We start from the raw sequence: 144,179 nt of genomic DNA, 5'->3' as shown, positions 1-144,179 counted from the left end.
CACCCTGATCCACTTGCAACTGAGCACTGCTCACAATCTCCAAGGGGCAGCGGGAAGATTTCAGAAAGTCTTTCTCAAGCATCTAATGGAACCAGACTTTCTGGCAGGCGGTTCAGCTCAGTGCCTGGTAAAGAGGAGGAAAGCAGTGCACTGGGTTCCATTGCCCACAAGTGGACCCTTTCCAGTTGGCTGCTTGGTTTACTGAGGCCCTGAAGGAAATGAAGCACCAAAAAATGATGCCTGGAGAATTGATGGGGAAGAGCAAGAAGCAAATCCAACCTAGCATGGTAAGCTGATGTTCAACCTTACACCAGGGTGATAAGGGAGTGAATCGGACTCACTTTTCCTTCTTTACTGCATTGGTGGGCTGTTGTCCAACAGCCTTCTTTCAGACGACAAACGCCCTATTAGCCATTGCAGAGATCCCATGCCTGGCGGCTGTGATCAATTTCCATTGTGCTTTGCCAAGAAAGTCACTCAGATTCACTCCTTGAGCAGAAGTCACAAGAGAACCCCCGAATTACACACTGGGTCTGTCTGGGGTAGTGCAACTCCATCCAAAACCAAAGCTGGCAATTCCCCATGAACCAAAGAGCCCCAAACCCAGAGCCATTCTGTCCTCCCAGGGTTCAGCTTCAACCTGTTGCTCCCCTTACAGACCTTAACAGCCTCCAGGTGCCCCGAAAGGGAGGTCATAGCATTGCTTAGCTCACCATGCGCTGAGACATATAGTTGGTATATTGATGATATCTCACCCCATGGCAGATGATCTTACCCAGCAGCTTCATGTAGATGTCAAACATAAGAGGAGAAAGGACTAAACCCTGCCAAACCCTGCAGAGCAGGGGCCAAGGGACAGACCTCTCCCTCCCTATCAACACTGACTGGGAATGGCCACAGAGGAAGAGTCTGAACTAAGACAACACAGTGCCCCTGCTCCAACCTCCAAGCCGCTCCAGAAGGATATTGGACGCTCGGAGGGTGGGACTGGGGGCACTGTGCCAATGGTATCGAAGCCCACTGAGAGGCCCAATAGAGCGAGGATGGATGCCCTACTTCCCTTCCATTTCCACCAGAGATCATCAAAAGGCACAACCAATGCCATGTCCATCCCATAGCCAGGCCTGAACCCCAGCTGAAAAAGGTCCAGATAATCCATTTCGTCCCAGAACCTCTGGATCTGTAACGTGACCACCTTCTCAATAACCTTCCCCAAAAAGGAAAGATTGCAGAATGGATGGAAGTTATCCAACAGGGTGGAACCTAGTGATGGCCGCTCAAGAAGGGGATGTACCACGGCCTCCTTAAAATGTTGGGGCACCACCCCCTCCTCCAGAGAAGCATTTATCACCACCAGAACCCACCCACATGTCACCCTACCCCCAGAAGCTTTCCCAACCCAGCAGGGACATGGACTGAAAATACAGCTGGTGTCGCCCACACTCCCTAGGATTCTGTCCATTTCCTTGGAGCAATAGGGTCAAACCGCTCTCAGATAACTGGGCAAGAGCCTGCCTCAAGCATCTCCATGGGACCATGCTGGCTTCAAGTAATCATCTTGTTCATTTCTATGTGTGCACAGACCCGCTGCTTGATTACCCTTTCAAGGAATTTCCCTGGTATTGAGGTCAAGCTGATTGGTCTCTAGTTTCCTGGATCCACAGGGAGATTTCATGGCTGAGCGGGGCTCTAAATCCTTTGTCTCCCCAGTTCATTAACCCCAGTCCATTGGCCACCACACAATCTTGGTGACGTTTGAAAAGGAACCTGCTAGCACATTCAGCATTCGGATTTCTTCTCTTAAGGGTAGATTTGAATTGTTTCTTTATGAACTCTGTGCAAAAGCCAAAAGGATGGCTAGCGGCCGACGGTGCTGGTGGTGAACAGTGAATCTGATGTTCTAAGGATCAACAAAACATTGGAACCTGGAATGTAAGATCTATGAGCCAGGGCAAATTGGATGTGGTTATTGGTGAGATGTCAAGATTAAAGATTATTCAGAAATTCATTCTCTGTGTTATTCATGAGCTTGTGCTTTGAAGAGGACCAAACCAATATAATAAATAACCAATCACTACTATGTATTCATTAATATTTTCCAGTAGTGATATAGAGGGCAATCAGAGAATAACACAACTGGAAGTTTTGGGAAGTTTATCACAAAGAATATGTGAGACACTCCAGTCTCAATGCAGTCAGGTAGAGATCAGTTAATCCTTGACGAGAACTTATCCTCTGATTCAATTCAAGGAGTGAAAGGCAAGGAATTCAGAGGACATAGGGGAGTTTTCAAGACTGATCATTTGACACCCTGTTCAGCTGTAGGAGAAGGCAGAAAGAGGAAGATAGACACTATTGGCACAAGACAGCCCACCAGAGTTTTGGAGAGTTCCTGGAAAATTAATGAGGAGAATAAATCTCAGAGATGTAGCATTCACGCTGCTCTTTCCCTGGGTCTCCTCAGTGTGTCTCTTAAGTTTCTAAAACCTCTGTTCTGAGACAGCTGAGGACTCACACCAGTTGAGAGGGTGGATCTTCATACCCTGGTCCTTTGTTTGACTGACCAAAGAAATGCCCCAGGAAGAGTCCGTGGCTTGGAGAAAAGCCTTGATGCAGATATCCTTTGCCATATTTCTACTGGTCTACCAAATGTAACAGGCAGATCAATGGGAAGAGGTGAAGGAGATAGCCACAATATTTTTGTTCGAATAGGTCATCCTTGGGCCTTTGAAGATGATTTTTACTTCCTGTTGCCACTTGCCTAGGTATATTGTAAAGGAATTGAGAGCTGCTATGGGATGCAGGTAAGGAATCAGCCATTAAGGGGGAACTGGGTAGATGATTACATAGTCCAGAGAGAGAAGGAGATTTTGGAAAGAAACTCAAACTAACCCTTGCCTGACTTTTTTTTTTTTTTTTGTAAAGTGGCACAGAGAGAGAGAGACTTGGGCAAGCTTTCAAGATTGACTTTAGCTGCTCCAGGTAGGCCAGGTCAAGAAACAGACACTGCAGGGATTCCAGAATTGCTAGTTTATTGTTATTGGGTATAATAACAGAATCTTGAAAGGCTGTCAAAGTTTCTCTCTGTCCCATCTCAGTGTTTGTCCAGTTCATAGATCATTAAAGTGTAAGGTCTTACAGTTCAATCATTTATCGATTGTCTCTTGAAGAACTTGGAAGATGGATCTGATACCTTCATTTGGTATATAGCTAAATCTTCAGTTCAACCCCAGGAGAAGTGAAGGGGCCTTATCATTGGATACCCTGTCTAAACATACGCATTTTCTCTTCCATTTCAGCTTCATCCCTTCCTTCAAAATTCTCAGTTTTACAATAATTCCATAGGAGGGGTGTATTTGGATGAGAAGGGAGACCTGGCATCAGACCTGGACCTTGTGAACTCTGTGATTTTAACCAATCTGTCTGTTAGAAAAGTGAAGTTTGGGAGTCTAGAAGGACAAGGATCCCAGCATTTCACGTTGATGATCAGCCCAAGTTGGACTGCAGAGATGGAAGGGCTGAACAAGGTGGGAAAAGTTTATTTCACTCTCACTGAAGCATTTACTAAGAGGGTTGCATTCTTTGGGCAGGAAGAGGTTTTTCTGTCATCAAAGTTCTTCAAGAGAATCTCCGGTTTAGACGTTGAGGTTTCTATGAGAAATATACCCCTAAGTATTTAAGTAAACTATTTATTAATCCTGTGCAAATGTAGGTAGATTTGATCCAAAGGGCTGTTGGAGGTTTTGGCAAATCCAGCATGCCTCATGTAAATTAAGGTGTCCCACAAGGCAATTCTGAGGAAGATGTTTCTTTTCCACTCCCACTTCCTCTCTCTCTCTCTTCCTCTTGTCCACCCAGGGGGAGGCAGCGAGGATGCTGGTCTCTTCATCAGGGCCACGTGCTTGGGCCTTCAGGAAGGATTCTGCCCCTTTCTCTCACACACCTCTTGGCAGCTGCAGGACTGAGAGTTTAGGGCAAACTATGTACTTAGAAAGAAAAGAAGAAGAAAGGAACTTCATCTTTTCCACCAAGATGGATGTAGCAGAACCAACGAAGAATAAAGTCAGTAAGCTGCTTTTTACTTCTTAACCTAATGTGTCTAAGTGTGTGATTCTTTATCCTTGGGAGGGCTGAGTGTGTGAGAGCAATAACCTGTGTTTCTCTGGCATGCTCATCAAAGCTATCTAAGATAATTTTCTTTTTCTGTGCCATCTTCTAAGCTGTGTTAAGCTCTCCTCCATTTCAGTGGTTCTAGCAGGCTGCTGAATTGGCTTCATTGGCAATAGAATTTATTTTGGAGAAGCAAAATATCCATCTAATAGTTCTAGGAGTTTTTCAAAATATAAATTTAAATTCTTCATCTAAATATTGTAGTGTGGGAAAAATAAGAACAGTTGATAACAAGGGAACAACATGCAGCTGAATCTGTTTGATGAGCTCCAGTATTTTCACAGGCTTCAGACTGAGTAAAGCTCATCTTTTCAATTTCAGATCTCTAAGCCCTTCCTCCTTTGCCTCCTTTCATGAAATAAGTTCTGAATGTCTCTCCTGTCTCTCCTCAGCCCCTGCCTCCTTCCCGGTGTGTGGAAAGCTGTCGTTCCGGATTCAGGAAGGTGGCTCAGGAAGGGAGGCCCATCTGCTGCTATGACTGTCAACCTTGTGCTGAAGGAACCAAATCCACCATGGAAGGTGGGTGACCCCAGAGGAAAGGGAGAGACTCTTTACGTAGATATTTTCTGTGCAAGGGGTTTTTGAAAAGCATTTCTCAGATGCAATTGCACTTGTTGAAATGGATTTCCACCACAGCTTTTCTTTACACGGGACACTTGTGGCTGAATTACTTGGAGAAACTGAAGGCCTTTTAGAAGAATCAGACCTGGAATGTGCCATTGAGGTCATGAGTCCAATGTCTGTTTAATTGAATTTTTGAAGGATATGTTTAACATAGAGATGAGGTGACATTACTCTGAAGCACAAATTCAATTATTGACAGTGTTGAAGACAGATAAGTCTAAAGAAGGAGAGGTTACAGAGTCTCCCTTGGTAGAATTATGAAATCACGCTATACGGTAAATGTGATTGGAGAGATTTCCCTGGATTCAGCATACCATGAGTCTTGTAAGGTTAGGGAGGTCACGAGGGTGTAACTTGGAGGTAACCGGGCAAGACTACAAAGACAATGGCGGGGAGGGGGGGCTGAAGGAATAAAGAGGCAGGGTTTCAGGAACATAGTTTCTTTCTAAAGAGTTACTCTTATGGGTTGGTCAAACTGTCCTTCGGTTCCAGACTCTGAGTTCACCGCAAGGGATCTTCTCACTGCCTCTCAGCATTCCTTGGTCTTCTAAAGGTTTTATGGCTGAGCTGATGATTGAGCATCCTTCCCCTCTTTCCCCCTAATCATCCAAAATATATAATGGTTTTATGGCTGAGCTGACAGTTTTGTTTTTCTTGGGAAAGTGCAATTGGGGAGGAGGGAGTTCCCTTCTTTGACATCATAGAACTGAGCCGCTGCCTTGTTTTCCCTGGGAAGATGTCCTTGGATGAGGGGCTTGGTCCCTGCAAATCTCCTTCACTGCTTATTTCTGGAAACCAAATTAAAGGAACCTCAACACAGCAGCCCAGCCTTCTAACTACAGACTGATGTCCTTCACATGCAGTCATTCACACCATCCTAAATTCATGAAGTATTTCTTTAAAGTATATGTTTTATGGGAGACCTTACTCTCCCTTTTTTCAGATGCAGAAAAATGCAACAAATGTCCAGAAGATCAATATTCAAACATCCATCGAGATCACTGTATAGACAAGATTGTGACGTTCCTATCCTATGATGAAAATCTGGGGATCATCCTGGCTTCCCTTGCCTCGTTCTTCTCACTAATAACAGCCTTTGTCCTGGGAATCTTCATTGAATTCCAAGACACTCCAATCATCAAAGCGAACAATCGGGACCTCTCTTATATCCTCCTTGTATCACTTCTGCTTTCCTTCTTGACCTCTTTCCTCTTCATTGGACAGCCAAGGAGAGCCACCTGCCTTCTCCGACAAACAGCCTTCAGCATCATTTTCTCCCTTGCTGTCTCTTCTATCTTGGCCAAAACAGTCACGGTGGTGTTAGTCTTCTTGGCCACAAAGCCAGGGAATAAAGTGCAGAGATGGCTGGGGAAAAGCTTGGCCAATTCCATTGTCCTTTCTTGCTGTGGTGTCCAAGTTGTCCTCTGCAGCATCTGGTTGGGGACCTCTCCCCCCTTCCCTGAGTCTGACATGAACTCGCAGTATGGAGAGATCATCCTGAAATGCAATGAAGGTTCTGTCCCCATGTTTTATGGTGCTCTTGGCTACATGGGCTTCCTGGCTGCTGTCTGCTTCTTAGTGGCCTTTCTGGCCAGGAACCTCCCTGGGGCCTTCAATGAAGCCAAGCTGATCACCTTCAGCATGCTGGTCTTCTGCAGCGTCTGGGTCTCCTTTGTGCCCACTTACCTGAGCACCAAAGGGAAGTACATGGTGGCTGTGCAGGTCTTCTCCATCTTGGCTTCCAGTGCTGGCCTGCTGGGTTTCATCCTTTTCCCCAAATGCTTCCTTATTTTTCTAAGACCAGATCTGAATACAAAAGAACATTTGATGTCAAAATAAAATAGTAAAGTGAGTTTTGGGTAGGTGACTCCTCCAAAATTAGTTATTAATTCCAACAAACTGTGTTTGACATATGTGCTTTTAAAGAGGATAACTTTCCTAAAAGAGTATGAGGCACCATTTAAGAATTCTTGCAAAACTCAAAGACTTCTCTCTGTGCCCTTTCCTATTCCCCTTTGGAATCTTCCCAAAACCTCATGTTGAACACTGTCAACTTCCATTTGGGTTCCTGCACAGAACAGGAGAGGGGATTTTAGCCTATGTTTTACATTGGAATTTTATTGAATAGTTATTGTTTTATGCTGTAAACTGCCCAGAGTCCCAATGTTCAGAGGAGATGGGCGGTGACAAATTTGATAAATAATGTGAATGAATGAATGAATGAATGAATGAATGAATGAATGAAGGGATGATCTAAACGGACAACTTGGAAGAGAGTGGGAATAGAGATAGCAAGCTTTGCTTTCTGGTTTCAAGAGCAATTTACTTCCCCAAAGGGTTTTTTTTCTAACAGAGATACTTTTCAAGACCTAGGAAATCAATCTATGGTGGGACTTCAGATTCTATTAATGAAGCTTTGTTGGCTACTATACAAACCTTTGTTGACTATTGTACTGTCCAGATGTTTAGGACTCAAAATCCTGAATCCCAACCATCTTGGGCAGCAGGAATCTGCAAAGAAATGGTTAGGTACAGACATATAACTGCACATTAAAGAGGAAGCATTTCCTGCAGGAAGTTAACATGAGAGGCAAATTTAGGAGTCAGAAACTTTGAAACTTTAGAGATCTCCTTGATCCAGAAGAAGGTAGAACTCCATAGAGAATCACAGCGCCCTTTTAGAAAGATCAGACATGGAAGGGGGTCACTGAGGTCCTGAAGTCCCACCCCCTTTTCAGTTCTGGAACCCAAGTTAAAGCATCCTGACAAGAGGGTAGCGCATCCTTTCCTCAGAGATGTTCAGTGAGAAGCCCCTGGATCATTGGTGGAAGGGACACCCAGTGTTTTGATGTAATCTCCCTAGGGTGCTTCAGAGAGTGGAGGATTGCAACTGTAACATCTATCCAGAAGCCCTTTTAAAGCAGCCCCAGCTTTACTTGGGAATGAATGGCTGAATGAATGAATGATTGAATGAATGGCAGTGTAAGGAAAATGGCCTTCACAGAGATGTGCAAGCTCTGAAATCAGGGCAACAAGGGCTAAAACTTTTTTTTAAGTCAGATAACATTTGGAAGTGGAACAACACAATCAGACTTGCAAGATTCTGTTGTTGTAACCAATCTCAATAAAAGTAGTTCTAGCCTTCCTCTGGAGTTGATTTCTTGGTCTGGTCTACCTGGTCAGGCTGACCCAGCGATTCTCATCTGTGTTTGTCACTTGGCCTTCTCAGTTACACTACTTAAAACCCTCTGGAGTTTGCTCCATGTGTTCTATCAGTGAATGTCCCTATGCTTAATCTATGCTGCTTTCCTCCATACACCTTCATTTCACACTATTTCTGTCATGAATACAGAGGGTGAGCAGGAGGGGGCTGCAATCCAGGGGGGACAACGCATGCGTAGTTTAGAGGCTTTGAACTGTCCTTCAAAGAAACTCAGAGCAGACCAACCTTGAGTTATGGGTTTATCTGTGTGTCTTTCCCATGCTCTTTCAGTTTGGTAGGATTTTGTCTACAAGAGCAGAAAATAAACACTATAAACGAATTCCTTGTCTCAGTCTGTTTTTTTGCTTGTTAGGACAATTTCCAATTTCAGGGTAATCAAACTATGCATTTGGTTAAAGAACAAATTTTATTAATTTTATTATTCAAATTTTACTACCGCCCATCTCCCCCCAAAAAGGGACTATGGGCAGTTTACAATAAAATTAAGACTATTATAATAGACAAGTAAGATCTTATAAAAAACAAAGTACAAATATAAAATACAATATGTTGTTGTTTATTCATTTAGTCGCTTCCGACTCTTCGAGACTTCATGGACCAGCCCACGCCAGAGCTTCCTGTCGGTCGTCAACACCCCCAGCTCCCCCAGGGACAAGTCCGTCACCTCTAGAATATCATCCATCCATCTTGCCCTTGGTCGGCCCCTCTTCCTTTTGCCTTCCACTCTCCCTAGCATCAGCATCTTCTCCAGGGTGTCCTGTCTTCTCATTATGTGGCCAAAGTATTTCAGTTTATTATCATTCCCTCAAGTGAGCAGTCTGGCTTAATTTCCTGGAGGATGGACTGGTTTGATCTTCTTGCAGTCCAAGGCACTCTCAGAATTTTCCTCCAACACCACAGTTCAAAAGCATCGATCTTCCTTCTCTCAGCCTTCCTTATGGTCCAGCTCTCGCAGCCATATGTTACTACGGGGAACACCATTGCTTTAACTATGCGGGCCTTTGTTGTCAGTGTGATGTCTCTGCTCTTAACTATTTTATCGAGATTTGTCATTGCTCTTCTCCCAAGGATTAAGCGTCTTCTGATTTCCTGACTGCAGTCAGCATCTGCAGTAATCTTTGCACCTAGGAATACAAAGTTTTTCACTGCTTCTACATTTTCTCCCTCTATTTGCCAGTTATCAATCAAGCTGGTTGCCATAGTCTTGGTTTTTTTGAGGTTTAGCTGCAAGCCAGCTTTTGCACTTTCTTCTTTCACCTTCATCATAAGGCTCCTCAGTTCCTCTTCTCTTTCAGCCATCAAAGTGGTATCATCTGCATATCTGAGATTGTTAATGTTTCTTCCAGAGATTTTAACTCCAGCCTTGCATTCCTCAAGCCCAGCATGTCGCATGATGCGTTCTGAATACAAGTTGAATAGGTAGGGTGAGAGTATACAGCCCTGCCGTACTCCTTTCCCAATCTTAAACCAGTCCGTTGTTCCATGGTCTGTTCTTACTGTCACTACCTGGTCGTTATACAGATTCTTCAGGAGGCAGACAAGATGACTTGGTATCCCCATACGACTAAGAACTTGCCACAATTTGTTATGGTCCACACAGTCAAAGGCTTTAGAATAGTCAATAAAACAGAAATAGATGTTTTTCTGAAACTCCCTGGCTTTTTCCATTATCCAGCGGATATTGGCAATTTGGTCTCTAGTTCCTCTGCCTTTTCTAAACCCAGGTCTTCTGTATATTCTTGCCACCATTTCTTGATCTCTTCTTCTTCTGTTAGGTCCTTGCCATTTTTGTTTTTGATCATACCCATTTTGGCCTGGAATTTACCTCCGATGGTTCTAATTTTCTGGAAGAAGTCTCTTGTCCTTCCTATTCTATTGTCTTCTTCCACTTCCGCGCATTGCTTGTTTAAAAATAATTCCTTATCTCTTCTGGCTAACCTCTGGAATTTTGCATTTAATTGGGCATATCTCCCCCTATCACTGTTGCCTTTTGCTTTCCTTCTTTCTTGGGCTACTTCTAGTGTCTCAGCAGACAGCCATTTTGCCTTCTTGGTTTTCTCTTTCTTTGGGATGTATTTTGTTGCCACCTCCTGAACAATGCTGCCAACTTCTGTCCAGAGTTCTTCCAGGACCCTATCTACTAAGTCCAGTCCCTTAAATCTATTCTTCACCTCCACTGCATATTCCTTAGGAATATTAGTGAGCTCATATCTAGCTGATCTGTGGGTCTTCCCTAATGTCTTTAGTCTGATCCTAAATTGTGCAAGAAGAAGTTCTTAATCTGAACTACAGTCAGCTCCAGGTCTTGTTTTTACTGACTGTACGGATGTCCGCCACCTTTGGCTGCAAAGGATATAGTCAATCTGATTTCGGTGTTGTCCATCTGGTGAAGTCCATGTATAAAGCCGTCTCTTAGGTTGTTGGAAGAGAGTGTTTGTTATGCAGAGTGAATTGTCTTGGCAAAATTCTACCAGCCTATGTCCTGCTTCGTTTTCTTCTCCCAGGCCATGCTTACCTGTAATTCCAGGTGTCATTTGACTGCCCACCTTAGCATTCCAGTCTCCTGTGATGAAAATAACATCTCTTTTAGGCGTGTTGTCCAGTAGGTGCTGCAGATCCTCATAGAACTGCTCTACTTCAGCTTCTTCAGCATCTGTGGTTTGGGCGTATATTTGGATCACTGTGATGTTAGATGGCTTACCCTGAATTCGAATTGAGATCATTCTATCGTTTTTTGGATTGTATCCAAGCACTGCTTTACCCACTTGACTATTAATTATGAAGGCTACTCCATTTCCTCTGTGGTCCTCTTGTCCACAGTTCTAGATCTGGTGGTCATTTGGTGTGAAGTGGCCCATTCCAGTCCATTTCAATTCACCGATGCCCAAAATGTCTATCTTTAATCTTGACATCTCCCCAATAACCACATCCAATTTGCCCTGGCTCATAGATCTTACATTCCAGGTTCCAATGGTGTGTTGATCGTTAGAAAATCGGGTTCGCCGTTCACCACCAGCACCGTCGGCCGCTAGCCGTCCTTTCGGCTTTGAGCTAGCTGTGTCATCACGTCTGGGGCTAGTTGAACCCCTCCTCTGTTCCTCCCCAGTAGCATTTTGACCATCTTCCGACCTGGGGGTCTCATCTTCCGATGGTATACCGACATATCTCTGGTTGTATTGATCCATTTAGTTTTCACGGCAAGAATACTGGGGTGGGTTGCCATTACCTTCCCCAGGGATCGCATTTAGTCTGACCTCTCTGTCATGACCTTCCCGTCTTGGGTGGCCCTTCACGGTTTAGCTCATGGCATCATTGAGGTGCTCAAGCTCCAGTACCACGACAAGGTAACGATCCTTTCCTGAAGGTTCTAGACTTAGGCTTTGCTGAATTCCAGGAGACCATTAAATTATATGTCTGCAGTTTGCTTTCCTGTTTTTCTAATTTTTCAGCAGATTCTAAATCTACATACTAAATAGCTCTAGGGAAGTGTCTGGAAGCCCCCCACCCCACCCCAGGGTACCATCCTGCCGCAAAAAAGCAAGTCACCAGCAGGAAGGGGCAGGCGTTTGAAATGGGCCAGGCCACATGGAGCCACCCTGCCATAAAGTGGCCGCTGCTAGGCCACCATGGCATGGTGCCAAAAGAAAAGCCCTCAGCAGCCCATTGATAGAAATCAGCAACAACAAAGAGCAATGCATGAACTGCGGCAAACCTGCTCTCATAAAATTAATTAATGACCTGTTAATCCAGCACCCTGGACAAAGGAAATTGTGATCGCGCGGTCAGGGCATTCAGACTGAGAGGTGGGAAATGGGGAAGGAAGCAAGGTGCCAGAGTCTTGGATGGGAGGGGGGATGAATGTGCTTATACTGCCATGTGTGGATTACTAAATTACTCAGATCTTAAACGGGCTTTGAGTCACTTGCCCAATAAAGACTCTTCCATGTGCCTAAACGGTCTGTGTCCAGAGTGCTGATTCGTTGCGTTGAGAACTGGAGCCATGACAGGAAGAATGGTGGGTTCTTTGCTTTGGTGACAACAGTCATGTTGCTCCCATGGCTCAAATCTACCTCCCTTTGCACAGGACTAATAACTTGAACAGTTAAAGGTATATTGGGCATCTGGCAAAAGGATATGTTGCCTCTCTTGGAGAACAGAGGTAACATTCAAAACCACTTCCTGTCCCAAGAGAGCAACGTCTTGGTAAGAGCTTTAAAAAGAGTGAAATAAAGACTTTCCCCACCTTGTTCAGCTCTTCCATCACTGCAGTCGCGTTCCGGTGGATCCTCAACTTGAAATCCAGGGACCCCTGTCTTTCTAGAGTCCCAAACTTCACTCTGTCAAAGGACCTATGGCTGACAACCAGCCAGTTCACAATGTCCATGTCTGCTGCCAGGTCCCCATTCTCATCCAAAAAGACCCCTTCTATGGAATTATTGTAAAACTGAGGATTTTGAAGGAAGGGATGAAGCTGGAATGGAAGAGAAAATGTACATATTCAGACAGGACATCCCAACTTTTATGGCAATACTCTTTTATTTGTGTTGTGATGGGGACTGAATATTTTTCTCTATCTCCCCCGTGTAAAACCAAGATTTCAGATTCATGTTCTTACTTTTCCCTGAGAAAATCTAGAGTGGTTTGAATCTTAGCACCAACTAATTTACTGATTAACTGTATATGGTGTGGACTAACACGGTGCGATATGAAAGAGAGAAAACTGGGCGGGGTTTCAGGGTTCGGTTACCGTACCCTACAATAAGAAAGGAGCACTCCTGGAATCACTGAGGTATCTTTTTCTTGACCTGGTCTACTTGGAAGAGCTGACATCCATCTTAAAAACCAGTCCAAGTGTTTCTCTGACCTTTACACTAAACAAGATTAAGGAGGTGGCATTTCATTTATTTATTTATTTATTTATTTATATTTCGAATTTTGTCATCACCCATCTCACTCAAAGAGCTAATTATGATTATAATTATTTAATTCATATATTTATATTTATATTTGTAATTATGTAATTATAATTACTTAATTAGTTTTGGGTTGATTAATTATCATAATATAATTTATAAATTTTAAATTTATATCTTAAATCTCCTTCTATCTCTGGAGTGTATAATTCCCTGTATAATGGTGTGTTCCTTCCTTCACCTCTAAACATCTCTATTGCTCACTGTTTTGTTTGCTAAACCAACGGGAAATGTAGCAAAGGGCATCTGCGGAAGAATATCTTGCCCAAACCATGAAATCTTCCTGGGCCATTTCCTTGGTTAGTCAAGTCAAAAGACCAGTATATGAATGTCCACCCTATAAAGTGGGGAGTCCAGAGCTGGCAACGAACTGGGGTTTCAAGAAGCCAAGGATTACTGTGAGGGACCCAGGCAAAGATCACTGACAAGGAGGTTCAGAGAAGACTTCCTGTCCCATCAGTATTGGAGGATCCATCTAATACTGACCCTTGAGGGCCAGAATTCTGAGTGGAAGCAGCCCAACATGCAAGTAAAGGTGCTTCTTTTTCTCCCCCCTGGCCTCTCTTTCTCCACCTTGGAAGGATTATTTCTATTTCACTTAAAATAGCCAAGTAACTCCCTCTTAGCAGATGTGTGAGTGTGTACATGTAATTTGTGTTGGGTGTGAATGCTACGTCGTGTACATTTATCTTCCTCACTGCTGTGCCAGGAAGCTTCCAATATCCTGCTGTGCTGTCCTGTGCCAAGAGTCCCTCTTTAACTCTTTCCGCCTTTTCCTGCAGCTGAACACGGTGTAAAGTGATCACTCCTGAAAACTCCCCATGTCCTCTGAACTCCTTGCCTTTCTCTCCTTGAATTGAGTAAGGGGGTAAATCATTCAGGAAAATCAATTGAGCTCTATCTGATTGCCTTTTAGTAAACCTCGAATGTTCTAAAAAAATTCACATAAACTTGTAATTGCTTTATTATTTGACTGCCCACAATCACATTAGCCTCAGATATTAGTTTAAAAATTATACTGATTGGTTATTAATTATTCTCTTGGTTTTGATATTCTGCAAATAAAAAAGCATGTTTCATAACCTAGAAAATTAGAATCCAATCAGAATTGGTGTTCTCTGGGCTCCCAGTTACAATAAACACCATAAAAGCATTTACAGAGACGGATAAAGTGGCAGCCATTGTTGAAGAAAGCAAGTAATCTCAACTAACCGTCTTCCAAGCAGGAGTAGAGATTTGGACACACGCTCACGCTGCAGGGAGAAAACACAGCACTACATCTGCAGTGAGCCAAATAGATCAACCCTTGATACAGAAAAGTCCGTCTGCTTCATCTCCTACTTTCAAACTTAGCCAAGGTGCTGTAGGGGTTACAGCGTGGCTTAGACCTGGGGAGACCAAAGATTCATTCCTCCTCAAGGAAGCTCGCTGGGGAGTCTGTGCCAACTGCTTACTCTGTAGTCAGCTTATGTCTCCCTCAGGGTTGTTCTCTGAGAAAAGGTGGAGGAACTACTACATGGAAGCCACCTTGAGCCTGGAGAAAAGATGAACTTGGAGGGCAAAATGTAAGAACCTAAACAAGAAGTATGTTGCGCTTAATCACACTGGAGGAATCTTGTCCTTTGCAACCAAACTGAAACCCACACACAACACTGTTCCATCTCTATAGAGCTTTATGGGTAAATAGACAACTCAGTAGGGGAAACAGTCTTTGCTCACCTTAAGTGCTTTTGCTCAAGTAGCAGATTCTGCTCTACAAATTTTGCTTCAAATGAAAGATGGCTCAATTCACAAACAAAGGAACCCCCCAAGGTTTCTTTCCTTCTTCCAGAGTTTTTTTCCACTTTCCATTCTTGCAGTGCAAGTCCTAACCTGGCCTCAACCTGCTTAGCTTCCCAGCCCAGAGAAAGTTGGCCATGTGCAGCCTCTTGTGGAGATCTTTCACCATTTGGTGTCTCCAGTCCAACTGAGACTTTAGAGCAAGGAAAGAGGAATCAAAGGGGTTGCTAGTCAAGGGGGAAAGGGTGGTTAAACAGTGAAGACAATAAAGAATTACCTGCCATGCCTTCAGCCTTGGGGTCTTCACGTTCTCACCATCTCTCATCCTTGTCCTTCTAGACCTGGATAAAGAGGCTGCATTTAAGGCCCGGGCCACAGCCCAGATTACTCTGTAAATGAAATAGCCGTCCAGAGACAGGATGCGATCGACCACCAGTTGGGGCACAGCCTCCAGCTTCTCCCTCTCTCTGCACCGTCTCCAGACTTTCACAGAAAAGGCATCTTTGGTGTATGAGCAGACAAATGATTTCTTTGCAAAATGTATCATGGAAGAGTAAAAATGCATAAATGCATCATAATTTGCCATTTTATTTGGCTTCAGAAGAAAACAGAAAATGCTATGGATGAACTGAATGGGAAACTCATTATTTATCAAATAAATGGTAAAGTCCCAGAGGACTGTGGTCATCAGGACTTTTCCTGTAACAGATCCCCCCAAATATTCAAATACTTTATGTATTAGTAATACCCCAAATTTGATTGACTTAGCCTCTGCACCATAAAGAAAGACGTTTACTTGTTTCCAGTTTTTGTATGGTTCAGGATCTATCACCTCTCTCTCCTTAACTGTGGAAAAGGCTTGTGTTAAAACTGGACAAATGCCATTCTTGATCAGCATGGAAGTCAGTGTCCTCATGAATCTCTGTCCCTGGTCAGTGTCTGGAGCCATCAGACCAACCAAGGTCCACCTGAAATGGAGGAGCAGCTTGACCATCCCTGGGTACTGGACTCCTTCAGCAGGGAGCATCGGGTAGAAGAACGGAAACCGGGTTTTATCACTCAGAATCTGGGAAACAAAACTGTAACTGATCTGAAAGGAGAGAAATAAGATGACATTTCAATTGATATCCATAATATCCAAAATTTCAGATAATAATTCTGTCCCTGATAGTTCCACTCCTTGCAGTGAAGGCTTCTCTACTCACCCTTTGCTTCATGCACTACTTCCCTTCCCCTTTGCTTTTTCAGTGGAGAATTTTCCTATCACCAGAACTCGAAGGTTCCCCATTCTGGATTGGGAACTTGGTAGAAGGGGATATATCTGCTGGAACCCTTCCTTCCCATCGGATAACCTGTACCTTTATCATTGTATCTTCCAAGCTGCATAAAAAAGCTCTGTCCTTCACTTACAACACAGGAACTCTGATTGAAAGTTGCATAACAAAAAAATTCCCAAAAAAGACACACCTGTGGGATTTTGTAGGTGCCCAACATGGTCAAAATCTGGATGGAGATGCCAGTCTCTTCTCCTTCGAGAACGGCCACTGTGTTTCTCTGCCTTCCACAGCTGTAGTTGGGAACATTAGCCTCCCCATCTGAAAGCAGGTCCAGCAGAGCATCCAAAGTCTTTCCTGCCCTGAAATAATCTTCATAAATGTTGTAACCCAGAGTGCTGTTGGGTAAGAGATGAGAATCCCGGTTGATCTCCTGGATGGCAAAAAGGAAGGACAGTCTTTTCCAGTATTCTGTTGCTGAAATTCTGCAGGTATAAATACATTAGAAGGTAATCAGTGTAAGAGACATTTTATTTAGCCTGTTTTTAGAATAATACTTCTGATTCATTTAAGCCCAATGTTAAGTTAACAGATGATGAATTGAGGACCAAAAGTCTGTGTAGAATGTTGAGTCCTCAGAGGGACTATGTGATTTTGTACACTTCTGATTATCATGGCTGTGAGGCCCAGGGGGGCAGTATGGCTGCTGAACTGGACATCCGGCTATAAGGCTACTACTGCATCCCTTCAGTAGTTCCGTCTATACTTGTGTGGACTGTGTGTAAATATTTGACTTTCTCTTGTCATGTGCTCATCATACGCTACATATATATATTTAAGCCCAAGAGTGTCTCTGAATGGAGTACAGGATTCCACCGTACACACCCCAAAATTTGCATAAACATAATAAAATTAATTATTAATCTACATTAATACAAATATTAGCATATTATTATTATTAGACTGCAGTTGGAAGTTTGACCTATATTTCTCTCTTAAGTACAACATCATTAAAGCATAAATTTAGAAAGGTAACGTCCAACTTGTATGTAAATCATTATAGGTTTTGGGTATCTGGCATCAATTTATAATGGGAATAACAGAGATAGGGGGACTCTAAGACTAAATAAATTCTGATCTCAGATTCTTCCTATATTATCAGTGAATATTGGCAGAGAAAATTGATTGTGGAGGTTATCTCATTTTCAAGGCCGGAAAACAAACAAACAAACAAACAAACAAACATAATCCCTGCCTTTTTGTGTCCATGTTGATCCCTTTATGGGCCAAGGGGAAGGTGGAAGGGAGGACCTCTCCAAGGATGGAAGGGAGGAACTATCCAAGGATATGTGCTATCCAAGGGAAGTGGACGTTTATTCTTCAGAGCCAAGAAAAACAGAGGATGCCTACTTGACGATACATGATGAGTTTTGCACTCATCAGCTGCAGGGTGTAAAATCCAAACAGATGAAATAGGAAAGGAAGAGAGGAAAAGTGATAGATCAAAGGGACAATGTCTGGCAAGAGAGGAGGGCTGGAACTTTTAAAATCAGTCTGCCATGAAGTGGCTGAAATAAGGTTCAAAATATGGACTTACGTGAATAGTACAGTTGAAGGACTTGTGTTGAAGCTTAATGCTTGAAATGTGATCTTGGTTGCAGGGACTATCCCACCAATCGTAAACGCTCCTGGTTTGAAATGATTCTGTGGGTCCACCTCCTCCATCTTCCGAGGCAGGAGGCATTTGGCTCTGTGCATCCCACAGGTTCTCTGGGGCCAAAAAAGCAGTGCAAGGAGAAGTAACAGCAACATGATTTTTTGTGGCCCTCAGTGAGCCTCCTGTACTGTGCCTGCCTTTGGCCAAGAACAAGAACACAGCAGTACAAGCAGCACCGTGACTGGAGGTGGAAGAAACCAAAGCCGTCTTCCAAGTCAGATGTTTCAGGTGGTTTCCTGATCCAGAGCCAGTCTGGCCAAGACTTCACAACTGAAGGGGAGGGAGGTAAATGCACCCGCACCTGCCTTACCACCTCCCTAGGATCTTGTCCTCTCCAGAGCCATTTATGCTTCCTCTGTCTCTGACGTAGACATCACCCAGCTTTGCTTCTGCGTCTGATCTTGACTTCAAAACATGTTTTGTGTCCTTTCTTCAGCTGGACTGCAGGAGAGTCTCAAGGCACTTAGCAGAAAGGCAACAAGGGAATCACTGTGATTTGGATCATTGCAAGGAGGAGAAACATCACCTCTACAAACTGCAACTGAGTGAACTCACAGGTGACCAAGATGAGGATGGAACCTTCAAAGTTAAGCCTGGGAGAATTTGGCCCCAAATAGTTCTAATGAATTCTGTTTAGGAAAGGGCAGGGTAAAGAGAGACTTGAGCGTGGACATGGAGAGTTACACATTGGCATGGATTAGTTGGCCTTTCTCCAAGGGGATGTTGGCTATTTGTCTCTAGGTCGCCGTGGATCCTTTCCTGAGATGAGCAAGAGGTGGCCCTTTCTTGTTTGTGAGTCTGGAGCTAACCAGCATTGCATATATTGAATATCTAAATATGGGGGGAGATGGGCAGTGATAAATTTGGTAAATAAATGAATGAATGAATGAATGAATAAATAAATAAATAAATAAATGGCATTTATTGGCAAAATATTTGCAGCATGCACTAGCCCGGAAGCTCCTGACACCAAACGTCACACATGCACACTTATTCTATGCACACAACAGGAAAGAGAACAGGGGATGTTGGCAGAGTGCTAGAAAGCATTTGGCCCAGGAGAGATCAGAAAAGTCACACACCAGGCATTTCTATCAAAATAAATTTATTTACAGAAAGCACAAAAACATATTTACAGGCTTCTGCATTCTCACGGGCTCTCTGAGAGCTGCTTACTCTCTACATGCCTAAAGAGAAGGAAACTGAAACAAGCTAACTGCCCTTGTTTCAGGCAATTCAATATTATCACCTGAAAAGAGCACAATTAAGTTCAACCTCTTCACCCGGCCAACATGATTCGTTACCATAGTAACCTTAATCTGTAGCAGAAAACAATATAGCAAACAGTGCTTGCCCAGCTACTGAATCCCAACAGGCCAGTGACCAGAAGTTGGCTATGGCATTTGGTAGTTTCCAGGGGGGTAGGGTTGGGGGAGATGGAAGATCAAATGCAAGGCACGCAGGAGATTGTGGATGCTGTGTGTGCCATGGGAGTCAAAGGGAGTTGATCCTTGGGAGGTGTTTGAGCAGCAGTGAAGGAAATGGGAAAGTCCGCTAGAAAGCCAGGAGAGGACTTTCAAGCAGCTTATGCAGAAGCTGAAGAAAGAGGAGGTAGACTGGGTGGGAGAGAGAACAGGAGGAGGAATCTGAGGAGGAGGGTGTGGGCGCTGAGTCCATATCTGTGCCTGTGAAATTACTTAGAAGGATCCACAGGACTATCTCGCTATGTTTGAGTGGGTGGTTAGAACCCAGGGCTGGCCAAACAGAGGTTGGACACTAGATTAGCTCCACGTTTGGCTGGGAGAGCCCTTCATGCATTCATGGAGCTGCCAGTCGCTGAAGCAGGACATTATGTTGCTGTGAAGGAGGCCATTCTCCAATGCTTTGAGATACCTCCACAGACTTATAGCCAAAGTTTGAGGTCTGTGTGTTCGCTGCAAAGCAAGGCTTTCATGAAACATGGGCTATCCTGGAGGAGGAAGCAGCTCATTGGTTACCAGTGGATGTCCCAGGCAGAACTGAGTAGGACCTATAACAGATGATCATGTTAGAGCAGTGCACACAGGTCCTACCTAAACCGATTTGTTTCTGGGTGCAGGAGCACCAGCCGGATATTGGGGAGGAGACAATAAGACTTGCTGAGGGCTACGCAGCAGCCCAAAAAGCTGAGAAAACTGCCAGAAGAGGGGAAGCTGAGAGCCAGAAGAAAGGAAGGTTGGGGAAACATGACCTCCTCCTCTCCAAAAGGGGAGCTCTTCTTAGTTTCTTCTTAAAAAGGGGAAGCATGAAGGGGGGCCCCTAAGGGAGACAAAGGAAGCTTAAGCAAGGCAGCTCCCATGAAATGTTTCAACTCTGAGAAGTCTGGTCATGGAAGCAAGATGTGCCCAAAGAAAGGCACAGACAGCTCATTCTGGGGGGCATCAGAGAACCACACAATCCCTGGTCCTGGTCCTAATCAGGAGCAAGAATGCCACTATGAGGGCTTCATTTGCCACAGGGAGTCGCATCCCTAACCAGAGAGTCTTGGTTGGGGAGGTTGAGCCCCAAAGCAAGCAAACAATCCAAAGCAGGACAGAAGGAAAATCCCCACTACAGACCAGGAGATGTGGATGGAGGGCCTGAAGATCACTGCCATGCTGGGGTGATCAAGGGTCTTCTGCAGGTTACGGTGTTGGGGATGGGGAAAGTGAGCAGGTGGCAGTCATGGCCAGGAGGGCCTTGGCTCAGCTTTGTGTTGTGCACCAGTTATATATTTATTTTATTTATTTATTTATCTCATTTATCACTGTCTGTCTCCCCCCCAAGGAGGGAGTCAATAAAACACAGTAAAAAATGCCATATAAAACTATAGAATAAATAGAATACTTAATAACTTATAAATATGGTGGTTTAGAAGAATCAAAAACAGTCCAAGGGTGGGAGGAGTGGTCTATAACAACCATCCCCATGTAGCTCTATTCCCCTCTCCACCCCAAGCGAGGCGGCAGAACCAGGTCTTCAGACTCTGCCGAAAGGCCAGGAGCGATGGGGCCAATCTCACCTCCAGGGGCAGCATGTTCCACAGGGCGGGAGCTACTGCGGAGAAGGCCCACTTCCTGGACTCCACCAGATGAAATTCCTTTACAGATGGGGTCCGTAGCATGCCCTCTCTGCACGATCGGGTGGGATGGGTTGATGTAATGGGGAAGAGGCGGTCCCTCAGGTAACCTGGCCCCATGCCATGTAGGGCTTTAAAGTTATGCCCCTTAATGGATCGGGAAGCCCTCTGGTCAGTCACTCATGCCCGAGTCACCACCCATATAGACTATTGCAATATGGTCTACATGGGGCTGCCCTTGAAGAGTACCCGGAAGCTGCAACTGGTTCAAAATGCGGCTGTGTGAGCAATTTTGGGTGCCCCGAGGATGGTGCATGTGACACCTTTGCTGCGAGAGCTGCATTGGGTGCCAGTCTGCTTCCGGGTCCAATTCAAGGTGTTGGTTATCACCTTTCAAGCCCTACATGGCATGGGCCCAGGTTACCTGAGGGGCCGTCTCTTCCCCGTTACATCTACCTGCCCCACCCGGTCAGGGAGAGAAGACATGTTGCAGATCCCATCCATGAAAGAACATTGTTTGGCAGGGCCTGGGACGAGAGCCTTCTCTGCCATGGGCCCTGCCCTACTTAACCCTCTCCCCCCAGAGTTGAGATAAATCTCCTCTCTCCTGGGGCTCCGGAATGGAGTGAAGACCTCGCTCTGCCAACTTGCATGGGGTGTGAGGAGTAACCAACCCTGGGGGTGGCTGGCACCCTGAAGGTTCTCCCATAAATTAAGATTTTTTTTTTAACATCTCTGTCATGGATTGTACTTTTATGTAAGGATATTGTTTTATTTTGTTTCAATTATTATTTATTTATTTTTTTATTGTAAACCCCAGAGTGAGATGGGTGGTGACTAAATTTGAAGAATAAATAAATAAATATTTTTTCCCCATTCAATTCATCCATAGTATATATTTCCTTTCTTATGCAGGGAAACCAATTGCCAAGCATGGTGGGTTGATGCATTTTCCCCCTACCATGCAATACATTGCACAGATATCCCTTGTGTGTTCCTACAGCAAAAATGCCTTTCTGGAGATGATGCAGAGACAGAAATGGACTGCAGGCCCTGCACCAGGAGGAGATTGACCGGATCCTGTCTCTGGACAACTAGTTCACTCACAACACCATCTGGGCTGTGGCCTGGGCCTTCCATGCAGACTATTTGTCCAGATTGAAGAGGACAAGGATCAGAGATGGGAAGAACCTGGAAACTCCAAGGCTGAAGGCTTGGCAGGTATTTATTGTCTGTTGCATGTCTCTCTCCGGCAGCTAATAATGAATTTTGCACTTGTAAAAACTAGGCTTCTATTTCGAAAAAAAAGTACAAAAATGAAATTTAATTCCAACTTTCCATTTTTCTTCCTTCTGCATTCCCTCCTTCTTGTCCTTTGTTTTCAAACAGATTGTCTTTTAAAAGTTCATTTTAAAGAAAGCTTTGGATGTCTCCGCTGTTTTGCCACCCTATACCTCATTCCATCAAATATTTCATTACCTGCCAGAAACGGTTTCTTGATTTATCTACTAGTAAACAAATTGATGCTGATCTTGGGAAAGATTTGAGAGATCTCTTAAGGGGTGAACAAAGGAACAAGCCATTAAGGAAGGAGCTGGGTGGTTACACACTCCAGAGATAGAAGGAACACAAAATAACCCTGGCTTGATTTTGTTTAATGTAAATTGGGACAAAGAGAAATTGGGCAAGCATTCAAGGCTGATGTCAGCCCTAAAGGTAGGACAGGTCAAGAAACAGACCCTGCAGGGATTCCGGGAATGCTATTTTATTTATTGTTAATAGGTATAACAACAGAATGGGTTGCAGTGGTGCTGCTGGTTAAACCGCTGAGCTGCTGAGCTTGCTGATCAGAAGGTTGGTGGTTCGAATCCGCATGACGGGGTGAGCTCCCATTGCTAGTCACAGCTCCTGCCAACCTAGCAGTTCAAAAACATGCCTGTCATGACCTCGTTGCAAGGCACAAAGAGCCTCACAACATGGATCATAATCATTAAGAAATAGAGGAATGAGATAATCAAACTAGGGATTAACACAAGCACCCAAAAGCACCCACACCCATGGACCCATAGGCAGCTGAAAAGAAGGACGTCAGAAGAACGAAGATAAGCTGCACCTGGTGCCCCGGAGGACACAACCGTGGCTGGGAAACAAAAGAAGACACCGGGAAAACGCCCAGGCAGCCATCAAGGGTCCCATCAAGAGGGATCGGGTCAAAGCAGGGTGCGGGAGCCCGGGGCAATACAAGAGGATATAAAAGGGGCACCTCCACACCACCTACCCCGTTCCCATTTTTCGTTCTGTCAGCTATCATTCCAATAAACCAGAAATCCTTAATACCCATTAAGTGAGTCTGTGTCTTATTGGGAGCGAGGCTGACCCTGACAATGCCAATGTGAGGAGATAAATAGGCACCGCTTCAGCAGGCAGGTAACGGTGTTCCATTTAGTCATGCTGGCCATATGGCCACAGAAGTGTCTCCGGACAAACGCCGGCTCTCCGGCTTTGAAACGGAGATGAGCACCGCCCCCTAGAGTCGGACATGACTGGACTTAATGTCAAGGAAAACCTTTACCTTTACTATAATAACAGAACCTTAAAAGCCTGTCCAAGTGATTCTCTGACCCTTCTTAGCATTTGTCAGGTTCAAATGTAATTTGACTGTAATTTAGTAGGTGTTTCAATAGTTTAGAAATGGTCTCCTTAAGAATTTGGAAAATGAATCTGAAACCGGCATTTTCTTTTTAGAGAGATAAATGTTCAGTTCACCCCCAACACAAATGAAGGGGTCTTTGGATGTCCTCTCTAAAGGTCCCCATCTCCTCTTCCAGTCCAGTTTCATCCCTTCCTTCAAAATCCTCAGTTTTACAATAATTTCATAGGTGTTGTGTATTTGAAGGAGAATAGAGATGTGGCATCAGACCTGGACATTGTAAACTGGGTGATTTTCCCAACTATGTCTGTTTTGTTGTTTATTTGTTTAGTCGCTTCCGACTCTTTGTGACTTCATGGACCAGCCCACGCCAGAGCTTCCTATGTCTGTCAGCAGAGTGAAATCTGGGATTCTACAAGGAAAAGTTCCCTAGATTTCACATTTATGATCAACCAGAATGAGAAACCAGGAGCATGAGAGTTCTAGTCCCACCTTAGGCATGGAAGCTGGCTGGGTGAATTTGGGCCAGTCCCTCTCTCTCAACCCAAGAGCCAATCAGGTGTGGTATGAGAGTTCTAGTCCCGCCTTAGGCATGGAAGCTGGCTGGGTGAATTTGGGCCAGTCCCTCTCTCTCAACCCAAGAGCCAATCAGGTGTGGTATGAGAGTTCTAGTCCCGCCTTAGGCATGGAAGCTGGCTGGGTGAATTTGGGCCAGTCCCTCTCTCTCAACCCAAGAGCCAATCAGGTGTGGTATGAGAGTTCTAGTCCCGCCTTAGGCATGGAAGCTGGCTGGGTGAATTTGGGCCAGTCCCTCTCTCTCAACCCAAGAGCCAATCAGGTGTGGTATGAGAGTTCTAGTCCCGCCTTAGGCATGGAAGCTGGCTGGGTGAATTTGGGCCAGTCCCTCTCTCTCAACCCAAGAGCCAATCAGGTGTGGTATGAGAGTTCTAGTCCCACCTTAGGCATGGAAGCTGGCTGGGTGAATTTGGGCCAGTCCCTCTCTCTCAACCCAAGAGCCAATCAGGTGTGGTATGAGAGTTCTAGTCCCACCTTAGGCATGGAAGCTGGCTGGGTGAATTTGGGCCAGTCCCTCTCTCTCAACCCAAGAGCCAATCAGGTGTGGTATGAGAGTTCTAGTCCCACCTTAGGCATGGAAGCTGGCTGGGTGAATTTGGGCCAGTCCCTCTCTCTCAACCCAAGAGCCAATCAGGTGTGGTATGAGAGTTCTAGTCCCACCTTAGGCATGGAAGCTGGCTGGGTGAATTTGGGCCAGTCCCTCTCTCTCAACCCAAGAGCCAATCAGGTGTGGTATGAGAGTTCTAGTCCCACCTTAGGCATGGAAGCTGGCTGGGTGAATTTGGGCCAGTCCCTCTCTCTCAACCCAAGAGCCAATCAGGTGTGGTATGAGAGTTCTAGTCCCACCTTAGGCATGGAAGCTGGCTGGGTGACCTTGGGCCAGTCCCCCTCTCTCAGTCCAAGAGCCAATCAGGTGTTGTATGAGAGTTCTAGTCCCGCCTTAGGCATGAAAGCTGGCTGGGTGAATTTGGGCCAGTCCCTCTCTCTCAACCCAAGAGCCAATCAGGTGTGCTATGAGAGTTCTAGTCCCGCCTTAGGCATGAAAGCTGGCTGGGTGTATTGGGGAATTTCATTCTTTCTGAAGCTGTAACCAACAGGATCACACTTTTGGGACAAGGAGTAGCTCTGCACATTCTCTTGTTTCTCCAAGACAGGCAACATATTCTTTGGTTAGATGCCCTGGTATCTATTACAAATATGTCCTTAACTATTCCAGAATGTTGTTAGTCCTGGGCAAACAGAGGTAGATTTGAAAGATGGAAGCAATGAGATTCATTTTCCCAAGGCAAAGTATGAGTCCAACCTTTTATTTAGTTAGTATTTAACTAACTAAATCTAAATTAGATTTAGAATCAAAATCTCAAAATTATAATGTGTGAAAAATTAGAAGAAAAGATAAACAGGGAAGCAATATTCAGCTGAATCTCTCTGATGAGCTCCATGCTTTGGATAGCCTTCAAACTGAATAAAGCTAAGCCATGAATTGGAGACCAAGTCCTTCCTCTTTGTCTCCTTCTGGAAATAAATTCGTTTTCTGATTTATGTATGTATGTATGCATGTCTGTGTGCCAGCTCAGCCCCTGCCTCCTTTCAGGTGTGTGGAAAGCTGTCCTCCTGGAGTAAGGAAGGTGGTGCAGGAAGGGCAGCCCATCTGCTGCTATGACTGTCTTCCTTGTGCAGAAGGAACCATCTCCACTCAGGAAGGTGGGTGACTCCAGAGAAAGGGGTAATCTTCAGGAAAGTATCTTTACCTAGACCTTTTCCAAGCAAGGGCTTTCTTTCTATTCTTTCTTGCTCATTGTGAGTAAAAAAAAATGAACTTGGGGTTAAACTGGGGTAGAAGTTTAAAAGATCCTGGGTATTACTGGGTAATGAGGGTTTAGCATTACCAGGGAGATGGCGACTCTTGCGCTTCACCTTTTACAACTCAGATTTCATATTTCAATGTACTATTCACCCCATTTCTCTGAACAGGGAGAATTTCCAGGTTTCCAGGGCATAATGATTTCAGGAAGAGGTTTGGAAAACAGATCTTCTTGCAATATTCCAAGTCTGGATGGAACCACTCCTACGGGCAGCCAAAGTTCATGGCTGACCCAATGACCTAAGTAGCCCTTCCAACTCCTGGATTCAATCTCAAGTGGTGGTGGGAGGGGAGGGAGAGAAGTCATGAGTCAGGCAGAGACACACTTACTTTTTGCCCTGGCTGGAAGATGGGCACTGACTATTCAGAACAGGAATTAATGGAGATGTCCTCAACTCACCCTGACCTTCTCTTAAGGTTACTGCCACCTAACATTTCTTGGTCCATGCATAAAGTAGTGTTCTCCAGCTTTTGCTGACATAAGCTATCCTAAGTGGTCCTTCACCTTCATTCCATTTCATTGTAGGGTGCATTTCTTTGCTTAAGTTCAGCAATGAAATGGTGAAATGGTGGAGCCTTCCTCCCTCCCTCCCCAATCAGGACCAACTAAGTTCATATTTTGGTGTGACTCGACTGTTCACACCCACACTAAAAATCTCTCTTGATACTGGATTGCATAATGATATTCTCTCACAGAAACCTGGGGCCAAATTCTCCTGTCTCACTCCATTGTTCATCTTCAGAGTTTGGAGTCCATCTGTGACTTCTCCCTTTGCATATTGGCCTGTTGACTCATTCATTCTTCAGAGAGGTGATGTCTCTCTTCCTTACAATTATCCAAATCATAGTGATTTACTAGTTGTCTTGGTGCTCAAACTCTAGGGACTTTTCTGCAAACTTTAGAAAATTTGACCGCAAGATGTCAATGACATGTTTTCACCTCAATACCACACTAAAGCCTTGTTGGCTGATCTCAAGGCACTGGAAAGTTGTGGGTGCATAAATGTTTCTGGAGAAAGAAAGAGCAAGGTAGGCAGCAGCTCCATTTACTCCTCTCCCCTTGAGATGTGAAGCCTTGGCTGGACCCTGTCTGGATTAGGAAAGACTCTGAAGCTTCTGCCTTGGAAGAGGGCTGAGGATTTTCCTACATCTCCTTGGTCTTTACTCAAAGCAAGAACAGGGCTGGGGTCTCCTTCGGGAGCACAAGTCACGTTGCTGCTTGTGCTGCTTCTGTGGCCCCAAGGAGTCTGTATGAAGCTCAAGGCCAAATGCCTCCTGACTGACCTTCACAATGTAGGAAGCTCAATTAGGAACAGAAGTCATGTTGCTGCTTTTGCTCCTTCATTTGCTGCTTCTGTGGCCCCAGGTAGTCTGCGGGACAACCAAAGCCAAATGCCTCCTGACTCTGAAGAGGGATGGGGTGAACCCAGAGAATCATTACAGACCAGGAGAGCTTTTCATTGGTGGCATCATCTCTGCAACCAGGGCTAAGTTTCAACCACTAAACTTTAACACAGCTCCTTCCAGTGAATTATTAAGGTAAGAAACCTACAGCACCTGCATGAGTATTACAGCCACTGTCCAATCTTATGAGACATTGTCCCCTTGAGTTCCTACTTTTGCTATCTCTCCTCAAACTTTCCTTGACCTCCTCTGAGTAGAACTAGACTGTGGAGAGAGAAGAGAGGGTGCTCCCTTCTACCGCTTCCTTGCCCCATAATGGGTTGGATGTGGACACAAAAATGCAGGACTGCTGTATTTTTTCCCCTGCATTGAAAATGAGATAACCTCCACATTCTTTTTTCTGGACCCTTATTCACTGATAATATGAAGGAATTGCAGACAGGAATTTATTTAGTCACTGAATTTCCAAATGCGTATGATTGCCATTTGACATGATGCAAGTGATGATTTCAATGGAGGTTAAGTCTCCACCCAAGATCTTTAAAATCTAAACTTGTCCAGAAATTTAGACTGTATTGGTACGTGTCTGAGTGAGGAGATGGTGGTCGAAATGCCTTTCCAACTGTAGGATTTAATGATTTTCTATTTTATATAGAGGCATAGGTCAAACTTCAAACTATTAAGTATTGCAGAATGTAAAAAAAATCTTTGAAATTGATCTAATAACTTTTATTAATGTATTTTATGTTTTTATGTTTTTATTTTTTTAAGTTAATATTTTTAGAAATATTGTAATCCATGCAGAGGAACTCTTCTGCATGGGTAGATTAGAAGTACTGTTGTTAAAAAAAAAAGTTAAATAAAATGTTCTTTTCATGTATTTTTCTAGGATAGCAACGCCAGAATACTGGAAAATCCTGTCCTTCCTTTTTGCCATCCAGCACATCAACCAGGATTCCCGCCTCTTACCAAACCTCACCCTGGGTTACAATATTTATGAAAACTACTTCAGTGCAGGAAAGACTTCGGATGCTCTGCTGGACCTGCTTTCGGATGGGGAGGCCAACGTTCCCAACTACAGCTGTGGAAGGCAGAGAAACACAGTGGCCGTTCTCGAAGGGGCCGAGACTGACATCTCCATCCAGATTTCGACCATATCAGGCATCTACAAAGTCCCACAGGTGTGTCTTTGTTGGGAAGAGTATTTTTAGTCATGCAACTTTCAGTCAGAGGTCTTGTATGGCAAGTGAAGAAGCGAGTGATATTGTGTACATGGTAGGCATTAAGGATGAAGGTTCAGGTTAGGCAAAGGGAGGGAAGGACCAGGGGAGAAATATTCCCTCCCACCATGGTCGCAGTCCAGATTGGGGGAGCTTCCATTTTCAAGAATTTGAAAAATTCTCTACCAAAGAAGCAAAAAGAAGGGAAACACTTCATAATGCAATGGGTGAGTAGATAAGCCTTCTTAGTTAGGAATGTAATTATTGCTTCATTAAGGCCGGAATTCTTATCTTCAATTTTGGATGCTATGGGCATCACATCAAACACATCTTTCATTGCTTTTCAGATTAGTTACAGTTTTGTTTCCCAGACTCTGAGCGATAAAACTCAGTCTCCTTTCTTCTACCCGATGCTCCCTGCTGAAGGAGTCCAGTACCCAGGGATGGTCAAGCTGCTCCTCCATTTCAGGTGGACCTTGGTTGGGCTGATTGCTCCAGACACTGACAAGGGGGAGAGGTTCATAAGGATGTTGACTTCCATGCTGATTAGGAACAGCATTTGTCCAGTATTCTCACAAATATTTTCCAACTCTGTCTATCACTTGTTGATAAGCGATGGCCCATACCGCAATTGGAGACAAGTGAATGTCTTTCTTTATGGTCCTGGAACTTATTCATTCAATATGGGACTAATCATTATACAACGAGTATTTCAAACTTTCAAGGAGCCAGTGACAGGAAAAGTCCTGATCACAACGATCCGATGGGACTTCACCATTTTTTTGAAAGTTGGTACCTTTCCCATTCAATTCATCCATAGCATTTTTTCCTTTCTGATGAAGAGAAACCACAAGGCTAAGCACGGTGACATGATCTATTTTTACCCTGTCATGCAATACATTTCACAGACATCCTTTCTGTGCTCCTACACCAAGGATGCCTTTTCCGTCAAAGTCTGGAGACGGTGCAGAGAGAGAGAGGAACAGGAGGCTCTGCCAGAGGAGCTGATTGATCAGATCCTGTCTCTGGACAACTACTTCACTCACAACACCATCTGGGCTGTGGCCCGGGCCTTCCATGCAGCCTATTTGTCAAGATCAAGGAAGACAAGGATCAAAGGTGGGAAGGACTTGGAGACTCCAAGGCTGAAGGCTTGGCAGGTAATTCTTTTCTGTTGCATGTCTCTCTCCTGCATCTGAGAATCAGTTTTACGCATGTAAGAACTAGGCTTATATTCTAAAAAAATAATAATAATCAATGTCAAAAATGAAATTGAATTTCAACTTTCCTCTCCATTTTGCATTCCCTTCATATTTTTCTTTCTTTTGTTGTAGATTCTCTTTTAAAATTTCATTTTGAAGAAAATATTTGGATGTCTTCACTGTTTAGCCATTTTTTCTTTCGTTCAATCAAATATCATTTTCTTACATACCGATAATGGTTTTGTGGCTCATCTATTCTTTTGCTTGCATGTCTCTTCTTTGACATTTTCTCTGTAAGCAGGAGCCCCTCCGTCACTCATCCAATTCTGTCCCCGTCATTCTCGTGATCTGTGGGGTGTATTAGACAGTGTCACCCCTCACCTGCTGGGTTGCCCCTCTGCTCATGAGCTGCCTTTGCTCAGGCACAATTTCCATTTCTTTGTTAAAAAAGAAACCTGTTATTCCTCTGACACTCTTTTAAACGTTCAGTAGGATTGGAGACCCTGAATGGAGAAGGGTCACAGCAAAGGGCAGGACTGGCCAACTTTTTCTGGGCTGAAAATGTATGGAGGCTACTGAGGTTTGGGTTCTTCTCCTGGCCAAGTGACCCATCCGTCAGCTTCAGGCAGAGTTCCCCTCACAGAACATGCCAGTAGAGCAAAGACAAGGTGAGCCAAGGTTTTTCTCTCAGAGAGCTTCCCATTGACCTGTAGACCTCTAAAGAGATGGGGCAGCACTGGGTCTCTGTGAGGAGCTTTGGGTTTCATCTTGACATCAGTGGGCAGAATTCCCCCAGTGCGGTTGTGCTCAACGTCATTTCTCTTTGGGTTCTTAAGTTTTGACCTGCACCTTTTCTCTGTAGCACTACATCCTCCATTTTTTTTCTCCCAGAACATACGTTCAGGTAAAATGGGCTAACTCAGAGTAAACAATTGGCTTGGACTCTGCTGAGGGGGAGCTACTAACTCCTGAACTGCTACACCACCTTGGCAAAGAGTTGAAAGGAACCTGGTAGCACATTCAGCAGGTGGATTTCTGCATGTTAAGGTCTGATCTCAGAAGTTGCTTCATCCACTCAGTAAAATGTGTTTTTTTCCCCCTACATACACTATGTGTGTGTCTGAATCTGTATTCTTGCTTGGATGTTTATCAGTTGAGAGAGATTTTGCACCTGCCATGGTCATTTCTCTCCCCCCCCCCCCACTTTCCACTATCTTCAACTCTCAGGTCCTGAAGCATATTTTAGTGACTTATTTTATATTAAGTGACTTGCATCTCTTTCTGGAAAGATTCTTTCATTCTGAGAGAAGTTTTATCCTATCACACTTTCTTCTAGCTATGGAAAAGGCAAGACAAGCTGAGAGAAACAAGGGTTTGCATGCCCTCCTGAGCGAAAGAGGAGATTTCATAATCTTCTCTTTTTTAGGACTCCCCCATAAGAAAGCCATCGGGCCACTTGGCACCTCTCTCTTTCCCTGCAATTGTGCGCTTCCCTTCAGAAGTACTTCATATAAAGGAATATCACCTAGAAAAAAGATTATGGTTCAGAAATTACAAATTAGATGCAATCAGGTAAATTCTCCAATAGCTTCTTGCCTTGTTCAACAAGGGATCTCACTTGAACAGTTTTTGAGAAGTGTTTTTGTGGTAGTTATTAAGAACTCCAAGAACACCAATTCAGAAAATAATTTTCTAAGGTATTACATGGTTTTGTCCGTTGAAGAAGAAGACTGAAACCAAAATAATAATAAATAACCCATCACTACTATTTATTCATTAATATTGCAGGTAATTATATTTTGTTGTTTATTCATTTAGTAGCTTCGGACTCTTCGTGACTTCATGGACCAGCCCATGCCAGAGCTTCCTGTCGGTTGTCAACACCCCCAGCTCCCCCAGGGACGAGTCCGTCACCTCTAGAATATCATCCATCCACCTTGCCCTTGGTCGGCCCCTCTTCCTTTTGCCCTCCACTCTCCCTAGCATCAACATCTTCTCCAGGCTGTCCTGTCTTCTCATAGAGGGCAAATAATAACACAAGTGGAAGGTTGGGGAAGTTTATCACAAAGACTATTTGAGGCTGGTGTATCAGGCAATCCGGTAGAGATCAGTTAATCCTCTACAAGAATTTATCCCATTATTCAATTCAAGGAGAGAAAGGCAAGGAATTCAGAGGACATGGAAAATTCAGAGAAGGCAGAAAGAAGAAAATAGAGACTCTTGGTGCAAGATGGCACAGCAGAATGTTGAAGGCTTCCTGGCCTAGCAACAAAGAAAATAAATCTAGGCGATGTAGCCTTCACCCACAAGACATACCCAGACTCACACATCTCCTAAGAGGGAGAGTATTATAACACAGGCAAAGTGTAAATGAAATGGAGAGAAGGTTTTTGGACTGGAGATGGAGAGAGAGAGGCCAAGAGGAAGGAAAAGAAGTGCCGGTCCTTTGCAGTGCTCCTCACAATTCTGGCCCTCAAGAGTCAGAGTCAGATCCTCCAGAGCTTGGAGGAGAGGGAAGACAGAGCATGTCCATCTTTAGCTTCTTCTTGGTGCTCTTTGCCTGGGTCTTCTCAGCTGGTTGCTTGGCTTTGTAAACCCCAGTTCCTCACCATCTGGGAATTCACACTAGTTTATGGGGTGGGTGTTCATATACTGACATCTTCATTTGTATACTGTATATAGAGAGAAATCTTCATTTCACCTCCAGCACAAGGAAAGGGGTCTTACCATAGAAAGTTGGATATCCTGTCTAAAAATACCCATTTTCTCTTCCATTCCAGCTTCATTCCTTCCTTCAACATTCTCAGTTTTACAATAATTCCATAGAAGGGGTCTGTTTGGATGAGAAGGGAGACCTGGCATCAGACCTGGACCTTGTGAATTGGGTGATTTTCTCCAATCTGTCTGTTAGAAAAGTGAGGTTTGGGAGTCTAGAAAGACAAGGATCCCAGGATTTCACGTTCACGATCAACCGAAATGGGGCTGCAGAGATGGAAGGGCTGAACAAGGTGGGAAAAAGATTATTTCACTCTCTCTGAAGCTCCTACCAACAGGATGGCAGTCTTTGGGCAGGGAGTGGTTTTGAATGTCATTGAAGTTCTCTAAGTGAGCCAGTTTCATTTCTTGGTTAGATATCAAGGAATCTATGAGAAATATAACTTTAAATATTTTAGTAAACTATTTATTTGTCCTCTGCAAATGTAGGTAGATTTGAGTCATAGGGCAAAGGGATTCCTTTTGCCAAAGCAAACTATCCATCTAAATCTCATCTTGAGTAATTTAGTATATAAATTTAGATCCTAAGTCTAAAAATTGTAGTGTGTGAAAAATTAGAAAAGAAGATAACATGGAAGCAACATGAAGTTGAATCGGTTTGATGAGCTGCAATGTGTTTATAGGCTTTAAACTGAGTAAACCTCAGTCTTGAATTGCACATCACTCAGCCCTTCCCCCTTTGCCTCTTTTCTGGAAGTAAATTCTTTTTCTGGATGTCCTTCCTCTCTCTGCTCAGCCTCTGCCTCCTTCCAGGTGTGTGGAAAGCTGTCGTCCCGGATTCAGGAAGGTGGCTCAGGAAGGGAAGCCCATCTGCTGCTACGACTGTCTTCCTTGTGCAGAAGGAACCATCTCCACCCAGGAAGGTGGGTGACAGCAGTTGAAAGCGGCACGCTTTTGGGAAGTCCACATGGGCGTTTTTGTTAGCGACAACAAGCTTGCTTATTAAAAATTAATGTCTTTGTAATATGTATAATTAATTTCTTCTAAGTGAATTATAAGAAGTCATCTTAGTGGCTAAACTGGGATAGGACATTAAAAGATACAGGACAAAGGAGGGTTGAGCATTATGAGGGAGATGCCATCTCTTGCTCTTCATCTTGCACACGTATTTTTCACGTTTCAGTTTGCTATTTACTTCTTTTCTTTGAACAGTGATGATTACCAGGGCATAAGGACACTTGTTGGGTTTTCTTGCAGTTGTCCAAGTCTGGATGGAACCATTTCTATGGATAGCCAGAGGTCACGGTTTCAGATTTCCTGAGAAGCCAAGAGGCAGGAAACTGTCTTGGATGATTTTAGAGCTCAGTGACTTCTCCTTGTGCCTCCTCCATTCTCCACTCCTCCTTGCTATATTCACAATCCAGATTAGAGCACTTCCCCATTTTGGTCTCTATACTGAACAGGGATGGAGGCATGATGAACTAAATCGACCTTTCAACTCCTGGATTAACTCCTGAATGGAGGAGAGGAGCGGGAAATCATGAGTCAGGGTTGAGTCAAACTTCCTTCTTGCCCTCAGGGGAAGATGGCCTCCTTGCTGCTTATACAAAACACAGGAATGCATTTTGATGTCCTCAACCTATATCTATATCCAACTAATTATGAAGGCTAACTCCACCTAACTTTTCTTGCTCCATGGAAAAAGTAGTGTTTTTCCACTTCTGCTGACAGAAGCTGTACTAAGTGGCCCTTTGCCTGCAGTTCTTTCCATTTTAGGAAGTGTTTCATTGGTCCCCTGAAGCACCGATGAAAGGCTGGACTTTTAATTTCAAGAGTTCAGCTGTGGAATGGTAAAATGGTCTCCCTCCCTCCCTCCCTCCCTCCCTCCATCACAAATCATGATAGACTAAATTCATAACTCCTCCCTTCCTCTATACAAGTTCATTGATGAAATGGTGACATTGAAAAAAGAAAAGTAAAATTAAGAACTTCCTGCTGGAGGGAAATGAAGAAGTGTACTGACTTCTTCCATCCAAAATCATTCACAGCAGCACCAATTTCACCTAACTGATGTGTTTGATTAAAATATCTGCTTAACTGGATTACTTAATTACTCTTTCTCTTTTTCAGATGCAGAAAAATGCACCAAATGTCCAGAAGATCAACATCCAAACACCAATCGTGTTCACTGTATTCCCAAGATTAAAAACTACCTTTCTTATAAAGAAAATCTGGGAATCATCCTGACTTCCATTGCCTTGTTTCTGTCTTTAACCACATGCTTTGTCTTGGGAATCTTCATTAAATTCCTGGAAACACCAATTGTCAAAGCCAACAACTGTGACCTCTCTTATGTCCTCCTTGTCTCCCTCCTGCTTTCCTTCTTAACCTCCTTCCTGTTCATTGGCAGTCCAACGAAAGCAACCTGCCTTCTTCGACAAACAGTCTTCAGCATCATCTTCTCAGCTGCCATCTCTTCAGTCTTGGCCAAAACAATCACAGTGCTGTTAGCCTTCTTGGCTACAAAACCAGGGAATAAAGTGCAGAGATGGCTGGGGAAGAACCTAGCCAACTCCATCATTCTTTCTTGCTCTGGTGTCCAAGTTGTCATCTGCAGCATCTGGTTGGGCACTTCTCCCCCATTCCCTGAGTCTGACATGCACTCCCAACCTAGAGAGATCATCCTACAATGCAACGAAGGCTCTGTCACCATGTTTTATGTTGCTCTCAGCTACATGGGCTTCCTGGCTGCCACCTGCTTCATGGTGGCATTCTTGGCCAGGAATCTGCCTGGGGCCTTCAATGAAGCCAAGCTGATCAGCTTCAGCATGCTGGTCTTCTGCAGCGTCTGGGTCTCCTTTGTGCCAGCCTACATGAGCACCAAAGGGAAGTACAGATCTTCTCCATCTTGGCCTCCAGTGCTGGCCTGCTGGGCTGCATCTTCATCCCCAAGTGCTACATAATCCTGCTAAGGCCAGATCTCAATACAAAAGAACATGTGATGTCAAAATAAAACAGTAGTGAATTTTTAGTAGGTGGTTCCAAAAAATGCCAGTTACTAATTCCAACAAACAGCAAACTCTTTAACGTTCTTTATTTAAAAAGAAAAATGCACAGTCCTTAAAAAAAAAAAAAAAAACGAATTTCAACTCTACCATTTTTTTGTTTTTTTCACTTTTTCACTATTTTATTATAAGACATAACTAATACGCTATATAATTTTATACAATATTTACTAGAGATTATTAAGGTTCTGTTTAGATAAACCTTTAAAGATAGATAGAGAAAAAGAAGAGATTTATAAAGGTTTAACTATCATTTGGAATGTAATGTTAATAAGCATAAGGTTGTTGTACATCCAAAGCTAAATATATCATTAACAAACAACTGCAAATTACATCAAAATATCTGTTATACAATAAAGTTCTCTATCTTAAACTGCATATTTAATCCTAAAGACTCCACTATATTGTTACTTATTATAGTTTGCACATGTTAAAGAAAAAGATAAAATAGACAAAGCAAATAAACAACAAGAAAAACAAGTAAAAAAGAAATAGAAAAAAGAAGAAGAAAAGAAAGGTTATTTGGTTTCTAACTTCCCCCTTTTTGAGCCACTACTAATTTGCAGTGTTTAGAAACATCTGGGCCCCCTTTGAAGCCAAACCGTAAGCGATTATATTTGCTGTGTTGCATGGTGAGCTGTATGTAAGGAACCATTCTCACTTAAAGTTGGTTAAACTTCTGTTATGAATATATTCTTTTAATTTTGCTGCATTTTCCCTAAGTTTAAGTTCCCAATCAAATATTGTCAGAATTGTATCTTTCTTCCAGTTTTGGGCAAAATTCATTCTTGGTGCTGTGAGCTTGTATCTCAGTAAGTTAATGATATTTCTTGTCAATGTTGTATGGGATTATACTTAATATGAAAAACTGGTTTCATTTCAAATTTAATTTCCAAAATTTTCTGCATTATGTTACGTATGTCTTTCCAATACTTTTGAGGGTTTTCACCTGTCCACCGCATGAGATCAAATGTTCCTTCTGTATCATCGCATTTCCAACATTTATTAGTGTATGATTTTCCACCTTAGATATTATTGGATCTTCAGAACTTCAAACATTCAGATCTTCAAATGTTCTTCAGTTAGAAAAGCCACCCAGTGAGTTTACCTTTCCTTTTGAACAAAACAAACATTAAATTTAAGAATTTAAAGAATTGGAAATAAACAGGAAAAAGCTAAATAAGATTTCGATCTAAGAAAGTTAGAAACAAATTAAGGGTCCAGACAACTTAGGAACACTTAGACTTTTACTATAAGATTTGGAAATATTTAATAAAATAAATAGTATTTCATGGGAAGCAGAATGTTTTGTCTATCTTAAAAGGTAAAGGTAAAGGTTTCCCTTGACGTAAAGTCCAGTCGTGTCCGACTCTAGGGGGCGGTGCTCATCTCCGTTTCAAAGCCTTGGAGCCGGCGTTGTCCATAGGACACTTCCGGGTCATGTGGCCAGTATGACTCACGGAACGCCGTTACCTTCCCGCCGAAGCGGTACCAATTAATCTACTCACATTTGCATGTTTTCGAACTGCTTGGTGTGCAGAAGCTGGGACGAGCAACGGGAGCTCACCCCGCCGCGCGGTTTCGAACCGCCGACCTTCCGATCGACAGCTCAGCGGTTTAACCCGCAGCGCCACCGCGTCCCATCCCTTTGTCTATCTTAGGTCAAAACAAATCAAATCAAACCTTTATCATGGTCTTTGGGCCCAATAATTAGATTAGATTAATGTATTTTATTGTAATTAGTAATAATTGCAAAAAGTAAATAAGCAACAATAATCACAAATATTAATATTGATTAATATTGATTATTATTAATAATAATAAAAAGAGACATACAATGCAATAAAATTACATACAATACATTAGTGTAGCAACTCTAGTTCAAACAGTAGTGGCAATCACCAAAATGTGTGCTAAATTTCAACCTTAGGTATGATAGATACAACAAAAGGTAGCAGAATATCAGGCAACCTGGAAAAATCTTTCAGGAACCTGGTCAGATAGAAGCAGTGACAGATAGACATTCTGCTCTCTAGCGGGGTAGTTCTTTAAAATGGGATAAATATGTATCTTCCAAGATTCCCCATAGAGAGAGCAACAAAGGCACATCTGGCTTAGGGGTTCCTCAGAGCCCTCTCAACATGGGCAGAAGCACTGCTGAAAAGGGGTATTTTTATACAACAGAAGGTAGTGCATCCAGCCTGACAAAGTGAAAGCCCAACAACATTTCAGAATTGATGAGAGATAAGATGGTGGCACATGCCAATCTGAGAAGATTCCACAAACTTTAGGGTTGGATATTTGGCTTAAACTGGTTTGAAAATCAACATCCCAGATACATTGTTTGAGATGACTTCTGGATGGACAGACTTTCCAAAGAGGGTCCTAAGGACTAGGGTTCCTATTAGCTTTTGTTAGCTGGGTTGATTTTAAATGGTGTAAAGTTCTGACACAGTTGACTCAATAAAATTCTGACTCATGCATCCAGATGAAATGCAGATTTCAGATTTATTGATGATGTGTAAGGATGTTAAGCAAAAAGCCATGACTAAAAAAAATCTCACATACCTGAAGACACATAGGCACATCAAAACCTCCTCCACACTCCCACCCTTTTCCCTTAACAGTCCAGCATTCCACTCCTGGTTGGCAGACTGGTACAACCTTGGATTTCTTTTCACTCTCAACAACTCCCCCCCCCCCCACCTCCCAATCCAGAGCTTGAGATTTTTTGCTTCAATGGCAGAGAACACAGTCAACAGATCTGACAACTCTTTGATTGTGGTTTCTGACATACTGCAATCCTGAAAAAGAAAGATATCTTATATGATTAATACAGAGAAATTATCAAGCAGAACAATTAAGGTTTAGATTTGCTAGATTACTTTGCATGAAACTTGTTTACAAGATCTGGAGCCCTCACATGACAGCTATCCACCCACTCATGGTCCCGAAAATGTTTCCACTGTATTAGATATTGAAGTTTGCCCAGATGTTTTCTGGAGTCTAAAATTTCTTTCACTTTGAAATTCTGTTCTCCACTTAGCATGAGGGGAGCTGGTGCTGGGGTTTCAGGATGCCATTGAGGAGCTTCATGCAGACATTTCAGAAGGCTTCAATGAAAGGCAGGATGGATCCTTTTCAGATTTTTTAGGAGTTTTAGCCTCACAGTTACTGGGTTGATGATTTGTTCAATTTCAAAGGGTCCCACAAACTTTGGGCCTAGTCTTTTAGACTGCTGCAATGATCTTAAAAATTTTATAGACAAATATACTTTCTCTCCCACCTTAAATTTCCATTCAGGAGACCTTTTGTTGTCAGCATATTTTCTGTAACTTTCCTTGGCCTTTTCAAGGGTTGTTTGAATTACTGGCCATGGGGCACATATCTGTTTCATCCACTCACTAGCAGCATGGGATACAGATGGTTGCTGTGGTAGTTTGGGGATGGGTACAAAGTCTTGTCCATATACTACTTGGAAAGGAGACAGTCCTGTACTTTGGTGAATAGAATTATTATAAGCAACTTCAGCAAAGGGCAATAAATCCACCCAGTTATCTTGGTAACTTATGTAACATCTTAAGAATTTCTCTGAAGTAGAGTTCAATTGTTCACAAGCTCTGGCCAAATCCGGATAATGCAAAGATGATAAGGTTTGACCCCGCTTCTCTTATAAATGATCTCCAAAATTGGAATCTATACTGGGGGCCCCGATCACTCACAATCCAACTGGGTATGCCATGTAGGCAGTACACATGCTGAATAAAGAGCTTTGCTAGCTGTTTTGTAGTTGGCATATCTGCACATGGGATAAAATGTGCTTGCTTAGAGAACAGATCAGTTACTACCCAAATCACAGTTTTCTTTCTGCTTTCTGGCAACTCCCCTATACAGTCCATTGCAATCTCTTTCCAGGGTGCGGTGTGATTAGCCACTGGCTGCAGCAACCCTTGTGGCTTTCCTCCTTTCTTTTTAGAGACTGCACAAACTGGGCAGCTGGCCACATAGTCCTTTGCATCTTGTCTCATGTTAGGGCGCCAAAATTGTTTGCAAATTAAATGCAAAGTCTTTACCAGTCCAAAATGCCCAGCTGACTTGGCATCATGGCTGCGTAACAATATCTCCCTTTGAAAGGTTGCAGGTACATAAATCTTATTTTCCAACCACCAGAGTTCCTCTTTTTCTGTAAGGGAATCTTTATTAGTCTGCAGCCAGTGATCATTCTGAAGTTCCTTAATTAGGTTCTGTTTCATGTCACCAGACACTTTTGGTTTCGTTGTTGTCTCCTTTGCCTGTCTCCTTGTAATTACCAAGCCCAGTTGTTGCTTAGGAAATACAGTATCTACTACCTCTTCCTTTTGGCTATTATGTTGGGGAAGGTGCAACAGTGAATCTTCTAAACACCCCCCCCCCCCCAGGGAGATGCTTCAAAGTGAATCAAATTGAATCTGCTGAAAAACTCTGCCCACTGTATTTGCTTGGCAGTTAGTCGCCGCCTTGTTTTTAAAGCTTCCAAATTCTTATCATCAGTCCACAATTCAAAAGATTGTGCAGCCCCCTCCAATAGGTGTCTCCAAGTTAACAGAGCCCAGCACACAGCAAATGCTTCCTTTCCCCAAACATGCCACCTGTGTTCTGTTTCACTAAACTTTTTTGACAAACAGGCACATGGCTGCAACTCCCCCTTTACATTTTTCTGAGACAACACTGCTCCAATTGCAACATCTGATGCATCAGCCTGAATGATAAAGGGTTTAGTGGGATTGGAATGACACAGGATTGGTTCAGCAGTGAACAACTGCTTTAAATTGTCAAATGCTGCCTGGCATTCAGAAGTCCACTTTAGCAACACCCCAGGGCTTTTAGTCCTTTTTGCTTCTCCAATCCCTTTTGTCTTTAATAATTCAGTCAATGGTAATGCAATTTGCGCAAATAGAAGGATGAACTGGCGGAAGAAATTTGTGAACCCTAGGAAACTTTGTAATTGTCTCCTAGTTTTAGGGGCCGCCCATTCTAACACATGTGTGACTTTAGTGAGATCCATCTCAATGACCTTTTCAGACACCCTATACCCCAAATAATCTAGTTAGTTCTTATGGAATTCACACTTAGACAGTTTAGCATACAACTTAGCATCCCTCTATTTTTTTAGCACCTTGCGCACCATTTGGATGTGCTCTTGTTCACTTTTTGTATAGATTAAAATGTCATCGAGATACACCACACAACCTTTTTACAAATGTTCATGTAACACCTCATTTATCAACTGCATGAATCCTTCAGGACCCCCTTCAACCCAAACGGGAGAACTTGGTACTCATAGCTCCACAATGGGCAATTAAAAGCAGTCTTCCACTCATCCCCTTCTTGAATTTGCACTCTGAAATATGGTCCAACTTTGTGAAGATCTTCCCCTTTGACAAACGAGACAATAAATGCTTCATTAGGGGCAAAGGATACTGGTTTGAATTGCAAATGACATTCAGGCCTCTGTAATCGGTGCCTCTGGATCAGGAGGCCCTTTGAACAGTCACTCATACCCTTGTTATCTCTCATATAGACTATTGCAATGCACTCTACATGGAGCTACCCTTGAAAAGTACCCAGAAGCTTCAGCTGGTCCAGAACGCAGTTGTGCAAGCTGTTTTTGGTGCCCCTAGAAGGGCACATATAACACCGCTGCTGCGCGAGCTGCATTGGTTACCAGTTTGCTTCCGGGTCCAATTCAAGGTGTTGGTTATCACATATAAAGTGGTACATGTCATGGGACCAGGTTACCTGAGGGACTGCCTCTTCCCCATTACATCAACCCATCCCACACAATCATGCAGAGAGTGCATGCTGCGGACCCCTGTCTTTAAGACAGCTTCATTTGGTGGGGTCCAGGAAGCAGCTCTGCAGTAGCTCCCGCCTGTGGAACACGCTGCTCCCAGAGGTGAGATTGGCCCCATCGCTCCTGGCCTTTTGGAGGAGTCTGAAGACCTGGTCCTGCCACCTCACTTGAGGTGGAGAGGGGAATAGATCTACATGGGGATGGCTGCTATAGACCACATCATTATATTGATGATGTGTACAGATGTTAAGCAAGAAGTCACGACTAAAAAAGTTCTCACACAGCTACCTGATAAAAGACACATAGGCACGTCAAAACCTCCTCCACACTCCCCCCCTTTTCCCTTAACAGTCCAGCATTCCACTCCTGGCTGGCTGGTATGACCTTGGATTTCTTCTCACTCTCAACAACTCCCCCCCACCATCCAGAGCCTGAGATTTGTTGCTTCAATGGCACAGAACACAATCAACAGATCTAACAACTCTTTGATTGTGGGTTCTGACAAATGGTCTCTGAGAACCAGTGGAGCCAGGTCCATAGGAAAAAAAGTAAATTTCAACCAGAAATTAAGGAGATAGGAAACCAGGGAAACCAAACCTGTCTCTAACCCTAAAACAGCATTCTTGATGCGTCTTGGAACTGTGAATTTTTCTCTTATAAATTTGCACTGGACAGCTTCCAGGATATTAAACTTTATACAAATGCAAATTGGAACACCATAAAGAAGCCGAGAGATGATCTTAGCAAGGAAAACCTTGCAAGCTTCGGGAATAAAATGTGCCCCTTTTGAATAGAGGAATCTTAAGTCAGCTGTGGAGCTACGTTGGGCCATACTTGCCTGATAAAAGAAATATGTGCTCCAAGATAAGGAAGCCTGGAACTGCCACCAATATATTTATAAACACATATTCACTCTATTGGAGTCCCATTAATTTGCAATTTATGTAACCCACTGTTGTGTTGTGCAAACACCAGCAGTTTAATTTTTGGATAGATAGATACTTTATTGATTTTGTCTTTTGACCATATCCAATAGGAAATAAAATAAAATAAAATAAAATAAAAAGCCATTATAAACATACACATAAAAACAAGTAGATACAAATAAAACTATAATACACATTCAAATCAAGCTGTCACCCCTACAGTCAACTCCAATCTGGTCTAAGTAATCTGTCCTCTTTAAGATTGCCTTTGATATGAAGAGTGCAGCCTTACTGGTAATGAGCTCGTTCTTACCCTGTAAAAAATTAAGGAAGTTTCTGCTGGCTGCTCCAGTATTTTTTGTTTTTTGTTTAAATATAACTCTAAGTGGTCAGTCCTTTCTACAGGGTATAATTTGCAATCAAACGAGATAGGAGCGGCATCTTCAACAGCTGGAGCACCACAAATACATAATCTTCCTTCGTAGGGAACTCCTTGGAATCTCCCAAATCTTACCAGAGAGTCTAACTGGTCAAAACGAGCTCTGGTAAAAGCTCTTCTGAGACATTGGAGACAAAAAGTCATAAGTGCATTTTTCTGTTTCACGCAAATCTCTATAAGGGGTTTCCAGGGAGCCCTCAATATGGATATTGTCTTTTCTCTGATCAAAGAAGTTACTTTAGCCATCTCAGCAAGTTCCATCATCTTCACCAGCCGTTCCTCCATAATGGGTACTGCTGAACCTTTCCACTTTTGAGCATATAATAGTCTTGCTGCAGTTTTCATACTTCAAAACAATGTTTTTATGGGACATGTGAGATACGGTAGGTTGCTCAACAGTCAGTAAGGTTCATTTCCTGCCAGGCAAGCTTGGAGCCACTTGACCATGCACAACTCTATTTGCCGATGGTGGCAGTGAAAGAGCTGTCCCAGAGAAGTCACAGCTGCTCTTTTTGAGACCCAGCGACTGGAATTCAGGCTGTTCAAAGATATATGGAGAGCAACCTGATTTAATTGCAAGGCTTTGATGAGGTAACTTCTTTAACTGCTCGTTCACCTCTGTCAGCAGTTACATCGACACCTTTATTGGCTTTAAAAAAAAAAATCATATGGCATAGCAGTTTGGTGTTCATGCTGCTTTTTCTTGCTGGGAAATCCTTGTGAGGTCCAGCAGCCAGATGTGTAGACTATTTAGCTGTGACAAGTCATGTTGCCCGGGACGCACCACAAGGAGGCTGGTCTCACCCCGAGTTGGGCTGAGAGAGAGGGACTGGCCCAAGGTCAGCCAGCCAGCTTTCAGGCCTAAGGTGTGATTTATTGTCACTGTTACTCAGTCCTGAGGGATGTTGCTTCACTAAGTTGTCTGTTTGGGCTTGGGCTTCAATAAAGGCAGAAAGTCTTTCTGTGTGCTTTTATGCAAGTTTCTTTTTAATAGCTCCAGGTTATTTTTCATGGAGGCAAATTGCTCAGACACCAAAATGACAGTTTGTGCTGTGAGCAAACATTGTTTTGCCATCAATTCAGCTGAGCCATCCCATGACAGCAGCTTCTGCCAGTCCTTACCCTGTGCAAGCTTGTTCTTATTTTCTTCAGAGTAAACTGGGGAGCTGGTGGAATGGGCTGAAGAATGATGGGGCAGGGCTGGCACAGAATCGGACCAGTCTATTTAATTTCCTCTAAGAGAAACAGAATTCTCCAATAATCGCTGTTGTTCTATTTCTGTTTGGAAGTCCCATTCAAGTGCCTCAAAATTACTAGAGATGGGAGATGGGGTTAGTTTACTTATTGTTTCCTTTTGTAGGAAAAGTCCATCAATTTTTGGCTGTTTGGCTGTCTTGGAAGAGTGCTGTGAGCCAGGACTGGCTCTGTGATGCTTCTTCCTTTTCCCCATTCTCTGAGTCAGAAATCTCTCCTCTCCTCCCTTCCCCTCCCCTCTCCACTGACTTCTACTGTTTTTTTTTTCTCCCAAGAAGTTACAGATAGTGATACCATTTGCTTACTTTAATAAGTCTTAACCAGCACTCAACCAAAGAGGCAGGAACACAAAACAACAGCTCACAGAGGATGATGTTAATAGGTTGCCACCTTGCTCCTGCTAGGCAGGACAAACTGCAGAAACCAGGCTCCACTAACATCTGGCCCTAAAGCCTGAGGGAGATTGTCATGTTACCAATTGGGTTTTAGAGATACATATTGTTTGAAAATATGGTTGTAAGCAGTTTAAAAACATATATTTAAAGCAGCTTCAAAGCACTTGAAATTGAATAAAGAAATATCCCAAAAAGAAAACCCAAGTCCTTCACTTTCCCTCCTAGGGCTCAGTCCTAAGTGGTTGGGTGTCCCCAAGAACACCTTTCCTGCTTGAGGATCAAGGAAAGGAATGGTGGAGTCATAATTCTTAAATTATAAATAATTTCTTAAATCCTGAGACTATTAGAACACAAGACCAAGAGGATGGAGGATAGAAGGACCCCCATTCCTCTTGCTATTATTACTCATTAACATTACATTCGGATTTTTATCTATCTCTTTAATCTGTCTGTCAACATCCAAAATTATTCACTGACTCTGTAATGACTTTCCTTGAAAAACCATCCAATCAAGTTGTTTTCCCCTCAGAAATACTCACATTGGATCAACAAGCTGGAGTATAGAGTATAGGAGTGAAAACAAAGTTTTATACTGTATATACAGTGGGTTACATTTTTACTTTTCTTGCTGTTGTTAGATACTCCTTTGTGTTCAGATCAGGCCTCACAATGATAATGTAGCACTTGGGGATGAAGATGCAGCCCAGCAGGCCAGTGCTGGAGGCCAAGATGGAGAAGACCTGCACGGCCACCATGTATTTGCCCTTGGTGCTCAGGTAGGTGGGCACAAAGGAAACCCAGACGCTGCCGAAGACCAGCATGCTGAAGGTGATCAGCTTTGCTTCGTTGAAAGCCCCAGGCAGATTCCTGGCTAGGAAAGCCACTGTTAAACAGATGGCAGCCAGGAAGCCCATGTAGCTAAGGGCAATATAAAACAGGGCAGCAGAGCCTTCATTGCATTGCAGGATGACCTCCCCTGATCGTGAGTGCATGTCAGATTCAGGGAATGGGGGAGAGGTTCCCAGCCAAATGCTGCAGAGGGCAACTTGGAGACCAGAGCAAGAAAGAATGATGGAGTTGGCCAAGCTCTTCCTCAACCACCTCTGCACTTTACTTCCTGGTTTTGTGGCCAAGAAGGCCAACACAACTGTGGTTGTTTTGGCCAAGACAGAAGAAATGGCAGCTGAGAAGATGATGCTGAAGGCTGTTTGTCGGAGAAGGCAGGTCAGTTTGGTTGGCTGACCAATGAAAAGGAAGGAGGTCAAGAAGGATAGCAGAAGGGAGATAAGGAGGATGAAGGAGAGGTCCTGGTTGTTGGCTTTGACTATGGGAGTTTCTCGGAATTTAATGAAGATTCCTAAAACACAGCCTGTGGTTAAGGCCAAAAACATGCCAATGGAAGCCAGGATGATTCCCAAATAGTCTTTGTAGTTGAGGAAACTGATCTTTTTAGGGATGCACTGATCTCGATATTTGTTTGGATGCTGATCTTCAGGACATCTGGTGCATTGTTCTGCATCTGTAAAGAACAAGAGAAAGGAACTTGGGCCTATCTGATCCATACATCTCGTTTTGCAATATCCCATTGTATTTTGTTAGTGTGTGAAAGAATATTAATTCCTCAAAACAAGAAAAGGAGATTCACAGCCTGTGAATTACCTGCAGACATGTAGATGAATGTGGAGATTTCCTGAAAAGACATGTTTGGAAGAAATTCACTGGAAGAAAACATCTTCCACCAAGCATCTTGTCTGGTCTCTTCAGAAATGGAAGCCAACAATCAGAGTAATGGCAAAACATCTGCTGCTGATCAGAGTTGGGGAAATACATTATTTCTGGTTTCTCTCCACTTCTGATTTTTCCCCTGATAAATTTGGTTCATCCTATAGCTGCCTTAACACTTCTTTTTGGAAGGACAATTCACTACTTCGAAATATCCTGTTTTTTAAATTATGAATTTTATTAAGTTTGAAGAGAAAGATAAAAGCTACAAGAAAACAAACAACAACAACAACAAAACTACAAAAAAGAGAAGAAAAAACTAAAAAGGTGTGAAAACAAAAAAGAAATTTTTGTTTTCAACATTACGGAAAGATGTGACTTCCGACTTTTAACAGCAAGGATATACAAAAGTTTTCCATAATCAATCTCTTAGTCTATATTAAACCAAAATCACATTATTTCTAAAAACCATTCCCCTTTAGCACATTATAAAAATCACTAAGTACAGTTACTCCCTCCCCTTATATTTAAATAAAGAAAAAAGAATTCATATAAACCTCCTAAATAACTTTCCCCCCAAAATAACATTTATTTAATTATTCCCTTCCTACTACTATTCTATACATTTCTGTCTACTATAATAAAAATCAAACTAAAAAGCACATACATTGTCTGCCATTATACTAAATAAAAACAACAGTTTTAATAATCTTAATCTTAATAAACCCCAAAAAGAAAAGCAATTCAAAAAAATAACCTTAAATCAAATTCTGAAAACCATCAAAAAAACATTTTAATACCCGAATAATCTGAATCCATATCCTTAAAAACAAATAATATCAGTCAAAGCCTAAAAGCGATCCAGATAACCCTTACCCAACTTCAAAATAAACCAAAGCATTTACAGATCCCCACAATGTGCATAGAGTTTTTCTCTTGAAAAAATCAAGCAACCCAACTGTCCCCCTCAAAAATGCCAACTTCTCTTCAGAAAACCTCCCATACACAATGACCCCCCTTTTTATGGCATTTCACCAGAAAGTCAATTTTACTTATTGCTTGCAGATCCCTCTCTCCAAATTTCACCAACTCCCTATCCAATCTTCATCCAGCATCTCAACAGAAATCCCAATCTCATTCTTAGGAAAAAAAAAATCTATCACTGTTGAATTCCTCAATTTCATCCAGTACATCCCCAACCAGATGACACACTTAAGAGCTCATATTTTCTACAATGTCCTGAATGTCTTGATTAAAAATTTGATAGGAGTCAGAAAAGATCTGTCTAAAACCTTGATGGAAGTCAGAAAAAAATCAGTTTAAAATCCTCCACGTCTCACACAGTAGATTACGGCACTCCCTAGGAGCTCAACCTGCAAAAGTCATAGATATGGAAAAGTTCTGAAGTATGTTTACACAAAGTGAAAGTGAGATAAGCGGACAGTTCCTAAGAGAAAGTAGAAATAGAAAGCTGACAGTTTGAATCAGCTGATTCAATGTGTAGGAAAATGCTAATATCTTCAAATTTAATACAAAAATAATAACAGGAAGACAATTGTTTACTCTCAATCCTCCTTTATATTTGTATATATATATTACATCCTCCAGGAAATAAAGCCAGACTGCTCACTTGAGGGAATGATATTAAAGGCAAAACTGAAATACTTTGGCCACATCATGAGAAGACAGGACACCCTGGAGAAGATGCTGATGCTAGGGAGAGTGGAGGGCAAAAGGAAGAGGGGCCGACCAAGGGCAAGATGGATGGATGATATTCTAGAGGTGATGGACTCGTCCCTGGGGGAGCTGGGGGTGTTGACGACCGACAGGAAGCTCTGGCGTGGGCTGGTCCATGAAGTCACGACGAGTCAGAAGCGACTGAACGAATAAACAACAATATATATGTCTGTGTATGTGTGTGTGTGTGTGTGTTTGTGTGTATGTATGTGTGTGTGTGTGTGTGTGTGTGTGTGTATATATATATATATATATATATATTGTGATTTAGAAATGGGGTGGCCAGTCTCAGTGTCTGTGTAAGGCTAGAGTGCAGTTTGGAAAATAATGACGGCCCTGAGTCCCAACTAAAAGCTCTTACTAGTCAAATGCACTTCAGCAAAGGATCGTTACCTTGTCGTGGTGCTGGAGCTTGAGCACCTCAATGATGCCATGAGCTAAACCGTGAAGGGCCACCCAAGACGGGAAGGTCATGACAGAGAGGTCAGACTAAATGCGATCCCTGGGGAAGGTAATGGCAACCCACCTCAGTATTCTTGCCGTGAAAACTAAATGGATCAGTACAACCAGAGATATGTCGGTATACCATCGGAAGATGAGACCCCCAGGTCGGAAGATGGTCAAAATGCTACTGGGGAGGAACAGAGGATGAGCTCAACTAGCCCCAGACGTGATGACGCAGCTAGCTCAAAGCCAAAAGGACGGCTAGCGGCCGACGGTGCTGGTGGTGAACGGCGAATCCGATGTTCTAAGGATCAACACACCATCGGAACCTGGAATGTAAGATCTATGAGCCAGGGCAAATTGGATGTGGTTATTGGTGAGATGTCAAGATTAAAGATAGACATTCTGGGCGTCAGTGAACTGAAATGGACTGGAATGGGCCACTTCACATCAAATGACCACCAGATCTACTACTGCGGACAAGAGGACCACAGAAGAAATGGAGTAGCCTTCATAATTAATAGTAAAGTGGCTAAAGCAGTGCTTGGATACAACCCAAAAAATGATAGAATGATCTCAATTCGAATTCAGGGCAAGCCATCTAACATCACAGTGATCCAAATATATGCCCCAACCACAAATGCTGAAGAAGCTGAAGTAGAGCAGTTCTATGAGGATCTGCAGCACCTACTGGACAACACGCCTAAAAGAGATGTTATTTTCATCACAGGAGACTGGAATGCTAAGGTGGGCAGTCAAATGACACCTCGAATTACAGGTAAGTATGGCCTGGGAGAACAAAACGAAGCAGGACACAGGCTGATAGAATTTTGCCAAGACAATTCACTCTGCATAACAAACACTCTCTTCCAACAACCTAAGAGACGGCTTTATACATGGACTTCACCAGATGGACAACACCGAAATCAGATTGATTACATCCTTTGCAGCCAAAGGTGGCGGACATCTGTACAGTCGGTAAAAACAAGGCCTGGAGCTGACTGTAGTTCAGATCACGAACTTCTTCTTGCACAATTTAGGATCAGACTCAGGAAATTAGGGAAGACCCACAGATCAGCTAGATATGAGCTCACTAATATTCCTAAGGAATATGCAGTGGAGGTGAGGAATCGATTTAAGGGACTGGACTTAGTAGATAGGGTCCCGGAAGAACTCTGGACAGAAGTTGGCAGCATTGTTCAGGAGGCGGCAACAAAATACATCCCAAAGAAAGAGAAAACCAAGAAGGCAAAATGGCTGTCTGCTGAGACACTAGAAGTAGCCCAAGAAAGAAGGAAAGCAAAAGGCAACAGTGATAGGGGGAGATATGCCCAATTAAATGCAAAATTCCAGAGGTTAGCCAGAAGAGATAAGGAATTATTTTTAAACAAGCAATGCGCGGAAGTGGAAGAAGACAATAGAATAGGAAGGACAAGAGACCTCTTCCAGAAAATTAGAAACATCGGAGGTAAATTCCAGGCAAAAATGGGTATGATCAAAAACAAAGATGGCAAGGACCTAACAGAAGAAGAAGAGATCAAGAAAAGGTGGCAAGAATATACAGAAAACCTGTATAGGAAGGATAACAATATCGGGGATAGCTTTGACAGTGTGGTCGGTGAGCTAGAGCCAGACATCCTGAAGAGTGAGGTTGAGTGGGCCTTAAGAAGCATTGCTAATAACAAGGCAACAGGAGACGACGGCATCCCAGCTGAACTGTTCAAAATCTTGCAAGATGATGCTGTCAAGGTAATGCATGCTATATGCCAGCAAATTTGGAAAACACAAGAATGGCCATCAGACTGGAAAAAATCAACTTATATCCCCATACCAAAAAAGGGAAACACTAAAGAATGTTCAAACTATCGAACAGTGGCACTCATTTCACATGCCAGTAAGGTAATGCTCAAGATCCTGCAAGGTAGACTTCAGCAGTTCATGGAGCGAGAATTGCCAGACGTACAAGCTGGGTTTAGAAAAGGCAGAGGAACTAGAGACCAAATTGCCAATATCCGCTGGATAATGGAAAAAGCCAGGGAGTTTCAGAAAAACATCTATTTCTGTTTTATTGACTATTCTAAAGCCTTTGACTGTGTGGACCATAACAAATTGTGGCAAGTTCTTAGTGGTATGGGGATACCAAGTCATCTTGTATGCCTCCTGAAGAATCTGTATAACGACCAAGTAGCAACAGTAAGAACAGACCACGGAACAACAGACTGGTTTAAGATTGGGAAAGGAGTACGGCAGGGCTGTATACTCTCACCCTACCTATTCAACTTGTATGCAGAACACATCATGCGACAAGCTGGCCTTGAGGAATCCAAGGCTGGAGTTAAAATCTCTGGAAGAAACATTAACAATCTCAGATATGCAGATGATACCACTTTGATGGCTGAAAGTGAAGAGGAACTGAGGAGCCTTATGATGAAGGTGAAAGAAGAAAGTGCAAAAGCTGGCTTGCAGCTAAACCTCAAAAAAACCAAGATTATGGCAACCAGCTTGATTGATAACTGGCAAATAGAGGGAGAAAATGTAGAAGCAGTGAAAGACTTTGTATTCCTAGGTGCAAAGATTACTGCAGATGCTGACTGCAGTCAGGAAATCAGAAGACGCTTAATCCTTGGAAGAAGAGCAATGACAAATCTCGATAAAATAGTTAAGAGCAGAGACATCACACTGACAACAAAGGCCCGCATAGTTAAAGCAATGGTGTTCCCTGTAGTAACATATGGCTGCGAGAGCTGGACCATAAGGAAGGCTGAGAGAAGGAAGATCGATGCTTTTGAACTGTGGTGTTGGAGGAAAATTCTGAGAGTGCCTTGGACTGCAAGAAGATCAAACCAGTCCATCCTCCAGGAAATAAAGCCAGACTGCTCACTTGAGGGAATGATATTAAAGGCAAAACTGAAATACTTTGGCCACATCATGAGAAGACAGGACACCCTGGAAAAGATGCTGATGCTAGGGAGAGTGGAAGGCAAAAGGAAGAGGGGCCGACCAAGGGCAAGATGGATGGATGATATTCTAGAGGTGACGGACTCGTCCCTGGGGGAGCTGGGGGTGTTGACGACCGACAGGAAGCTCTGGCGTGGGCTGGTCCATGAAGTCACGAAGAGTCGGAAGCGACTAAACGAATAAACAACAAAGTCAAATGCAAAATGCTGTTTGCAATCTTCTGGCTACAAGCAGCTGCCCAGAGGACAAATGGGATGATTCCAGGCATCCTCCTTTATCCAGAGAACATTTCTGGGCTTCAGGAAAACCTGCCTGAGCCCCCCAAAAATTGCCACATTGTCATTTCCACCTGCTAATCCCACAGGCACAGCTACTCAGTCTGCCATGTCCCCACCAGAAGTCAGAATATCCTTTTGTTGAATTTCTATATTTTTCATTGCCCACTTTAGCTTTATTTTTTGTTTTTTTGGCAAGTTGGTTTTCCATAACTTGTATGCTGTTTTTATTTATTTATTTATCTATCATATTTCTTCCCCACCAATCTCATATTACAATGACTCTGGCAGTTTACAGTTAAAAATCAAAAATCAAATATCAATACAATAAATACAATATAAATATAAATATAAAAATGCAAGATATAAAATATATAGTTGAAGGTGGTCCGTAAGATGTTTTCATTGGCCGCATCAAGGTGCCAACCACCCCCATGATTGACTATTCCTCCCCCACCCCAAGCAAGGTGGCTTCACCCACTTTCGGAAAGCTGGGAGAGTGGGGGCCTGTCTGACCTCTGAGGGTAACTTGTTCCAAAGAGTGGGGGCCATGGCAGATGGTTAATGAATTTCAATTTATTCTCACAAGAACCATGCACAGTTGGCAAGAGGGACAAATCATGGCTGATTCAACACCCAACCATGGCTGACTCTAATATTGAATTCTTGGTGGCTACTAAATCAAGCAAAAGGGGAAAGGTTCAGGTTTACAAATACAGTTTGGAAAGAAAAGGTGGGCAATTTTTGAGGGATTTTTTTTCTAAAGGGAACCTTTTCTTCTTGAGTCATTTGCCGCCTTGTGACTCACACCTCCATCCAGAGCATCACAAAACCTCAGGCCAATTTACTCTCCCAGACTCTCCTTGTGGATTTGATTGTGGATATTCAGCCAAGCAAGAGAAGAAAGGATCCAGCTTTAGCAATATGTTTTCTTGGAGCCACCTACCTTCCTGGGTGGAGATGGTTCCTTCTGCACAAGGAAGACAGTTGTAGCAACAGGTGGGCTTCCCTTCCTGAGGCACCTTCATGAATCCAGGAGGACAGCGTTCCACACACCTGGAAGGAGGCAGGGGCTGAGAGGAGAAGGAGCATCAAGGCAAAGGAAATGAAACCTTATCTTAATTCTAAACCAGGGATAAGCTATGTTGGTCCCTTTAAGTAAGAAATGACGTAAGAAGTGATTAGCATCAAATAATGAACACGATAATGCAGAAATAATTTATTTGAAATATCATTATTATAGGTGGCCACAGCTCTTCCAAACTGTTCTGTTCTGCATTCCAAAAAGAAGAAAAAGTGAAAGGTTGTTGTTACAATTACTGGGGAAAAAAATCTCCTTGACCAGGCAGAAGAATGGATAGAAGATAGAAGATATTTATAGAATGTTATTTTTCCATTTATGCACAAACCCATCCAGAGGATAGCTACTTCACTGCTTACTTTTCAAATTCCACAATCCAACAATTACTGGAATAAAAATGAAATTGAATTGCATCATAACAAGTGTAATTAAAGAAATTAATCAGATTTCAGATACGGATAGAATTTATTCCTAAGCACAACAGATCCTTGGATCTTGAAGAGATGCTCAGATTCTGATAATTCCTAATCCAAATATGGAACCTCAAAAAAGTCCTCTAATCATCATCATCATTATCATCAACGATAAAAATAATGATTGATAACAATATAAACTGCATCTCCTGATCAATCTGAGTTTGTTCCTAAAAGAAAGCTAGCTGTTGTTAATCACAGCCTTAAATATACAATATTCTACTGCAAAAGGAAAGCCCATAGTTCCAGTTCTTTTGCTATCTCTGGAGAGATTTAAAGGATTTCAGAGAGGTGAGGCAATTACTTAAAAATTGTTACTGAAAATGAAATTTGAAAGTAATTTAATATAAACACAGATGTGCATACATATTTAAAATCTTTTGGATGGGGGGGTAGCCTGCTTTTCTCAATAATCATGATTTGATCATGGATAAGAAAGCTGAGCTGGCTTGTATTACGGAGACCTGGCTGAGAGAGGAAGGGGGAGTTCCCCTTTCTGAGATGTGCCCAGCTGGTTTCCAGGTGTGGCACCAGCCGAGACCTCAGGGTAGGGGTGGCAGGGCGGCGGTGGTCATCCGAGACACTTGGGAGGCATCCAAGGGCACTGCTCCTCAGATTTCTGGGTGGAGACCCTGTTTGTTAAGCTGGGCTCTAGGGATCAGTTGGGACTGTTGCTATTGTACCAGCCTCCCTGCTGCGTAGCAACTTCCCTGCCTGAGCTCCTTGACTCGGTAGCCAGGTTGGCGGTGGAGTTCCCCAGGCTTATGGTCTTGGGGGATTTCCACTTGCCTTCCTTGGGGGCGGGGGTGGAGGTAGCTTGGGCATTCATGGTTACCATGACAGCCTTGGGCCTGTCGCAAATAATCCAGGGGCTGACGCATAATGGTGGTCTTCGTCTGACCTGGTTTTTCTGTCGGAGCAGTGGCAGAGTGCTCTGAAATTGGGGGAGACCTTGGTTTCTCCCCTGTCATGGTCAGACCACTTCCTGGTGAGCCTCCAGTTCTCTGGCACCACCCCCCTCCGCAAGGAGGCTGGGCCTGTTAGATCGGCCCGCCGCAGGAGACTGATGGACCTAATAGGGTTTCAAAGGGAGCTTGGGGTTGTTCCAGGAAGTCTGCTGCATGGTCCAGCTGAAGCTCTGATGGCTGCGTGGAATGAGAGAGCAGCCATGGCTTTGGATTGGATCGTGCCTGAGCAGCCTCTCTGTGCTTATGGCCCCCGTGCTCCCTGTGGTTTACGGAGGAGCTGAGGAAGCTTAAGAGGTCTAAGAGATGCCTAGAGTGCACTGGCGGAAGACGGGAAGTGAAGACGATCAAACACAAGCTAGAGCCACTGTTAGAGCCTACCCCGTGGCGGTAAGGGTGGCGAAACATGGTTATTTCTCTGCCCTTATTGCATCTGCAGATAGCTTACCAGAGGCCCTGTTTTGGGTGACCTGGACTCTCCTTGGAAGGAGTGATTTGGGGGTCTACCTTTAGGGCCGTTGTGAGGAATATGCTGAGCATCTGGCAGGTAAAGTCGCTCGCATCCGCTCCTCATTGGACTCCAGGCTTAAGGCAGGGCCAGTGGAGGCTGCAGGGTCTAAGTCTGGCAAGGTTATCTGGGGGGAGTTTGATCCGGTTGCACCTGAGGAAGTGGACAGGGCCCTTGCAGCTGCTAGTTTGGCCACTTCTGTATTGGATCTGTGCCCCTCCTGGTTGGTCAAGGCTGCCCGGGAGGAGGCACGTGATTGGGTCTGGGTGGTGGCTAATTCCTCTTTGAGAGAGGGGGCGCTCCTGCTGACTCTTAAGGAGGTGGTGCTGCATCCTCTCCTCAAGAGGCCATCGCTCAACCCCACCAACCTGGATAATTTTCATCCAGTCTCCAACCTCCCCTTTCTAGGGAAGGTTGTGGAGAGAGTGGTCACATGGCAGCTGCAGAGGACCCTGGATGAAGCGGATTATCTGGACACTTTTCAGTCAGGGTTCAGGCTGAGTTACGAGACTGAGACAGCATTGATTGCACTCTTAGGCAGTCATGTATATTTATTTTGTGTTGTAATTGTTTTAATTGTAAGTGTTTTATTGTTTTATGTTTTTTATTGTTGTAAGCCGCCCAGAGTCACTTGTTGAGATGGGCGGCTATAGAAATTGAATGAATGAATAAATAAATAAAGTCATAAAAAATCAAGAGCACAACTGGTAGAAATATTAACATGCAGAAATATCTCTTCCCTTTCCATCCTCCATCATTTCCTTCCATCTAATATTAGAATATAAACACCTTGGGTGCTGGTACATTTGTTTTTCTACTCTGCAAACTACCACATGTATTCGTAATTTCATATTTAAACCAATATCATGAGAAATACTTGACTAGAAGAAAGATCAGCTGGAATTAAAATCACCTAGAAATAACCACCTCCAATCTGCTTTTATACTAGTTAGATAGCTAGAAGAAAGAAGATTTAAGAAATATTTGGATGAAGGTGAAAAGCAATCAAAAGCTGGTCTGCTACTTCATATTAAAAAAATCCTAAGATTATCTCATTGCCAGCCTAAAGCAAATAGGGGGAGAAGAAGCTGATATTGTAGCAGACTTGATCTTCCTTAGTCCCAAAATCCGCAGGGATGGTGACTGTAGCTTTGAAAGGCAGAGATGTCTGCTATTTGGGAGAAAGTTTGTTAGAAATCTAGATGAAATCTTAAAATGCAGAGCCATAACACTGCCAACCAAGGTATGTATTGTCAGAGCCATAGTTTTCCAACTGTAACATGTGAAAGGAAACCCTTCAGAAAGGCTGAAAAAAGAAAAATGGATGCCTTTGGCTTGTGGCGCTAGAGAAAAAGGTGAAGAACAGCTGGGACCTCAAGACAACAAATCATTCAATAGGCGATGAAGTAAAACAAGGCTACTCAGAAAACACTAATCATGAAGCTAAAGCTTAAATATTTTGGACACATATTGTAAAGGGAAGAATCATTCTGATCCTGATGCTTGGAAAAAAATAATAATACAGGCGGTTGGGGAAATGGCTAAGAGAAGACATGCTGGCTAGAGACCATGATTGATGACCAAAGGATGAGCCTACAAGACTCAAAGAACCAGTTCCTGACAAACATTCTCAGCAAAAGGATGTCCTTTGGGTCATCTGAACAACAAGAATAATTCAACTGACCTCAAGCCTGTGACTGAAGGCGGTGTACCCCATTTAAATCTGGATTTTGGGGAAGGAAAGGATCTGAGCATTAAGAGAAATTTAGGAAATGGAGAAATAACGTCAATGATCTGCTCTACCTGATTGAGCCATTTGGGCAAGAGGAGGGCATCCTGGCTGATGCTGAGTTTGGGCTCCAGGGACTCCTGTCTGGAGAGACTTCCAAATTTTACATTGATGACTGAATTATTAGGAAACTTCACCCAGGCAACAATGTCAAAAACAGCTGCCAGTTCTCCATTGTCATCCAAATATACTCTCTTCGTGGAAGTGTTGTGCAGCTGGGTAGTTTGAAGAAAAGTGTGAAGCTTGAATGAGGAAGAAATAAAAAGGAGAGTTACTTTGACAGGGGAACGTCATGGTTCATTCTCAGGACAATCAGCCACCTTGAACTGCAGCCACCTTTTCACCTGTGCTGCTCTCTGGATCGCAGTGTTACCTGCGGGAACCAGGACACACCCTTCACTACTCGGGCTGCTGCACTCTGGACCAACTGCAGCTTCTCAGTGCTCCTTCAGGATCTACAGTGCTGTGGCTGATGCTGCTGAAATCCACTGAGAAATCAAGAAGGCCATGCGGGCTCTGGTCCCCCTTCCTGGTTGTTGCATCAGTGGCCAACTAAAAGCATGAAAAACGGGATTCCAGAGCCATGAGCAAGGCTGAACCCAGACTGAAAACGGCTTAGATAGACCATATTTTTAACATCCTTCCCCATAAAGGAAAGGTTGGAGACTGAATGAAAGTTTCCCAAATTTGTTGAGGATGAAGGAATCATTTACGACCGTCCTGATCCAGCCTCCTGCCACTTGCCTTCTGCTTTTGTAACCCCATCCGTTTCTTCTCAAGCAACCTTGCTAATGAAACTTGGGGCTTCTCCACACTGCCGGGTTGTCCTGTTCCCAGAATGGGACAACACTCGTTTTCTGAGGGGAGAAGCAGAGGACCTCAGCCTTCCAGCTATGATCTGAACGTAGTCTTCCATTTCAAGTGCTCTTCTGCATTAGAGGCTCGGCCTCTTCCTCTTCCTCCTTCCCTTCACAATTCAACCTTTCTGCAGGTGTTCCAGCTATGATCTGAACGTAGTCTTCCATTTCAAGTGCTCTTCTGCATTAGAGGCTCGGCCTCTTCCTCTTCCTCCTTCCCTTCACAATTCAACCTTTCTGCAGGTGTTCCAGCTATGATCTGAACGTAGTCTTCCATTTCAAGTGCTCTTCTGCATTAGAGGCTCGGCCTCTTCCTCTTCCTCCTTCCCTTCACAATTCAACCTTTCTGCAGTTGTTCCAGCTATGATCTGAACGTAGTCTTCCATTTCAAGTGCTCTTCTGCATTAGAGGCTCGGCCTCTTCCTCTTCCTCCTTCCCTTCACAATTCAACCTTTCTGCAGGTGTTCCAGCTATGATCTGAACGTAGTCTTCCATTTCAAGTGCTCTTCTGCATTAGAGGCTCGGCCTCTTCCTCTTCCTCCTTCCCTTCACAATTCAACCTTTCTGCAGGTGTTCCAGCTATGATCTGAACGTAGTCTTCCATTTCAAGTGCTCTTCTGCATTAGAGGCTCGGCCTCTTCCTCTTCCTCCTTCCCTTCACAATTCAACCTTTCTGCAGGTGTTCCAGCTATGATCTGAACGTAGTCTTCCATTTCAAGTGCTCTTCTGCATTAGAGGCTCGGCCTCTTCCTCTTCCTCCTTCCCTTCACAATTCAACCTTTCTGCAGTTGTTCCAGCTATGATCTGAACGTAGTCTTCCATTTCAAGTGCTCTTCTGCATTAGAGGCTCGGCCTCTTCCTCTTCCTCCTTCCCTTCACAATTCAACCTTTCTGCAGTTGTTCCAGCTATGATCTGAACGTAGTCTTCCATTTCAAGTGCTCTTCTGCATTAGAGGCTCGGCCTCTTCCTCTTCCTCCTTCCCTTCACAATTCAACCTTTCTGCAGGTGTTCCAGCTATGATCTGAACGTAGTCTTCCATTTCAAGTGCTCTTCTGCATTAGAGGCTCGGCCTCTTCCTCTTCCTCCTTCCCTTCACAATTCAACCTTTCTGCAGTTTTTCCAGCTATGATCTGAACGTAGTCTTCCATTTCAAGTGCTCTTCTGCATTAGAGGCTCGGCCTCTTTCTCTTCCTCCTTCCCTTCACAATTCAACCTTTCTGCAGTTTTTCCAGCTATGATCTGAACGTAGTCTTCCATTTCAAGTGCTCTTCTGCACTAGAGGCTCGACCTCTTCCTCTTCCTTATAGGTTGGCTCCAGCAGTTCATTGGTGCTTTCACAGAGGTAGCGACATTCCTTCAACTGAGCCAATGCTGAGCATTAGTTTTACTACCTTTTAGACTTCCCCTTTGCTTTGAGTGCTGCAAAACTGCAACCATTATAACTCTGGTCTTCAGAGTCAAAGGTGCCTGGTTGAAAACCCTGCAGAAACCTTTTTCTTTTGAACATTGCTCTTTCTGAATTTCCTACTTATCTCCTGTGCTTAATTTTTTTTTAATAAGTCCAAATAATAATAAGCCACACAGTCCAAATATTCTGACCACCTTAAATTATTTTCTTTTCAGTGTTCTGTAGGATTAAAAAGGAATACAATGAAAGTATAATCATATTCATCAGAATTGCCTATGTTTGGAAAAAATAAATACCTGCCATGGCTGCAGTTTTTCAGCTTCCAGACCCTTCTTGTGCTTCATCACTGTTCTCTGATAGCTGGATGAATGTGCAGCATTTATGGAGGTCACAACATCCTGGACAGCATTGTAGATGTTGTAAGTGTCTACAGCCAAGATCCTTTCCACCACTCCTTGGGGCAGGATTTCCACTTTCTCCTTCTCTCGGCATCTGGTCCAGCCTTTCACAGCCAAGGGATGCTTTGTGTATGAACATTGAAAAGTGTCGTCTGCAAATCCCTTGATTAAATTATAAAAACGTTTGAAATCATTATATTTTGTTCTTTTCTCAGTTTGAATAAGAAAGGAAAGAACACTGTGGATGTATTGGAATGGTAGGGGAGAATATGTGAGTTCAAAAGTGAGATCCCACAAAGCAGTTGTGATCCAGACTTTCCTGACAATGGGCTTTCTCAAGGATCCAAGGATGTGTTCTATAATGAATATTCCCTCTAAGAAGGAATGAGATTCAGCATAGTAAAGATATACATTGACTTGGTTCCACTTCAAGAAGCTTCTGGCATGAAGATCCAGATTTTCAGTATCTAGTGAGACTGTTTGGGAGAATACCACACAAATATTGTTTTGGATGAGTGCTGGTGTGAAAGTTCTGATGAACCACTCTCCATTCTCAGTGTCAGCAACAACAAGACCAATCAGTGTCCACTCGAAGTGCTGGAGCAGGTTGATAATCCCCGGGTACTGGGCCCCTTCTTTGGGGACTGTCTGGTAGAAAAAAGGGAATTTGGTCTTCTCACTCAGAGATGGCGAAGCAAAAGCATAGCTGACCTGAAAAAAGAAAGATGGTAGTTTTATTTTGAGTGAATCCATTGTGAAAAGATTTGCCACCCCAAAATTAGGGTAGAGGTTCTAATGGTGGATGAATATTCTCTATTTGGGTAGAAAAAAAATCAAAGGCATCCATGTAGATTCCACCCAATGCTAGTGGGCAATACTACATATGAAAAAGACCGGAGTGTCTTGGTGGATCTCAATGTGTTCTTCCACTGCAAAAATAGCCAAAGCAATCCTGAGCTGCATCGACAGAAGAATAGTGCCAAGATCAAGAGAAGGAATGTTTCCCCTCTCTTCTGTACTGGTTCAGACTGTGCCTACCATGTTCCATCCAGTTCTGGGCACTTAAGTTTTGGAAGGAGGTTGAGAAATGTGTGTGCACCTAGAGGAGAGCAAATCTAGGCGATAAGAGGCTGGGAAGGAACATCCTGAGGAGCAGTTGAAGGCGTTGGGTATGTTTAACCTGGATGTGAAAAGGCTACAAGGAGACCTGAGAGCTGCCGTCAAGTACAGGAGTGGCTGCATGTAAAAGAGGGGGAAGAATTGTTCAGATTTGGTGGAGAAGGCAGACCAAGAATCAGTGGGCTTACAAGACAGCATATTTCAGTTGGGTATATAAATAAAATATCCTAATGGTAAGAGAGGTTCAGCAATGGAACAGGCTTCCTCCGAAGGTGCTGGACTCCCCTTTGCTGGAGCTATTTCAAGAGAGCCTGGATGACCATTTGGGGGTGGGATCGTAGTGGATTCCTGCACTGGACTAGATGATCCCCAAGGACCTTTCCAACCCTGCAGTTCTGTGACTCTTTGATTCTTATTACTAAGAAGATCCTGTGGTGGGATCTGCTCATCTCCTCTGAATGGTCCCATCAGGGAAGGGCTTTCCCTCCAGCCTAAACCCAACCTCCAATCTGGATTGGCTCTCTGCTGTGGGTGAGATGGCTGCATTAACCTGGACCACTCTGCCAATCCCAATACTCCCAGAATCCCCCCGATCCCAATTATTTCTACAGGAAAAAAATGCCCCTTTGAAAATTACGCAAACAACGTCTGAATAGCACTCGATTAGCAACTAACCATAGACACACGTACCTGTGGGATTTTGTAGGTGCCCAACATGGTTGAAATCTGGATCGAGTAGTCAGAGTCGGTCCCTTCAAGAACAGCCAATGTGCTTTTCATATTTCTGCAGCTGTAATTTGGAACATTGGCCTCCCCAGCGGAAAGCAGGTCCAACAGAACATCTGAAGTCATTCTTGGGTCGAAATAATTGTCATGGATGGTGTAGCCCAGGGTGATGTTTGGTAAGAGCAGGGGATCCTGGTTGATCTCTTGGATAGAGATCTGGAAGGACAGCAGCTTCCAATACAATATGGATCCTTCTCTGGAAATATAGCACACTGTTATCCTGCATTCAGTAATAGTACGTGTTTAATCCACCTGGGAGAGGTGGCTTTGATTCACATCTACGGAGTGGTTTCAAAGTTAATAGCAAACACTGAAAGTCAACATGGACATCACTGAATAGATAACATCAAAATCAAATTAAACCTATACTCTGCAGGCAAAGTTGGAGAAGCTCTATTCAGTCAGAAAAAAAGAAGACCTGGAGCTGAATGGGACTCAGATCACGAACAACTTCATGAAAAATCGCACTTTCAACTAGAGAAAACAGATAAAAATGTCAAACTAACAGGTTACAAACTCAACAATATTCTATATGATTCTGTGGTGATGGTGAAGAACAGATTTATGGGACCCTATCTGAGAAATAAGGTCACTGGCCCGAAAGTTGTGACGTCCTTAAAAATGAAGCAAACGTCCCCAAACGCAAACAGCCAGGGAAGGTGGAACGGCTTCTCCTACCTGGTTGACAAGAGCTGAAGAAAGGCAGCAAGCAAAAGAGGGAGGGGGGGAGTTTGCCCATCGAAACACTGAGTTGCAGAGAAGAGCAAGACGAGACGCAGAGTGAGATCGAAGAAAAGAAGAACAGTGTTTGGAAGGGAAGGAACGCAAGACCTGCTCAAAGCAATTTCAAAACCAGCTGACACCTTTTCTTCAAAGATGGGCAGGAGGAAAGGCAAAGAAGGTAAGGAGGAAGAAGATATAAGAAGAGACAGCATGAATACGTGGAAGAGCTGTGCAAAAAATCTAAAAACCTTTTCATGGTTATGGGTCCTAAATTCCTTACAGTACAGAATAATGTAGATAGGTACATCCTGTCCAGAAAGTAGGTAGGATGTCGGAAGCTGAGAGAGCAGCACAAACACAATGCAGTGAAGTTCGCCGTTAGGCTTATACGCAGCCAATGGGAAGACTTTGCAGCGTTCACACCCCCACCTTCTTTCTCAGTTCGACACCCCAGCATCCTCTAACCTGGTTAGGCTTAGGAACCAAAGTAAAATAGAAACACAATTGATACTACACCATTCTCTTTCATTCTTTGGTTGGGTTAGACTTAGGCAAAGACATTGGCCAACACTGTTTCAGCCCTCATTCGCTGTCACTATTTTACAGGGATAGCAGCACTGCCGACAGTATGATTTCAACTTCCGTGTCTTTAAGAGTCTAACCAAAAGTAACAGAACACGTATTATATATGTACATCCTTCCTGGCTTCTGTCTTGGTGGGACCCAAGTTCTTGGAGTTCTTTGTTTCTAGCTTGATTAGACCAAGGTACTCTGGCAGAGAGATCACTGTAACTAAAACATGAACGACCAAGGACCCCTATTCTAAATCTTAGGAGCACTGAATAAATTGCAGAATTTTTGAGGAGATCTGCTCCTCCTTCTCTGAAGAGAAGCTGCACTTCACACATTTCTCTACTACCATGAAATGTGAGACCTGGAAGGTAAAATGCTGATCCCATCCCATTCAGACTGATCCCGTTCTCAAGGCAGAATCAAAGAGCAGGAGGACAGTAACAGCTCCTCTGGTAGATGGGCATCTGCTCTCTACCAGAGGGCTTGCAGAGACAGTGAGCTCATTGCTGCCCAAGGCTGGAGGTCAATGGAATTATCCAACACAAAACCATGTTATGTTTTCCAGATGTGTGAAATCACTGTCACTATTCTTTCAACTCCCATATCTCTGAATTCTTTGGAGTCAAACTAGGAAAGAAATCTACGAACAGTCCCAGAGAAAAGGAATAAGCCCTTCAAGAACCACCACTTCAGAAGTGCTGTGGTTATAAATCTATCATGCCCAGAGTGACTTACGAGGTAACCTCAGTAGTAGGAGTCCTGCTGAAAGCATATGATTGAAATGCAGCATATCTTGCAGAAATGACCCCACCAATGAGATGGTTTCCTGGCCTGAAATGGTTCCACGGATTCACCCCATCCCTCTCCAACGTCAGGGGGCATTTCAGCATTTTGTAGGCTGCTAGGGGTGGCTGCCTCAAGAAGAGAAGCAGGAACACCATCCTTGCCAGACCTGGAAGGCTCCCTGCTCCTGCTGGGTCAAAAACTCTAATCATGTCAATTAGTCAACGATGTTAGAAGCCAGAGACCAGTTCCAGCAGGACTGAGGTTTTTTTGTCACTTGGCTCAGAGGGATGAGTCCCACTCAAGACTTGGGTGAGGGTGAGATCACTGAGGCAGCCCTTAAAACTCCTCCCAGAGTCTCTGGGGCACATAGGAGGGATTTCAGCTTCTGGCTGGCCTCTCTGTGCAAGCACGTTCTTCATTTTGCACCTTAATTTGATCTTAGGTTAAAAGTTGAAAAAGTCCCTAGAGTTTTGATGGGAAAAAAAAATCATGATCAATAGAAGAGAAAAGAGAAAATCACTATCATTTTGTTAATTATAAAGGGAAGCCTCACTTTGTGGGCACCTGAAATTTGGGGTAAATCCAAGTGCAGGTAAAGACCTGGAGAACGTCTGATGCAACTCTTAACTGTGAGCTGAGGAGCGGAGCAGGGAGGATGGCTCCAGGCTTCCCAAAGAGTTGCCTTTACACCATCCAGGATCAATAGATAAATCACTGACAATGTCTTGATTAAAGTGCTGCATCTTGCTTAATTCATCGAACTGTAGAACTGGAAGGTGTTTTAGAGGTCATCTAATCCAGCCCTCTGCTCAGTGCAGAATCTTCTAGAGCAGGCCGTAGAGTTAGGACGTTTCTCCTGAACTCTCTCTTGAACCTATTTGCTTCTTCGCAGTGTTACCCCACTGGTTCTAGTCCTGCCTTCTGGGGCAACAGAGGACAAATCCACTCCTTCCTCTGTGTTATCTTCTTATCTGTCCTCACTCATTTTCTTGACCGTAACCATAACTGGAGATCATAAACTCCAGTCCTGGAGACAAGATGAACCACTCTATCCAAAGATCTTCATAGATTTGAACACTGGGCCTTACCCAAGAACATGCAGTTCAGTAGAGAGAATTGTAAAGTTCTACACTCAGGCTGGAAAGCCAGATGCCCAAGCACAGGATAGACGGTACCTGGCTTGATGGTAATACTTGTGAAGAGGATCTGGGCACCCTGGTAGCCCACAGATGAAGCAAGAGCCAGCAGGGTTCTGAAGAACCCTTGCCATCTTGGGTTGCATCAACAGAGGCCTAATGTTGAGATTCCAGAAAGAGCCTAGCTCTACCCTGCAATGGTCACACTGTGTCGGGACTACTGTGTCCAGGTTTGGTCACCACAATATAAGAAGGACACTGAGGAACTGGAAAAGTTCAGAGAAAAAAATAATGTGGAGGGTCTTTGCTTGGAACCTAAATCTTATGAAGAATGATTAAATGAAATGGGTGTGTTTAACCTAAGGAAGAGAAGGGTAAAGGAACACATGATAGCAACCTTCTCAAACTTAAAGGGCAAGTCACAGGGAAGAGGTTATGGAATTGTTCTCCACCCAGAGGTAGGACAAAAATCATCACGTGAAAACTTACAAAGAGAGATCCAACCTTGAAATAAGGAGGAACGTCTATAATTTCTATAAGGAGCTAATAAGCAGTGGAACAGCCTGCCTCCTGGAGTCATAAGGACTCCCTCACTGGAGATTTTCAAGCAAAGATTAGAGAGTCATTTGTCTGATATGGTTGAAGATTCCTGCCCTAGGCAGGAGATTAGACTCAAAGGCCTGCAAGGTCCCATCCTATCCTAGGGGTCTATAACTCGGTCCAAATTGCCCCTGGACAGTTGGATGAGACCTCACTTGGAACTCCAGAACTCTGAATAGGTTGGTCTTTTTGTTTTCAGCCTCCCAACAGTGGATAGAGGCAAAATGTTCTTCACATTACATCTCCTTTGCCTGAACAAGACTGGTTTTAATTTTGTCTTGGCAAACTCTGACTCCCTGGATCCTAGTTTGGGGGAACCTGTTTCATGGACAAAGGTCCTGACCTTTGCCTCTTGGTCATCCATGCAACAGGCTTGCATCAGTGAGCTCTTGCAAACATGTTTTTCTCCAGCTCTACCTGTGATCATGGAATGAGAGAGAGTTTAAAATGTCACCACGGAGAAGCCTCTGCTGGTAATTATCCAAACTGTACTGATTGTTCTTTGAAATGAGAAGGACCTGTCCAGTCTCCAGTGGTCATCCAGGAGATGGAGCTAATTTTTGCTCTGTTTCTCCAAAATGCAGAACTGGATTCAACAGGGAGAAATATAAAGAAGCAGATTTCTGCAAAACATTCAGAATTCCTTCATCATGCTAGGAGCTCAGATAAGCCTAGCAGAGGCTTAAGGTGATATTGCCCACCATTTCCTCCCACGGGTGAATCTGTCTTGGGCTAAGGCCAGCTGACATGTATAGTGACCATCAGGTGGCTTTTCACTAAGTAAGAGCATTGGGGCACTGGAACAGACCCTCAGGAGGAGGAAGAGGGGATAGTGAAGGTGGGCTCTCCCCCTCAGTGGTTCTAGGAAGACTGGTCTGATGGTTTTATTGCAAGAATTGGGGGTAAAGTACAGAATCTAGAAACTGGGGTGGGAACGTTCAGCTTTCTTTTATTACTGAGTTCTTTAAGGCAGAGTCTTCTTGGACATTGTTAATCTCTCCTTCCCAAGCCTTTGGCAGCCTGAATTGAGATGCCATTTAGGAAATAAGTTTCTGACAACCTTCTTCCTATTGCTTGATTGTTGATGACTATCATCCCTCCTGTTATTTTCCCAGGCTCCACATAATCTCTCAGATGGATTAGGAGCAGGGAGACCCAGGATCAGGTCCACCCATCACCCTGGAACCTCAATGGATGACTTGGGCCAATCACTAACTCTTTGCCCAACCTACTTAGCAAGGCTGTTGTTGGGAGATAATGCTGCTGTATATATGCCACCCTGGGTTTCTGGGGGAAAGGTGGTGTAGTGGTTAAGGTGTTGGACTGGCAACAGGGATGGAAGGCCCAGATTCTAGTCTCCCCACAGCTATGGACTGAACTACTTTGGGCCAGTCCTTCTCTCTTAGCCCCATCTACCTTGTTTAGTTGTGGTCAGGATGAATTGGAGGAGGGAGCAGTATGTATGAAATAAATAAGAACTTAATATGCTATTTTCACTGTACTGGAGGACCATGAGATGAACATTATTTTGCAGGAGGGAAGCCATGTTTCACGAGGACTTCCTATCCTTCTTGTTTGCCCTGAGAGAGGTCAACCAGGATCCCCAGATCTTGCCCGACATCACCCTGGGCTACAACCTTCATGAGAATTATTTTGATACAAGAATAACCATGGATGCTTTGTTCAGCCTTCTCTCAGCTGGACAGGCAAATATCCCAAATTACAAATGTCATTTTCTTGCTGTCTTTAAAGCTGGGAAAAAACAGGCAAGAGTTTGTTGAACAGAAAAGGTGGCAGAAAAAAGCCTTAAGACTTAAATCCTAGGGCTAATAGAGATAAGATATATTCTTTCTATCCTTTCTTTTCTTTTCTTTTCTTTTCTTTTCTTTTCTTTTCTTTTCATTCATTTCAGTCCCAAAAGAAATATCTCTGGTTTTAAATGGAAATTAGTCTTAAGATCTTCTGAATTAATGTATTTGAATCCAATTTGTTTTAGCTTTTCTACATGTCCACAAAGCATGATAAAAAGTTCCATCTAGTTCACATTTCCAACATGCATTCAAAATACCTTTATATATTTTAGACAATTTTTCAGGTAACAAATAAAAACAGTACATCATTTTATAAAACTTCTCTTTGAGAACGTGAATTCACATATCTCATCCACATATTTTCCTATTGTCACTTTTTAAAAAATAAACATTTGTTTTTTTTTAGAGTCTGTCTCCTTCCCAGTGTGATTTGTAGGGAGGCATGGAGTTGACCTTGGAGAAGGCACCTGAAAGCCATTAGGACAACAACAGGTGCAGAAGGAGCGTGTGTTGTTCGGAGAGGCAGAAGAGTATTAGAAAAAGAGTTGGGCAGCTCCCCCACGCTCTCTCGGGCATTAGAGGGAGGGAAGTGAAAACACAGGCAGACTTGCAAGATTCTGTTACTATAAGCTATCTCAATTACGTATCGTTCTAGCCTTCTTCTGGACTGTTTCCTGGCCTGATCTACCTCATAGGGCTGACAGTGCTATGATTCTAACCATCAAGAAAGGGCCTTGGAGGATGAATGGGGTAGGAAGTTTAGGGGACAGTGGATGGAGCACAATTCAGCATCACCTGAACACATTTTAAATAGCTCACACACCCTCTACAGTTAAGATTCCGCCAAATCTTGGGGGGGGGGGGGAATGGATGAAACATCCTACAGCCACAGCACATAATTAGTATTGGAGATTGTTTAGAAGGAGGCTTACTGGAGCTTTGAAATATGTGATACAATGCATTATGAAAGTACTATAGGTGTAATGGAATTCTCTGGAAATAAGGCATTTGTAAAACGTTGCAGAACAAAACTGAGACAATTTGCTTTCTTATCTCCTAAATGGAGAGGTAGTACCCCTTAAATCAAGACAGGCAGAAAGAAGTGCAAAGGCATCAAGGAGAATCCATCTTAAAGTACTTGCTGATAAAAGGAGGTGTCAGGATTTTGTATCCTTCCAGTATATATGTTGGGTTTTGTAGCAATAGCTTAGCATGCTTGTAGTAGTAGTTAGGAATGTTGATTAGAAATGTCAAGCCAGCCTGAATACCTCCAAGGTCAGCTTGGCTGCTGCTATCAGTGCTTGGCAGCTAAGGTATTTGCAGCTGGGAGTTAGAAAAGTTGTTAGAGGGAAATCAGTGGTTAGGGAGGGGGCTGGTACTGGAATTTTTGTAACAGCAATTGTGCAGGCTTTCCTTAGTCTGATCTTTGCCTTGGAGTGATCAGCTGTATTAATAAAGAACTCTTCCACATCCTTTGATGGCTTGTGATTTGAGAGGCACTGAATTAATAAACAATTCATTTAATAAATAAAATAAATCAGGACCATCACAGGGGGGATAAAATACACGCATGAGAGCTGCTTTGGGGTAGTGATAAAAGTCACTAGAGACCATAAGTTCTAGTCAAGCCAATGTAAAAATATTGGGAATGGGATGGAAATACAACAAAAGATTTCTTTGATTCTTTGCAGATGCGGAGCATTGCACCAGATGTTCAGACAACCAGTATCCAGGACCAAGATGAGTGCATTCCAAAGGTAATAATCTTCCTCTCCTATAATGAACCTTTGGGGATCCTCTTGGCTTCCTTGGCCCTTTTCTTCTCCTTCACCACACTCTCCATCTTAGGAATCTTCACCGTATGCGTAGAAGCTCCCAAAGTCAGGGCCAACCCCCCAGGACCTCTCCTACATCCTCCTCATTTCCCACCTGGGTTCCTTCTTGACCTCCTTCCTCTTCATTGGCCGTCCAAGAAAAGCCACCTGCCTTCTCCAACAGACAACCTTCAGCCTCATCTTCTCAGTGGCTCTTTCATCTCTCTTGGCCAAAACAGTCACAGTGGTCACTGTGTCAGAATAGGCAACCATTACAGTGGCCTTCTTGGCCACAAAACCAGGGGATGAAGAAAGATGGTTGGGGAAGACTTTAAACCAACTCCATTGTCTTTGCTTGTTCTGGTGTGCAAGTGATCATCTGTACTCTTTGGTTGGGAATCTCTCCCCCCTTCCCTGATTCTGACATGCAGTCCCAGCCAGGAGAGATCATCCTACAATGCAATGATGGAAAGATCATCATATTTTCCACTGCCCTTGGCTACCTGGGCTTCCTGGCTGCCATCTGCTTCACAGTGGCTTTCCTGGCCAGGAACCTCCCCGGTTCAACGAAGCCAGGCTGATCACCTTCAGCATGCTGGTCTTCTGCAGCATCTGGGTCTCCTTTGTGCCCACCTACCTGAGCACCAAAGGGAAGCACATGGTGGCTGTGCAGATCTTCTCCATCTTGGCCTCCAGTGATGGCCTGCTGGACTGCATCTTCATTCCTAAGTGTTACATTATTGTCCCCAGGCCTGATCTCAATACGAAGGAGGAGCTGACAAAGAAAAATAAAAGAGAAACCTCGTTGGCACAACATTGTTTCCAGTGAGCTCAATTTTCACCCAGGAAAATTGGAGCCAAAATCATAGACCATATTGTGGTCTGGGAGCCAAAATTTTGACTATGATCATTTCTTAAGGGAAAGTCCTGTCTCCCTGCCCAGTTTTCTGCAATACACTTGATGTGTCCATACAGAACATAAATTTGTCTTTATTTGATCTCTCCCATGGTGTATCTTTTTTCTTTAGCAGCCTCACAAAATACCACATTCACCTGCCAAATAAAAGCAATTCACTGACTGGGGGATTTATACATTCTGTCGCTGCTCATGATGCAAGTTGGGCTGCCATTTGATGTCAAATTAAAGTAGAAACGTGATTTTTATGTAGCTGTTTCTCAGAATGACATTTAGTAAGTCCAACTGCCAGTATTTGACCATTTAATGTTGGTGGCTGTTTCCCACCTTTCTTGGCATCCAGAAGAGAAGGAGTGGCTCACCTCAACTGAGGGTTGCCCTTACCTAACTGGACACTTACTCTCATGGTCGACCACAAATCAAGACCGACTAAATCCATATTGATGTGTGACCATTCACACCCATGTTAAAAACCTCTCTTGCTACTGGATGGTATAAAGGCATTTTACTAGACACATCTGGGCCCAAATTCTCCTGCCTCTCTCATTGGCCCATCTTCAAAGTTTGGAGCCACATCTGTGAGTTCTCACTTTGTGCACCTGCCTGTGGAGTCATTCAGAGTTCAGAGAAGTGCTGGTTGTCTTCCCTGCAATTATCCAAAACATAGTGATTTATTTGCTGTCTTTTAATCCCAAGAGGCATTTCTGCAAACTTTCAGAAAATGTAATGCAAAGATGTCAAAAACACATTTTGATGTCAATGTCAGACTCCAAAGCAAAGTTGGGAGATGTCTACATCAGAAATGCAGTGTGCATAAATGCCTCTGAAGAGAAAGAGAGAGAGGCTGGGGAGGATCTTAGGGCAGGGACTGTGTTTACTCCTGTACCCTTCAGATGTGAAGACTTGGCTGGACTCTGTCTGAATTAGGAAAGCCACCGAAGTGTCTGTCTTGGAAGCGGGCTTTGGTTCTTCCACCTTTCTTATCATTCCTTGAAAGAAGCTGTTGCAATGCAGGAGGCTGAACTGGGCCAATAGGGCAGGATGCTGCTCCTTCTGCTGCTGCTTTTGCTGCCCCCAGCAGTCTATGGGAAGCTGAAAGCCAAATGCCTCCTGACTCTGGGGCAAGATGAAACAGACCCACAGAATCACGTCAGGCCAGGAGAGATGTTTGTTACTGGCATAGTCTCTGCAGCCAAAGCTCGGTTTCTACCATTAAGCTTCAACACAGCTCCTTTGACCCAGATTTCCATGTAAGTCAATCTTTCTGCATTGAATCATAGCAATTCCACTTCTGCCTTTTTCCTAGAATTCCACCCTTCTGAAATTACCAGGCATATACGCCTTGACCTGGTGCTTCACTGTCTTAATCTGCCTTTGGGGAACCATGATGCACACTGCAGCTGATGAGGCTCCTTTGCAACAGTCAAGTGCAGTGACCAAGTAGAGATTGAAGGTGCAGAATAAGCATTCACTTTCCTGTAGATAATCTGAGCAGAGCTAGACCACACATAAAAAGGCACAGGGTAAGACTTGCCTTCTACTTGAGGCCTTCCCTACCCCATAAATTCAAAGGAAAGCTTTCCTCAAGCTGAATTTTGATTACTCAAGATAACATGGACAAAAGAATGCAAAAATGACATATTTTCTCCCTATGTGATAGATTAGAAGACCCCACAACAGCAGAAATGTTAAACCATCCACAATAAAGAGGAAAGAAATGCACCCCGCTACACAAAACAATCATATGGAAACCCAATTAAATAGTAAACTGAAACTGTTAATACAGTGATGACATTTCCTTTTCAAAGGCCCTCTGCATGTTGTAATAGAAACCTTTGTTCTTAACTGAATTAGAAGTATAATACTGAATAAATTTTCAATAAAGCATTGTTTTCTCTGATTTTGTGATATATTTATACTTGTAGAAGTGCATCCATGAAGTACTGGAAAATGCTGTCCTACCTCTTTGCTGTTCAGGAGATCAACCGGGATCCTCATCTCCTACCTAATTTCACACTGGGTTATAATACGTATGAAGGCTATTTCAATGCATGAATGACTTCAGATGCTTTGCTGGACCTGCTTTCAGACGGGGAGGCCAATGTTCCCAACTACAGCTGTGGAAGACCGAAAACTCCATTGGTCGTCCTTGAAGGTGCTGAAACTGACATCTCCATCCTCGTTTCTACCATGTTGGGCACCTACAAAATCCCTCAGGTGTGTCTTTGCTGGGAAGACAATTTTCAGTCATGCAACTTTTAATCAGAGCTCCCCTGCTCTAAATGAAGAGCAGAGTTTGATGATGGAAGTGATAGGCATTAAGGATACTGACTCAGGTTGCTAGTGCAGATGTATTTTCTCCCACTATGGTCCCAATCCAGACTGACTGGCCCTTGTGGCTCTTTGTAATAGCAAAATGCTGGATTCAAAGAGCAGTGAGAAGGGAAGCAAGGCATAAACCAAAGCAGCAGAGAAGTCCCCACCCAAGGGTCTTCACTGCAAGAGGTTCTCTTCGTATGGATAAGCATCTTGACCTTCAGACTGAGCCTTTATGGATCTCAAATTATTAAGTATTTATTTTCTCTCCTTTTCAGATCAGTTACACATTTGCTCCACAGATACTGAAGGATAAGACTCAATTTTCTTTTTTCTATCCAATGTTCCCCACTGAAGGAATCCAGTATCCAGGGATTATCAAACTTCTCCTCCATTTCAGGTGGACACTGGTCTGTCTGCTTGCTCCAGACACTAGCAATGGCCAGAGGTTCATGACAACACTGACTTCTATGCTGACAAGAAATGGCATTTGTGCTGTTGTCTCACAGAGCTTCACAGTGACTGCCAGTGAAATGAAGGTAAAGTTTGGTCCATACTACAAGTGGAGACAAGTCAATGTCTTTGTTTACCACGCAGAGACCAGTTCTTTCCTCGAAGGCATAGCAGTAATAGAAAAGGTGCTTTCTGACTTTGAGACACCCATTGTAGGAAAGGTCTGGCTGGGACTTCACTTTAGGCTTGAAATTTGCTCTCTCTTTTTTCCACAACATCCATACCATTTTTTCCTTTCTTAGGGAAACAAAGAAAATGGCAAATTATGATGATTTTACGCTCTTTTACAAATCCATGCATGATTTTGTACAGGAAGCCATTACATGTCCCTACACCAGGGATGTCTTTTCGGTGAAATTCTGGAGAAGGTGCAGAGAGAGAGAAGAACGGCAGGCCCTGTCCGAAGAGGAGACAGAATGGATCCTGGCTCTAGACAGCTACTGCATTTATAACACTCTCTGGGCTGTGGCCCGGGCCTTGAATTCAGCCAACTTATCCCAGTCTAAGAGAGCAGTGAGAAAAGTCAGCAAGTGGTTGGAGGTTCGAAGCCTGAAGCCTTGGCAGGTATTTCTTCACTGTGATGCACACCTCCTTTCTGCAACTATTTTGAAAAATTAATTTATTCTGAAGAAAAAATGACTCTATGTTGAGAATATGTTGTCTTCACTACCAGGCCATCTTTATTCCTCATTTCATAGAATACCATCTACTTCTTCACAAATACTCCTCATTATCTCCATCTCTCTCTCCTTCCTGACTTTTCGCTTTGCACACAGTAGCACAGCTATGTCTGTCCAGTTCAGGGCTCTCCCCAACCCCTAGCAGACATGCACACTCTGGCTCCACCACCTGCTGAACTGCCCTTCTGCTCATCTCCATTGCCCAGAACCTTCCTCCATCTTTGGCTACAACCAGTTCTCTTATCCTGATTGGAGACAGCCCATGAGGAAGGGCCTGAGCAAGTGTCAGCAGAGGACCAATGGTCAGGTTAGTCCATTCCTGGAAGGGAGACTCTCAGGGGTGAAGGATAGCCTGAGAGCAGCTTCATTTAGAATTGTACAGATTTCAAACAGGACGAGGTCACAAGACTTGATTCTCAGAAAGGGGAATGAGACCAGCTTGCTCTCTCTGTTGCACTGTGAGGAAGCTGTGAGAAAGCATGGATTCAAAGTAGGCCAACACAGACCAGGATGCACTGCATCCAAGGGGAACCAACTCAGTTAAAGCCTGAAGGAGTCATTATTTCATTTTCCCTTGTTTATAGTCTTCTGCTTTCAATTCAGCAAATTGTTTGTGTCCTCCTGAAATCCATAGTCGCATTCTCAGAAGTAATTTAAGCTGCCACAAACCCCAGCAACTTTGCTCACTACAGAAAAGGCAAGAAAGTTGGAGATTAGGAGGTTCGTCTACTCTCTTCCTCCTGAATGAAGATGGAGAGAGGAGTCTTCTTTGCAAAAGAGAGGATTATGGTGGTGACCAAACAGGGTCTCCCCAAGCGTGTGGGAGGTTTCAGCAAGAGGGATTCTGGGGAAGGGCTGAGGGGCTCCTGCCTGAGGGAGCCAGAGGGGCCAACCCACCACATCCTACCCAAAAGGATGTATATGAGGAACATCCAGACCACTGAGATCAATTTGTAGATCACAAATTCAATATTTGATTCAAAGTTTACAATTTTCCACTAGGGTCTTCCTCTGTTCAACAATAACACTGACACAAACAGTTCTTAGTAAGAGTTTTCATGGTGCGGGTCAATCCAATAAGAAGCAGTTAATAACCTATGAGAATTTAGTAGATTATTCAGTCCAGTTCTGTAGATTATTCATTTCAGTGAAAGAAAGGCAAGGAGTTCAGAAAATGGCAGAGAAAATGGCAGACATTTCTAAGAAATTTCAATTTTTTCCCCAAGATTTAGACACTTAGTTTGTTCTCTGTGATATACATTGCTTTCTTTCAGTACTTAATTCATCTTCTATATATGGAGTCATTCTTTCTTTTCCCCAAATGTCTTTCATAAAAGCCAAACTACAATAAACTGGAGGGGGGGGGTTATCAAAGCAGGTGACACCATGACACTAAGAGGTCTTTCCAACTTCCTTCAAATGCCCTTGGAGTAGAGAGGTGCAAATTGAGGCAGTGAGGCAGATGGCTACAGCATAGATGGAGGAAATTTTGACTTCCTTTCTAAACCCTGTTTCTCTTTTCCATCCCAGCTTCATCCCTTCCTTCAGAACCCCCAGTTTTATAATAATTCCATGGAAGGTGTATACTTGGATGAGAAAGGAGACCTGGTGGCTAACATGGACATCATGAACTCTGTAATTTCTGCCAACAAAACCATAACTCAAATGAAACTGGGGCATCTAGAAAGACAGAGACCCCAAGATTTCAAACTCACAATCAACCCAAATAGTATTGCATGGATGGAAATGCTGAGCAAGGTAAGGAAAAATATTGGTTTCATTTCACACCTTCTGATGCTTTTAATAATATATACATCTGCTAAACAAACAAACAAACAAACAAACAAATAGTTTTTCTTCCTTTGGGAAGGGGAGGTTGAATACTTGTCAATTTTATCTCATCAGTTCTTGAGGGTAAATAACATATTCTTGGTTTCTTACCCAAGATCAACATCCAAACACCAATCGTGTTCACTGTATTCGCAAGATTAAAAACTACCTTTCTTATAAAGAAAATCTGGGAATCATCCTGACTTCCATTGCCTTGTTTCTGTCTTTAACCACATGCTTTGTCTTGGGAATCTTCATTAAATTCCTGGAAACACCAATTGTCAAAGCCAACAACTGTGACCTCTCTTATATCCTCCTTGTCTCCCTCCTGCTTTCCTTCTTAACCTCCTTCCTGTTCATTGGCAGTCCAACGAAAGCAACCTGCCTTCTTCGACAAACAGTCTTCAGCATCATCTTCTCAGCTGCCATCTCTTCAGTCTTGGCCAAAACAATCACAGTGCTGTTAGTCTTCTTGGCTACAAAACCAGGGAATAAAGTGCAGAGATGGCTGGGGAAGAGCCTAGCCAACTCCATCATTCTTTCTTGCTCTGGTGTCCAAGTTGTCATCTGCAGCATCTGGTTGGGCACTTCTCCCCCATTCCCTGACTCTGACATGCACTCCCAACCTGGAGAGATCATCCTACAATGCAACGGCTCTGTCACCATGTTTTATGTTGCTCTCAGCTACATGGGCTTCCTGGCTGTCACCTGCTTCACGGTGGCATTCTTGGCCAGGAACCTCCCTGGGGCCTTCAACGAAGCCAAGCTGATCAGCTTCAGCATGCTGGTCTTCTGCAGTGTCTGGGTCTCCTTTGTGCCCACCTACCTGAGCACCAAAGGGAAGTACATGGTGGCTGTGCAGATCTTCTCCATCTTGGCCTCCAGTGCTGGCCTGCTGGGCTGCATCTTCATCCCCAAGTGCTACATAATTCTGCTAAGGCCAGATCTCAATACAAAAGAACATGTGATGTCAAAATAAAACAGTAGTGAATTTTTAGTAGGTGGTTCCAAAAAATGCCAGTTACTAATTCCAACAAACAGCAAACTCTTTAACGTTCTTTATTTAAAAAGAAAAATGCACAGTCCTTAAAAAAAATAAAAAACTAATTTCAACTCTACAATTTTTTTGTTTTTTTCACTTTTTCACTATTTTATTATAAGACATAACTAATACGCTATATAATTTTATACAATATTTACTAGAGATTATTAAGGTTCTGTTTAGATAAACCTTTAAAGATAGATAGAGAAAAAGAAGAGATTTATATCAGGTTTAACTATCATTTGAAATGTAATGTTAATAAGCATAAGGTTGTTGTACATCCAAAGCTAAATATAGCATTAACAAACAACTGCAAATTACATCAAAATATCTGTTATACAATAAAATTCTCTATCTTAAACTGCATATTTAATCCTAAAGTCTCCACTATATTGTTACTTATTATAGTTTGCACATGTTAAAGAAAAAGATAAAATAGACAAAGCAAATAAGCAACAAGAAAAACAAGTAAAAAAGAAATAGAAAAAAGAAGAAGAAAAGAAAGGTTATTTGGTTTCTAACTTCCCCCTTTTTGAGCCACTACTAATTTGCAGTGTTTAGAAACATCTGGGCCCCCTTTGAAGCCAAACCGTAAGCGATTATATTTGCTGTGTTGCATGGTGAGCTGTATGTAAGGAACCATTCTCACTTAAAGTTGGTTAAACTTCTGTTATGAATATATTCTTTTAATTTTGCTGCATTTTCCCTAAGTTTAAGTTCCCAATCAAATATTGTCAGAATTGTATCTTTCTTCCAGTTTTGGGCAAAATTCATTCTTGGTGCTGTGAGCTTGTATCTCAGTAAGTTAATGATATTTCTTGTCAATGTTGTATGGGATTATACTTAATATGAAAAACTGGTTTCATTTCAAATTTAATTTCCAAAATTTTCTGCATTATATTATGTATGTCTTTCCAATACTTTGGAGGGTTTTTACCTGTCCACCGCATGAGATCAAATGTTCCTTCTGTATCATCGCATTTCTAACATTTATTAGTGTATGATTTTCCACCTAAGATATTATTGGTGGAATTGTATGCGATCTACAAAACATTTTTTATCAATTTTCCTTTAAATTATATCTTGGTGTAAACTTTATAGATTTAGTCCATAGTTTTTCCCATGGTTGTATTATGATTTTTTTTTTTTTTGAAATGTTGATCCATTTTGTCATAGGTTTTTGGCTTGTTCTGTCTCTGTGTCACATCTAAGTGAAAGTTTATATATATATGTCCTAGTAGACAGTATGGGTTTTGTATAAGCATTTCAAATTCTGTTGCTTTTCTTAATGTCCCTCCTTCCTTCTCGAGATCTGATTTTATCCTCCAACTATTTGTAAATACATCAACCATGGGATCTTCTGCCCTTCACTGGGTAGTTCTTGCTGTCTTTTTTATCTGTTCAGAGAGTCTGAGTGGACCATGTCTCTGTGTGTAATCATGTTTTTCTTGCTATAATTATCTCCAGCATGAAGAGCATTTGAAAGAGAAGCTAGAGATGAAATTGCTGGGCTTATTACTCCCGTTGTGGAACTCCACACTGTTATCAAACTTTGTTTAATAATTTGTCCTTTTAAACTTTTGTGTCTCTGTACCATAAGTATCCATGAAGTCCATTGGCTAAACCAGCTCCTTCTAAAATTGCCATTCTGCTATTTGGGAATTTTATCTACTTGGTTATCCATGACAAGCTTTATTTGTTTATTTATAAATCATATTTATATGGCTGCCCATCTCATAGAACGTGACTCTGGGTGGTGTACAATAAAATCATAAAATAACAATATGAAAACACATTACTACCATTAAACACATATTATTATTTTAAAAGGCTAGGTAAGAGCATTGCTTATTACAAACAGCAGAGCCACCTCAACAGATCATCGCTCCCTTGTTGACACAGCCACATTTTCTGGGATTTCTGGAAAGATGGCAGAGAAGGGGCCAATTTTACCTCCGGATGGGGGGGAGATGAAGTTCCACAGAGTGGGTGCCATGGCAGAAAAGGCCCATCTTTTGGATCCCACCATATTTAACTCCTTGGTAGATGGGACCTGCAATACACCTTTTCTGCTGGATCTGATAGTATGGACAGATGTACTTTGGAAGAGGTGATCCCTCAAATAACCCAGCCTTGTACCATTTAGGGCTTTAAAATCAAAACCAGAACCTTGAATAGGACCCGGAAGCAAATTAGTCACCAATGGAGCTCACGGAGCAGAGGTGCAATGTGTGCCATTCCAGGGGCACACATAACTGTGCACACTGCCACGTTCTACACCAGCTGAAGCTTCTGGATACTCTTCAAGGGCAGTCTCATGTAGAGTTCATTACAACAGTCTACTTGGGAGGTGACCAGGGCATGAATGACCATGATCAGAGGCTCCCAATCGAGGAACGGGCACAACTGGGGCACAACACAGAGCTGGGCAAAGGCCCTCCTAGCCACGGCTGCAACTTGCTCTTCAAGCAGGAGTTACGGGTCTGGGAGGACCCCCAAGTTGCACACTGGGTCTGTCTGGCACGGTGCAACCCCATCCAGTACCAAAAATAGTATAGTCCCAGGACTGGCAGGCTCCAAAACTCAGAGCCACTGTCTTGCCAGGGTTCAGTTGAAGACATTTTTCCCCATGCAGACCCCCAGAGCCTCCAGGCATGGGGATAAGACAGCAACAGCATCACCAGGGGCAGAGATGTATATTTGGGTATCATCAGCTTACTGATGATATCTCACCCCATGGCAACGGATGAGCTCATCCAGCAGCTTAGAGTAGCTTTAGTCTGGCAAGATTCTGTCTATATAGTGAGAAAAATAAGGAACTAGAGTTGGAAGACGCTGACTCGGCGTGGTTCTTGGCCTGGTTCCGATATCAATCTTGCCAGAGTCTAGCTACTCTAACCCAAGTACAAATAACTTGAGAGACTCTGGGGTGGGCCACCTTGAGTCTCTCTGCTTTCCCACCAACAGCCCCGGGACTCCTGAGAGTTCTCTTATCGCCCTGGAATGCACTCCCTCCTGCCTGAGAGCTAGCGGCAGTGCCAAAATTCACATCACCCCCCTTCAGGGACACATTCCATCACAAGGGTGGATCTACCTCTGACAAGCGTCCACCCATTGCTTCTTGTCCTACCATCAGGTACTATGGAGAATAAATTGGCATCCCCTTCCCTGTGGCAGCCCTTCAAGTATTGGAAGACTGCTATTATGTCTCCCCTCAGTCTTCTCTTCATTAAGGGGAGACATGATAGCAGTCTTCCAATACTCGAAGGGCTGCCACAGGGAAGGGGATGCCAATTTATTCCCCATAGTACCTGATACCCAGTTCCTTTAGCCATTCTTCATAGGATTGAGCCTCCAGACCCCTCATCATCTTTGTTGCTCCCCTCTGCACTCTTTCGAGGGCCTCAGCATCTTTTTTGTATTGCAGTGACCAGAACTGGATGCAGTGTTCCAATTGTGGCCTCACCAGTGCAGTATAGAGCAGTACTGTCACTTCCCGTGACCTTGAAACTATCCCTCTGTTGATGCAGCCCAGGACTGCACTGGCTTTTTTGACAGCTGCAGCACACTGCTGGCTCATTCTTAAGTGGTGGTCAACGAGGACAGCTAGATCCCTCTCACAGGCACTACTGCTGAGCAAGATATTGCCTATCTTGTACTTGTGCATCTGGTGTTTCCTGCCTAAGTGTAGGACCTTACATTTCTCACCATTGAACTTCATCTTGTTCGATAGGGCCCAAGGCTTAAGTCTGTCAAGGTCCTTCTGAATCTTGAGCCTATCATCTGAAATGTTAGCAGTTCCCCCCAGCTTTCTGTCATTTGCAAATTTGATGAGCGCCCCTTCAATCTCTGAAGGCTGTTTGTCAGAGAAGGCAGGTCGATTTGATTGGCTAACAATTGAACAGGAAGGAGGAGAAGGAGGAAGGTAGGAGGCAAACAAGGAGGACATAAGAAAGGTCCCTTTTATTGTCTTTGATGATGGAAGTTTCTAGGAATTTCACGAAGATCCTCAAAAGAAAGCCAATGGATAAAAATAGGAACACAACAGTGGAAATCATGATGAACAACAAAGTAAACACCACCATAAAGAGGAGAATAGGGACATTCACTGATAGATGGCAACTGGGGGCAGATGCTGAGTGCCGCTGCTCCAAGAAGGGGAGACTTCCAGCCTTCACTGAGTTTCGGGGCTTCTTTGGGCTTTGAATCTCAGCCTCCTGCCTGATACTGATTGGATTGGGGCTGGGGAGAAGAAGTCTTCTGGCTTAATATCTTGAAGAACTCTCCCGGCTTTTAATACTTTTGACACTCCCAGCTGTGATCCTTTGGGCTGCTGGAGGAGACGAGCGGACGTGGATGGAGTCTCTGCGATGGAGCAGTTGGGGCATTCCATGCTTTGGTACATCCCAGTGGGTCCAACAGGTCCGGGGATAGACTTGAAGATTCTGGGGACCTTGGGGGACTGGAGCCAGGTGACATGATGGGCAGCAGCCCAGGCAGTGTGGAGGAGCGGCCTTGCATTTCCCTGGAGTTGGCTCAGTGATGTGGTGGCCTTGCAGTGAGGAGCAGCAGACCAGACATCTTTGCTGGGCTCTGGGAGAGAGCCCTTGGTGGAGTGGCTGACAATAGGGGATGATACCTCATCCGTCACCATGGGATGAGGTATCATCAGTATGCCGATGATACCCAATTATACATCTCCATCCCTTGTGAACTAAGTGATGTGGCAACTGCCCTGTCTCAGTGCCTGGGGGCTGTAGGGGCCTGGATGGGGAACAACAGGCTTTAGCTGAACCCTGGTAAGACAGACTGGCTGTGGGTTGACGGCTCCTCGGTTTCCGGGAAATTATCATCTTTAGTTCTGGATGGCGTGGCACTGACCCAGACATACCCGGTGCATAATCTGGGGGTTCTTCTGGACTCACGACTCCTGCTCGATGAGCAGGTGGCAGCCGTGGCCAGGAGGGCCTTTGCTCACCTTCGGGTTGTGCGCCAGTTACACACATTCCTGTAGCGAGAGGCCTCCAAACAGTCCCTTGTGCCCTCATCATATCCCATATTGATTACTGCAATGTGCTCTACATGGGGCTACCCTTGAAGAGTATCCAGAAGCTTCAGCTGGTGCAGAATGATGCCCTGTGTGTTATATTTGGTGCCCCTAGAAGGGTGCACATAACACCTTTGCTATGTGAGCTGCATTGGTTACCAGTTTACTTCCGGTTCCAATTCAAGGTGTTGGTCATCAACTTTAAAACCCTACATGGCATAGGGTCAGGCTACCTGAGGGACCGTCTCCGAAAGGATGTGCTACCCTCTTGTCAGGAAGCTTTAATTTGGGTTCCGGAACTGAAGAGGGGGTGGGACTTCAGGACCTCAGTGACCCCCTTCCATGTCTGATCTTTCTAAAAGGGCACTGTGATTCTCTATGGAGTTCTACCTTCTTCTTGATCCAGGAGATCTCTAAAGTTTCAGAGTTTCTGACTCCTAAATTTGCCTCTCATGTTAACTTCCTGCAGGAAATGCTTCCTCTTTAATGTGCAGTTATATGGCTGTACCAAACCATTTCTTTGCAGATTCCTGCTGCCCAAGACGGTTGGGATTCAGGATTCTGAGTCCTAAACATCTGGACAGTACAATAGTCAACAAAGCTTTGTATAATAGCCAACAAAGCTTCATTAATAGAATTTGAAGTCCCACCATAGATTGATTTCCTAGGTCTTGAAAAGTATCTCTGTTGGAAAAAAAGATACCCTTCGGGGAAGTAAATTGCTCTTGAAACCAGAAAGCAAAGCTTGCTTCCTCCCTTCCCACTCTCTTCCAAGTTGTCCAATTAGATCATCACTTCATTAATTCATTCATTTTATTTATCGAATTTGTCACCGCCCATCTCCTCCAAACGGAGGGACTCTGGGCAATTTACAGCATAAAAAAATAACTATACAATAAAATTCCAATGTCAAATAGAGGCTAAAATTCCCCCTCCTGTTCTGTGCAGGAACCCAAATGGAAGTTGACAGTGTTCAACATGAGGTTTTGGGAAGATGCCAAAGGTGAATATGAAAGGGCACAGAGAGAAGTCCTTGAGCTTTGCAAGAATCCTAAGTGGTGTCTCAACCTCTTTTAGGAAAGTTATCCTCTTTAAAGCCTTTGAGTTCATGGCTACCATGGATATGATCGAAATTATTGGGGGAATGTCTCGTGTGTGTGTGTGTGTGTGTGTGTCACACACTAGATCTGATTTCTGTTTCATGGCAGTGGTGAAATGACCTGTATCAAGGGATATTGACATCAGTCCCTTGTCATGGACAGAAATTATAGATTTGGAAAAAAGAGACTTGGGGGGGGGGGGTTGTGGGTGTTTTTTAAACTAAAAGCACATGTGTCAAACACAGTTTGTTGGAATTAATAACTAATTTTGGGGGAGTCACTAACGCAAAACTCACTTTACTATTTTATTTTGACATCAAATGTTCTTTTGTATTCAGATCTGGTCTCAGGAAAATAATAAAGCATTTGGGGAAAAAGATGAAACCTAGCAGGCCAGCACTGGAAGCCAAGATGGAGAAGACCTGCACAGCCACCATGTACTTCCCTTTGGTGCTCAGGTAGGTGGGCACAAAGGAGACCCAGACACTGCAGAAGACCAGCATGCTGAAGGTGATCAGCTTGGCTTCATTGAAGGCCCCAGGGAGGTTCCTGGCCAGAAAGGCCACTAAGAAGCAGCCAGCAGCCAGGAAGCCCATGTAACCAAGAGGGGACAGAACCTTCATTGCATTGCAGGATGATCTCTCTGTACAGCAAGTTCATGTCAGACTCAGGGAAGGGGGGAGAGGTCCCCAACCAGATGCTGCAGAGGACAACTTGGAGACCAGAGCAAGAGAGGACAATGGAGTTGGCCAAGCTTTTCCCCAGCCATCTCTGCACTTTATTCCCTGGCTTTGTGGCCAAGAAGGCTAACACCACCGTGACTGTTTTGGCCAAGACAGAAGAGACAGCAAGGGAGAAAATGATGCCGAAGGCTGTTTGTCGGAGAAGGCAGGTGGCTCTCCTTGGCTGTCCAATGAAGAGGAAGGAGGTCAAGAAGGAAAGCAGAAGTGATACAAGGAGGATATAAGAGAGGTCCCGATTGTTCGCTTTGATGATTGGAGTGTCTTGGAATTCAATGAAGATTCCCAGGATAAAGGCTGTTATTAGTGAGAAGAACGAGGCAAGGGAAGCCAGGATGATCCCCAGATTTTCATCATAGGATAGGAACATCACAATCTTGTCTATACAGTGATCTCGATGGTTGTTTGGATATTGATCTTCTGGACATTTGTTGCATTTTTCTGCATCTGAAAAAAGGGAGAGTAAGGTCTCCCATAAAACATATACTTTAAAGAAATACTGCATGAATTTAGGATGGTGTGAATGTGAAGGACATCAGTCTGTAGTTAGAAGGAGGACCTCAAGAGGTGGGGGCTCTCCTCCACTGTTCACATAGAGGCTGGGCTGCTGTGTTGAGGTTCCTTTAATTTGGCTTCCAGATATGAGCAGTGAAGGAGACGTTTAGGGACCAAGCTGAAAGCCCCTCATCCAAGGACATCTTCCCAGGGAAAAATAGGCACCGGCTCAGTTCTATGGTGTCAAAGAAGGGAACTCCCCCCTCCCCAAGTGCACTTTCCCAAGACAACCAAAATCATCACCTAAGCCATAAAACCTTTAGAAGACCAAGGAATGCTGAGAGGCAGTGAGAAGATCCCTGGAGGTGAACTCAGAGTCTGGAACCGGAGGACACTTTGAAAAACCCCATAAGAGTAACTCTTTAGAAAGAAACTATGTTCCTGAAACCCTGCCTCTTTATTCCTTCACACATACTCCCCGCCACTGTCTTTGTAGTCTTGCCCGGTTACCTCCAAGTTACACCCTCGTGAGCTCACTAACCTTACCAGGCACATGGTTTGCTGAATCCAAGGAAATCTCTCCAATCACATTTACCGTATAGCGTGATTTCATAATTCTACCAAGGGAGACTCTCTGACCTCTCCTTCTTTAGATGGATCTGCCTCCAACACTGTCAATAGTTGAATTTGTGCTTCAAAGTAATGTGACCTCATCTCTACATTAAACATATCCTTCAAAAATTCAATTAAGGAGATATTGGACTTATGACCTCAATGGCACATTCCAGGTCTGATTCTTCTAAAAGGCCTTCAGTTTCTCCAAGGAATTCAGCCACAAGTGTAGCGTGTAAAGAAAAGCTGTGGTTGAAATCCATTTGAACAAGTGCAATTGCATCTGAGAAATGCTTTTCAAAAACCCCTTGCACAGAAAACATCTCCGTAAAGAGTCTCTCCCTTTCCTCTGAGGTCACCCACCTTCCGTGGTGGAGATGGTTCCTTCAGCACAAGGATGACAGTCATAGCAGCAGATGGGCCTCCCTTCCTGAGCCACCTTCCTGAATCCGGAACGACAGCTTTCCACACACCGGGAAGGAGGCAGGGGCTGAGCAGAGACAGGAAAGACATTCAGAACTTATTTCACGAAAGGAGGCAAAGGAGGAAGGGCTTAGAGATCTGAAATTCAAAGATGACCTTTCTCAGTCTGAAGCCTGTCAAAACACTGGAGCTCATCAAAGAGATTCAGCTGCATGTTGCTCCCTTGTTATCCTCTGTTCTTATTTTTCCCACACTACAATACTTAGATTCAGAATCTAAATTTATATACTGAATTCCTCAAGGAATTATTAGATGGATATTTTGCTTTTGCAAAATTAATCCTGTTGCCAAGGAAGCCAATTCAGCGGCCTGCTAGAACCACTGAAATGGAGCAGAGCTTAACACAGCTTAGAAGCTGGCACAGAAAAAGGAAATTATCTTAGATAGCTTCAATGAGCATGCCAGAGAAACACAGGTCATTGCTCTTATACACTCAGCCCTCCCAAGCATAAAGAATCACACGCTTAGACACATTAGGTTAAGAAGTAAAAAGAAGCTTACTGACTTTATTCTTCGTTGGTTCTGCTACATCCATCTTGGTGGAAAAGATGAAGTTCCTTTCTTCTTCTCTTCTTTCTAATTACATACTTTGCCCTAAACTCTCAGCCCTGCAGCTGCCAAGAGGTGTGTGAGAGAAAGGGGCAGAATCCTTCCTCAAGGCCCAAGCACGTGGCCCTGATGAAGAGAACAGCATCCATGCTGCCTCCCCCTGGGTGGACAAGAGGAGGAGAGAGAGAGAGGAAGTGGGAGTGGCAAAGAAACAGCTTCCTCAGAATTGCCTTGTGGGACACCTTAATTTACATGAGGCATTCAGGATTTGCCAAAACCTCCAACAGCCCTTTGGATCAAATCTACCTACATTTGCACAGGATTAATAAATAGTTTACTTAAATACTTAAGGGTATAATTCTCATAGAAACCTCAACATCTAAACCAGAGATTCTCTTGAAGAACTTTGATGACATTCAAAACCTCTTCCTGCCCAGAGAATGCAACCCTCTTAGTAAAAGCTTCAGTGAGAGTGAAATAAACTTTCCCCACCGTGTTCAGCCCTTCCATCTCTGCAGTCCCATTTGGGCTGATCGTGAACGTGAAATGCTGGGATCCTTGTCCTTCTAGACTCCCAAACTTCACTTTTCTAACAGACAGATTGGAGAAAATCACCCAGTTCACAAGGTCCAGGTCTGATGCCAGGTCTCCCTTCAAATCCAAATACACGCCCTCTATGGAATTATTGTAAAACTGAGAATTTTGAAGGAAGGGATGAAGCTGAAATGGAAGAGAAAATGTGTATTTTTAGACAGGGTATCCAATGATAAGGCCCCTTCACTTCTGCTGGGGTTGACCTGAAGATTTCTCTATATACCAAATGAAGGTATCAGATCCATTTCCCAAGTTCTTCAGGAGACAATCCAGAAATAATTGAACTGTAAAACCTTACACTTTCATTCTACATGAACTGGACAAACACTGAGATGGAACAGAGAGGAACTTGGATAGGCTTTCATATTATACCCAATAACAATAAACTAGCAATTCTGGAATCCTGCAGTGTCTCTTTCTTGACCTGTCCTACCTGGAACAGCTAATGTCAATCTTGAAACCTTGTCCAAGTCTCTCTCTGTGCCAATTTACAAAAAAACAAAGTCAGGCAAGGGTTAGTTTGAGTTTCTTTCCAAAATCTCCTTCTCTCTCTGGACTATGTAATCATCTACCCAGTTCCCCCTTAATGGCTTATTCCTTACCTGCATCCCTTAGAAGCTCTCAATTCCTTTACAATATACCTAGGCAAGTGGCAACAGGAAGTAAAAATGATGTTCAAAGGCCCAAGGAATGCCTATCTGAACAAAAATAGTACGGCTATCTCCTTCACCTCTTCCCATTTATCTATTTTCTACATTTGGTAAAGCAGTATAAATATGGCAAAGGATATCTGCATCAAGGCTGTTCTCCAAGCCACGGACAAACCTGGGGCAATTCTTTGGTCAGTCAAACAAAGGACCAGGGTATGAAGATCCACCCTCTCAACTGCTGTGAGTCTTCAGCTGTCTCAGAACGGAGGTTTTAGAAGCTTAAGAGACACAGTGAGGAGACCTGGGGAAAGAGCAGGGTGAATGCTACATCTCGTAGATTTATGGTCTTTATTACATGGACAGGAAGCCTCCAAAACTCTGGTGGGCTGTCTTGTGCCAAGAGTCCCTATTTTCCTCTTTCTGCCTTCTCCAACAGGCTGTCAAACGATCAGTCTTGAAAACTCCCCCGTGTCCTCTGAATTCCTTGCCTTTCTCTCCTTGAATTGAATCAGATGGTAAGTTCTCGTCAAGGATTAACTGATCTCTACCTGACTGCGAGAGCTGGACCATAAGGAAGGCTGAGAGAAGGAAGATAGATGCTTTTGAACTGTGGTGTTGGAGGAAAATTCTGAGAGTGCCTTGGACTGCAAGAAGATCAAACCAGTCCATCCTCCAGGACATAAAGCCAGACTGCTCACTTGAGGGAATGATATTAAAGGCAAAATTGAAATACTTTGGCCACATAATGAGAAGACAGGACACCCTGGAGAAGATGCTGCTGGTAGGGAGAGTGGAGGGCAAAAGGAAGAGGGGCCGACCAAGGGCAAGGTGGATGGATGACATTCTAGAGGTGACGGACTCGTCCCTGGGGGAGCTGGGGGTGTTGACGACCGACAGGAAGCTCTGGCGTGGGCTGGTCCATGAAGTCACGAAGAGTCGGAAGCGACTAAACGAATAAACAACAACAAACCTGACTGCATGGAGACTGGTGTGTCTCAAATATTCTTTGTGATAAACTTCCCAAAACTTCCAATTTTGTTATTCTCTGATTGCCCTCTATATCACTACATGCAAATATGAATGAATAAATGGTAGTGATTGGTAATTAATTATTATCTTGGTCTATTCCTCTTCAAAGCACCTGCCCATGGAATAACGTAGAGAATGAATTTCCAAATAGAATTGTGTTCTTGGAGGCTCCAGTTCTTAACAACCCTCATGAAAACACTTCTCAAGAACTGTTCAAGTGAGCTCCATTGTTGAACAAGGCAAGAAGCTCTTGTAGAAACACTCTGATTGCATCTAATTTGCTATTTCTGAACCATAATCTTTTTTTCCCCCCCCTAGGTGATCCTGATGATGTTCCTCTATATACTTCTCTAAAAAAGGGCACAATTGCACACACACATGCAGATGGATGTGGCAGAGTGGCCCCTCTGGCTTTCTTATGGGGGAGTCCCTCAGCAGTCCCCACAGTTCCCCTTGTTGAACCTGTGCAGAGCCTGTTTGATCATGTGGACCTGCCTCTCCTTTGAAGAAAAATCTCCTCTTTCACTCAGGAAGGAGTCCAACATTTTCTAACCCTCAGCTTTTCTTGCCTTTTCTGTAGCTAGAAGAAGGTGTGGTAAGCTGTATCTTCTCTCAGAATGAAAGTAACTTCTCAGAAAAAGATGCAAGTCACTTAATGTGCAAAATAAGCTTCAACTGCTGAGAGTTGAAGATAGTGGGGAAAGGGGGAAAGGAATGATCATGGCATATGCAGAACCTATCCCAGCTGCTGAACTTCCAGGCAGGAATACAGATTGAGGCACACACCCCAATAAGGTAGAAAAAGCATGGTATGGCATTCATAAATGATTCAAATCAACCCTTGATAGAAGAAATCCAACTGCTGAAGGTGCTAGCAGGTTCCTTTTCAACCTTCACCAAGATTGGATAATGGTTGATGGACTGGGGCGACCAAAGATTAAGAGCCCCCCTCAGCCATGGAAGCTACCTAGGGAGGTCAGCCCAATGGCTCACTCTGAGTCAGCCCAATTTGTTTCTTTGAACTGTTTGAAGGTTTGTTGCGTTGAGAGAAAAAACAGGTTCATTTTTTTTTCTTTTTTTAATGATGAGTTGATTTTATTTTAAGACGCTGACCCTGGGCAATCAATAATGGGCATTCTTTTGGCTTAAGGTTTAAGGTGTTTGTGATGTCCACCTTTGCTCCAGACATGGGAACTGTGATTTTAGGGATCTCAAATTCTTGGCCATGCCTTTAATCTTTAATCTTCTGTCTCTAACCTTACATGTTATTACAGCTTTACACATGAGTTCCATTCTCCCTGTTTGTTTATTCGTTCAGTTGCTTCTGACTCTTTTGACTTCATGGACCAGCCCACGCCAGAGCTTCCTGATGGTCATCACCACCCCCAGCTCCCCCAAGGTCAAGTCCATCAGCTCTAGAATATCATTCTTCCACTTCTGCACATTGCTTGTTTAAAAATAATCGCTTATCTCTTCTGGCTAACCTCTCGAATTTTGCATTTAATTGGGCATATCTCCCCCTATCCCTGTTGCCTTTTTCTTTCCTTCTTTCTTGGGCTACTTCTAGGGTCTCAGCAGACAGCCATTTTGCCTTCTTGGTTTTCTCTTTCTTTGGGATGTATTTTGTTGCCACCTCATGAACAATGTTGCAAACTTCTGTCCATAGTTCTTCTGGGACTCCATCTACTAAATCCAGTTCCTTAAATCTATTCTTCACCTCCACTGCATATTCCTTAGGGATATTAGTGAGCTCATATCTAGCTGATATGTGGTTCTTCCCTATGCTCTTTAGTTTGATCCTAAATTGTGCAAAAAAGAAGTTCGTGATCTAAAGTACAGTCAGCTCCAGGTCTTGTTTTGACTGACTGTTTAGATGTCCGCCACATTTCGCTACAAAGGATGTAGTCATTCTGATTTCAGTGTTGTCCATCTCGTGAAGTCCATGTATAAAGGTGTCACTTAGGCTGTTGGAAGAGAGTGTTTGTTATGCAGAGCGAGTTGTCTTGGCAAAATTCTATCAGCCTATATCCTGCTTTGTTTTGTTCTCCCAGGCTATGCTTACCAGTAGTTCCAGGTGTCATTTGACTGCCCACCTTAGCATTCCTGTCTCCTGTGATGAAAATAACATCACTTTTAGGTATGTTGTCCAGTAGGTTCTGCAGATCCTCATAGAATTGATCTACTACAGCTTCTTCAGCATCTGTGCTTGGGGCATATATTTGGATCACTGTGATGTTAGATGGCTTGCTCTGAATTCAAATTTATATTCTATCCTGTTTTGGGATTGTATCCAAGCACTGCTTTAGCCATTTTACTATTGATTATGAGGGGTACGCAATTTCTTCTCTGGTCCTCTTGTCCACACTAGTAGATCTGGTGGTCATCTGATGTGAAGTGGCCCATTCAAGTCCATTTCAGTTCACTGATGCCCAAAATGTCTACCTTTAATCTTGACATCTCACCAATAACCACAACCTATTTCATAGATCTTACATTCCAGGTTCCAATGATGTGTTGATCCTTAGAACATCAGATTCACTGTTCACCACCAGCACCGTCGGCCGCTAGCAGTCCTTTCGGCTTTTGTACATATTTCATAAAGAAAAAATTCAAATCTACCCTTAACAGAAGAAATACAAATGCTGAATGTGCTAGCAGGTTCCTTTCAACCTTCACCAAGTTTGTGTGGTGGCAAATGGACTGGGGTTAATGAACTGGGGAGACCCAGGATTAAGAGCCCCGCTCAGCCATGAAATCTCCCTGTGGAGGCCGGCCCAATGCCTTACTCTGAGTCAACCCAATTGGTCTTCAGGGTTGTTCTGGCAAAAAAGATGGAGGATTAGTGATCCATATCCCATCTTGAGTCTGGAGAAAAGGTGAAGATAAAAACTTAAGAATCTCACATATTGTAAGAGTCAAAACAATAAAGTAACCAGGACACCATTATTAGCAAGAAATGAAATGATATTTGATTGAATCAGGGAAAGGTTGACTAAACAGTGAAGATGTCCAAATTATTTCTTCCAAATGAAGTTGAAAAAGAGAAATTGTTGACAAAGAAAGGAAAAAAAAGGTGAAGGGAATTTAAAAGGGAGAGGAATGGAAAGTTGGAATTGAATTTAATATTTGTTTTTGAATTTTATTCTATTTTTTACTTTATTTTGAAAATAGGATCCTAGTTCTTACATGTGTAAAACTGATTCTTAGCTGCAAATGAGAGATGAGCAGCAGAAAAGAAATACCTGCCAAGCCTTCAGCTGTGGAGTTTCCAAGTTCTTCCCACCTTTGATCCTTGTCCTCTTGGATCTGGATAAATGGGCTGCCTGTAAGGCCCGGGCTACAGCCCAGACGGTGTTGTGAGTGAAGTAGTTGTCCAGAGACAGGATCCGGTCAATTATCTCCTGAGGATGAGCCTGCAATTCTTCTCTCTCTCTGCACCGTCTCCAGACCTTCACAGAAAAGGCATCCTTGGTGTAGGAGCATCTAAAAGATTTCCATGCAAGGTAATGCACGGTAGGGTAAAAATGCGCAAACCCACCATATTTTGCCATGTGGTTTCTCTTCATCAGAAAGGAAAAAATACTATGAAGGAATTGAACAGGAAAGTCATCATGGGTCAAAAAAAAGGTGAAATCCCATCGGATTGTTGTGATCAAGACTTTTCCTGTAAGAGGCTCCTTAAAAGATTCAAATACTTTTTGTACAATAATTAACCCTATATTGAATGAATAATCCTCAGCTCCATAAAGAAAGACATTCACCTGTCTCCAATTTTGATATGGACCAGCATTTATGAGCAGGTGATAGACAGAGCTGGAAAAGGTCTGTGATATAACTGGACAAATGCCATTCCTAATCAGCATCGAGGTCAACATCCTTATGAACCTCTCCCCCTGGTCAGTGTCTGGGGCCAGCAGCCCAACCAAGGTCCACCTGAAATGGAGCAGCAGCTTGACCATCCCTGGGTACTGGACTCCTTCAGCAGGGAGCATCGGATAGAAGAATGGCGACTGAGTTTTATCACTCAAAGTCTGAGAAACAAAACTGTAACTGATCTGAAAAACAATGAATTATCTGTTTTATTTGATGCCCATAGGATTCAAAATTAAAGACAATTATTCTAGCCTTAATTAAGCCATAATTCCACTCCTAGCTAAGAAGGCTTATCTATCCTCCCATTGCTTTATGAATTGCTTTCTTTCCCCTTTGCTTCTTCAATGGAGAATTTTTTGAATTCTTGGAAATCTTGGAAATTTTAGCTCCCCCAATCTGGACTGGGACCATGGTGGGAGGGGATACGTCTGCTCTAATCCTTCCCTCCCTTTGGAGAACCTCAACCTTCATCCTTAATGCCTACCATGTACACAATATCACTCTCTTCTTCACTTTCAATACAAGACCTTTGACTGAAAGTTGCATGACTAAAAATTCTCTTCCCAGCACCTGTGGGACTTTGTAGATGCCAGATATGGTCGAAATATGGATGGAGATTTCAATCTTGGCCCCCTCAAGAAGAGCCACTGTGTTTCTTTGCCTTCCACAGGTGTAGTTGGGAACATTGGCCTCCCCGTCTGAAAGCAGGTCCAGCAGAGCATCCGAAGTCATTTGTGCACTGAAATAACTTTCATAAATATTGTAACCCAGGGTGATGTTGGGTAAGAGGTTGGAATCCTGGTTGATCTCCTTGATGGCGAAAAGGAAGGATAGGATTTTCCAGTAGTCTGGTGTTGTTTTCCTGCAAGTGTAAATATATTTTCATTTAAATATAATCAGTGAAAAGATTGGTTCAATATAAATAAATGGAAAGCTATTTTATTAAACTTCTTTTTACAAAATACTTCTAATCTACCCAAGCCAAAGAGGTGCTCTGAATGAGTTACAGCAATCATAAAAATATTAGTCAGTTTCTTTGTTCTTTTTATGCATTTTCTGGTTGTGTAATTTTTTTTCTTTTTTTCTTTATGGGAAATTGTTTATTTTTATTTTACATTAATTTATGTTTGTTTGAAAACAGGTTAATAAAAATTCAGGTAAAAAAAACCCAGATTATATTTCAAAAGCATCTCCGTATTTGAGAAAAGAATAGAGCAGCTGAGCAGATTTTGAGCATTTCATCACTTCTTTGGGTGGAACCCTGGGATTCTTTCTATTTCTATTTCATTTTAAGCTACTAAGTGCATCACATGTCTATCGACTATTGGTGTTGGCTTATTCTCCATGTTTTCAGTATCCTTGTAGACGGACTAAGACTGCAGAGTGAGTTTAAATATTCTCTGTCTACTTATCTGCTCCAACATATTATGGCTGAAAGTTTCACTGGTCCTTCCACATTAAATATATAATCATTAAATCAAAAAGTTATAAAGAGCAATTTAGGCCAACACACTTGCACACATACACTCACACACACTGAGCTGTTGTAAGTATTGAAAAACTGAGTAAGTTATCAATTTCTGGACATGTTTAGATTTGAAGCCCATTGTCAAAAGTCTTGAATGGAAACCTAACCTGCATTTAAATCACATAGGATTGTCTTGAAGACCTGGCTATGTGCCCAGGCCTGGGTCCTGAGTGTGCGAAGGGCCCCGTTCCCCAGCTATACTGACACCAACAGATTATAGTATCTCTTGGCTGCTATTTATATTTAATTTCTTTTTTGTATTAGGTTTAATGTAACAATTGTTTTAACTGTTTTTATGACTGTTTGCTGCCCAGAGTCTCTGGTTGGAGATGGGCAGCTATACAAATGGAACAAATCAATAAGTGAATAAATACCTAGCATCAATTCTGAATGGGAACCCTGGACATTTGGAAACTCAGTGACTAAAGATATTCTGATCTGAGATGCTTTCATATTGTCTGTGAACTTTGATCCAGGTGAAAAAAATATATAGAGGTTATCTCATCTACAAGGTGGGGGAAAATACTGTACAGCATTCTTGCATTTTTTTTTCCCCTTGATGACACCTTCTGGGGCCAGGGAGGGGAGAAGGGAGGAACCATCCTCTATTTTCTATCCTCCCTTTTGCTCTGCTAAGAGGATGTGCAGGAAACTGGATGTTTATTCTTCAAAGTCAGGAAAAACAGAGGATCCATAACTGATGGTTGTAGGTGGGAATATTGAGGGAGGCTCATCAGCTACAGGGTGTGAAATGGATCCCAAGAGATGAAATGGGGCAGAAAGAGAGAACAGTGTGGAGATCAAGGGGACAATGCCTGTAAGAAAGGAGGACTGGACATTATGAAATCAGCCAGAAATAGTCATCCTTTATCCACCATCTAGCTCTGCTCAGATGATGCCCAAGAAGGTGAATGCTCATTCTTCAAAGTAAAAAAAAAAAAAAAAAAAGGAGATCCCTACTTGGTGAGTATCTTTGTGAATCTGAAAGGAGACTCATCAGCTGCAGGATAGAAAATGGATCTCCAAGGTTAAGGTGGAACAGAAAGAGAGAAAAACTAGCAGTTCAATTGGACAATGCCTTGTAAGACAGTTGGGCTGGAAATTACGAAGTCAGTCAGAAATGGAGTGGTTGTAATGCAGTTCAGGAAGATGGACTTACTGGTATACTTGGGTTGCAGGAGTTGTGTTGAAGCTTAATGGTTCAAAAACAGACCTGGTTGCAGAGACAACGCCAGCAATGGAAAGCTCTCCTGGTCTGTAATGATTCTTTTGGTCCATCTCATCCCTCTTCAGAGTCAGGAGGCATTTGGCTTTGAGCCTCCCGCAGACTCCCTGGGGCAAGAAAAGCAGCAGAAGCAGCAACATGACTTGTGTTCCTGACAAAATGTCTCTTTTGAACAGCAATCAAGACAGAGAGGTGGGGAAAAAAGCAAATCCCTCTTCCAAGACAGAAGATTCGGTGGTTTTCTTAATCCAGGCAAAGTCCACCCAAGGCTTCACTTTTGGAGGGGAGAGAAGTCAGCACAGCCCCTACGTGTCCTAAAACACTCCCCAGGCTCTCTCTTCCTCCAGATCCATTTATGCGCCCGATACTCTCCAATGCCATGACATCAGCCAAGAGGGACTTAGTGTGTTATTGTGATAAAAACATGTTATTGACATGTTAGTGTCAAATCTGAAAATGTACAAGAAGGCTCTAGTGATTTTGCAGCAATACAGTAAATCACCGTGATTTGCCTAACTGTTGAGAGGAGAGACATCCCCTCTCTGAACTCTGAATAGATCAACCGAGAGGTGCACGAGGGGAGAAGTCACCGATGGGAACCCAACTTTGCAGCTGAGCCTGTGAGTGAGACTGGAGAACTTGGCCCTAAACCTCCCTAAGGAAAAGGGTGTATGCAATCCAGTCTCAAGACAGGCTTTTAGCCGGAGTGTGGACAGTCGCACATCAATATGGATTTGGTGGGTCTTGATCTGTGATGGACTTCGGATATATTATTCAAGTCAGCCCAGCATCTGCTGAGATGGGGGTTGCTCCTCTTTTGAACACAGCCAAAGATGGGGACCAAAGGAACAATTCCTGTTTCCTTGTCTATTTTGTGTTACTTGCCAAACAAAAGCAAAAGTCCTAAGAAAAATAACATTTGTGTGATATTAACACAAATATATACACAATGTACCATGCCCCTAACTTGCTTATTATTAGAAGCTTAAAAGGACTATAGCTGTCCAGATTGTTTCTATTGCCCTTTGCAGATAAGGGCTGAATGAGGGATACTCCCCAGTTATCCAGAATCCCGGCTTTAGGATTCATGCATAAAGAAAAAGAACTAGCCCTGGGGCCACCACTTTGAGTTAGATTGGGTGCACCCTGGTGGCATCTTTCCATTTCCTGGGCCTTTTCCACTTTCCTGCTGCCCTTTCAGGGAGGAAACTCTTCGCTCCTTCGTGGAGGCCAGTCAGGGATCTTAGCTTCGAAAGCCCCTGACTGAAGGTCCCCCCTAACTGGGTCCATGACTGGATCTGCAGAGGGACTTTGGAACTTTTTCCCAAGGCCCAGCAGGGATACCCCACCAGAGGCAGGAAGGGCTTGGTGCCATTTTGGCTTTTGTGCCTGGAATTTTTCTGCCTTTGCTGTTGATGTTCATTTTAGTTTTAGCTGCCTCCTTCTCCCCCTCCCCCTCCCCCTCCCCCTCCCCCCTCCCCCTCTTCTTCTTCTTCTTCTTCTTCTTCTTCTTCTTCTTCTTCTTCTTCTTCTTCTCCAGGATTCATCCACATAGAAAACCCACTGCTTTCAGGAATCCACTTATTAGCTTGTCTCTTGAGTGGGAGAGCTCATGGGGAAGCCTGGAAAAAGTTGAGTGGCTTTAATGAACAGCAGAGAGGTGTTGTGCTCATCTGTGGTTCAAAGCATTTCTTCCTAAATATTCTCCAAGCATGCAGGTTCTTCCTTCTATAAACCATCTTGTCCTCCAATATTGAATGGAATTGGGAACAGCACAACTGCATTACCTGGTCCTGTTTCTGGACATAACCAAGTGCATCTGCTAGACCAATGTGAAAGATATACAGGGATATCTCAGATATGTAGATACTGAGTGCCCTCTGGTAGGAAGGAGTATACAAATCAAACTCATAAGCATATGTTGAATGTCTCCTTTCATAAGAAAAAGTCATTAAAAGCAGTTGTCCCTGTTACAAGAAGCAAACACTTAAGATGGAGTCCCATCTCAGTCTCTTCTATCTGTAGCTTAGTTGGTTGTAGAGTGGAAGAATAAATACAAGGATTAAAGTCTGCTGCAAAGTGTCCAGCGAAGAGCCATGAGAAGTACGGAAGTTAACTTGCGAGCTAAGGATCTGGTTCCTAAGTCTGCAACTAGAAGAAGTCAGAAGTAAGAGAGATAGGATCCTCAGAGAAAGGTTAACCGAGGGAGAGATTGGGGAAAGTGATGGTGGCTGCTGTTCCACAGTTAGATACAGAATGGGGGACCTGTAGAAGACAGGGGGTCTGACTGCAAGAGGAGAGAGACAGGAAAAGAAACTTAGAAGAGTTAATAAACATATGAAAAGCTTTGGGTCTGAGATGGACCAGAGACCCACAAAGACAGCCATGCCTGGGATGGGATGGAGTGGAGGAGGAGGGATTCACCCTGGAGCAATGGCTAGGAGAAAGAGGAAGTTGAAGGAGAATTAGAACAGGGCAGCCTAAGGAGATGGAGGGAACAAGAGGTTTAGATAAAAGATCTACTCCTGAGTAATGAGGAGGTCAAGGGAGAAACCAGCAGGCTTTTCTCCCTTTTCGACAGTGGCCAACTGGGATTCCACCCCCTTAAGTCCCACTGGTAGAGGGGCAGCTTGAGGTGTGCCAACAGTCCAGGAGGATCAGTCAGCTCTCTTGGCCATTCAGGAGGGAAACAGGCTGGCAGCTTCACCAGTGAACAGCCAGTGAATTGCAGGAAGGATTCAGGATTGAAAAGCAGAGCAAAGGAGAATCAGACTGGATAGGCCAGACAGAGGAGATGCAAGAGGTGTCAAGCAGCCAGAAAAATTGCTGCATGAGATTCTTGCAGAGAGCATTGTGTTGGGGAGACTTTTTTGATTAAGTCTAATCCGTGCTTTGGAAATGCTCATTTTTCTGGAGAGGGTGAACAGCTAGCTCTGAGCTGCCCTGCCAGGACACACGGAGAGTCATCCCACTGAGTTCCATGGCTCAAGATTTTCAGCAGCCTCTGAAGGGCCTGAAGAACTCAAGGAACAGGCATCACCAAACAGAGGCCCACAACTAGGATCTGTGTTACCCGGGACAAACATGGATTCAGTGCCCATTTTGGCACCCCCCCAGCACTCATTTTGGCACCCCTCCCAGTGCTGCTTGCCCCCCCCCCCCCCCCAGCTGCAGTGCTGACCAAACATACAAGAGCAAACAAAGGCCTCTTGTCTAAATTTAGTCGGTGATTGCTCGTCAATCTACCATTCCTGGAGCAGCCCACCCAAGGTGAGCATTCCTAATCACAATGTTGCCAAAGTGACAAGACATGCAATGATGGAAAGTCCATTCCTTCGTTCTTACCATCACAGGAAACTATGGAAGGAGAGAAGATTGTATCACAGCACTAGGATGCGTCTTTCATCACTTGCTCCTTCCTTTATGCTGGCAGGAATGTGGGGCAGAGGCAAAGGGCAGAGTGACAAAATGTTTCTTGTGATATCACCATGAAAACCCCAGGACATTCCTTGATGTGCAAGTACAAAAGGCTGGGGGTTGTATTGTGACACCGTGAGACCAGTTTCATCTCTCCATCACTTTGATTTGCAGTGCACAAATACAGAAACAAGACCCAGAGTGGAATGTTCCAGCTCAGATCTTCATTCTGGCAGAGGGGTGCAGATGGACTTCTCCACCTATGGAATCCTTGGTGCTCTCTGAGCCTTCTTGTTTTCTTATGGACGTTTCATTGCCAGACTAGGCAACATCTTCAGGCAGTGAAGATGTTGCCTAACCTGCAATGAAACATCTGCAAGAAAACAACAAGGCTCAGAGAGCACCAAGGACTCCACAGTTCAACCCTAAGCTGTAAATATTTGCTTCGATTGGTATTTTTCCACCTGTTGGATCAGCAACAGAAACACAGTCAGTCTGCAAGATCGATCATCTTGATGTCTGGTGTTGAGCATCTCTGTCTGAGGTTATATAGCAAGGGAGAAGTTTGCTGGAGGCATCTGTTCTCTTTGGCTCTTCCCAGGGAAAGGGGGACATGGCAGCTGGATGCATGTATGTATATTTAATATTTGATTTATATACACTCAACTCCACACAGATGCATGGCAGCATACAACAAAAGTAAAACATCCACAATGCAGCATTGTTTTTTAGAAGACATTGATTCAGAAAGAGTTGGAAATTAGGCTTTAGCACAATGAGACCATTTAGAGAAGAACCAGAGAAATAGTCTATTCCCCTAAAAATAATAATGATCTAAAATAGTGGGTGGGAATGATACCACCAAGAAAATGTCATGAGGATCAGTTTCCTATTTCACTTTAAGTATCAGTTGGTCCTTAGTATTCGATTCCAGTCTCAGAGATGGGGAAGGTACGGAGTGAACATGACATCATGAGTTTGAGAAGAAATTGTATCATGATTTATGTCTTCACAACAAGCTGCTCCTTTCTATTCAGTTCTGGTCTTAATAAAATAATGTAGCACTTGGGGATGAAGATGCAGGCCAGCACTGGAAGCCAAGATGGAGAAGACCTGCACGACCACCATCTACTTCCCTTTAGTGCTCAGGTAAGTGGGCGCAAAGGAGATCCAATACACTGCAGAAGACCAGCATGCTGAAGGTGCTCAGCTTGGCTTCATTGAAGGCCCCAAGCAGGTTCCTAGACAGGAAAGCCAATCAGAAGCAGATGGCAGCTAGGAAACCCATGTAGGTGAGGGCAATGTAAAACATGAGAGTGAAGCCTTCATTGCACTGCAGAATGATCTCTCCAGGTTGTGAATGCATGTCAGAATCAGGGAATGGGGGAAAGACTCCTAACCAGATGGAACAAAGAATAACCTGGATGCTGAAACAGGAAAGGATGATGGAATTGGCCAAACCTTTCCCCAGCCATCTCCTCACTCTGTTCCCTGGCTTGGTGGCTAGGAAGGCCAGCACCACTGTGATTGTTTTGGCCAAGACAGAAGAGACAGCGACTGAGAAGATGATGCTGAAGACTGTTTGTCGAAGAAGGCAGGTGGCTCTCTTTGGCTGCCAATGAAGAGGAAAGAGGGGAAAAAAGAAAGCAGGAGGGAGACCAGGAGGATGTAGGAGACATCCTGGTTGTTGGCCTTGACAATGGGAGTTTCTCGGTATTTACTGAAAATTCCCAAGACAAAGCTTGAGGTTAAGATTAGGAATAGGGCCAAGGAAGTAAGGATGATCCCCAAATTATCTTGATAGGACAAGAAGGTGATGGATTTGGGGATATATTGATCTCGGTTCTTGTTCTCATGCTGATCTTCTGGGCATCCGGTGCAGTGGTGTGCATCTGCAAAGGACAAGTATAGCATTTTCCATAAACATATAGACTGCGAGATACAATTTATAGGATGGGAATTATATTTTGAACTCAGAAAATGCAGATGGATGGTTTTGGCAAAGGCTTTCTAGCATCTTCACCTGTGTTCCCTGAAATTAGCTGGAATATGCATCAGGGATTCTGAAATTGTCTGCTACTGAGTTTTTTTCAGTACCTTGAATAATGCATGCTTTTTTGTCTAATGTGTACTTTTTAGTAATGTTGGAGCTGTGCACTGCAAAATATGAAGAAGTATGAATTGCTCAAGATAAGTGAACGATGGTTTATATATTGGTTTGAAAATATATGTTAAACTGGATTAATATACATTAAAATGTAAAAAAGAACACTAAAGCTTTTTTCCATTGACCTTGATCCCCTGCATCTGCAAACCAATTCCTATTGATTCTGTCAGGTAATATTTTGGCTATCCCTTTGTAAAAATAATTCAGGTTTTTAAATATAGGAAAAGGGAGAAAAAAGAGAAAAAAATATCCCAATTAAAACAAAATTCTTCAGTGAAGATGTCTGCAGGAACCTCTGCTCATTCCCCAAGGGCTGCCTTGACTCCCAGTCTTCCACCTTCTTGAGTGGAAATGCTCCCTTCTGCACAGGGAAGGCAGTCATAGCAGCAACTTGGTTTTCTCTCCTGGACCACCTTGAAGTATCCGGGCTGACAAGGCTCCACACAGTGGGAGTAAGGCAAGGGCTGAAAGTGAAGAGAATCAGCTTTCAGAAGCATCTGCACAGCTGATCAGCTACCAAAGGAGACACAGAGTTGGAAGGGGGTCAACAAAATAGCTATGTGCAAAACCGACCATTCCAGAAATGGAATGTCCAGGAATGGGGTCCAAGAAGCGGGCCTTCTCCACAGTAGTTCCCGCCCTGTGGAACATTTTTGCCCCTGGAGGTGAGATTGGCCCCATCGCTCCTGGCCTTTCGGCAGAGTCTGAAGACCTTGTTCTGCTGCCTGGCTTGGCGTGGAGAGGGGAATAGAGTTACATGGGGATGGTTGTTATAGACCACTCCTCCCACACTTGGACTGTTTTAGATTTAACTTGGACTTAACTTGGACTGTTTTAGAGTTAACAAAAGTATGAAAATCTATGGGTCCGAGATGGACCAGAGACACAGAACGCAGCCATGCCTGGGGTGGGATGGGGCGGGGGAGGATGGATTCACCCTGGAGCAATGGCTAGGAGAAATAGGAAGTTGAAGGAGACCTAGAACAGGGCAGCCTAAGAGATGAAAGGAACAAGAAGCTAAGATAGAAAATCTACTCCTGAGTAAGGAAGAGGTAGAAACCACCAGGCTTTTCTCCCTACTCCCCTGTGGCCAGCTGGGATTCCACCCCCATCACTCCTAATGGTAGTGGGGCAGCTTGAGGTGTGCCAATGGTCCAGGAGGATCGGTCAGCTCTCTTGGCCTTTTAGGAGGGAAAGAGGCTGGAAAACCAGCCAGTGAATTGTGGGGAGGACTCAGGGTTGAAAACGGAGTGGTGGAGAATCAGACTGAGTAGGCCAGGCAGAAGAAATCCAAGAGGGATCAGGCAGCCAGAAAAATTGCTCCATGAGATTCTTGCAGAGTGCATTGTGTTGGGGAGAATTTTTTGATTGAGTGTAATCTGTGCTTTGGAAATGCTCCTTTCCAGCTGGCTTTCTCACAGCTAGCTCTGAGCAGCCCTGCCAGGACACCAGGAGAGTCATCCCCTTGAATTCAGTAGCTCAAGCTCTTCTTGCACATGTGTGATACCATCTCTATGTCTGTAAGGCTGTGCGGATTTCAGATGGAGGGTGGACCTCCATTGGGCTAATTAAGGAACACAAGGAAAGGTTTGACCTGGAAGTTGTGCGTCTTCCATGTAAAGCAGAAACAGTCCGTGTTTTCTCAGAGCAAGAAGGGGGAGCCTGTGGCCTTCCAGGGGCTGCTGAGCCACAACTCTCATCCTTCCCAGTCAGCCTGGCCAGTGGCAAGAGAACCTGGAAGTTGTAATTCAGCAGCCTCTGAAGGGTCTGGAGGCCTCACGGTACAGCCGTCACCAAACATACAAGACAAAACAAAGGCCCCTTGACTAAACTTAATCTATCATTTCTACAGAAGCCCACCCAAGATTTCTGGAAGCCCATAAGGACAAAGGGGCGGATTCCTAATCACAGTGATGCCAAAGTGACAAGACATGAAATGATGCCAACTCCATTCTTTTGTTCGTACCATCACATGAAAATATGGATGAGGAGGAGTTTGTATCACACCAGTAGGGTGTGTCCTTCATCCCTTGCTCCTTCCTCCTACCCTGCAGACATATGGGGGAGAGGCAAGGGGGCAAAGTGACACAATGTCTCTCATGACATCACCATGCAAACCCCGGGTCTTTCCTCAAGGTGCAAGTACCAAGGGCTGGGGGCTGCATGGGGACACCATGACACCCGTTTCATTTCTCCATCACTGTCCTTTGCAGTGCACACTTCCAGAAAGAAGGTATTTGAGACCCAGGGTGGAGTTTTGCAGCTGAGACCTCCATGCTGGCAGAGGGGTGCAGAGGGACTCCTCCCCCTGTTGGATCAGCCACAGAACCGCAGTTCATCTCTGAGGTTGATCCCCTCGAAGTCTAATGTTGGGCGTCTCTGTCTGAGGTTATATAGCAAGGGAGACGTTTGCTGGAGGGAAGGAAGGGCATGCCAGATGTACGCATGTATGTACTTGTGACTTATATACATTCCACTCCATATAGACTTCCTTGTTTTAAATTCTGGAAGATATGCATTTTGGATAGAATTTTATAAAATGGGCGAAATCAATTTATACTTCAAAGACAGCACAAATAATAGTTAATGGAGATTTAACCAAACCATGTGAGATACCAAAAAACAAAACAAAACAGGAGAATGTTGCTCACAATCCCCTCTTCTGTTTATTTTAGTTCTTGAAATATTGAATAGAGACATAAGACAAAAAGAAACGATTGTAGGTGTAAATATTAAAAAAGAGTCATATAAGTTAAGAACTGTTCTTTTCTTTTTTTAACCAAATGAATATGGCTGCCCACCTCACAAAAAGTGACTCTGTGAATGATTAGCAGGTTTCAAGATTAAAAAACAGAAGACAAAGATGTTAACAAAAGACATGAAGATACAGGATCAAACAGAACTGATGCGTAAAATAGGTTTTAAGATTGAAAAGAAGGTAAAACACTTTGTTATCTAACAAATATGGATTGCATGTTATTTTGAAATAACTATGTTAAGACGTGGAATGAATTTAAAAAGATATGTCAAGAAGGGACAAATTACAGTTGTCACTGCTGGGGAGAATTTCTGTGATTCAGATTAATGTTTTACCTAGAATGCTATTTCTGTTTCAGACAATACTTGTTTTGACAACTGACGTACCATTTAAACAATGGCAGAAGGATATATCTGAATTTGTATGGCAGGGGGAAAAAACTGAGTTAAATATAAGGTATTACGAGATGCAAAGGAAAGCGGAGGATTTTGTCTGCCAGATTTCAAATTACAGTATATTTGCTGCCTTTTGTTTAGCTTGGATGAAAGAGTGGGTGTTGCTTAGAAATAGAAGGACGTGATCTAAGATCTGAATTCATGGATATTTATGGTACCGTAAAGGTAAGATGAATGTAGACTTCAAAAATCAATATATCAGACGGGCTGTCTTTAGAGTATGGAATAAACATAAACTTGGGTTTGGCCTGAAAAGACCTTCCTGGCTTCCAGTGCCAGAAGCATTTTAGAGATGAAAAATGGGAAGGAAACCTAAATGGTTGACCTACCGTGATGTGCCAGAATGTTCTCAAGGGGATTGTAAATTGAAATCAAGGGAAGGTCTGACCACAGAAGGATATTGATGCCCATGGTTTTCCTCGGTACAACTCTCAGAAAGGTTTAAAGTGGATAAAAGGTTTTATGGTCTTGAACAAGGCAAGACTGAGTTTGAAACAGAATTGTGTACAAATGATGAACACGTCACTGCTGAAATGTACAAGCTTTTGTTGAAATATGAGACAGAAAAAGAACAAATGAAAGAATGAATGATGAAATGGGCTAAAACTTTTGGCTACAATATACAAACTGATAAATGGGAAAAAAACATGGTTGCAAGGATTGAAAATTCCATTAGGTTCCAGCCTTAAAGACATTTTTTTTTTAATAAACTGATGTATTGTTGGTATATGTCAACGGGGAAATTGTCTAGAATTAAAGTTACTTTGAGTGTCTCTTCTGGAAACATCAACAACATGAAGGGATATTTTATCATGTATGGTGGATGTGTAAAAAAGCAAAATATATATATATATATATACTAATTCAGAAGATTTTAAAGATTAATGTACAATTGAAACCAGAGACTTTTCTTTTGGAGTTAATGGACAGACAGCTAGAAAAAAAGCCACAGAGCTTTGTTTTTCTTCATGACAACTGCAGTGAGATTATTCTGCTCAGATGTGGAAACTTCTGAAGACTGTTGGATTGGTTGGTGATGAGGAGAGATGGCTAAATGCAGAGATAGCTAAATGGACTTTCTTGATTATGGAAAGGAAATATCTTCATTTATGGATGACAGGAAACCCCTTACACACTTTCTGCATGAAACAGGGGAAAAAAACAAACGCATTGATGACTTGTGGTTTTGATGATTAAAAAAACGAATAATAGAAAAAAGTGACCTTTTTTTTGTAGTCACATAGAGTAAGAGGTAACCTCGCAATCATACTTATATTTGCTGCAAAGGAAATTGGAAGCTTCTTTCTATTTATTTTTATCATTTTTCTGCACTTTTTATTTTTTTCCTTTCCTTTCCTCCCTCTTTCTTTGTTTTTCTTATTCTGTATTAGTTTGTGTTTCTTTTTATGTTCTCTTTAAAACTTTTAACAAAATTGACATGAAAAAAAAAGAAGAAAAGGGAATCAGCCAAGCAAGATAAGAGCATACCCCCAATGCCTCCAGAACAATTTGGTCTTGCGTGCTTTCTGGAAATCCATCACGTGGAGTTACATTAGCAGTTCTCCAGCTGGGCCCCAGCATGTGGGCTGACCCTGAGCGGAGGCTTTCGCAAAGCTAGGTAAAGGTAAAGGTTTCCCTTGACGTAAAGTCCAGTCGTGTCCGACTCTAGGGGGCGGTGCTCATCTTCGTTTCTAAGCCTTGGAGCCGGCGTTGTCATAGACACTTCCGGGTCATGTGGCCAGCATGACTCACGGAACACCGTTACCTTCCCGCCGAAGCGGTACCTATTGATCTACTCACATTTGCATACTCACATACCGCTTCGCAAAGCTACTTCTTCATATAATTAGTAGAATGATGGGGATTTCTTTCTTGCCTTCATGTCAGATGTCATGGGATTCTTTTTTCCCCTGGAAATTCTCTGGAGGAGATCAACAGACTCAGCAGCAACTTCTAGGAATATCTGGCGTCAGGAAAGTTGGGGGCATAAATTGCCTTATGCCCCTGGGAAGCTGGCCTGAGCTTCAGCCAGCCAGGAGCTGTGCTGTTGTGTTGGCCCATATCTCTGTCATTTGGGAAGTCTTCTCTGGGCTTAATATTGTGTTAGAAAAGCCACCGAAGCCCACTCTTGCTGCAGTCTGCTTTCACCTTCTCCAAATTCTCCTGGTCTTCTGATTCTAAGATCAGATGCAAGGCAGGGTTCATTCAGTGAAACCAGAAATGGACCTGCTGCTTCATCTTCTGATACAGCTTTTGTTGCCCCAGGCAGCCTGTGGGATCCTCAGCACCAAGTGCTTCTTGACTTTGGATAGGGAGGCAATAGACCCATTCAATCATTACAGGCCAGGAGACCATCTCATCAGTGCAATTTTCCCTGCAACGAACACTTATAAATTTGAGCTGTACAATTTCAGTTTGAGTCCTTCAACAAAGGCTTACGAATAAGTCACAGAACGTTGAATGATGCTATGTTACGTTATGTTGCCTTTGAGGAAACAAAGGGCGGGGGGAAGTTACATTTTATACCTCCATATAAAAATAGCATTTTTGATACCATTTCGGTTTGTATGTATACTGAAGTGGAACACATTCAGCAGATCAAACAAAAGCAAGCTTCAATGTTCAGCACCCTTATATCCAGGTGATCTCTACATGGACAACTTGCTGTGATCTTTCAAGGTGATCAGCTTGGGAGGTCATGGTCATGGTTTCAGCCTGTCCATCAAAGAAAAGGACAGGAGGCTCTAACTGGTCAGTCCCAGTGAGAGAAAATGCTGGCTTCTTTTCTGAAGCTTTCCTAGATGACGATTCGGTATCTTGCAGATGGACAGTGTTCACATGTCCAAAGACATGAGCAGACAGCTCTGGTGCCTCCAGACATTCTGCCCAGGTGCTCAGTCATGGCTTTCCTCAATGGTCCAGGGGTTTCCCCAACCCCCCCACTGGCAAATCAGCAGCCAGTTGTGGCTTCCCAGATGTGAACATGGGCATCTTCAGATGCTCCTTCTTGACCCTCCTCTGCTTCCACTGATCCCAAAGTGTTTTGAGCAGGGTCCTTTGTCCTCTCCCTCAAGCAATCAGGGATCAAGACCATTCACTCAAGAGAAAACTGGAGGAACTGGAGCTTCTGTTCAATTCTTAAATGGTTGCTTTTCGGCCCTATCTCATTCACACAAGCACACACACACACACTCGTTCACACACACATATACATATACACTCTATACACTCTATACACATTACATGTGCATTATGGTCCTTTGAGTGAATCTTGACTCCTGGTTACTACATGGTCTGGGCCATGCAGGTTTCCTGGCTACATTTTCACAAGTGGCTTGCCAGTACCTTTTTTCTGGGTTGTTTTTTGCCTTCTGATTCTGGGCTTGAGAGAGAGCAAGTGACAATAATGCAGAGATTGCCTGGAGAGTTTCTGTTTTGTCTTTCAGTCAGTACAAGCAGAGATGCAGAGATGAAGAATTTGGGGACAAAGTCTTGTGCAGTCACTGTAGCACACGTGAAATGCATTATTTTCACTGAACGGAACATCATGGCCTAATCCATGTGTATTTCCAGGGAAGGAGCTGTGATGTATTGGAAAATTCTGTCCTTCCTTTTTGCCATTCAGGAGATCAGCAAAGATCCCCACCTCTCCCCCAATGTCACCCTGGGCTACAACCTCCACGACAACTTTTCTAATGGAAGAATGACTTTGGATGTTCTGCTGGACCTGCTTTCAGACGGGGAGGCCAAAGTTCCCAACTACAGCTGTGGAAGGAAGAAAAACCTGCTGGTTCTCCTGGAAGAGGCCAACTCTGACCTATCCATCCTCATTGCTGCCATGGCAGGCATCTACAAAACCCCACAGGTATATAGCAAGTGAATGGCTCCATGTTTACTCCAGAGCGCTTCAAGGATGTTTCCTCCTTAGAAATGTTAAGCCTGGGTTAAGATGAACAAACCTTCTTTACTGTATCTCAATCTCCCAGAGAGACAAGAACAAACCCAGATACAACTATAGCTAACAGTTACGAGAGAGTGAAAATCATAGTTCAGAATGTATATCTGCTCAGGTCTCACACTATTCAGGCTCTCTGGAAGTATCGACTTTCCAGAAAAGGAGATCTGGATTTCCTCTTACCTCCAGGCATCCATTGATGACAGTTGCTTGTTTACATTCTCTGCAGTTCTGTTTTCCCGTTAAGTCCACTACATTAGGCTGGAGTCTTCCAGCCACTACCAAAGCTCTGTGACTGTCTTTTCGGGATCTAATAGGTTGGCTTTTCGTGAACACAAAATAAAACACAAACCTCCCTTTCTTTCTTTTCAGATCAGCTACACTTTTAGTTCACCATTCCTGAGTGATAAAACTCAGTTTCCATTTTTCTACCGGACCGTCCCCAAAGAAGGTGCTCAGAACCTGGGGATCGTTAAACTGCTCCTGTATTTTAGGTGGGCGTTCATTGGAGTCCTTGCTGCAGCCACTGATAATGGGGAACATTTCATTAGGACTTTCACTCCTGTGCTGGCTCAGAATGGCATTTGTGTTGTCTTTTCACAAATCGCATTACTAAATCCTGAGAACTTCAAGTATCTGATTTCTGTGTTCACAAAGTGGAACCAAATCAATGTATTTGTTTACTACGCAGAGTTCGCATCCTTCTTAGAGGGAGAATTTATTCTAGAAAACGTATTTAACTTCTTGAGAAAACCTATTGTAGGGAAAGTGTGGATCACAACAGCTTTGTGGGATCTCACCATGGAATTATCATATAGTAATCTCCCTTTCAGATACACCCATAGCATTTTCTCTTTTCTTATCCAGACAAACCAAAGGGCCAGATTTGATGATTTCATGGATTTCTATTTTCTTATCAAAGAATTTATGACTAAAAAATTTCACTGTTCATATGCAAAACCTGCCTTCTCTGTGAAAGGCTGGACAAGGTGTGCAGAGAAAGAGAGCTTGGAGACTCTACCTCAACAGGGGATTGAGAGGATCTTCTCTCTAGACGGTTCCTTAACTTACAATGCCATCCGGACTGTGGCACGTGCCTTAAATGGGGCCTATTCACCCCAATCCCAGAGGACAATGATGGGGAGAAAAGTCAGGCTGGGAGTTCAGAAGATCCAGCTGTGGCAGGTATTCCCTTCCCCTTCCATGCATATTGCTCAGGGTGACATCTAGGTGTTGAACATCACAACAATCTCTCTGAGAAATGTCAAATAGATTGAGAAAAAATACATTTTATGAATCATTTTCTTTCATAAAATCCCTTGTCGTCATCCTTCTTTCTCCATTTATATTTGGCCTCCATTGGTGCTGAATAGCAAATTATTCCTTTGCTGTATTGTCACTCACCACTATAACTCTTCTATCTCATGTGCTTTGAGCTTGTCTTTCTTCAGTTTCTGGAATCTGATACTTGCGGAAAGGGATTTGGATTCTCTCCTAGCACTGTGTATTTCAGCCTAATACAACGTTGTATTTAATTGCACAATATGCTTTTAGTGGCACCCAAAAAGTGCCAGAATCAATAGAACAGACACTCCTTACTTGAAAGTGTCCAAACTAACTTGTGGGGTTTTCCTTCAAATAACAAGGATATGGAACAATTGGTCACAACTACTGACATTTGCTTTGCAAATTCCTAAAGCTGATGAATATTTCCAGGACTGAGATATCCAGACTGATTCTGTGTCTTCTACATTGTTCCATCTTCTCTCTGTAGCTTCATCCTTTCCTGAAGAAAACCCTGATCTACAATAACACCATGGATGGGATGTATTTGGATGGGAATGGAGATTTGATGGCTGACTTTGACATTGTGAGCTGGGTGTTGCTTCCTAATAGGTCAGCCACAAGAGTGAAATTTGGGAGTCTAGCAAGAGACAGATCTGCAGGAATCAAATTTAACATCAACCAGGAAGCCATTGTCTGGCCCCAATGGCTCAACCAGGTGGGGAAAAAGATCTCCCATCTCTTGAGTTTTGTCTGTTATGTCAATGAGTGTCCCCTCCTTTCCCACACTATGTACCAGACTGACTGTGTTCAAATACAGGCTTCAGACTTGTGCTCTTTTAATTCAGCACTAGCAAAATGGAGAAGGTGTTTTGTGGTGTATAGAAGGCTTCTATCCGAATTTCACAGAGGGAAATGGCACGTGATGGAGGGAAATGGAAGCAGCTTTTAAGAGGAGGGGAGATGTAAGATCATTTGAATCACATATGTTCATTTGGACATGTATACATTCAAGAAGTTGAGGCTATAGCTAGGCATTTGGTAGAACAGATGTGCAAAACCTATCATGCTGGGGAATTCCAGAATTCTCATTTCTCCTCAGGATCATACTGACATGGCTGTTTTGAGTTGCTCTGGCAGTTTTCCAGAGTTAGTCCTCCAAAATGGAAGCATGTCTATCACAAATCGCTTCCAATTTCAAGAATAACTTTCTAAAAGACTATTGGCCACCCTTGGAATGGCCACCAACATGGTCTGGAAGAGAAGCAGAAGATTCTATTTCCAGTCCATTTTGCACGAACCGATTTTGTTGATCCCCTTCCAATTCTGTGTCTCATTTGGTAGCTGATCAGCTGTGCAGATGATTCTGAAAGCTGATTCTCTTCACTTTCAGCCCTTGCCTTCCTCCCAGTGTGTGGAGCCTTGTCAGCCCGGATACTTCAAGGTGGTCCAGGAGGGAAAACCAAGTTGCTGCTATGACTGCCTTCCCTGTGCAGAAGGGAGCATTTCCATTCAAGAAGGTGGGTGACTGGGAGTCAATGCAGCCCTTGGGAAATGGGCAGAGGTTCCTATAGACCTTTTCTATGTTGATGTTTCAAATTTGGATATTTGGGGGGAGGAAGTATTTATTTAACTGCCAGGATTAATTTCACCAAAGGGGTAACAATAATATGACCTGAGACCATCCACTGGAATGAAATTTTGAGACCAAGCAGCTAACTAAAAGCTTCTCCAGCTTTGTGAAGCATCCGTTGAAGTGACATGAAGTGTCCTGTTGCTCTGAAGTGCTTCACCCTGACAAGGAGCATGGTGTTGCTTGCACAGTATGAAGCTCTCCATCAAGGTGAATGAAAGCCACCTCACAAAGGATCTAGTCTGTCATCCTGGGATCTTCTCACTTTCAGCATGGACTCAGGATAGCCACACTTCTGCCTATCCATCTTCCTCCAAGACATCCAAGGAGTAGGCAAGCATGATCTGTTTCCTTGGAACATCTATTTGGGGGAATAAATTGCTACTGGAGAGAAATCTCTCCTTATTATAGTTATTACAGAGGAAGATCAAACCAAGCATTTTTATCAAGTCTCTTATTCTTTTTATCTTTTAATCATTAACCATTGGGATTTGGTGGGAGAGAATGAATCCATAAATAGTTGAACAATACTTTTTACTGCATTTAAATTTTATTCTCAAATTAATGAGTCATGAGATAAATCAAATTGCATTTTGGGGGACCAGAATATCCCAACTCTGTCAGACTGGTCATCCTAGTCTATGGGAGACCTTCCCAAATGACATAGATGGTTGTCCTTCTTACCTTTTGCTTCCTACAGTCTCCAGAGTTGGAAAAGGGTAGGAGAGAAATGGAGGTCTTTGGCAGGCTGAATGTGTCTCCCCTCAAAATCTGCCCCTTCTTAATCTAGCTAGATTGTCTCACCTGATCAACTTTGGACTCTTCCTAATGCAAAGAAGCACACTCACCCACATACGCATAAACTCTTTCTACCTCCCTCCCACCCACCATGCAGATGCATATGTATACAAAGTTAGATTTGGGTTTTGTGATTCAAAATATAATTCCCATCTGACAATTTCGTGGTAGATCTGATAATTTCATGGTGGATGTTACATTTGTCCTTTGCAGATGCAGACCACTGCACCAGGTGTCCAGAAGATCAGCATCAGAACAAGCACAGAGATCAATGTATCCCCAAAATTTTCACCTTTTTTTCCTATCAAGAGAATTTGGGAATCATCCTGACTTCCTTTGCCCTTTTCCTAATCATAACCACAGTTTTTGTCCTGGGAATCTTCATTAAATTCCAAGAAACTCCAATTGTCAAAGCCAACAACCGGGACCTCTCCTACATCCTCCTGGTCTCCCTCCTGCTTTCCTTCTTGACCTCCTTCCTCTTCATTGGCCGGCCAAGGAGAGACACCTGCCTTCTCCAACAAACAGCCTTCAGCATCATCTTCTCCATTGCTGTCTCTTCTGTCTTGGCCAAAACGATCATGGTGGTCCTGGCCTTCCTGGCCACAAAGCCAGGAAACAGAGTGACGAGATGGCTGGGGAAGAGTCTGGCCAATTCCATCATTCTTTCTTGTTCCAGTGTCCAGGTTGTCATTTGTTTCATCTGGTTAGGAGTCTTTCCTTCATTCCCTGATTCTGACATGCATTCCCAGCCTAGAGAGATCATTCTGCAGTGCAACGAAGGCTCTGCTGCCATGTTTTACAGTGTCCTCAGCTACATGGGCTTCCTGGCTGCCATCTGCTTCATGGTGGCTTTCCTGGCCAGGAATCTTCCTGGGGCCTTCAATGAAGCCAGACTGATCACTTTCAGCATGCTGGTGTTCTGCAGTGTTTGGGTCTCCTTTGTGCCCACCTATCTGAGCACCAAGGGGAAGTCCATGGTGGCTGTGCAGGTCTTCTCCATCTTAGCCTCCAGTGCTGGGCTGCTGGGCTGCATCTTCATCCCTAAGTGTTACACCATTTTGCTGAGGCCAGATCTGAATATAAAGGAGAAACTCATGTTGAAAAGTGAAATAGAAAACTAATTCTGATGGACATTTAATATTTTAATTAAATGTTTGCTGATTTTCAGGAGAATACACTATTTCTCTGGCTGCTTTTTAACGTGATCTCCTGCTAAAGCCCAGTTTCCATCTTTTCATGTTTCTATGTCTGGTAGGACAAAAACACTGCAATGCAAAAGGTGCATCTTCATATAAACTGAAGGATTATTTTCTCTCTCCTATCATTATGTACACTGTAGGAGGCCAAACCAATTGCAGATAGCTTGCATATGTGGGTCTCTCAGCCACAGGTCTTTGGATTGGGAACTAATCAGCTGACCACCTCTTTCAATACCTTTCACTCCACAAGGCTACAATGGGCCAACCAATATGTCATGTCTTGTCCTCTTACGAGAAGTCCCTTAGGGCTTATCCCAAACCTGAGATCATTGATGCAACATGTTGTGGCAGAGCTAATCCTGTGACTCCTCCATGACATACACAAATGTAGAGTAGCAATCAGGTATTCTGAAGAAACACTCTCACTACCACAGTTTTCCTGAACAACCCACTAATCCATCTTGTAGTCAGGAGCATCCTCAGAGTGTTCCAAAAAATCAAGACGGTAGTCACAACCATGCTATTGCAGCCCAGCCGCGTCTTTATATATCATCAGACACGCAGTGCATGTGGTGGGACTTTGATCATAGCCATAATGAGCATCTTACTTTTGAACACCACGAATTGCACTGTCAGCCTTTTGAGGTAGTCCGGACAGAGAACCAAATCCATGAGTACTAATATGACATTTATGGTGAGGTTATGCTGCATCTTGTAGATTCAGTGTCCTCATTGCTGTGCTAGGAAGCCTCCAAAACTCTGCTGTCCTGTCTTGTGCCGAAAGTCTCAATTTTCTGAACTATAACATTTTTTCTAGCTGATCTTGATGATCTTCCTCTATATGCTTCTGTAAGGAAGTGCACAATTGCATACACACAGACACACCGATGGCTGTGGCAGAGTGGGCCTTCAAGATTTCTTATGGGGGAGGCCCTCAGCTCTCTCCACAGCTCCCCTTGTGGTATCTGTGCAGAGCCAGTTCGGTCATGAGGATGTGCCTCTCGTTTGAAGAGAAATGTCACGTCACTCAGGAGGGGCTGCAACTACTTCCTACCCTCAGCTTTTCTTGCCTTTTCTGAAGCTAGAAGAAGGTGTGGTAGGATCAATCTTTCTCTCAAACTGAGGGTATCTTTGCAGGAAAAGATGCAAGTCACTTGAAGTGCAAAATAAGCTTCAAGAGATGAAAGTTGAAGATAGTGGAGACAGGGGGAAAGAGTGATCATGGCATCTGCAGAATCTGTCCTAAGTAATAAATATCCAAACAGGAATACCGATTCTGATATAGACATAGCACAGGTAGGAAAAAAAATGTACTGAGTTTATAAAGCAGCATCTCAGATCTACCCTTCATATGCAAAAATCCAACTTCTGAATGTCCTACCAATTTTTTATTTTTTTTATTTTTATCTCACCTTTATTATATATATATATATATATATATATATATATATATATATATATAACTAACTAACTAACTAACTAACTAACTAACTAACTCAAGGCAGTGAACATACCTAATACTCCTTCCTCAGCCTACTTTCCCCACAACAACAACCCTGTGAGGTGGGCTGGGCTGAGAGAGAGTGACTGGCCCAAGGTCACCCAGCCGGCTTTCATGCCTAAGGCAGGACTAGAACTCACAGATTCCTGGTTTCTGACCCAGAAGCTTAGCCACTAGACCAAAGTGGCAGCAAGTTGGTGTTGGGTTTAATGTGTAGGACTAGGACTGGGGAGGCCAAGGATTAATAGCCCCTCTCCCCCATGAAAGCTCCCTTGTAGAGTTCACACCAATTGCTTCCTCTGAACCAGTCCAAATTATCTGCGGGTGGTTCTGGGAAAAAAGTTGGAGGAGTTAGTGCTATGGATGCCACCTTGAGGCTGGAGAAAAGGTGAAGGTCTAAATTTTAGAATGAGAAGAAAGAGTATGTTGTTCACAAGCACACTGGAAGAATTGTGCCCACTAATGCCAACATGAAACACAAAGGTCCTCCCAGAGATCCAAGATGGTTCCATCTCTCTAGGTTTACAGGACAATAGGAATCTCACGAAGAGAAAAATCTTTCCTCCCCTTGAGGATTAAAATGGCTGCCTTTGCTCTACTAAAATGTTCTGCTAGAGTAACTGCCTCAAGTTGATCGGTGGGTCACTTGACAAGGACCCCTTGTGGAAGATTCCATCTCCTGCCAGTTAAGCTCAGCTCCTGAAGTCTTTATGGAACGTCACATACTTTTCTTTCCTCTGGTCTTTTTCCAGATATTTTTTTCCACTTTCCAGACTAGCCATCCAAGCCTTCACCTGCAGCCCAGCAGGGGAGGGGTGAGAAGGGTGAGACTGTCTAATGCGCCCCGCAGATCATTGGAATGGAGGGTACAAGTTTGGGGCGGGGAGATGGAGGTGGCCCTGCTTGCAAAGAGAAAAGTCCGAGAGGGGAACCTCGCAAGCAAAGCCAAAGATTAACCAAGGAACCATTTAGTGCTTGATTGATGGATCGGTTGTCATATTTCTCCCCATCCAACTTGTACTACAGTGACTCTGGGTGGTTTACAGACAGTTAGGAATGAAAGAATAAAATGTCATTTAAACAATAGAATATAAATATACGTAAAAATATAAAACTATAAAATAAGCAATATAGAATAAATAATATAAAATTCCAGATGGGAAATAGTGATGCTATCATTGGTCCGATCCAGGAGCCAACCACCCCCATGATCGGCCACCCCCCCTCCCACCCCAGGCAAGGCGGCATAACCAGGTTTTCACCCCCTCCCAGAAGGCCGGGAGAGTGGGGGCTGGCCTTGCCTCTGGGGCTGGCTGATGAAATCACATCTGGGTGACAGGGGATTTGCTTGAAGGCCACTGTTTTGAATTGTTTTTGTTTGGGGGGTTTATTAAGATTGAGGTTATTAAAAATGTTGTACTATTAAGTATAATGGCAGACAACTGATGTGCTTTTTAGTTTGATCCTTTAGACAGAAATGTATAGAATAGTAGGAGGAAGGGCATAATTAAAGAAGTGTTATCTTTTGTTGTCTTTATTTTAGTATAAGGGGGAGTACCTATACTTAAAGATTATTATAATGCGCTAAAGGGGAATGATCTTTAGAAATAATGTGGTTTTGGTTGAATATACAGTAAGAGATTGATTATGGAAATTTTTGTATATTCTTGCTGTTAAAAATCAGAAGTCACATCTTTCTGTAATTTTGAAAGAAAAAATTCTCTTGTGTTTTCACACCTTTTTAGTTCTTTTTTTCTTTTCTTTTTTTTCTTTTGTAGGGTTTATTTTGGGGGGTAGCTTTCGTCCTTGTCTTGAAACTTAATAAAATTCTTTTAGAAAAACACCATACTTAGCCAGATGGTTTCTCTGCCTGAGAAAGGAAAATATACTATGGATGAATAGAATGGGAAGGTTCGTATTTCTCAGATAAACCGTGATGTCCCAGCAGATTGTTGTGATCAGGATTTTTCCTATAACAGATTCCTTAAACTGTTCAAATGTTCAATGTATAATGAGTATCCCCAAACTGACTGAATCAGCCCCTGCAACATAAAGACAGACATTCATTGTTCCAGAGAAATAACTTGGTTTGCACTTGACAGGAAACAATCAATAAATCTATTTAAACAACTCTGTTAAATTGATGGCAATTTAAATCAAACGGCAATTGATCCTAAACTAGATAATGTTAGGTTTATCCATCTTTCAAGGTTACTTTTAACCTCTTGCCATAAACCTAACATTATCTTGGTTAGGATCAATTGCCTTCATCATAATTAACATACCCAGATAAACCATTTATTTAAAATGGCAGCAATCAGATTCTCAGAGAGAACATTACAAGAACAAAAATGGCAAGAAACCATCAATAAATTTATATGGAATGGGAAAAGACCCCAGAGTCATACAGAAACCCTGACCAGATTCCGAAGAGAGAGGTGGGCTTGCCTTCCAAATCTTAAACTGTGCCATAAAGCAAGTTGCTTGTCATGGATAACCAAGTAGATAAAATTCCCAAATAGCAGAATGGCAATTTTGGAAGGAACTGGTTTAGCCAATGGACTTCATGGATACTTGTGGTACAGAGACACAAAGGTGGTTAAAAATTTAGAAGGACACATTATTAGTCAAAGTCTGATAAAAGTATGGAATTCCACAAAGGGAATAATAAGCCCAGCTATTTCACCTCTAGCTTTCCCTTCAAATGTTCTTCTTATTGTAGAAAATGTGAAAAATGTGATTACACACAGAGACATGGTCCACTCAGAGTCTATGAACAGATAAAAAAGACAGCAAGAACTACTTAGTGAAGGCCAGAAGATACCATAGTTGATGTATTTGCAAGTAGTTGGAGTATAAAATCAGATCTCAAGAAGGAAGGAGGGATTCTGAATTGAAACAGCATTTGAACTGCTAATACAAAACCCATACCATCTACTAGGACATATATATAAACTTCCACTTAGACATCACACACAGAGAGAACAAGCCAAAAACTCTATGGCAAAATGGATGCAAAATTTCAAAGGAACAGTCACAATACAACCATGGAAAGAACAATGGACTAAATCTATAAAATTTGCACCATGTTATAATTTAAAGGAAAATTGGTACAAAATGTTATGCAATGTTGGTGGAGTTGATGGTATACAACTCCATCAATAATGTCTAAGATGGGCAAATCATACAGTAATAAATGCTGGAAATGTCATGATACACGAGGAACATTTTATCACATGTAAAAACCCTTCAAAAGTATTGGGAAGACATACGTAGTATAAAGCAGAAAAAAATGGAAATTAAATTTGAAATGAAACCACGACTGTTCTTATTCGGTATAATCTCAGGAAAAGTTAACAAGAAATATCATACTTTAATGAGATATATGCTTACGGCACTGAGAATAAATTGTGCTCAACAGTGGAAGAAAGACACAATTCTGCTGATCTCTCATTGGGAACTCAAACCTGGAGAACACACAGCAATGACAAAGTTAACAGTATATTTACACAATAGAAATTTAACTAAATTTGAGCAAGAATTGTTCAGTACGCAACACATAATTCAGGAGGGCAAATACAACCACCTACAGTCTGGCTTTTAAGGGGGCCTGAATGCCCAAAAAATTGCACATAAGCAAATGTATAAAAAGGGGGTCAGAAATAATAGTCTTCTCTGATGCCCATATGTGGTACCGATTGAAGCAAATATTTGTAGCTCAGGGTTGAACTGTGGAGTCCTTGGTGCTCTCTGAGCCTTGTGGTTTTCTTGCAGACGTTTCATTGCCAGACTAGGCAACATCTTCAGTGCAAAGAGGGAGTGGGCCACTGCGGTGCCTCCAGAAAATCAAAAACATAAACATAGAAGAAGATGAGATCGTGGTGTCATTCGACGTTACAGCTCTCTTCACATCCATGGACCCGGCACTAGCAAAAGAACCTATGGCTGCGGTTCTGCGCACACACCAGACCTAGCCAAATACACCAGAATAGAAATGCCCAGGATAACGGACCTCACCAACCTCTGCCTTACAGCCTACTTTCAGCTTGATGGTGAAATATGCCAACAGATCAAAGCAACACCCCTGGGATCACCGATTTCAGGACTTATAGCAGAGATTGTGATGCAGCGTCTGGAAAGGATAGCCACTCCCACATATACAACCCAAAGTATGGATCCGGTATGTAGATGACACTTTTGTCATAATACAAAAGAAACAACTGGAAGAAACCCACAAAACCATCAATAACATCTTTAATGGAATAAAATTCACAGGGGAGGAAGAAAACAACAACTCACTACCATTCCTGGACATCCTCATCAGTAGAGGAAAGGATGGTAAGTTAGAAACACAAGTCTACAGGAAAGCTACCCACACCAACCAAGTGCTCCACTACCAAAGTAACAATCCAACCTCCCACAAGAGAAGCTGTGTAAGAACATTATTCAGACGAGCACTTACACACTGCAGCAACCCAGAACACCAGAAAAAAGAAAAAGAACATCTGCAGAGCATCTTCCAACCAAATGGATACCCGCTCAACTTTATCAAGAAGTGCCTCACCACCCAACCCACTAGAACCCAACCAATGGAAACTATGAAAAGGATAACACTGCCATACATCAGAAACATCTCAGAAACCGCCAACAGACTGTTGCAACCACATGACATCACTGTAGCACGTAAACCAACTAAAACTGTCCAAAACATATGACCACTTTACACTCTCATGAATTATGCCAAGGACCATGGCTAGAAAAATCTGCTCTCAGTCTTCTAAGCAAGTATCAAACGTCAAAGGAGAAAGGGGACCTCCCTGTCTCCCACTTTTGTAGAGAGAGAACAAGGAGATGAAAAAGGACCATTGACCTCCACCTTTCAACCGGGGCTGCACAGGGAGTTCTGTCCCATTTTATCTGGCCTTTGGGACATCCCCCTTTGGCTAAGCTAACATTCACCACAGTGCCCATCAATTTGATCCAAAGTGTTTTTTCCACATCAAATGATGAAATTGGGGGGTTAGGTTGTTGTTTTCTCCAAATCAGTTCAGCTACTGACAGCTGACTGTTATATGATCTGTGCTTACTTCTCATAAATCCCACTTGATCACTCCTGGAAAAAAAAAAAAAAAACACCTCCCTGTAAAAAAGATGCCCTGTTTGCTTCAAGTGGGAGTAGAACCAGGTTCCCACTTCTGAATATAGATGGTTTCACCCATTCTCTTTGCTGTGGACTCTGCAGAACAGCTTTCTGTGTGTCTATAAAGTCTGGGGGTCTGAGGAGAAACTCAAGATCAGGAGTCCACCAGCTTCACTCACACATTAAAAAAAAAGTGCTGAAAATCATGTTTAGTTACTAAATCCATGCTAGATATTGTAGTTCACAAACTACAACTTCAGAAACTTCAGAAACAAAGAACAGCTTTCCCCCCTTCAAATAAAGGACAAAAGTTCCTTTAACAGGAATCGCCCAAAGGTAGAACCTGAAGCCCAGCTCTTGGTGAATATACTGAATAAAAGTCCATTTCCTCAGAACATTTGCTGTGGTTTGACAAGCTATATAAAATAAGGAGTCAATGAACAACGAACTTTTCCTGGAAAAAGTTGCTCTGAAAAGAGGAGCGACCACCCATCCCAGCAGATCCTTGGCTAATGTGACAAACACAGCCAAAATCCATCACAGTCAAGACCCACCGAATCCATACCGATGTGTGATTGCTCACCACCATGCTGAAATCTCTATTGGTAGTGGATTGTTGAAGGATGTTTTTTGAGAATGTTGAGGCCAGTTGGCTCATCTTGAAAGTTTGGAGCCCATCTGCGACTTCCCTCTTTGGGCGTCTGCTTGTTGACTCATTCAGAGATCAGAGAGGCGAGCTCCCTCCTTGCCATTATCCAAATCATAGTGATTTCTTTGTTATCTTACAGCAAGATCTCTAGAGACTCTCCTGGAAACTTTCAGAAGATTTGACAAAAACACATCAATTCATGCTTTCACCTCAATATCCCACGAAGGCCTTGTAGGCTGACATCATGGCACTGGAAAATATTGAGTGCATAAATGCGGGTCCGGAGAAAGAGAGTCTGGTGGGGAGCTTTTAGGGCAGGCAGGCACTGCATCTACATCCCTCCCCTTCAGATGTGAAACCTCGTCTGGACACTGACTGGATTAGGAAGGCCCTGGAATCCTCTGTCTTGAAAAAAGGGCTTTGCTCTCTTCCATCACATCTTCTAGCTTTTTGTTCAAAATAGACACAGGGCTGGAGGCTCCATCAAAAACAAAACTCACGTTGCTGCTGATGCTGCTTCTGTGGCCCCAGGGAGTCTATGGGAGGCTCCAAGCCAAATGCCCCCTGACTCTCAAGGGGGATGAGTTGGACTCACAGAACCATTACAGGCCAGGAGAGCTTCTCATTGGGGGCATTGTCTCTGCAGCAAAGGCTTTTTTTCAGCCACTAAGCTTCAACACAACTCCTTCAACCCAAGAATCCACGTAAGTCCATCTTCCTGCACTGCATTACAGCCACTCCATTTCTGACTCATTTCTGAACTTCCAGCCCTTTTGATCTGCTAGTTTCTCTCAGTCTCTGTCCAATTTCACACTTCTGTATCCATTTTGCACCCCACGGCTAATGAGCCTCCTTTGAAATTCTGAAAGACGCAGGTCCTGTACAGACAGTAGGGATTTTATATTCTGCTTGATCTCAGAATAATAATCCACTCTGTTTGAGCAGAGATAGGTGGTGGATATGGAAGAGAGGGTGGTTCCCCTCTTCTGCCCCTCACTTGGCTCCTCAGGGACAGAAGAATGTAGGAATCCCACATTTTCCCCACTACACTGTCAATGGCATAAGTTAAATCTCCACTCAGGAAATTTTGGACAATAAACATGAAAATCTAAACATGTCCAGAAATTGAAAACTTATTGGCTTTGTTAATAGTCACAGCTGGTCATTTTGCGTGTGTTGTCTGAGAGAGCGAATGTGGCCTGTATGATCATTCAACAATTCTATATTTTATTGTGAGACTAGGTCAAACAATTTATACGTATTTGAGAAGATCACTAGGAAGACTGACACAGAGAATATTTAAAGTCAGCCTGAAGTTTTGGTTGAATTGCGAACATGCTGACAAGCTCAACAATTCAGTACTTAAAAAGCAATAAAAATAGAAAGATTCCTTTGAAATATGTGAGATGTTTGGGGATACCTCCCACCATCCTTAGGAGAGATGAAGTGACCCCGATGTTCTTTTCATGTCATAAATTGCAGTAGTGCCTCTGAAATGTAATCTCAAATACCTTATTGATGTAGGTTTTGGGGGTTTTTTTATTTTGTTTCTTGTTAATATTGATACAGAGGAAGTCTTGAGCTTGGATGGATTAGAACTGTTTTGTAATTTTAAAAAAAATACAAACTTCCTTTAATTACGTTTTAATTATTTATGCTTGCAGCATAGTCATGACACAATATTGGAAAATCCTATCCTTCCTTTTTGCCATCCAGGAGATCAACCAGGATTCCCACCTCTTGCCCAACATCACCCTGGGTTACAATATTTATGAAAACAATTTCCATGCAGGAAAGACTTCAGAGGCTTTGCTGGACCTGCTTGCAGCTGGGGAGGCCAATGTCCCCAACTACAGCTGTGGAAGGCAGAGAAACCCAGTGGCCGTTCTCGAAGGGGCTGAGACCGGGATCTCCATCCAGATCTCGACCATGTTGGGCACCTACAAAATCCCTCAGGTGTGTCTTTGCTGGAGAGACAGTTTTCAGCCACATAATTTTCAATCAGAAGTCCTCAGTTGTAAATGAAGAGCAGAATTGTATTATGAAAATATTAGGCATTCAATTTGGAAGTTTAACTTAAAATACCATCTTCTTTCATTCTTTTCAGATCAGTTACAATTTTGTATCCTGGATTCTGAGTGATAAAACTCAGTTTCCTTTCTTCTACCCGATGCTGCCTGCTGAAGGATTCCAGTACCCTGGGATGGTCAAGCTGCTGCTCCATTTCAGGTGGACCTTGGTTGGTCTCATTGCTTCAGACAATGATCAGGGGCAGAAATTCATGACTATGTTGACTTCCATGTTGATAAGGAATGGCATTTGCCCAGTTTTATCACAAACCCTTTCCAGAACGACCTTTCCAAGGAACATAGATGCGAGTCCATATCACAGCTGGAAACAAGTGAATGTCTTTCTTTATGGTGCAGAGAGAGATTCCATCGCTGGGGGAATATTCGTTCTACATTTAGTATTTCGATCCTTTGAGCAACCTGTTAGAGGGAAAGTTGTGCTTACAACATTCTGCTGGGACGTCACCAGATATTTGATGAATAGGCCCATTCCCTTTCAATTCATTCAGAGCATGTTTTCCTTTCTTATGAAGGGAAACCAAATGGCATACTCTGGTTTGTCTAAGAAGATTAACAATTCCATCAAACTCTTAGCAGATACATCTTTTGGCTGTTCATACCCCAAGGATGCCTTTTCAGTGAAATTCTGGAGACGCTGCAGGGAGAGAGAACAGCTGGAGTCCTTGTCCCAGAAGGAGATGGAACAAATCTTGTCTATGGACAACTATTTCATTTATGACACAACCTGGGCAGTGGCATGGGCCTTACATGCAGCCTATATGTCCATATCTAAGAGAACAATAATCAAAGTTGGTGATAAGATGGGAACTCCAAGGCTGAAAGGGTGGCAGGTATTTTTTTTTCCTTTCTCTCTCCTGCAGCTGAGAATCAATTCCAGAAGTGTAAGAACTAGGCAGAGAGTTTGAAAATTAATTTATTCTGAGCACAAAAAATAAATTGAATTCCATCGTTCCATTCCTCTCCCTTCTGCATTCCCTTCTTTCCTGTCTGTAGCACGGTATAAACTCTGTTAAGGGAGGGAGGGAGGGAGGAAGGAAGGGGGCAGCCATTAAGGAGAGACATGGGGAAGAGAGGACATAGTCCAGAGACAGAAAGACGGCTGAGAAAGAAACTCAAAATAACCCTGCCTTGATTTTGTTTAGTATAAGGGATGGGGAAAACTTGGACAGGCTTTTAAGGCAGAGCTCCACTCTTCCAGTTAGCCCATATCAAGAAAAGATATTTCAGGGGGTCTAGGAATGCTACTTTGTTATGTGGGATATGGTAACATAATCTTGAAAGCCTATGCAATTTTATCTTTCTAATATTTGAGACTTTTCTTACAGATAGCAGGTATTTAAAAAGGGAATTAGTGGGTGTTATGTTTCAAAACTTTAGAGATTCTCTTCTGAAGAAGTTTGAAAACAAGTTTGAACTTTTAATTTTGTGTAGAGAGAAAGAAACACAAGGAACACAAAGAAACGGATCTTGCCATCAAATTTTGGATCTTGCCATCCAAATGTTGGATGTCCTGTCTTAACATACCCATTTTCTCATCCCTTCCAGCTTCATTCCTTTCTTCAAAACTCTCAGCTTTACAATAATTCCATAAATGGAGTATATCTCAGTGAGAATGGAGACCTGATGGCCGACTTGGACGTTTTCAAGTGGGATATTATGAACAATAGAATCGTTCGGAGAGTGAGGTTTGGGAGTCTAGAAAGAGAGAGATCCCTGGATGTCAAGCTAATGATCCACCAAAATGTTACTGTAGAGATAGAAGGGCTGAACAAGGTGGGTTAAATCTTTAATTGACTTTTTTTGGAATTCTTACCAAGGGGATTGCACTCTTGGGGAAGGGAATGCCTTGGAATTCCATCTAAGTTCTCCCAGAAAGGCAACACTTTCCTTAGTTAGATGCCCAGACGATTATCAGGAAAAATATACTTAACAGTTCAAGAAAATTGTTTATTAGTCTTGTGAAAATGGAGGAAGACTTCAGCCATGAGTACAGGGTGATTTCCTTTGACCAAAGCAAATAAACCATACAACCTTCTCTTGAGATATTTAATCTGTTAAGCTAGAATCTAAATCTAAAAATCAATCCATCAATCTTTATTCAGTCATCGACTAGCAAATAAAACAAGAATGAATAAGGATTAAAAGAGAAACACATAAAATTCTAAAATATCGAAGAAAAATTAGAGGAGATGCTACGATGTATTGTGCAAACTATAGAACAGGACCTGGCTGTGGTCAATGAAATAAAATCATATTGATTGGACAGTAAAAACTTAAGATAAAATGAGTCAGAACCACCAGGGTGTCTAGGGAAGAATGGGGGTAGAATTCCTGCTGAGCACCTGCCTAGAAGAAGCAGTACGAAATAACATGTTCCATCGTTTCAATGGTTCCTCCACCACATGGACACAATCCCTGTTCAAAAGGGATATTTTGGTATCTCCAACAGCTGTTGGGAGGGCTTTGAATTTGGCCCAGGATAAAGCCCTTCTAAATTCTGGGATTGTTATGTAGCTTAGGTATCTGGCTGGTTGGAGGAAATATTCAAAATGGCTGAAAAAGACGTTTCTAGGTAGAACTGATCAATCTGATTGCAGCTCTAAATGGATGGCCCATTGTCTGAGGACAGCTAGTGAGTCTTTGTAACCAATCGTGGTAAGGGTTGCCCATGTGAAGCCATAAGATTGCAATCTGGCATGTATTGCCTGGCACCAGGAAGACTGAAAGCTCCCAGTCTTAATTAAAGGGGCCAATCCGACTGGAAAGAAAGAGAGCTTAAGCCAATTAGAGAAGACGTAGATCCAAGCAGAGGTTTCTGTTTTAAGTAGGCCGGCTTCTCGATGAAGCACTACAAAATCTAAAAATCGTAGTATCTGGAAAGTTAGAAGACCAACAGGGAAGCAACATGGAGCCAGAACAGCTTAATGAGCTGCAGGATTTTATAGGCTTCAGACGTAGCAAAGCTAAGCATGCCACTTCAGGCGTCCTCCTTTGCCTTCTTTCTGGGAAGAAATGCATGTTCTGGCTGTTCCTCCTCTCCCTGCCCAGCCCCTGCCTCCTTCCAGGTGTGTGGAAAGCTGTCCTCCCGGATTCAGGAAGGTGGCTCAGGAGGGGAGGCCCATCTGCTGCTATGACTGTCTGACTTGCGCAGAAGGAACCATCTCCACCCGGGAAGGTGGGTGGCACCAGAGGGAAGGGGCACACGTCAGGGAGACGATATGCTCCAAGAAAGGCTTGGCATTTAAAACATTCACCCCTAGATAATAGGCACTATATATTCCACAGTGAGGAATAAGAAATGCACTTACAAGGACCTTAAAAGGTACTGGACCAAAGAGAGCTTATCATTACAAAGAAGATGACGTGTCTTTCCCTTCAATTTCAAACATACCTTCTGTTTATGATTTGCTATTCTCCCCCTTTCTTGTAAAAGAGAGAATTTCCAGGGTTCCAGGCTGGGTCTTCGAAAAAGATTGATCAGGTCCATGGCTTGATGGGACTGTTTCTGTGGGCAAGCAAAATGCATGGCCTCAGATTCCCAGAGAAACCAAGAGACAGGCAACTTCCATTTTCTACTCTCCCTTGCAATGTGCACAAAATCCAATTTGTACCACTCCCACGATTGGGCCTCTACACTGAACATGCATGATGAACCTGACCCAGCTCATGGATTCTCTGTCTAACAGGAGTAAGAAAAGAGGAGTCTTAGGGCTCGGCCACACTTCCTTTTTGGCCTGGTGGGAAGATGGCTCCACAAAGAGGAATTCTCAGCAAAGCATTTGTGGGGCCAACTTTCCAGCACTTCCAGCCCAGCCTGAATTCCTTTGCCTGGACTTCTTCCCATTGTAGGGAGTGCCTTTGCTCACCTGACAACCTGGGCTGGAGTTTTTCAACCACTTGCCCTTTGTGGCTCAAGTGACAAGGCTAATGCTTAAACTGTGTCATTCCTCCCTCCCTCCATTTCTTCCATTTCTTCCCTTTCTAGCTTGAGTGAAAAGAAAAGCATAAAATACTAGTTTGTTTGGCTCAGTCCTCCAAAGATATGCCCTAGAAAAGGGAAGGGATTGGTCCTTCCTATCAAAGCATGGGTGGGAGGGGCAAAGAAGCAGAGGGAATTACTAGTCGGGGTACCACTGACCAGGCAGAAACACTGACCATCTCCTGAACCAAATCAAGTAATGCTTTAAAAAAAAAAAAAAAAAAAACTGGCTGAAACTACCTCTTTCATGCATGAGAGGCAGGTGGCTGAGTCCTTAGAGATAGAGATGCCCTTTCACAAGAAACAGACCTGGAAGGGGCCATTAAGCCCATGAGACAGCACTTTGCTCATTTCAGGAACCCAAATTAAATCACCCTCAGCAGTTGGCAGCCAAGCCTCCACTTGAAGGGGGAGGGGACCCCCATCTCTCTGGGAGCTCCTTCTTATTATATCCTTTTACAATCATTCACACAAGGCCCAATTTCACCCAAACTAGGATTGAGTCCATGACTGATGGGAGATCTTATTCTTGCTCTTTTCAGATGCAGAAAAATGCACCAAATGTCCAGAAGATCAACACCCAAACTTCCATCGAGATCACTGTATCCCCAAGATTAAAACCTTCCTTTCTTATCAAGAAAATCTGGGGATCATCTTGGCTTCCCTTGCCTTGTTCCTCTCTTTAATGTCAGGGTTTGTCTTGGGAATACTCATTCAACTCCAGGAAACTCCAATTGTCAAAGCCAACAATCGGGACCTCTCCTACATTCTCCTCATCTCCCTCCTGCTTTCCTTCTTGACCTCCTTCCTGTTCATTGGCCGGCCAAGGAGAGCCACCTGCCTTCTCCAACAAACAGCCTTCAGCATCATTTTCTCACTTGCTGTCTCTTCTGTCTTGGCCAAAACAGTCACCGTGGTGTTAGCCTTCTTGGCCACAAAACCAGGGAATAAGGTGCAGCGATGGCTAGGAAAGAGCCTGGCCAACTCCATCATCCTTTGCTGCTTAGGTGTCCAAGTTGTGCTCTGCAGCATCTGGTTGGGCACTTCTCCCCCATTCCCTGACTCTGACCTGCACTCCCAACCTGGGGAGATCATCCTGCAATGTAATGATGGTTCTGTGACAATGTTTTATGTAGACCTTGGCTACATGGGCTTCCTGTCTGTCATCTGCTTCACTGTGGCTTTCCTGGCCAAGAACCTCCCCGGGGCCTTCAATGAAGCCAAGCTGATCACCTTCAGCATGCTGGTCTTCTGCAGCGTCTGGGTCTCCTTTGTGCCCACCTACCTGAGCACCAAGGGGAAGTACATGGTGGCCGTGCAGGTCTTCTCCATCTTGGCCTCCAGTGCTAGCCTGCTGGGCTGCCTCTTCATCCCCAAGTGCTACATTATTCTGCTAAGGCCAGATCTCAATACAAAAGAGCATCTGATGTCAAGATTACATTGAATACTGGGTTTGGAGTGAAGTATTTTCTAAACTGGTCAGTTATCTTCAAGAAATAGCTTTTGATCTTTAATGATCCTAATACAAAAAGAAAACTCCAAGTCCTGTGTGTAAATGAATGCTTTGGGTGAGTATAAGGTAATTTTCCCAAGGGTACATTGGAACTAGAGACTGGGGCACAATTATGTTGGAGCACAACTTGGTGAAATGACTTCACTGTAGAGAAGACCGGCCTAAAGAAGGGAGGGGTTATGGTCAATTTAATGAACTGGTGCAAATTAGAGGATACATGTGATTGTCTACAGGAATCTGATGAGATCTGGACAACAGGAAGTATTTGACTGGATAGTTCACATCATGTATATAGTGCGGTCATTGAAGCGGTTGGGCTGCATATCGTAGGCAATGGGCAGATGTACAATAGGAGGGTTGAAAGAATAAACAAGGATTATTTCATGGATTGAGTTTTTGGTAGAAAGTTAATAGTATGTGGTTTAACAACCTTCTGGGATCTTCCCCAGCCTCTCAGTATTCCTTGGCCTTCTGAATGTTTTATGTCTGAGCTGAGAGATTTCTTTCCCTAGGAAAGTACCTTTGGGGAGGGGTGATTTGTCTCAGTGGATACCCTGTAGCTGAGCCCGTGTTTTGTTTTTCCCTGGTGAGCTGTCTTGGGTGAGGGGCTTTTAGCCTGACCCCCAAATTCCCCTTCAATAACACTCTCTGAACACCTGACCGGAGATCACTCAGAGGGCCAGAATTGTGGAATGGTGTAGCAAGGGTATAGCAAGGACAGTTTTGGCCACAATGCCATCAATGACCAAATATTATCAATTAGTATTTCGGAGCCCTTAACAGACTTTTGTGTTTGGGGCTTGTTGTAAGTTCTGAGTGTTCTCTAAGGGCACCTCCATGAAAAAGGCATTGCCATAGTCTATCTGGATGGTAGTGTGCCTCTGAGTAGCTGTAGGCAGATCCTCCTGCACCAGGTGAGGCCCCAGTTGACACACCAGCTGAAGCTGGGCAAGGCCCCTCTTGTTGAGTCTTCCATTTGTTGTTCAAGCAGGAGCCAGGAGTCCAGAAGGAACCCAAATCTCAAAGCTGCTCCATCAGAGGTTGGGCTTGTCCATCCAGAGATGATGCTGGTGTTAAAGGAGAACATCAATGATCAAGCAGAAACTCTGCTTGCCTCACCAACTTCAGGCTTTTCTCCTTGTATTAAGTCTCCTTTTTTTGAGACTCGGGGTTGGTATGTTGTTTGTTTGAAGAAAGTGTTCACAATCTAATCATTGTTCCCTGCTTCGTTTCTGTTTCCTAGGCCACCCAATCCAGCTACGATTTCCTCCTTGGAATTTCCAACACTGGCCTTCCACTCTCCACCCACAAGGAGCACTTCTTGCTTGCCCATTCTGTCTATTTCAGGTTCAGCTTGACCCAAACTCTTTAACCTCCCCTCTTTGCATCAGCGGTTGGTGCCTAAAGTTGGATAATCATTATGCTAAAGTCTAACTGATATTACTTGCTCACTGACCACATTGTATCCAAGCAATGCCCTTTTGTGGAAGGAAAGACCCAAGGATGCTGATGTGAGTCTACGGCTTATGGCTTTGCATTCCTGGAACTTTCAGACAGCAGTGACCACGCTTGTATCACAGAGGGATCAAAGGGAAATGCTGCAGGAAGAAGGTGTGGGTTTGGGTGTGGGTGGAGGAGAGGAAGGAAGGAAGGAAGGAAGGAAGGAAGGAAGGAAGGAAGGAAGGAAGGAAGGAAGGAAGGAAGGAAGGACAGAGAGCTGAAGGAGAAGCTGGTCATGCATGAAGGAGGTCATGCATGAACATCAGCAGTTAGGTGGAATGAGCAACAAATCTCTGAAGCTGACACAGCTGAGCAAGGAGGATGTCATAATGATGCCCAGGTGGGGGTTGTGTTTCATGTGTGGAGTACTGATTGCAGGCTCGGACCATCACAGAGGACCAGAGCCTGACAGACTCATAAGTCTTCCAAAGACTCAGAGCACCTACAGCCGGCCAGCAGCCAGGAGCTGCTTCCCTCCTGCAAATGGAGAAGGGCTGAGAGACGGAGAAGCCACTCAGGAAAAGGGAGCAATTCCCAGGCTAATTAAACCTCTAGCAGGATCTATGGGGCTTGGAGTGTAGACAAAAAGTAAAAAGAATGTAAGTTAGGAAAACATTAATACCTGGGTTGAAGGAGCTGATTGTCCACTCCTTGAAAGAAAGGGCTGGAGAAAGAACTGCCTTGATTGATAGGAAAGAGGGGCAGTTAAGGACACAGGGGAAATGGACACTGGGAACCTCATGAAGTTCTGTCACCTGTCACTTATGTCATCTATCATTAGGCACAGATAGCTCACATATAATAGGCTTAATGCACTAGGAATGTATAATTTTTATAACAAAACTTCCTCTTGGGAATCTCAAAGAAGCACTCAGCCTCCTGATCCATAGCTTGTACAATACCTTAAGTCTAACCCCGCCATACACTGGTATCCAAATTATAATCTCTGCCATCTGGCTGGGAGTTTCTCTCCAATACTCTGAGCTGCACTCTGGGTGGGTGTCTGGGTGTCCTTTGTGCTCACCTACTTGTGCAGCAAAGGGAAGTACATGGTGGCTGTGCAGGTCTTCTCCATCTTGGCCTCCGGTGTTGGCATATTGGGCTGTATCTTGGTCCCCAAGTGTTATATCATTGTGTCAAGGCCCTATCTGAATACAAAACAACACTTGATGATGAAAAAACAAAGTGAATTTTAATTTTTCTTTCAATACGAATAATTATGGATGAATACATCAACTACCAAATTAAAAAAATGTTGTTTTTTAAAACATGGAAACAACGCAGTCGCTTCTGCAGAACTTGGTAATGAACCTCCTCCGAAGCCAAATTGATCTCTCTCAGGAGTTTTGCTGGACTTTTAATGGCCTCTAGGAAAGAAGTTGTTGTCAAATCAACAGGAGCTGGTTTTGCTGGATGCCCTATTTGTCTGCCTTCAAGAGAGGGGAAATGGTGCATCTCTGCTGAGGGCTTCATTTGCTAACCCTATGAATATAGCCAAAGAAATCAGTACCAAATAAATTCGTGTTTGTGTGTGGCTGTTCACACCCTCACCTAGAGGGCAGGCCTAGAAAGCCTTGGTTCTAGCTAAGCTACAGTTGAGGGTGGGGGGTGGGCTATGCCAAGCAGGGAGAAATCTTATTTCGTAGCTTGAAGTGAAAGTATTGGGAAACCTTTGTCATGCTTGCTGATGACCTCTGGCAGGCTCAGACTGGGTGTAGTGTGTTCTTCCTTGCCCTTCTTGATCTCTTGCTAGCCTTTCATACCGTCAACCATGGTTTCCTACTGGACCAGCTCAGAGGGTTGGAGATGGGGAGGAGTGTTTCACAGTGGTTCTCCTCCATCCTCCATGGCCACTTCCCGTTGGTGGGGGAGCTATCTAGTCAGAGGCCCATGCTTTGCAGGCTGCCTCAGCACCCCACTCTCTCCCCTATAACATCCAGATGAACCCACTGTGGGAATCAACTTTGAATCTGGGCAGGTTGCACTGCCTTGCCTGCATCCTGTGTACAGTCTGGAGATCCCCCTGGTTCACAGCTCCTGCTTGAGGATCAAGTGGCAGCTGTGGTAACCATTGCACAGCTCTGTCTGGTGCACCAGTTGTGCCAATTTTGGATCATGGGAACCAGCTCACAGTCACTCATGACTTCATTCCCTCCTTATTGGATTACTCCAACATGCTCTGTATGGGATTACTCTTGAAGACCACCTAGAATCTTCTCTTGGTCACAAATGCAGTGGTGTGGATAGCTATAGGCATCTGTTTGTCATTCTGTTGCTTAGCAGGTTGTAATGTGTTTTGCTATTGTGTATTAATCATTTATTAGTTTGGTCTTTGAACACAACCCAGAGACGCATAGTTTGAAATGGACAGCCATATCAATCCATAAATGAATAAATAAACAAATAATGAGAACATGTACAACAATGATTTGCAGGGTATCAATGAACCAATCTTTTCCCACTGGCAACCATTCTGGCCTAGACAGGGTCTTAAGAGGGCATTCTGTTTTTGCCCCAATTTCCCTCAAGTGCATCAGAGCCAAAATATCATCATTATATAACACCGGTTGATATTCAGATTAGTTACACCAAACACCAGGTATAATTTGGTCTCAGTCTCCTAAGCAATTATCAAAAATCAAAGTGGAAAGTGAACATCCCTCGGTTGTGCCTTCACAGAGAGAAAAAGTTGATTGAGAAAGATCATTGAAACTGGGAGGATGAATAGGAAGGATTCCATGGACAGAAATCGGAGAGGGGAGATCAGTTCAGGATGCTTGGGAAATGGTAGAAAATGAGATAATAAAGGCCCAAATAAAGAAAATAGAGAAAGAAAGAAGAAAGAAATAAACAATAGAGAAAGAAAGAAAGAAAGAAAGAAAGAAAGAAAGAAAGAAAGAAAGAAAGACAAGATGCACCTGATGAGACCAGCATGGCTTCACAAAGAGCTCTCTGACAAGCTGAGGGACAAAAAGGACAAGTATAAAAATGGAAAGAAAGGCTTATAACTAGAGCAGAATACCAGCAGAAAAACAACAACAACAATTTTTTTCTTTTGATATGTAAGGAGCAAGAGAAAAGTCAAGGAAGTGGTTGGTCTGTTATTGGGAGAAGATGGCAAGAAGGTGACAGGCAGCAGGGAGAAGGTGGAACTGCCTAACTCCATTTTGGCATCTGTCTTTACACAGAAGGAAAAAAAAAAACAGTACAATCTGTCAAAGGGAGCACCGTGGGAGACAGAAGAGGAATGCAGGTCAAAATCGCTAAGGGACTGGAAAGAGAAGACCCAGCTGCTTCGGACGAGGTCAACTCTCCTGGACTGGATGGTTTACTTACCAGGGGACTGAAGGAGCTGCCGGATGTCATCTCGGAACCACTGACTGAAATCTTTGAGAGCTCCTTGAGCAGAGGGGAACTTCCAGAGGACTGGAAAACAGCTGATGTGGTTCCAATCTTTAAAAAGGGGGGAAAAGTGGATCCAGGAAACTACAGGCCAATCAGCTTGACCTCAATACCTAGGACAATCCAGGGAATGGTAATCAAGCAGTGGGTCTGTGCACACCTAGAAATGAACAAGGTGATTACTAGAAAATTTGGTCCAGTGGAGATTCCTGAGGCAGGCTCTTCCCCTGTTATCTGGGAGCGGTTTGACCCTGTTGCTCTTAGGAAATGGACAGCATCCTAGGGAGTGTGAGTGACACCACCTGTATTTTTATTCATGTCCCTCCTGGCTTGTGAAAGCTTCTGGGGTTGGGGTGACATGTGGGTGGGTTCTGGTGGTGATTAAGGCTTCTCTGGAGGAGGGGGTTGTGCCCAACTTTTTAAGGGGGTCAAGATGGGTCCACCCCCATCTTGAGAGGCCATCATTAGATTCCACCCTGTTGGATAACTTCCATCCTGTCTGCAATTTTTCCTTTTTGGGGAAGGTTATTGAGAAGGTGGTTGCGCTACAGATCCAGAGGTTCCGGGATGAAATGGATTATCTGGACCTTTTTCAGCTGTGGTTCGGGCCTGGCTATGGGACTGAAATGGCATTGCTTGTGCCTTTTCAAGATGTCAGGCGGAAAGAGGAGTGGAGCACGGAATCCATCCACACTCAATTGGGCCTCTCAGCGGCCTTCGATACCATTGGCACAGTGCCCCCAGTCCCACCCTCTGAGTTTCCAATATCCTTCTGGAGCAGCTTTGCAGGTTGGGAGTGCGGGCACTGTGTTGTCCTGGTTCAGACTCTTCCTCTTTGGCCATTCCCAGTCAGTGTTGATAGGGAGGGAGAGGTCAGGCCGTTGGCTTCTGCTCTGCAGAGTTTTGCAGGGTTTGGTCCTTTCTCCTCTTATGTTTGACATCTACATGAAGCTGCTGGGTAAGATCATCTGCTGCCATGGGGTGAGATATCATCAATATACCCAACTATATGTCTCAGCCCATGGTGAGCTAAGTGATGCTATGACCTCCCTTTCAGGGCACCTGGAGGCTCTTAAGGTCTGGAAGGGGAGCAACGGGTTGAAGCTGAACCCTGACAGGACAGAATGGCTCTGGGTTTGGGGCTCTTTGGTTCATGGAGAATTGCCAGCTTTGGTTTTGGATGGAGTTGCACTACCCCAGACAGACCCAGTGTGTAATTCGGGGTTTCTCTTGTGACTTCTGCTCAAGGAGCAGGAGGCAGTTGTGGCCTGGAGGCCAGTTGCACAATTACCAGTTGTGTGCCATTTATACCCTTTTCTGGACCAACAGGCCCTGCTCATAATCACCCACACCCTAGTTACCTCCCATCTTGACTACTGTAATGCGCTCTACATGGGGCTGCCCTTGAAAAATATTCAGAAGCTTCAGTTGGCTCAAAATGTGGTGGTCCACATAAATTTGTGCAAGATCAGATTTGCACATGTGTCACCTCTCTTGTGGGAGCTGCATTGGTTGCAGATTTGCTTCTGGGTCCAGGTCAAGGTGCTGGTTATCACCTTGACAGCTCTACAGGGCTTGGGGCCAGGTTACTTGCAGGACCATCTTTTCCCAGTGACATCTACCTGACCCACCAGATCAGGGAAGTGGGTTATGTAATGGGTGCCCCCATTAAGGAGGTCCATCTAGTGGGACTGAGAAGAAGGGCTTTTTCTGTGGTGGCTCCCTTCCCTCTGGAACATCATCCCTGAAGAGATATGATTGGTCCCTACCTTAATCCTCTTCCCAAAGTACCTGAAGACATGGTTTTGTCAGTGGGCCTGGGGATCCTAGGGTGATGCGGAGCCCATCAGATCTCTTGTGTGAATGTATTGCTGCTGCCAGGGCAGTGGGGTTGTAGTGTGTTTTGTATCTGGGGTTTTATTTTTGTAAGCCACCTGGAGTCACCATGAGTGAGTTGGATGGCCATATAAATCTCTTTAATAATAATAATAGTAATAATAACAATAATAATAATAATTTATTCTCTCCCATCCAGACCCTTACAGCCTCCAGGAACCATAATAAGAACTTGACAGCCTCTCCCTTACAGACCAGTATATTGCGTCCGAAACATTCAGATAGACGCCCCTTATGGTCTCATATGAGTGTCAACTGCAGAAGAAAGAGGACTGACCCATGAGGCATCTATACCTCGGAAGCCAACAGGCCAGCTCCTCATCCCCAACCACAGCACACTGGAACTGGCCATTGAAGAAGGAAGAGAACTCCATTTTTAGTGCTTCATTTCCTTCAGGGCCTCAGGAATCCAAGCAGCCAACTGGAAGGGGTCCACTTGTGGGCAATGGAACCCAGTGCACTCCTTTCCTCCTCTTTTCCATGCACTGAGCTGAACCGCCTGCCAGAAAGTAATGGTTCCATTAGGTCCTTGAGAAAGACTTTCTGAATCCTTCCCACTTCCCCTTGGAGATTGGGAACAGCGCTCAGTTTCAACTGGATCAGGGTGTGATCTGACCATAGCAATGCAGTGGCTGAAATCCCCTCTCCCCCCCTCCCCTCCCCTCCCCCCCTCCCCCCCCCCTCCTCCTCCTCCTCCTTCTCCTTTTCCTGACTAGTGTCATCTTTCAGCACAAAATACATGCTACATGGTTTAGTTCCAACTTCACAAGCAACGAAAAACTTTATCCCTCAACAGGGAAAAATAGTTCTAAAAGACGGGAATAACCGAAGAGGAAAACCTGAAGCCAAACTATTGACCACAATAATGAATAAAAGTCCTCTTTCTCAGGACATTACTGGGGGCTTGTAAACCATAAGAAGTAAAAAATAAATGAGAAGGAAGATGGTTCCCATATTTGTCTGCATTCAGAGGAAGAGCAGCCACCCATCTCAGCAGATGCTTGGCGACTTGACAAATCTAGCCAAAGCCCACCACGAATCAAGGTCAGGGAAATTGGTCGGTGACTGGTCAGATCCATGGAAACTGTTTCTCCTGCTACTGGACTGGATGGCGAGACTTCCTGAGAGAGGTCTGGGGCCAAGTTTTCCTCTCTCACTCACTCAAAGTCTGTGCAGCTGCCTGTTGACTCATTCAGAGTTCAGACAGGGGGTGTCTCTCCTCCTTGTCATAATGCAAAACAGAGTAATTGATTTGGTCTCTTGGTGCTAAATCTCCAGAGATTTTTCTGTAGACTTTCAACAGATTTGACAGCAAGACATCGATAACATGTTTTGACCGAAAGCTTTGTTGGATGCGGTCATGGCATTGGAAAGACACGGGTGCATAAATGGGTCTGGAGACAGAGAGGACCTGGGGGGTCTTTTAGGGCAGTCAGGGGCTGCGTTTAGTCCCCTCTCCTTGAGATGTGAAGTCTCAGCAAGACTTTATTGTCTGGCTAAGCAAAGCCCCTGAAACGGATGTCTCAGAAGAGGGCTCTGCTTTCTTCGAAATTTTCCTTGTGATCTTTGTTGAAAGCCGACATAGGGCTGGAGGCTCAGTCAAGAACATGAGTCATGTTGCTGCTTCTGCTGCTTCTCTGGCCCCAGGCAGTCTGGGGGATGCTCAAAGCCAAATGCCTCCTGCCTCTGAAGAAGGATGAGGTGGACCTACAGAATCATTACAGGCCAGGAGAGCTTTCCATTGGGGGCATAATCTCTGCAACCAGGGATATGTTTCGACCATTAAGTTTCCACACAATTCCCCAAGTTCAATTGTCCAGGTAAGTCAATCTTCCTGCACTGCTTTATAGCTATCCTGCTACCTTGTGAGTCATCGCCCTCTTGATCTCCTACTTTTGCGATCTTTCATTCACATCTCAATTTCCTTGAAATCCTCTGACCAGGACTAGATTGTGGACAAAGAAGTGAGGGTGGTTGCCCCTTTCTACTCCTTCCATGTCCCATTAAGTGGTCAAGATGGACAGAAAAAAGCAGGAATGCTGTATTTTTTCCCTGGGTTGGAAATGAAATAACCTCCATGTTCTTTTTTCTGGACCAAAATTCATGGATAATATTCAGGAATCACAGAGCAGAATGTATTTAGTCACTGAATTTCTAAAAGTCTATGAGCCCCATTTTGAAATCATGCCAGGTACCCTAAACATAAATGGATTTCAATGTAAGGTAAGTCTCCACTGAAAGGACTTCAAAATCAAAACAGGTCCAGAAATTGATAACATACTGGCTTTGTTAACAATCACAGCTGCTAATTGTATGTATGTCTATGTATGTGAGGGTGGACATGTTAATGTTTCTTAGGAATCCATTCAGAGGAGCTCTTGGGCTACAATAAATCAGAAGTATTATTGTGAAAATAAATAAATAAATAAAATGCTCTAATGTCTTTTTACTTCCAGGAGAGCAGCGCCAGATTACTGGAAAATGCTCTCCTTCCTTTTTGCCATCCAGGAGATCAACCAGGACACCCACCTCTTACCCAACATCACCCTGGGTTACAATATCTATGAAAACTATTTCAGTGCACAAATGACTTCGGATGCTCTGCTGGACCTGCTTCCAGATGGGGAGGCCAATGTTCCCAACTACAGCTGTGGAAGACAGAGAAACACAGTGGCCGTTCTCGAAGGGGCTGAGACTGGCATCTCCATCCAGATTTCAACCATGTTGGGCACCTACAAAACCCCACAGGTGTGTCTTTGCCTCAAAGACAGCTCGAAGTCATGCACCTTTCAACTGAAGCTCTTCAGTTGTAAATAAAAAGCAGCATGGAGATGATAGGCCTTAGGAATGATCATTCGGATTATCCTTTGGGAGGGAATCCCTCCACCATGGCCTCAGTCCAGATTCAGGGACCGGCTCCTTGCTGGGTGGAGGAACATTTCCTCCTCAAGAAGCAAATGGGGAGAGAAACAATGTGTGGGACACTGAGTGGGTAGAGAAGTCGTCATTGCAAGGAGTGGTCCTCTCCTTTCCTTAGAGCCAGAATTCTTGTCTTAAAATTGCAACACTCGCGGTATCAAGTAAAGTGCCATCTTTCTTTCTTTCTTTTCAGATCAATTACGGTTTTGTTCCCCAGATTCTGAGTGATAAAACTGAGTTTCCCTTCTTTTACCCAATGTTCCCTGCTGAAGGAGTCCAGTACCCAGGAATAGTCAAGCTGCTGCTCCATTTCAGGTGGACCTTGGTTGGTCTGATAGCTTCAGACACTGACCACGGGCAGAGGTTCATGAGGATGCTGACTCCCCTGCTGATAAGGAATGGCATTTGTCCAGTTTTATCACAAACTTTTTCCGCAGTTATGAAAAAACTGCTGATAGACACTGAACCATACCACAACTGGAGACAAGTGAATGTCTTTCTTAATGGTGCAGAGGCTGATTCGATTTTTACAGGGATAGCGGTTATACATAAAGTACTTTTATACATTAAGGAACCTGGTACAGGAAAAGTCCTGATAACAACAGTCCTGTGGGACTTATCCTTCTATCTGAAAACAATATTTCCTCTGATAAACATCCATAACATTTTTTGCTTTCTCATGAAAACAGACCAAACAGCAAAACCTGATTTCTCTCAGTATTCTTATTCTGCCATGCAAAGTTTTTCACAGAAATCTTTTATCTGCTCCTACACCAAGGACGCTTTTTCTGTGAAAGGCTGGAGACGGTGCAGAGAGAGGGAAGAACGGGAGGCTCTTCCCCAGGAGGAGATGGATCAGATCCTGGCTCATGACAACTATTTCATTTACAGCACCGTCTGGGCTGTGTCACGAGCCTTACATGCAGCCTCTTTATCCAGACCCAAGAGGACAAGGAACAAAGGTGGCAAGAACACTGGAACCCCAGACTTGAAGGCCTGGCAGGTATCTCTCCAGCCGTTGGGCATAAATTTTTCAGTTCTAAGAGCTGAACAGCTATTCCGACACATTAATTTATTCTTAGCCCAAAAATATACATTTTATTCCAACTTTCCCTCTCTCTCTGTTTTGCATTCCCTTCACACCTTTTCCTACTTTGATGACTTACTCTCCTTTCAACTTGCTATTCAAATAAAATATTTTCATCTCTTCACTTTAAAAATATCCCTGCTTGAACTTTCTTTCAGCATGAGTTGGGAGAGAGAGAAACATGGAGCGCTTGGTGTCAGCCCCTCAAGGGAGGAGAGGCAAGACCTGGACCCTGCAGGGGTTCCAGGACTGCCCCTTTATTGAAAAGGGGTATAAGAACAGGATCCTGAAAGCCTGTCTAAGCTTCTCTCTGCCCCATTTCAGGGTGTTAGTTGTTGTTGTTATGGATAATAAAATTGTAAGTCGATAGATGTCACAATTCAAGTGTTTATAGATTCTCTGCAGAAGAACTTGGAAATTCTCCTGAAACCCTCATTATGGGTATTCAGGGAAAAATCTTCAGTTCACTCTGAGGACAACTGAAGCAGTTTAGCCATAGAACTTTGCGAGTCCTGTTTAAGCATCCCTATATTCTCTTCCATTCCAGCTTCATTCCTTCTTTCAAAATCCTCAGTTTTACAATAATTCCGCCAAAGGGGTGTATTTGGATGAGCGTGGAGAGCTGGTAGCAGACCTGGACATTGTACGCTGGGTGTATTCTACCGATAAGTCTATTAGTAGAGTGAAAATTGGGAGTCTAAAAAGAGAACGATCCCTGGATTTCAAATTTATGATCCACCAGAATGCTACTGCAGAAATGGTGAAGCTGAACCAGGTGGGAAAAAGTCTTTATTTCACTCTTCCTGAACCTTTTGCCAACAGGGTTGCAGTCCTTGGCCAGGGAGTGAGTAGGTCACCAAGCTTCACTAAGAGAGGGAAGATTTTCTTTGGTTAGATCTCCAGGTATCTAAAATGGAGCATATCCTTAATTATTCAATTAAACAGTGTGGTTCTTCCCTCCCCCCTGCCCAGATATTGGTTTTAATTGTTTTTCCTGTTGCTGTGAGATGGTTAGCCCTGCGAGGTTGTCCAGGCAGAAAGCACACACAGGAGTACTAGCTCTATCTTTATTGTAAGGTCACATTAACTGAGTCTTGCAAGACTGAAAGTATTTTTCCCCTCCTTTCCTTTTACTGTCCGGAAAACTAGGGAGGGCCCCTTCTGAAATGTTTCCCATGCCATTCCCTTTTCTGCAGGCTGAGACATCTTTTACATGCTGGTTTTCCCATCTGTAGCTCTTCCTCCCATCTTCCAAGGTCATTCCCGCATACCATTACAGGTGATCCTCATTTAATGACCACTAGTTCAGTGACATTCAAATTTGCAACAGTGTGGTAATTATGACTGGTCCTCGAGTTTCTCACCATCGCAGTCACATGATCCTGATTTACGACCTTCCCTGCTGGCTTCCCACAAGCAAAGTCTCAATATCTCAAAAGGAAATAAAGCATATATTAGTCCACTATCAAGGGATGTAGATTTAAGCCATGGGGCAAAGTGATTCATTTCACTAAAGCAAAAAATCCATCCAACCTTCTCTTGTGTAATTTAGTATGAAAATTTAGATCCTAAACTAAATATTGTGGGCTATAGAAAATTAGGAGCTAAGAGGGAAGTAACGTTCAGCCATATCATTTGATGAGCTCCAGTTTTTTTTATTATTATTATTTAGCAAAGATGGGCCTTGAAATAGTGATGTCCTATCTTAGAATGAAGAACCACGCTGAGATGGTAGCTTGAGTCTCTAGTGTTTATTGTCCTACTCTACTAGACAGAAAATCTTGCCAAACTGAAAGGCCGTGGGAAACCCTCACAGACAAACCCAAAAATCAAGGCGGGTCTGCTCTGAGTTTCTTCAAAGGAAAGTTCAAAGCCTCTAAACTATGCGTGCATTTTTCCCACTGGATAGGGGCCCCTTCCTGCTCCCATCAGTGCTCAAGACAAGTGATCCCAAAACCCTTCCCCCTTTGAACCATTCCTGGACATAAATTCATGATTCGTTTGCTGGATATTTTCCTCTCTCTCCTTAGACCCTCCCTCCTTCCCGGTGTGTGGAACGCTGTCCTCCCGGATTCAGGAAGGTGGCTCAGGAGGGGAGGCCCATCTGCTGCTACGACTGTCTTCCTTGTCCAGAAGGAACCATCTCCACCCAGGAAGGTGAGTGACACCAGAGGAAAGGGACAGACTTTTGGGAAGACTCTATACCACAACATTTGCTATGAATGGCAGAGATTTCTCAACCTGGCTTTTTAAATATTCATATCATTATAATCTGTATAATCTATTTCCTAGTAATATATAAGGAATAACCCTGGAGCTTAAACTGGGATAGGATTTTAAAAGAAACTGGATTAATGAGGACTGGGCATTGCTCTTTATCTTGCACAAACATGCTTCATGTTTCAGTTTGCTCTTTACCCCCATTCTCTGAATAGTGATAATTTCCAGGGTACCAGGACATTCACTGGATCTTAGAAGAGGATCAGGTCTTCTTGCGACTGTCCAACTCTGGATGGAACCATTTCTATGGGCAGCCTAAATTCATGGCTTCAGAAAGAAGCAGGGAACTGTCTTCGATCCATTCAGAGCCCAGAGACATCTCGCTATGCCTCTTCCATGTTCGAGTCTTCCTTGCTACATTCACTAGCCAGCTGTCATACGCTGCCTCCCCCTGAATAACAGTCAGACACTGTCTTGCGAATCAGGCTCTGGTTTATTGCAGGGCAGGTACAGCGTTGGTAGAAAAAAGCTGAGAGTGACAGGAGCGCGCCGGTGCGGGGTTTAAATACCCCGCGCCGGTCAGCGCCCCCTCGCTCACGGTCACGTCACCCCCCTTTGTCCCATGCGTTGCCCTGCCGGTGGGTGAGGGTTTCCGGGATCGCCCATCATCAGGTTTCCATTCTTCTGCTGATTGCTTTCAGCTGGGCGATCCCCGTTGTATTGCCGCTGATGGTTTGGGTGGCTCCGTGATTCATTTGGCTATTGTTTGTTGGCCGTTAGTCGTTGTAGGTTGATGGCTACTTAACTTGTACCCCTTCACCTATTTCCTTGTCATTGTCATGAGTGCCATTGCGCTGATGACTTTAGCTCAACGGCACTCATGACACCAGCTTACAGCACTCCCACTTTTCAGTCCCTTACTGAACAGGGGTTTAGACCTGATGAATTAAACTGACCTTTCAACTGATGGATAAACTACTGAACAGAGGAGGGGAGGAGGGGGAGGAATCATGAGTGAGACAAAGTTCCTTCTTGTCCCCATAGGAAGTTGGCCCTCTTGCTGTTTGAACAAAATACAGCATGTCCTCAACCCACATTCAACTCAACCTGAAGGTCAATTCCACCTAACATTCCATGGAAAATGTAGATCTTTTCCACTTCTGCTGACAGAAGCTGTACTAAGTGGTCCTGTGGCTGTACTTGGTTCCATTGTAGGCAGGGTCTCACTGGTCCCCTGAAGCACTGATAAAAGGCTGGACCTTAATTTTCAACAGTGGAATGATATATGGTGGACCTCCCTCCCTCCCTCCCTCCCTTCTCTACAGGTTCATTGATGAAATAGCAACATTAAAAAAAAGTGTAAAATTAAGAACTTCTACCTGTAGGGAAATGAAGAAGCATGACTTGATCCAGCCACAGTCATTCACACCTCATGAATTTCACCCAAGCAATGCATTTGATTAAAGGACGTGCTTAATGGGAGATTTTATGCTTGCTCTTTTCAGATGCAGAAAAATGCACCAAATGTCCAGAAGATCAGCATCCAAACACCGATCGTGTTCACTGTATTCCCAAGACTAAAAATTACCTTTCTTATAAGGAAAATGTGGGAATCGTCTTGGCTTCCATTGCCTTCTTCCTGTCTTTAGCTACAGTCTTTGTCCTGGGAACCTTCCTTAAATTCCTGGAAACACCAATCATCAAAGCCAACAACCGGGACATGTCTTATGTCCTCCTTGCTTCCCTCCTGCTTGCCTTCTTAACCTCCTTCCTGTTCATTGGCAGTCCAGCGAAACCAACCTGCCTTTTGCAACAAACAGCCTTCAGCATCATCTTCTCAGCTGCCATTTCTGCAGTCTTGGCCAAAACAGTCACCGTGGTGTTAGCTTTCTTGGCCACAAAACCAGGGAATAAAGTGCAGAGATGGCTGGGGAAGAGCTTGGCCAACTCCATCATCCTTTCTTGCTCTGCTGTCCAAGTTGTCATTTGTAGCATCTGGTTGGGAACTTCTCCCCCATTCCCTGACTCTGATATGCATTCCCTGTCTGGAGAGATCATCCTGAAATGCAATGAAGGCTCCATTGTCATGTTTTATACTGCCCTTGGCTACATGGGCTTCCTGGCTGCCATCTCCTTCACAGTGGCTTTCCTGGCCAGGAATCTGCCTGGGACCTTCAATGAAGCCAAGCTGATCACCTTCAGCATGTTGGTCTTCTGCAGCGTTTGGATCTCCTTTGTGCCCACCTACCTGAGCACCAAGGGGAGGTCCACTGTGGCCGTGCAGGTCTTCTCCATCTTGGCCTCCAGTGCTGGCCTACTGGGCTTCATTTTTTTCCCCAAATGCTACATTATTTTCCTAAGACCAGATCTGAATAGAAAAGTACATGTGATATCAAAATAAGAGTAAAATGAATGTTGAGTAGGTAGTTTATTTATTTTTATTTTATTCATTTATTATTCAAATTTAATTACTGCCCATCTCCCCCAAAAGAGGGAGTTACCCAAATACCAGTTACTAATTCCAAAGAACAGCATTTCACACTTTAATATTCTTAAAAAGAAACAATTAAAAACACCAAGTCCTTTTTTTTTTTCATCTCTATTAATTCTTTCGGAGATGGAAATGGATGACGTGGTGCTGCCTTGGTCCAAAGCCCAAGGTGGTGTGGGACCATCAACAGTGTGGGAGGCATCTGAAGACTGGTGACAAGTGTCACCTGCTGGGTGGCTGGATATGGTGAGTGGCCAGTGGTTGAGTTTGGCTGCAGGATTCTCCTGGTCTGGGATTTTCCATCATTGCAGAATCATTAGCAGCACAATTGCCTCAGCAGCACAGCTGATGAGCTTTTCATCAACCACCTGCCTCAGGTGTGCAGCTCCAGTCAGAGGAAGCCACAGTGTGGTGGGAGAAGTGGCCAGCAAGCTGGAGATCCAGCTGTTTCCTTCATCCCTCAGGTGGCAGCAGGAATGGTGTGGCAGATGTTTCAACTGTATCGATGCTTTTGGAAAGCCATAGTGAGTGGAACCTGTGCAATGGTGGTGCAATCAAAGGCTTGATCTTCCAGGTATTGGAAAATCAGGTATTTCTCTGCCACTGTAATGGTTGCCTCCCCTAAGCACTCAGACTCACAAGAGGGTTCTTAAATGAAATCTGGTTTATTAGGAAAATTATGGCAGAGACAGAGAAAGCTGAGAATGAGCAAAAGTGTGCGAAAATACAAACTAAATCCCCTTGCTGAAAGAGAACCCCTCCCTCGCCCACCTCTAGCAACCCTCCCGTCCCAGGTGCAGCCTGGGAAAGCAACCTTGAATTCATGACCTAACCCAAACACATTCCAATATCACAGCCAAGAGATAACACCTCAGCAGAGTGGAATTATCCACCCACTCCTAAGAGCAACCCCCTCCAAGGAAATGGCATGCGAGGCGTTACGATGTACCAGGCACATTGAAACGGTGAACATGACAGCCACCCAGAGTCATTGGGTACAAGTTGGGCAGCAGCAATATCTGATAAATAAATAAATAATAATAATAATAATAATAATAATAATAATAATAATAATAATAATAAAACAACTATTGTACAGCAGGGGGAGCAGTACAGACTAGAGGTCCTGAAAGAATACCCACTCAAGTGCTACAGAAGCCATTTGACCAGTCATGTGACTCAGTGGCTATTTTGGCTTTACACTTTACTCCCTGGACTGAGCACTCAGGATGGCCAAGGATTGGTTGTTGGTGACAACGTACATCGACCCTGGTTTGTTTATATCAGTGACTTCAAAGGATTGAGAGAGAAGGACCTGGATGACAGTCTCTGACTGAGTTGGTTGTGGGAGTGTGGCTGGGGAGTGTCTGGAATCACTTGGCTGGCAGGATGGATGGGGGGGGGGGCAGCAAGAGTATTTCATCCATCTGCCCAGGTAAGGGTAGACATTTGTCTCCTTTCTTGGCCGCCTGGATGAGGGGGGTGGGTGGCTGGGGATGATTTGTGGGTGGTTGTTTGATCTGGAGTCACATGTGGGTAGATGCCCCAAGTTATGGTTGCTGAGTGCCAAGCAGAAGCACCCAACTGCTTTGGTGCATTTGCCAGATCCCATATCACATAGTGTGTGTGAGTGTGGTGGTGACAGGGCCCTTTGATCTGGCAGTAAGAAGGTGAAGGTCAGGGAGACTGAATGTGATGTGGGGAGAGAATGCAGTCAGGGATGTCACAATGGTGAGAGGTGTGGGGAGATGGCCTCAGTGTCTGCTGCTACATTCACTTCCTGTGCTCAGCCCCAAGGCCTGGTCTTCAGAGCTTCAGTGGTCCCAGTCACCATCTGCTGTTACTTGATGCAAGGTCATCCTGTAGTAAGACTCACCTCATCCATAATGTGCTCCTCAATGAGAAGGCTGATCTTAAACCTGGCTGGATACAGAGGTGGGGGAGGGTTCTCCTCTAGGAAATGTGCCCTCCTGGGTTCCAAGTGTGGCATCAGTCACAATCCTGGGGAAAGAAAAGGGGTACAGCTGTTGTCATCCAAGATCTCCAGTGGCTTTCAGGGGCTTTGCACTGGCCATAGCCAGATGTGAGATCCTGTTTATCAAATTGGTCCAGAAGGATTGGTTGTGATGGTTGCTAGTGTAGCAGCCTCCCTGCCCCATAGCATTTTCTCTGTCTCTGGTCCTTGATTCTGGCTGAGCTGGTGGTAGAATTTTCCAGGCTAATAGTTCTGGGAAATTTGAAATTGTCTTCTATTGGCCCTGAATAAGAGGTGGCCTTTGAGTTTAAGGCCACTATGCATTATAGTTATGATCAAAATTACTGGGGCCCCTAATCATCTCTTTCTCTCTGTGGATGCTTGCTTCTGTGCCTCACACACTAGATCTGATATTTGTTTAGAGGCAGTGGCAAAATGATCTGGTATGGATGTTTGTGTGTGTGTGTGTGTGATATTGACCTCAGTCATTTGTCATGGACAGCACACTCCCTCCTAGTCTTGAAGTTCCCAGTAGCCCTCCCCTCTCTCTCTCTCCACTCCT

At 43.5% G+C, this 144,179-nt stretch overlaps 2 protein-coding genes across 2 annotated transcripts; both read left to right on the top strand.

The window, feature by feature from the left end:
• Positions 1 to 27,198: 27,198 nt before the first annotated feature.
• Positions 27,199 to 111,177, top strand: LOC134492366 (vomeronasal type-2 receptor 26-like). Its single transcript, XM_063296536.1, has 7 exons — positions 27,199 to 27,240; positions 28,293 to 28,532; positions 29,507 to 29,731; positions 106,009 to 106,248; positions 108,113 to 108,208; positions 109,016 to 109,142; positions 110,267 to 111,177. The coding sequence occupies exons 1-7, from the start codon at positions 27,199 to 27,201 to the stop codon at positions 111,175 to 111,177; spliced, it is 1,881 nt and encodes a 626-aa protein (XP_063152606.1).
• A 13,106-nt stretch (positions 111,178 to 124,283) lies between these two features.
• LOC134492364 (vomeronasal type-2 receptor 26-like) lies at positions 124,284 to 126,058 on the top strand. Its single transcript, XM_063296535.1, has 2 exons — positions 124,284 to 124,323; positions 125,157 to 126,058. The coding sequence occupies exons 1-2, from the start codon at positions 124,284 to 124,286 to the stop codon at positions 126,056 to 126,058; spliced, it is 942 nt and encodes a 313-aa protein (XP_063152605.1).
• Positions 126,059 to 144,179: the final 18,121 nt, after the last annotated feature.

Source organism: Candoia aspera, chromosome 2, assembly GCF_035149785.1.
Source record: "Candoia aspera isolate rCanAsp1 chromosome 2, rCanAsp1.hap2, whole genome shotgun sequence".
NCBI classification, from domain to species: Eukaryota; Metazoa; Chordata; class Lepidosauria; order Squamata; family Boidae; genus Candoia; species Candoia aspera.
Note: the sequence above shows the minus strand (reverse complement) of the source record. Positions and strands in the feature narration are given on the sequence as shown.

What these genes read in the sequence shown, in the direction of transcription:
- LOC134492366 (XM_063296536.1), top strand. Translation starts at nt 27,199, where the DNA reads ATGAAGCTCAAGGCCAAATGCCTCCTGACTGACCTTCACAAT. An exon ending in TCCTGACTGACCTTCACAAT is followed by an intron (nt 27,241 to 28,292) that starts GTAGGAAGCTCA and finishes TTTGCCATCCAG; the next exon opens with CACATCAACCAGGATTCCCG. An exon ending in CAAGGCTGAAGGCTTGGCAG is followed by an intron (nt 29,732 to 106,008) that starts GTAATTCTTTTC and finishes TTTGCCATTCAG; the next exon opens with GAGATCAGCAAAGATCCCCA.
- LOC134492364 (XM_063296535.1), top strand. Translation starts at nt 124,284, where the DNA reads ATGAACCTGACCCAGCTCATGGATTCTCTGTCTAACAGGA. An exon ending in GGATTCTCTGTCTAACAGGA is followed by an intron (nt 124,324 to 125,156) that starts GTAAGAAAAGAG and finishes TGCTCTTTTCAG; the next exon opens with ATGCAGAAAAATGCACCAAA.